This window comes from Archocentrus centrarchus, unplaced genomic scaffold (genome assembly GCF_007364275.1).
Source record: "Archocentrus centrarchus isolate MPI-CPG fArcCen1 unplaced genomic scaffold, fArcCen1 scaffold_27_ctg1, whole genome shotgun sequence".
Lineage (NCBI taxonomy): Eukaryota > Metazoa > Chordata > Actinopteri > Cichliformes > Cichlidae > Archocentrus > Archocentrus centrarchus.
Window position 1 is genome coordinate 1,273,216 of NW_022060257.1, and position 144,179 is coordinate 1,417,394.

At 41.2% G+C, this 144,179-nt stretch overlaps 2 protein-coding genes across 2 annotated transcripts; one reads left to right on the plus strand and one right to left on the minus strand.

The window, feature by feature from the left end:
• The first annotated feature begins 59,424 nt into the window (after positions 1 to 59,424).
• On the plus strand, positions 59,425 to 91,166 carry olfml2a (olfactomedin-like 2A). Its single transcript, XM_030723798.1, has 8 exons — positions 59,425 to 59,701; positions 69,442 to 69,705; positions 71,002 to 71,109; positions 71,252 to 71,428; positions 72,244 to 72,490; positions 83,473 to 83,760; positions 83,964 to 84,149; positions 88,450 to 91,166. Exons 1-8 carry the CDS (start codon positions 59,633 to 59,635, stop codon positions 89,052 to 89,054), a joined length of 1,944 nt encoding a protein of 647 aa, XP_030579658.1. The 5' UTR covers positions 59,425 to 59,632; the 3' UTR covers positions 89,055 to 91,166.
• Positions 91,167 to 127,796: 36,630 nt separating this feature from the next.
• LOC115776220 (uncharacterized) lies at positions 127,797 to 135,333 on the minus strand. The gene is made up of 2 exons (XM_030723830.1): positions 135,264 to 135,333; positions 127,797 to 129,705 (listed from the first exon to the last, which is right to left on the minus strand). The coding sequence occupies exon 2, from the start codon at positions 129,678 to 129,680 to the stop codon at positions 128,766 to 128,768; it is 915 nt and encodes a 304-aa protein (XP_030579690.1). The 5' UTR covers positions 129,681 to 129,705; positions 135,264 to 135,333; the 3' UTR covers positions 127,797 to 128,765.
• Between the last annotated feature and the right edge of the window lie 8,846 nt (positions 135,334 to 144,179).

Consider the following 144,179-nt stretch of genomic DNA (forward strand, 5'->3'; position numbering starts at 1 on the left):
ACACAGCAGCATTCTATGATATCACGTTAAACTGGAATGGCCTGCTTTAAAACACTGAATAGAGCAAACAGGGGAAACAGTGACAGGGACAGAGAGAAGTGCAGTCCACGAAATGCTCTAAAGACAGAATCTGATGCCAGAGTAACCAGGCTATTGATCATACCACCACAGAAGTGAGGTCTTCGTAAGGTCACAAGCGTTTCTTTGAACCTTTGATATCCCCACTGAGCCTCCCCATTACCGTGAATAAGCCCATTAATAGGATAATCCCTGCCCCTTTTTGACTGCAGCAGGCTCCTGCTAATACAGACATAAGAACTGACCAGTTTTCTCTCAAAAGTGAGCCAATCTTGATGAGTAAATAAATCATCAAATTTCACTTTTTGACTGGTAAAAACTTGGCAGCTTGACTAATAATTCAAATCAGAACATCTGGCGTTTTTTTTTTTTTAACCTATAATTGTATCATTATATCTAACCATTTAATTAATTTAGAAAACTTTAAAATAATTATTGCTAACTTTTTAGAGTGGGTGGTCCAAAATAACCATTTATATTCTTTGTCCATATCCCCGGTGCAATCCATAAGATTGTAACAGAATCAGGAGGTCTGCCACAGTTAAAAATCAATGCTAATAATTAAAGCCAAACCCTATGTAATATGAGCATACCATGGTGAAGAGTTTGTGTGGTTGAAGCACAAAAACACATGGTTAGGTTTAGGGAATGACTATGAGTGTAAAAAATGCCCAATCTAAACATCCACATTATCAAATCACAGTTCAATCCTCCAGTGGCCACTTCCACTGACCGGGTGTCGGTGCCAGTGTTCAAACCATTCAGCATTTTTCCACTGCAAACACACTCAATGCTCGGCCAAAAAACAGGTTCAACTCAAGCCCCACAAGCTAGCTGGTCTCGAACCAAGAATGCGTGAGGCAAGAGGCCGAAGGGCATGACTCTGCCATCTTGACAAAGTTTTCTACCGCTATTTCACAGTATGGTGTGTATTACATGAGAAAAGCAATGCAATTTTCACGGCCGTGATTTAGGTTGGGCCCTAAGGCTGAACTTGCTGCTTTGTATCAGTTCATATCACAGACAAAAGGACGCAAAGTGCGTACTTGTCGTCACGCACGTAATCGCTGTCTGTGTTTACCTTGTACTGAACATCGCGTTGAACCCGTTTTTTGGCCGAGCATCGAATACGTTTGCGGTGGAAAAACCGCTGAACAGTTCAAATACGGGCACCGGCACCCGGGAAGTGGAAAAAGGGACTCAAGGCACTTGCAAACAACAGCATTCATAGCTTTCCGAATGATCCACATTCAACTATAACAAGCTGCACACCATCAAAATGCTTTCAATTTAACTAGTAATAAAATACTTGCCACACCTTTAAGCATGTTAGATTCCCAGTGTTTCCGTTGTTCTACCTTTATTATTCACCTCAAAGGCTCCATTTTTCAGTTTCTGATGCCCTAAAAACATAGCTTTGGGTCCTTTTTGCTGGTACTGCATCACACCACAAAGAAAGACGTTTTAGTCAGTATTTCAGTGTTTTACAAGCAGACAGGGATAACCTGAGCAAGAGAAATAAATACGCTGTTATACAAAATATCTGAGAGTTACATCATCCTACACACAACTTTATTCATTCTTAACACTTTTCCTTTACAATTTCAGGCTTGTGGTCACAGTTACACATTGTCAACATCTAACTAAAGAGAAGGGAAGCACATGTGATGCTGCTTTTTTCTGAATTAGTGGGTTATCTCAAATGCAACATTTCAAACAAAGCTCAACAAACAACAAATTATCCAACACCCCAGATATATTATATGCACCATCCTTATCTACCAGTACCAACTCTATACAGTCCTGTAAAAAAAAAAAAAACTAGGTGCACCCTTATTGCTTCTCTAAGAATTAAGAGTGTCAGTAGTAGCCAGGTGCTGTTAGTCAAATCCACTTGATTAAATTATCAGCAGCAAGTGTGACCACATCTATAAAAGCCAATGTGTTTGTTGGCAGCACAGCTTAAGTTTGGAACATTGTATCTGAACAAAATAAAAAAATGTCTGCAAACCTCAATGAACTGAAGCAATGTTATAAAGTTGGCCAGAATTCCTCCACAGTGATGTGAGAAACTGATACAGAAAATAATTATGTCAAACTAGAAAAAAGCTTTTCCTAGCAAAAATGCAATGTGAATGCTGAAAGATGAAAAATTTGAACTGCAATGCCTAGAAATGCATAAAATAGCTGAAACTTAATTTGCTGAATCAAATTAAGCAGCTGAAAAGCAAAACGGCTCAAATTCTCAATTAAGTGCTTAAACTAAACTTAATTTGCTGAACAAGCTTAATTGCAGAAAAAAAAAATTACATTAGCACTAACCATATATGTTCTATAATGTAAGTGCCATTTAAAAACAAGCTGCTTCAAGCTGTGCCTTTCCCTTCATAAAGAGAGTGGCACACAGAAGAAAATCCTGCTGACCTACCCATAAACAACAGGTGCATTACGAATATGTGAGGGAAAAAAAATGAAAGTTCGCAAGTGATGCATGATCAAGCATGACAAAAAAAAAAAAAAAATAGAGAAAGAACAGCAGGAACACAGAGATGGAGTGCAAGCTCCAAGACATGAAAGCAATGCACAAAGAGACACAACACAAGCTTCAAGACTTGGAAGCAATACAAGAAGAGATGCAATAAAAGTTGAAGGACAAGAACAGAGAGCTGGAGGCCCAAAATAAACACTTTAGAGAAATTTCCAAACAGGACCAACCAGTTAAAGATCTGCAATACAAGGCTGACTTGAAGATCATAAAAGAAGGTTGGGGAATACTGCTTAGTAAAGCACAGCAGCAAATTACAAACTTGATGCTAGAGAGGAAACAGAACATCCCTAAACTCAGAGAAATGCACTACAGGCCCCAAAAAATGGAAGCAATGTACAAAAAGACACAATACAAACACCAACAGATGGAAGCAATAGCTGAAGAGCAATACAAGCTTGAAGAAAAGTGAAAAAATGAAAGTTTGCAAATACTGCTTCATCAAACACTGCAAAGAAATATAGAAATACTAAAAGAGCAACTGGTAAAAATGCAGAGAGATGCAACATATTCTCCAAGACTTTGAGAGGAGAAATACTGAATTGCAAGTATTTTATAAAAAAGTCAATAAAATCCATCCATCTTCTTCTGCGTATCCTGATCAGGGTCATTCAGCTGTCATAGGGCGAGAGGCAGGGTACACCCTGTACAGGTCGCCAGCCTGTTGCAGGGCCAACACAGAGAGACAGACAACCTTTCACACTCACATTCATACCTATGGGCAATTTAGAGTGGCCAATTAGAGTGACAGTTAGCCTAACCCCAGTAACTGCATGTCTTTGGACTGTGGGAGGAAACCCACACAGGGAGAACATGCAAACTCTACACAGCGAGAGGTCTGGCCCAAGGTAGAATCGACACCAGGCCTTCTAGATGTCATGTTCGCTGTGAGGCAGTAGTGCTAACCACCATGTCACTGTGCTGCCCAAGTCAATAACAAACACGTTAAAATGGAGGAAAAGAAGGAAGAATTGGAGAAAATATGCAATGAGATGCAGTGCAGGATCCAAGAAATGTTGGGGAAAAAATGCACAACTGCAAGGACTATGTAACAAAGTACAGAAGAGAAACAGTGAAATTCAGAAGGAGACACCACAACATGAGAAAACACACATGAAGACACGCAAATCAGGAGTTAAAAGACTTGCATGGCAAAGTACAACAAAGCAATAAAGACATGCATGAGGCAAAGAAAGTACAGGAAGGAATATAAAGAACTGAAAGAAAAGCATTCAGAAAAAAAAAAGTTAGAAAACCTTGAGAAAAGCTGCAAGACACTTGAAGAACAGAATGCAGAAATTATGTTTGAGATTTACAGGAACTCTGCCTGAAAAAGAAGTGAAAGCATGTCAGGTTTTTCTACAAAGATTCTGCTGCTTCTCCAGTTCAGCCTGGAGGAAAAATAGCCTGCACTTCCTGCACCTTTTTTCCATCTCCTTCATTTTCACCTCTCCCCTCTTCTCATTCCTTCACCTTTGAGAACACAAGCTAAGGAGATCAAAATAATAAATAAATCATATGAAACTCTAGTTTGTGGACGTCCCCTTGTTTCCCTTTGTTTACAGTGTCTGTGCAAAGCTAGGCTAACCGTTTACTTCACAGTTGTATACTTGTGGTTACTTCTGGGCCAGAAAGCCAATATACCAAAACATTAATTCTTTTCTTAGAGGGATTGGGTTAACTGATGATTCAAAATTGGCAGTAGGTGCAAATGTGATTCCAGTCTGGAGCAGCCAGGAATCAAACCACCAACCTTCCGAATAATAGATGACCTGCTCTACCTCCTGAGCCACAGCCATCACACGTAGCCCCTGCAAAGACCCAGCGCAGAAGACTAATTCTATCTAACTAAGCTAACATCTCTGAGTAGCACTGGTTGTATGCACAGAGTTCAGTTTGTACTTGTTTCTAATGTTTCGCTGTGTTCTGATGTTATACACCACATGCAAGGTCATGTTAATCTACTGCACTGAAGCTGTACCTGCATCCAGTGCTGAGCGGTCCAATTTATTCCTAATTTATTTTTGAGATAAATATTTTTATTAAGATTTTTCAATTTTTGAGATACATATTCTTGAGATGAGTTTATTGGGGGTTTAAGTTTATTGGATTTTTCTTTATGTAGATCCCGTTGATGTCTCATGATGTTCATGTGTCCTTAAAATTACACACATTTAGCACATAATGCTGCTCTCTTGTAAACAGTTTGTTGTTGAATACAATTTGTTTTAAATGTATAATTTGATGAGGTCTTATTATACAATAGTTATTCTTGCACCTTGAGTCTTGCATGTTACAAAAAGTAGGAAAAACTAAAACTAATACTAAAACCAATGAAAACTCAACTAAAACTAAGCAATAAACAAAAATAACTACTAAAAAGAGCAAAACCACTCTAAAAACCAATTAAAACCAACTGAATTAGAGAAAAAAGTTACAACAAAATAAAACTAAACTATAATGTAAAATCCAAAACTATTATAACCCTGGTGGAGGGTACTCCTGACACCCTCAGGCTCCTAGTTTAAATTCTGTAAATGGCACAGTTTTGAAAAGGTCATTTTCTTAAAGAGCACAACTATAACTAAAATTTGAAATATAAATTGCGGGAGTAAAAATGTAAAATAGCTCAAGTTCTTCAGTGGGTGTTGACGTAACCACTCTAAAGGCCCTCCATAGAAAACCACTGAAATTTCATAAGATTTCATCAAACAAACTTTCACTGTTTAAAAAACATAAAAGATATCAACAAACCGAGTAATACCTGACTAGTACAAGGTCTTGTGACGCGTTTAATTTTTCTATAGTTCACAGAATGCTGAACTAGTTAACTGTTAAAATAGGGTGAGTTTGAAAAGGATTTCAATCATTCTCCATTCATTTCAAAGGGCAAAAATAAAATTCAAGGTAAATATTTTTAAAAAGTATAAAGGTTATTCAAAAGAAAAGTAATAGCATAATTCTCCAGATAACGCTGAGCGTTTTGATATCAGAACGGTTTCTGTAGCATGATCCATGTGGAAGGAGTTAAAGTCCGAAAATCACGGAGAAGGATAACAATTAATGTAAATGCTGTTAAGCAGGGGTGTCAAACTCAATCATAGGATGGGCCAAAATTGAAGACAGTCTGAGTCGCGGGCCGAACAGGATTAAAAATAATAATTTTAATCAGTATTATGAATTTGAATGGCCAGAATACAGCAACTTAATACTCAACACATTAAATAAAATATAAAACTATATTTTTCTTCAAAAATCACATCAGGAAAAATTTGAATATTTCAAGCTGTCTTAGCTAATTATAGGCCAATCTCCAAACTTTTTTTTCTCTCAAAGATTCTTGAAAGAGTAGTTGTAAAACAGCTAACTGATCATCTGCAGAGGAACGGTTTACTTGAAGGGTTTCAGTCAGGTTTCAGAATTCATCACAGTACAGAAACAGCATTAGTGAAGGTTACAAATGTTCTTCTTAGAGCCTCTGACAGTGGACTCATCTCTGTTTTTATCCTGGTAGATCTCAGTGCAGCTTTCTATACTGTTGACCATAACATTTTATTACAGAGATTAGAGGATGCCACAGGCTTAAAAGGTACTGCACTGCAGTGGTTTGAATCATATTTATCTAAGACTCCAATTTGTTCATGTAAATGGAGAAACTTCTTCACACACTAAGGTTAATTATGGAGTTCCACAGGGTTCTGTGCTAGGACCAATATTTACACTATACATGCTTCCTTTGGGTAGTAATATTAGAAAGCATTGCATACATTTTCATTGTTATGCGAATGATACCCAGCTTTATCTATCCATTAAGCCAGATGACACACATCAATTAGTTAAACTGCAGGAATGTCTTAAAGATGTAAAAACCTGAATGACCTCTAATTTCCTGCTTCTAAATTCAGATAAAACAGAAGTTATTGTTGGCCCCACAAATCTTAGAAACAATATCTAACCAGATACTTACTCTGGATGGTATTACCTTGGCCTTCAGTATCACTGTGAGGAGTGATTTTTGACCATGATATGTCCTTCATTGTACATATTAAACAAATTATGTAGGACTGCTTTTTTGCATTTGCGCAATATTTCTAAAATTAGAAACACCCTGTCTCAGAGTGATGCTGAAAATCTAATTCATGCATTTATTACTTCTAGGCTGAACTATTGTAATTCATTATTTTCAGGCCGTCCTAAAGCCTTCAGCTCATCCAAAATGCTGCATCAAGAGTACTGACAGGGACTACAAATAGAGAGCATATTTTGCCTTTATTGGCTTCTCTTGATTGGCTCCCTGTTAAATCTAGAATTTAATTTAAAATCCTTCTTCTTACATAAAAGGCCTTGAATAATCAGGCCCCATCTTATCTTAAAGACCACTTACCTTTATGATAAAGGTTATAGTTAGGGTTGGATCAGGTGACCCTGAACCATCCTTTAGTTATGCTTAGGTTGCTGGGGGTTCCCATGATGCACTGAGTGATTCTTTTCATTAACCTCTTTTACTGTTTATACACCACTCTGCATTTAATCATTAGTTATTATTAATCTCTGTCTCTCATCCACAGCATGTCTTTTGTCCCGTCTCCCTCCCCTCACCCCCAACCGGTCGTGGCAGATGAATGCTCCTCCCTGAGCCTGGTTCTGCTGGAGGTTTCTTCCTGTTAAAAGGGAGTTTTTCCTTCCCACTGTCGCCAAGTGCTTACTCATAGGGGGTTGTTTTGAGTGTTGGGTTTTCTCTGTAATTATTGTAGGGTCTTTATCTTACAATATAAAGCGCTTTGAGGCAACTGATTTGGTGCTATATAATTAAAATGAAAATGAACTGAATTGAACTGAATGTGAACCTAACCCTATTCCTAACCCTAGCACTACATCTAAGCATTAACCTGATAGATGTTAAGAAGTTAAACTGCATTTCTTGCATGGGACACTGTCAATAGATTGCTTGAAAATATATTTTATATGCACTGAATCACTAATAATTTAGCCTATAGCCACTCAGGAAAACTTTTGGTTTCTGTTAGCTTTCTATCAGTCTATCTTGTAAGGCAAACAGAGAGACAGAGTTTACATTTCTGGGTCTGTGTGCAGCATGCAAGCAGTTTATGACTATCTTATTTGGTATATACCTGAACAATATAGTTGTGGGTTGTGTGACATCAGCGCACTGCTTAATCAATCACCCATCCTGACTAGAAGATGGATGAGAGGAAGTGCTGAACACAGATAGATCATTGTTTTCACTCCACAACAGCAGGACATAATGAATCCTGTGCTTGCCGAGAGGTCAGAGTAGAGAGGATTGCTTTACCCTGTGGGCACCACTCGATCTCCCACCCCACCTCCAGCAGAGACACCCATGCATAACAGTAAAGAGTTTCAGTTTGCCTTACACAGCCTTGAAGGAGCAGATGGGTTATAACAAGTGGAGAGGGAAGATGCTGTCACTGTTATATGACCACCTGGCTTTAGCTAGGCTGGTAAATGAAATAAAACTGTACATTTATTGGGTCAACAGCCTGTTGAATCTGAGAGTTGTGGTCCTACATTACAGCTTTACACGGTTATATCTAAGGGTTTGTATAAAACTGCTTTGAGAACTCAAATAGAACAGAAAAGTGCTATATAAGAACCAGTCCATTTACCATTTACTTACAGGCGTATAAGTACAAATGGCAAACACAACTTTGCAACATTAGGCCTGAATTTACTATGTAGAACTCATAATTGTCACAAACCTCACGTATATATTCTCTGACTACATAGACCTTCTTAATCAAGGGTTTCTCAAAGTAATAGAATCATAATAAATGGTAAACGGACTGATTATTAGATAGCGCTTTTCTACTCTGAGTACTCGAAATGTTTTATAAAACGTCTTCATTCACCCATCCATACAAGCACTTTTTTCTACACCTACATTCACACTCCTATAAATACATCGGAGAGCAACGTGTGGTTCAGTATCTTGTACAAGGATATTTTGAACATCCAACCTTCCAATTTACTAGATAACCTGAGTTACCTCCTGAGCTACAGCCACCCCTCATCTTATTACATACAACATAAATTATATATGATGAAGAAATGGCAAGTAGGGAAAGTGTGGTAGTCACATCAAGAGTAAGAGCAAGAAAAGTTTCTGACATATCACATGCCTGCTGGCTAAAAAGCTTAGGAGACAGAGGAGTGGTGGAGCACCATTTCACTGTGCAGCACTAATGAACAAGCAGAGTTTATATCACAGGGCCGCTGTGGAAGGTCAGCGGTTCCATCCACAGCTCCTCCAGACCAAGGTTCTTATTATTAACGAAAAAGGAACAAAATAATAATTTTCGTTAACTGAAATAAATAAAATCGATAATTAAAAGGGAAAAGATAACTACAAAACTAACTAAAACGAACTGAAATTACAGATGAAATGACCTCTGTTTTTGGTATTTTATTTAAAAGTCTTGTGGATTGGATCATTTTTTTTCCACTCTAGCAGTTTAAGCTGGGAGTGCCACAACTGTGTGCGTGCACCACGCTGGTCCGAAAAGTAATGGCACACGACCACAAGGTAATTAACACACATAATCCAGCTCACACAAGCACAAAGCAGACACAACGTCAGCCACTTGTGGAGATTGAGTACAGAAGCCACAAAGACCCAATGCTGAAGTCTAACTAGCCAGCAGCTAACCAAGCTAGCTCTCTGAGCAGCTCCGACCAGCTTCATGTGGTGAATAACATCAGGATGCAGCTGGATTTGAGCTTTGATTCCTTCAAAGAGTTTGTTTTTGTCAGACACTCACTGAGTTCTGATGTTATACATCAGATGTAGGTGTTAATCTACTGCACTGACACTGAAGTTGATTGTAGAGTTTATTGCTGAGTTTATTGGGTTTTGGAGTTTGTTTTTCTTTATGTTTCTCCCAGTTGATCTTCATGTCTTTTTTGTGTTTCTGTATCTTCTGCTCTTTTTATAATATACTGTAAATAGTCCGGCCTGTTAAGGTTCAACACACAGGCACATCATGTACATTGTATATAGTGTTATTATTAGTAGTATTAAGGTTAATGGTAAATGGACTAGTTCTTATATAGCGCTTTTCTACTCAGTATGAGCACTCAAAGCGCTTATACAACCTGTTTGCATTCACCCATGCACTCCCATTCATACAAGCACTTCCATTTTTACGAAGCTAAGTGCTTTTAATTAACTAACATTCACACGCATACATACTCCGACAGAACGGTCGGAGAGCAACTTGGGGTTAAGTATCTTGCCCAAGGATACATTGGCATGTAGCCTAGAGTAGCCAGGATTCGAACCGCTGACCTTCCGATCAGTAGGTGACCTGCTCTACCTACTGAGCTACAGCCATCTTGTTTGTTGATTTTATATATATATATATTCTTTTCTTAATAGTGTAAATTATTATATTTTTATTTATATTTATAATAACTGCAGCTGCTGTTACACCCAAATTTCCCCTCTGTGGGACAATAAAGGCTGTTTCTTCTTCTTCTTCTTCTTCTTCTTCTTCTTCTTCTTCTTCTTCTGTCCTTAATATTACACACACTTAGCACATAATGCTGCTGTCTTGTGAACAGTTGGTTGCTGAATACAATTTTTTAAACGGTATCTTTTGTCAAGTTTTTATTACAGAGTAGTCACTCTTGCATCTTGCATCTTGACAAAGTATGAAAAAAATTAAAACTAATACTAAAGCTAACGAAAACTAACCTACAACTAAGCATTAAACCAAAAATAAAAACTAATAAAAAAATGAGCAAAACCACTCTGAAAACTAACTAAAACTAACAGAATTAGAGGGGGGAAAAAAGGAAAAACAAACTAAAACTAAACTATAATGTAAAATCCAAAACTATTATAACCCTGCTCCAGACTGCATGTTGAAGTATCACCCAATGTATTCACTCGAGTATGAGTATGTACCTGAATGTCAGACAAAAACTTAGGTATAGAATAAAGCACTGTGTGAATGTTTGTGTGTGATTAGATGAATTGAGGCTTTCAGTAAAAAGCACTTTGAGTGCTCAATTAGAGTAGAAAAGTGCTATATAAATTCCAGTCCACGAAACATCAGCATCAGAAGCATATCTGACCTGTAGCCTGATGCTAAAATTCAAAATCTGAAGTCTGCAAAGCTATACCCACATAAGCCAGAGTGTTATAAAGAAAGGAAGATCAAATGGAACTATATGCTATGATCAGCAAACAGTGTGGAGGATGGGGGAGACACCTTATGCAAACATTAAGATAGATCCTAAAAAATTCCACATTACTCTTGGAATGGGACTAGGTAAAAAAGAAAAAGAAAAAAAGGAAAACAGGAAATAGGAAGCATAGTGATTGCAGGGTTTTTTTCAAAGTTTTGTTTCAAAGATGTACCTTATCCCACTGGTAAAACTCTTAATCAAACACGTTTTTTTTAAACCTTTATTTTACCAGGTAAAGATGTTTGAGAACTAGTTCTCATTTACAAACATGACGTTAATCAAATACATTCAAGAAATGATTAGTATCTGCCTTTCAGTCTAGTGGGACTCACAGCCCCTCAGCACTCTATTAGACTTGACAGACTGTGAAGGAACTCAAGGGCTGGCTTCACAGGCTGCTTGGCAGTTATCCCTTTGACCTCTACACATGACTCTTGACCTTGATGTGCAACACAGCACAGAGGAGCATCTACTCTGTCCTCCTGCTGCTTCTCCCTGACATTGTGCGCCAGCCTGTGATGCTGGTGTCCCAGTACCCCTCAACCTCACAGCTTCACAGCTTCACTTTACATGGCTGGATTGTCTGGAAACGATGGAGAGCACATTCTCTTCCATGTATGACCAAACAGTTTTGTGATGCCAGCAGCACTACAATATGACAAAACCGGAAAAGCTATATATAGGATACATTTCAAGTGTTCTGTTAAGTTTTAGATATTTTAGGGTTTTCCAGAAACTGACTTTCTGATGTGTAGAACAGATTATACTAGAACTGTATGTAAATAAAATGAGGTGAAACTAAAAAAACACTATAAGGGTGATATTATGTAAGGTCTTCAGTACTGATTTATTTAGATCTTTTTTAATACACAGAGCTGATGTATATCTGTAACCATTTACCTTATTGCCCTATTTTTCCCCATTAAATGTTTAACCTTCATATGAATTCAAAATAATGAGAAAAATGAGAAAACAAAAAAAGTCAGTATACTTTTTTCAACTGAAACACACTAGTGAAATAATCTTATTGAATAGTAATTTTCTTCTTTTCTTGTCTCCTGAAGTAAAAAAAACTGATGTAATCAAGACTATTGCTGAATCTTGTATCATAATATAGATAAATATAAACAAATGAACAGCAAATAAACTAGCAATGCTGAATGTTAGAAGACAAGCAATATTAATTCTTTACTCATCCCTTGATTCTGGTGAAATTAACAAATACATACACACACGCACACACAGACACTTCTGGAGCCAACTGCACAAGTCAGAATCAGATGCAGGATTTACCAAGGAGATGCCCCCACTGCTGTTCTGCATAGGCCTCAGTCAGATCTTAAATAAGACTTGTAACAGATACCGACAACAGAATGGAGCAACTGGCATACCGTTTGATGGATGACATCAAACGTATGCCAGAAGTGAACGAGACATCAGTTCACTGATCCACAAACAGTGATGGCATAATTACCTTGAAAAAGTAATCTGATTACTGATTACTCCTTTAAAAACTTAACTTAGTTACTTTACAGATTACTTAATTTTAGAAGTAACTAAGGCTACGTTCACACTGCAGCCTGAAGTGACCCAAATCCGATTTTTTCGCCCTCATGCAACCTGTATCCGATCTTTTCATGCCAGTCTGAACAACACAGATCGGATTTTTTCAAATGCGACCCAGGCCACTTGGATATGTGGTCCTAAATCCGATACGTATCCGATCTTTTCAAATGCAACCTGAGTGTGTACGGCCCGGTCGCATTCATCCGACCGGCACGTCATTGATACTCGACAAACGTCACTATTCTGCGTCCCGTTACACGGGAAGGAAAACATGTGTGACTTCCGCAAACATTGAGCGCGCTCGCTACATGTGACGTTATCGCGTCCTCTACTGCGCATGCAGGACACTTTCAAGTTCGTCTGTTGTTCACGCACAGATCACATCCAAGTCGCATATATTTGGAAATGTGAACGACCACGCAAAACAAATCAGATTTCACAAAAAATGAGAATTGGGTCACTTCAGGCTGCAGTGTAAACATAGCCTAAGATAGATTACAAGTTACTTTGTTACATTCGAAAGCTGCCCATGTTGTGCCAAAAAGTGATCATCTGCCATAAAGTGATTCCAATGTTTCTGTGTGCTTTTATGTGTAATGTCTTTGCTAAACAGATTGCAGTTAACGTGATTTATAAAGGGCTTATATAGAAAACAAAGAAATAACTTGTTTTTCAACAATCTTTAGGAATCTGTGTTATTGTACCTACATTATAAATACAGTGCTTTTTGACCACTCTTTATAGAACTGTGATGTTATATTTGTTGCAATTTCTGCAGCCTCCTTAGCCAGATTTCTTTTTTAAAAGACATTTTTAATATAAATGACAGTTTTTACCTTGATTAAAAATATGAATATATAAAAGTCACTTTGCCAAAAACTGATTGCAGTTTCAACCTTGTGATAGAAATGGTGTTTCTCACTCAAAGTGACTGAGAGATAATGTTTCACATATGTTTCACAGATTATAGGTCAACAAGTCATTTACAGCCGTTTAAATAAAAGCAATTATTTTTTGACAAATACCAAAAATTGCTTTTTGGCAGACAATCACTTTTTCGCACAACACTGGCTGAGAAAGCTGCAACCACCAAGTACCTGTAGAAAGTAAGGCAAGTCCCGAGGAGTCAGATAAATGGGAAGAACACAATGCAGACAATCAACACCTACGTCAGCGGGTCAGATGCCGTACTGGGAAAATAAGCTGACCAAAGCAGGAGACAGAAGCCAGTGACATCAAGACAAGAAAGCTCCATACCCAAAATCCAGCACCTTAAGACTGTACGCCAAGTGGAAGGAAGGAGGCCGAGGACTAATAAGTGTCAGAACCACTATCCAGAATGAAACAACAAAGATCGATGAGTACATCACAAAGAACATCACAACTGAGCCTGTGCTTAGTGAATACCTGAGGCAGCAGAAACCCGAGAAAGAAGAGGAGCAAGAACAGGAACCATCATAGAAGGATAGGCCCCTGCATGTCATGTACCATCTGCAGATATAAGTGGCTGATATAGAAAAATCCTACCAATTGCTGGAAAAACCTGGACTAAAAGCACAGAGGCACTAATCACGGCAGCACAGGAACAAGCACTAAGCACAAGATTGACAGAGGCTTGGGTCTACCGCACCAGGTAAGCCCCCAAATACAGGCTGTGCAGGGAAGACAATCCAATGGATAATAGCAGGGTGCAAGATGCGAGCAGGCGGAGCATACATGGAACACCATAACCAAGTGGCTGACAAAGCATACAGGAACATTTCTGCCGAGGATGACCTACCTGTAAATCCCAAGGTCAAAATGGGACACCCTTCCAAAGGAGGCTTAGAATAACCAAGCTAAGATCCTGTGGGACTTCCAGATACAAACAGACAAACTGGCGATGGCTAACCATAGAAGTGGGGGACAGGAAGAGGAAGAAGGCCATAGTGATAGATGTAACAATACAGAGTGATAACAACATCAGGAAGAAGAAACACAAGAAGCTTGAGAAATCCAAAGGGCTGAGAGAAAAGCTAGAGAAGATGTGGAACATGAAGGCAACAGCCGTCCCCAAGGTAATCGGAACACTCGGGGCACTGACCTCAAACTGGGAGAGTGGCACCAGCAGATTCCAGGAACAACATCTGAGATCTCTGTCCAGAAGAGAACAGTCCTAGGCTTGGCTGTCCGTGATAGTTTCTCTTCATGTTCCTCATCACCATCTGTCTTGAGCTCCCTGAGGCACTCTTGGAGCAGCTCATCTGAGGGGGCCATCTTCCTGATGTATTTGTCCTCGATTGTGGCTCTGAAACTCACCAATCCTCGCCTTCCTTCTTTCCATTGCTCACAGAGCTTCAGGGTGCTAGATGTCATGTGGAGACCTCCATGTATTGAGGACTTTTAATGTCTTGACATCAGTGGCATCCATCTCCTTCTGTGGCCAGCTTATTATACCAGCTGTGTATCTAATGACCAGTAAGGCATATGTCTTGATGATTCAGCTGGTTTCGCAGCACCTGTCTTATCTTCTACAGTTGATTGCCTGGTGCTGTGCCAGGCTGAAGTATTGTGACGCTGGGATGAGATGGTCCCTGTTGGCCTGTGGGATACCAAGTACTTGTAGCTGTCCAGTATTTTCTGCTATTCGGCTATTCTGTCTTCTGGCAACTCTACCCATTCAGTCTGTATCATATTCCCTCTCGTGTCCGAATGACATCCCATTGTCCTTGTTGTAGATCCTGATGAGATGGATCTGCGAGTTGATGCTTCACTCACTCGCAGCATACAGCTTGTCAGCCATGTACAGGAGGTAGCTGATGGCCACTCCACTCCTTTATCTTTATCTATTAATTCTTGGTGGTGAGCTGGCTTAGGAGATTGAGGCCCAGGGTTCTAACCAGCGGCTGATCACCCGGTGCAGCGCCATGCTGAGGTCGTCTTGCACTGGGCTAAGAATTTCACCGGTTTGCTATCGGAGCTTTTCGCTATCACTGCAATTAGCAAGCGGGTGTGCACCCCTCCCCCTTGCTGATTGTTTTCTCTCACTAGATCAGTGCACTATAGTATTATTTCACTGCAATTTGCAATCTACCACCAGGAACAGCCAGTTTTGTTCACAATATGCTCGTGTGATCCTGCAACAGTCTTGTTCATGCTTGATTGTGAACAAGACTGGTTACAGAAAGCAAAATGACGACCAGCGTGAAAACAAGGGGGAAGAAGTGCAAAAGGTGAGCACAAATAAAGAATATTTTATGGATGCCCCCACATCCACAAGGTCTCTGTTCAAGGGGCATTGTTCATGTCCATGTGTGGGGCATCATAAGCTTTCTTGTAGTCAATCCTGGCAACCCAGGCTGTCTAGACGTGATCAAGACAGCCAGCTGAAGTTTTAATTGAGCATTAGAATGGAGAAGAAAGGTATTTTAAGTGACTTTGAATGTGGCATGGATGTTGGTGCTAGATGGGCTGGTCCGAGTATTTCAGAAACTGCTAATCTACTCATATTTTCCCACAAACCATCTCTAGGGTTTACAGGTAATGATCTGAGAAAATATATTAGTGGGCAGCAGTTCTCTCCGTAAAAGGTCAGAGGAGAATGGCCAGACTGCTTCAAGCTGATACGAAGACAACAGTTGTGCAGAAGACAGTTGTTACAACCAAGATATGCAAAAGAGCATCTCTGAATGCACAACATTTCAAACCTTAAAGCAGATGGGCTACAGCAACAGAAGACCACGCCGGGTTCCACTCCTGTCAGCTAAGAACAGTAATTGAACAATAGAAGATTGGAAAATTCATCATCCCGTCATTCATCCCAACAGCAGTTAGACTGTATAACGCATCATAATGTCTTGAGTCACTTGGACACTTCTCTGCCATCACTTTATCCATACAGTCCAGATACATTTTATTTATTACACTCACCCATATAATGCATACCGTGTATGCTGTGTACCTTTCCGGCTACAAATGTATATAATGTTTTGATATCTGTATATAGTGTTTTGATGTGTGTGTATATGTGTGTATATGTACATGTGTGTATTGACATTGATATATATATTATGTATATAGTGCTTATGTATGTGTGTATAGTTTATTCTATTCTATTTTAGTTCATTTGTTTTTTACTCATCCTTTTCATTTTTCTCTATACTGAGCTGCTGTAATGCACAAATTTCCCAGTCGTGGGATCATTAAAGTTTTATCTTATCTTATCTTAAAAATGTTGCCTGGTCTGATGAGTTCAATTTCTGCTGCGACATTCCATTCCAGCAAGACAACACGCCATGTCACAAAGCCCAAATCATCTCAAACTGGTTTCTTGAACATGTCAATAAGTTCACTGCAGTCCGATACAGCACCTTTGAGATGTGGCAGAACAGGAAATTTGTACTGGGGATGTGTTGCTGACAAATCTGCAGCAAGTATATGCTATCATGCCAATATCGACCAAAAAAAAGAATGTTTCCAGCACCTTGTTGAATCTATGCTGCGAAGAATTAAGGCAGTTCTGAAGGCAAACCCAGTAGTAGCAGTACTGATGAATTGTTCAGTGAGGTTAACAGGTAGTAAGACCCAGTTAGGGTAGCCAATTAATTTCTATAGGGGCTTTGGGACCCTTGGCTAGGAAGACAGCATTAAAATGGAAAGAAGAACAAACTTGCACAAATAGGTTTTCTGATTTAGAGTAGCGTGGATCTTAACATTCATTTCAAAGTATGTTATTATTTTATGTTATTTTTATTGTCACTCAATTTATAATTTGGATCAACTGATTACCCACTTAAGACATTAAACAGTAGGGTGTCTTTTTCACAGAGCAGTCATCTGTGTGATGCTGCTGAACGTTGTGTTTATCTGTGGTAATCCCAACGGTAGTCGTGCTGAGGGTCAGGCCGTGGTCAGAGGGCGGAGAGGAGGGGGGAGTACCATCACCGCTGCTTGACACGCTCAAAGGAGCAACTTCCCTTTCATCATACCAGGGGTTAGAGTTTTACTGCCTCGTAGAGCCAGTGAGCCATCGTACTAAGCACGGTGCAAACTAAGCCCTGTAGCAGCCATCTGATAATAATCATCTCACAAAACAAAGCAGAAACAGGCAAAAACAGTTGAGTCTGCCTGTGAAGACACCAGTTTCAGTATGCACTACAAGGTTGCTCCAACTATATCACATATTTCCATTTCAGACTAAAAGTGAGGCTATTGTGTCTCGTTAGACTGGGTAAAAAAACAAAAAAAAAAACAATATAGCTCAAGTTAGTTGACTGTGGTGGTCATGTAATAAGTCAGTTAACAGACAGAAAATTTCACAGCTACTTTTAAAAGTAATTTTACTAATTGTTGTTTTTATGCACAAATGCTGGTTGTTTTATTTTGCTTCTCTCTGATCCAGTCAGATCTGGGCGGGTCCTAAAAATCTGTAACAAGCCTTTTTTCTTTTTCTTTTTTTTTTCTTTTCAAACAGTTTATCAGGTAATCTACTAAGGATTCTCCTCTGTTAATCAATGAGGAAAATAAGCACATATTCTCAACTGAAACAAGGCAAGCGCACACTGCTTCAACAGAGTCTGTCACAGCTCAAATCCTGAGCCATTTAAATCTGTAAGCTGCCATTTTAAGTTGTTATTTTCCCAAAGAAAACAGAACTGAAAAACAGTTTTCCACCATTGCTGCAACCCTCACCCTGATCTCCAACAAAACCAAAAGCTTTAAGCTTGCTCATGTAATCTATTGCCTTTGGTCATTTTGGGGGTACCAAAGCAGGTTGAACAAAAATATAAATGAGTTTAAAACAGGAATGAAAAAAGGTTAATGTTATAACTTAATACAGTTATACCTGTTCAGATGATATCCAATCTGCTTGTCCAATAAGAACAGATTACAGTGTGCTCAAGAAAGGTTTTACATGCCATACATGAATGACATTAATCGTGATTCATTGAGCTCTTGCTGGTGCAGTCGGTAACATGGGAAACGAACTCCTTGGTGTCTTTGTGTGAACGGCTTCTCCGGTGGAGGCCACAGAAAATTAATTTCAAAATCAATAGTTGTGATAATTAATGTTAAAATGATGCACATTCGCTCACATTTGGAAGTTTTAGCTGGGAAACTGATTGGCATTTTCAGCCTTTTCTTAGGTTGCCCAGAGGCAGTGGCGTTAAACATGAAACCTGGGACCAGAAACATCCTGCCAAAGGTTCCAATTTTTCCCCACTGCATATTTTTGTAAAATGTGAAAAAAGAAGGTAAAAATTAAAGTCATTAACCACTTCAGAGGTGAAAGAAAAAAAAAAAGAATAAGAAAGAAAAAAGTATTTATAGATTTAGAGAATCAAAAAGATGTAGCATATTACTGTTGTTTAGCTGCAAAAACTACATATCTGATGGTTTAGTAGCCTTTCCACAGTAATCTATAAATATGAGAGCAAACTGTGATATTTTTTGAAATTGAACTTGTTTTCTTAAGACATCTCTGGCTGTTCATTGTTTTCCTTGAAAGAAATGTGAAAAATAATTTACCAAGAATTAATAAACATTTTATGCACTTTCTGGGCTAATTGAATATATATGCTGCCTTAATGTTTCTTGATATTGTAATAAAGCAAAACATTAAGTTACTGAGTTTAGAATATTTGCATTTCTACACTGTATAATTTAGTCTTTTCAGAACCATGCAACTTGAAGCATCCACACAGGCAGCATTTACTCGACGTGTGTGTACTGAAGTAATGAGAAGAGCAACTGTTTAGCAGATTCCTGACGGTGTGCACAGAGGTCTGTGTGTCTTGTCTGTTGACTGTGAAATGATCACAGTGCCCTGTGATTGACTTCACCCGACTGTGCTTCCATAGCCAATCGCCTATAAGCAATACTCTCAGCATGGAGGGACTACATAACCTAGGCCTCAGTCACACAGGTCTAGAGACCGGCTGATGACCATGTGGTAACCACCAGTCACTAGGGAATAATGTAATATTTGCTGACTAGGTGTGAATGGTTGCTGGAGGTTGTTAGCAGTTGCAGTGAAATTGATTGCTAAAGCCCTAGTCACACAGGTCTAGAGACCAGTGAGTGATGCCTGGTAACCACCGCCCGCTAGGAAAAAAAAAAGAAGAATTAACTGGTTTGACTGGTTGGTGAGTGGTTGAAGGAGGAAGGCTAAGTGAAACTGGTCGCACTTAGGTATACCATGATGCACCGAATACACTTTGCAAATACTTTTGTTGTTGGCATAATGCCACGATTGCCTGTAATTTGATTTGAAGATGCCAACTGGTATACTTGCCTATTATTCACCAAGTGATAAAGAAACACAAACCGGAAACAGAGACAGTCTGCCTTCAAAGTAAAAGTTGCACCTTTTGAAATATATTGGTTTCAACATTAGGGTACAACTTTTACTTTGAAAAGGACCATTCTATGTTTTGCTTCTCTTTTCCAAGTTTAACTACTGCTCAGTGGTTAATAAGCGAGGGTTTGCAAAGAGGTTGGCGTCTTTCGTGCAAACTATGGGTGACTATGGCCCCGTTTACACAACAATGTTTCCAGTGGAAACGGTTTTGTTTTTCCATTGTCGTTTCCGAAAAGTGATGCGTTTACACGGAGACATTTCAGAAATAATCTCCACTTACACGGAAACACAAGATGCTTAAAATGCTGCCGTTTTTATTGCCAGGCCACAAGTCTGTGCTGTGGATATAGGAGCCGCAACCATAGTACGTGTGCGCGAGTGCCCCCATCCACCATAGTGCGCATGGGCGAGTGTCCCTGTTTCCAAAAAGCATCATTTTCGTCCGTTTACACAGAGATGGAGGCCGTAGCGTTTCAGAAATGCTCCTCTCTGGAGCCCGTTTCCAAAAAGTATTGTTTTCACTCCCATTTTTAATTTTTGAAATGGTGTCTTGTAAAAGGGGCATATGGCAATCTGCTAGCAAGTAAAAAACAAGGTTTTTGGTGCTGCACCCTCATTGTGACTAGTTTCATCCAGCAACCACTCACCAACCGGTTGGGGAATACACATCTTTCCCTAGCGACCGAATGTTTCCAGGGGGTCACCAACTGGTCTCTGATCATCTGTGACCACAGTGTTAGGCAATTCTTTGATTCAAATTGCCCAGTAAGTGACACCTAACTGTAGTGGGTGGCAACAGAAGACCCCATTTCTCCCCTTCTAAAATGGAAATATCGTAGCTCCTCAGCTGCTCTTTTATAACCCCGAGACAACTGCATCCTTCAGCGCTGCAGCTTTACAGGAAAGCCATTCCTACTCTGCATACCAAGTTCAGTGTTTTACAGCTGCCTGTAAACTCATCTTCCACCCAAATTCAAACTCAAATTGAAGGCGTTTATGGGCTCTGGCTGAAGCTTAGTGCTGAATATAACAGAAGCTTGGCAAAAGCACTGCCAACGGCCTCGGACCAATTCTAGTTACTGTAATACATTCCCCCTCAAAATATGGTTCACAGCAGCATGCAACGTCCTTCCTCATCATCCTCCCCCGCAGCTCATTAGCAGCTGTTAGACGCTCAGCCTGTGCCAGGATCAAGGCAGCAAACTCAGAGAGTGCAGGCCCAGCCCCACAGCTCATGGATCAAGTGGAGGTTGTAAATACTTTCCTGGGTTACGGTGAGGTCAGCGGAGAGCAGGGCCATTAATGCTTCAAGAGCAACATCCCACTAACCCTGGTTGCCGTTCCCATAGCACTCACCCGCCACCTCCCCCCACATGTCCATCACAGCAGACACACATCCACACATAACAAGAAAACAACAAGTAGAGCCTTGGGAGAAGATTCTGAGCTCAGTGTGAGTCCAAAAAAAAAAGCTGTGGAATTGTTTGTGAATTTCCCAGATTATCTGGCACCAAACCCTAAAATATTTCACTCATTATAGTGGAGCTTGAAAATATTTAGGAACACCAAACCAGAACATTTATCACCTTTCTGCCAGAAAGCTAATTTAATCCATTCTAGAAATGATTTTCCTTATTGATTCGCTGCTCTGAAATTATATTTTGCTCATTTAAATATACTTCCTCCTGGAATTTCCCCATTATTGATATTATTATCCCATCCCTTGCGTTGCATCACCAGTTGACTCAATACATATGCTGCCTGGAAACAGCAGCATGAAGAAAATCCAGCCTTTAGACCACTGGAACAGATGAGGACTCAACTTACACAGTCCAGGCCCATTGTATGCACCTTATTTTTACTACTTGTCTTTCAGCGTTTTCTCTCATCTTGTTAACATGAAAATCGGGGAGCTGATGCTTCCCCTATAAGGATAAAAAAAGGTCTCTAGGTGTTTTTGCACTAAACATTTTGCAGAAGATGTAATCAGATTCTATTCTACACATACTGTCTGAGTCAAACTAAGATTAGCTGCAACGACACGTGACATCTAAGTAGAGTGTTAACAAACCAATCAGGCCACAGTTCAGTCCAGATGTCCACTCAGTATGCGGGATAATCAGAAAAGAGCAAACAGATCCTGATGTTGTTACAAAAATCTTATCATTTTATCAAGTGAAATGTAGCAACAGTACAGGAAGCCCTGAAAATCTAGTACAGTCAATCACAGCAGCTCTAACTTTTCAGTTTACAGTAGCAAAGTGGAACTTTGGACACTACTGAGGGAGTTATCAGGTGGTGGCAGTATGCTGAAATGTATCACAGTGTTCCTAATATTTCATCCACTCCTTTGACAGTGTGGGGGAAAAACAGATTACACAGAATATGAAGTTGTTAAAATAATAAGCTTAATAACATCACTGTTAAGCCTAACTGTGTAAACAGAAGTGCTAAAACTAAACACAGTTCCTGTGTTTCTATCCTACCTTAGTTAGTGCTGTAAGTTAAATAACAATTTTTTTTTATTTTCACAAACATTGTTATGTTTTAATTATTAAAATATTTTCCCACTTCTTCTTTTAGTTTTGTTTTAGTTTCGGATAATAACCTTTAGTCCAAAAGACCATCAGCAACTGTCACTGAAACTTTCAAAAGAACTAATGTTGCTATAAAATTTGGTTAAAAGAAATTATGTTATGTTTAAAAAAAAAAAAAAAGACTAAAAACTCGCTGCTTCATACACAGATCTTCAAAATGTAACTGCTCATATATAAAACTATACAGAATCTCTGTGTGTATTTTAAAAAAAGTGTAATAGTACACTAGTACATTTTTGGGGGTGAAGCATGTTTTGATATGAATCCATCATTTGAAGAAACCTGGCTAATCAATACCACTGGCCCGTGTGACAGTAAATAAATCCAATCTACACCAGGGTCAGATTATAAAGCTTAAGTGTTTATTTTCCCCCACCTACAGAAATGTCTGTTTTTGCAGCACTGACACAACCTCATTCTGATAACACACCTTCATTTGTTAAAATTTAAAATGGTTAAATCATTGGTTATACGCAGACAGGAAAGCTGTCATTCTTACTTCTCTGAAGCCCTCTGCCTGAGATGCCTGTGCAGTTGGTGCATTATAATGTAAAGTCTCCATCAGCGAGTCCACGCAGTCACAAAAAACAGGCGGGCACACAGATGTCCACACAGACCCTCACACTCACCAAGACGCTCTGACCCAGTGGACTCACAGAAAGTATAATCAAGGTTTACGCTGCTGATGAATCTGACAGAAGATGTTTGCTTCAGTCTTCATCTGTTTCACGTTCATGTTTCATAAAATATAAAGAGAGCTGCGAGCCAGCATTCTTCAGTTTACAGTATCAGTTTAAAGGATCATTACAGCAGCTGGCAGTGTTTCATCACCCTAACCTGTAAATCTCTCTGCTCTTAGATGAAAATCTGAGAGCAGATTTTCATCCTCAAATAGATGATTCTGCTGGATTTGTATTTTTTGTTGTGTTACAGAGTGAATGTGTTTGGGCTTTGGACTGCTGCTCAGAAAAAACAAAAAGGCGTGCAAGTAAGCAGGTTATCTGTATTTATTTGCTATTTTAAGATGTATTAGATGAAATGATTAACAGATTGATTGAGAAAATATTCAAAAATAGTAATAAAATCATTTCCAATTATTAAAACTGTGCAAAAATGAATTTTTCTGTGGTGTTTTTTTTTGTTTGTTTGTTTGTTTGTTTTTTGAGAAGTCAAGAAACAATCATTAGTGGAAATAAAGGATTTTGAGGGCACTTCTGGTTAACAAAGCAGCCTGGATGAGTTATATAAGATATTTGTTCCTGCTACTTGAAACAAACTTGTTTGATGTGTGTGATAAAGAGTCAGATGCAGCTCTCGTCACTGCATCACTTTGCTGGTGTCAGCACAGACATTGTGGTAGTAGAGGAAGTGTGCTTTAGAAAAATAACAAAACTAAAAAACATGATGAAAGCACCCCCCCCACACACACACCCCCAAACACACACAGACACACACACAACCTCCCCCCACCCACCAGCAATAGCAGACACTCCTCCTCTACTGTACTCCTGGCTCATCATTCAAACATCGGGGGTGGGGAGGGTTGCATCCTGTCCCTGTCCCACCCACTGCCAGCCACCCCCTTCAACCAGCCCCAAGGGAGAAAGCCACACACACACACACACACACACACACACACACACACACACACACACACACACACACACCACCAGAGCACAGGCTGACAAAGCACTTTGCATCAACCAGCTCATGCCAGCCTACATAGCCCCCCAGCCCCCACCACTCCAAGACCCAAACATGGCTCCACAAATATACTTCACCCCCGCATCCAAGCTGTCTTCCCCCTTTCTTTTCTGTCCCTTCTCCTGTCAATGAGTGAGCAGTATGTGTGTGTGTGTGTGTGTGTGTGTGTGTGTGTGTGTGTGTGTGTGTGTGTGGGAAGGGGGGGTGGTATTTACAGTTGCATGTCACACAGAGAAGCAACAAATTCTCTGCAGTGAGAAGCTGGAAGCATTTGATTCTCAGTGGTTGTCAATTCGTGTTTGTTTTCTCCACATGGAAAAGAAATGCAAAAAGCAGAGTGAGATTAAAGTTTTCTTTCTATGATTTACTGACGGCATTTGCACGTTTCACAATTTCTCATACATCAAAATAGACGAAAGTAAACATGAAGTTTACAGGTAAACATTAAGTGGTCACTTTCAAGAGCAAATCTCAAACAAATTGGTATTTGGAACACTGCTATCGAGCCAGAATTTCATTTTGTTTTAAGTGTTTATGATTTTTCTTCCATTTATGTACGGTCTTTAGAAATTCCATTATAAGACTGGGTATTACTTAATTTAAACATGATGAATAAAATCAAATATATAGCCACAAATCACCATTTTTGATGTCATGTATTATAACAATGTGTAGATGTACAAAAAACAAACAAAAGAAACTTCATTTTGGTTATTCAAATTATCAACTTGCCTAAATTGATGATTTCAACATTAAATGTTCTATAAAATAGTATTTGAATTGTTTAAATGTTTTGTTTCAGATCTTTCTGTACTTATATTTTTGTGCTGCAAAGCTAAAATTGCCTAGTGGAGGTTGTTTGATCTATAGAACTGTCCATTTAACATGGTTGCAAAAACTATTGTTGTCATTATTGATTAATCTGTTGATTATTGCTGGATTCCTAAAATGACTTCAAGTAGCAGTCCCTACCACACAATATGTTTTAAAAATACTTTAAATAATTAATAGAAAATGGAATAAATAATTTTAGGCACACTGCCTACTCCGTAAAAGTATTTTCTGTATAAAATGAATCGACATCTAAAAACATTATGCATTAACTTTATTATTAAATTAAGAAATCTGAGGGAAATTTTAGGGAGACAAATCTATCTGGAGTGTTTCTCAAACTTCCTTATATCTTCATAATGAGACTTATTATGTGGATCAGAACACAAAGTCCACCCCAATCTCCCTGTAAGTCACGTAGAGTGTCCTCAGGGCTGACAGGGTTAAAGGAATTTTAATCTTGGAAATGTCAATAAATCTTCAGTCACCCGCATGGGGGCACGATATGGGACTGGCGCCTGGGACAGTCTGCTGCAACGCACCGTGGGCTTAGTTTGAGCCTGGAACCTGTCAGTATCAGAATATGAGGAACAAATAAGTATAAGGCAGCCTGAGTAAGGCGGGAAGGAGCGTTTCTAGCAGCATAGTCAGTGCCGTGGTAAACAAAATCAGTAGGGACTGCTCCAGAAAGGTCAGGAACGCATCCTGTGTTATCGCTTCTTCGCCTTTATATTTTTGCCATCCTGTGAAGTGCCGGATTTTGAGGACTTAAAGGACTTATGGCTTCAGGGCATTCTCCAAGTTCAAAAGTTCACCTTTTACGATCTTCCCGAGCCTGACTGACCACCTCCAAATAAAAACATTCCGACCTCTGTTCCCAGCAAGCCCAGCGCCAACTCTCTCTCACTCACACAAATCACTCACGTCCACCAAAAAAACAAACCAAATCCACGCTACAATGTTGTCCTTCGTTGAACTGCACGCTTCATAAACTAATTTCCAAATCGTTAAATCTAAACATTTCAGTAAATGCAAATATCACACCAGTTTCTCACTCCTCCTTTTTAAACTTATTTTCATCACTGCCAGTTTAGAAAGGCTGCGGTGCACGTGAAAGGCTCGTGCAGCAGCAGCAGCAGCGATGAGGCGCTGATCGCACAGCCACGCTCTCGTGTTTGGAGGTGAGGAGAGGTACCCCGCGCAGCAGCACTCTGACTACATGTGCTTGTGTGTGTACGTGAAGGAGGATGTTCCGGGTCGGGTTTGCCTACCGTTTATTGGCTTGGCGTCGCTTCTCTCCGGGTAGTCGAACCCATTCGCTCTTTTCTCTATCTCCATCCTCCTGCATGGACTGAACCCGAGTCAGCCCGAGTCGCTCCTTCCCGCCGTGGAGAAAGGAACCACGCAGGTGAGGATGAAGAAGTGAGATGACAGCACTGGCGGCAAGGTCTGAAGTGAAGCTGGCGCTGCTTTTGTCGCCGTGTTTAGCTCGACTGACTCAGTACTCGAACCGCAGTCCCATGCTTTTGAGCCTCCTGCTTCCAGTCAGCAAGGAATAGCTGGCTCCACACCCCCCACGGATGGGGCGTTCAAGGACCTTGAAGGGGGTGGAGGACAGCAGCTTCTTACATCAGATAGTGGTGATGGGATGCTTGAAGAAAGGCTAATGATTTAGCACTTGGTATCTCATTATAATTAAAAAAAAAATTGCATAAAATGGAAAAGTATTTTTTCATACATATGACATATTATGCTTTTCCTTATTGATTATAAATTGTTATTATAAGTAATGCCTGAGAGCCAAACATTGAGACTTCCCACTGATCTAAACGCCTGGTTTTAGGCAGTGCTTTTTTTCATTCTTGGCTCTGTATCATGTCAGTGATAACAGGTATCCCTAATATTGTCAGCCAGACAGCTCTGGCTGTAATCACAGAAGCCCCATCTACTTTAAGTATTTTATTTGTCAGAAGGAAATTTGCTTAAATGAAGGAGGAAGAGAACTAAACGGCTTGTTCAAGACAGAGGATGAACTGAGTGGCTGCACCAAGGCCCAGTATAGGATAAATAAGGATTATTTTGAACTGTGATCCATGCAAAGCTACTCTAGTAAAGTCCAAGAGTAAAAATATGGATCTGGAAATGAGCAGAATAGGTCCATTTTAATACCTCTAAGACAGTCGAGTATCTCAAAATTACGAGATTCTAAGTAATACCTACAAGACAATTCGTTTCTTACCTACCACCATATCCAAGTGTGTGTCTGATGCAAGGGGGAATTTCTGATGAAACCCCTATTTATGGCTTGTATCATTCTCAGGGAAAGCAAATGACTGAAGCATTGTGCCTAATAGAGACACGTTACTGGTTTGTCTATAGTTTGGCTTGACCCAAACTGCTAAACAACTTAAATGTTTATATATCTACTCCAAGTCCATCTGTCCAGTTGCTCAAGCACATCACTTTTCATGACTTACCTGCACTGACACATTATATGCTACTTCACCTTTTTTAAGCAGTTCTGTAAATGATTTGCATTTGGGGTCTTGAAAGCAAATTCAGTATTACAACAATATTTATTGGAAATAAAAAGAAAATTCAAACTGCAAAAACACTGTTCTGTTGGTTACCAGTTACACCAGTTAAGTGAAATGAAATGGCTGCTCAAGCTTGCCATCCCATTCCTCATATTTGTTGACATGAAGCCCAGTAAGCATGACTGAAGATGCCTCAGGAACAAATTAAATTAGAAAATGGATTTAAATGATTAAAATAAACGGAGTTTTTGTTTGACCTCTGAACGAATCGAGGTAAATTGTTCACAATGTGAGTGCATTGTTTACACATTGAGAACATTCACCTTGTTTTTAACAAAAGTTTTATTTTTGTCTAAATCATGTTTAGACAACATGTTTCGTTGAGTTTTTTGCCTTTTCTGAAAACCCTAAAAATATTACTTAAGCCATTATTTTACCAAGGTGACGAATTGTGTTCTCACACATCCCAAAGTAGAGTATTAGATTTATAAATATATTTATAATTAAATATATTTTAAAATTATCTGACAACAGTTAAATTATTTTACGGTCATTACTCTTCAGTGTTAAATTATGCCCATTGTTGCCGATTGGTTTCACTAATATTTTGAATTGTGGTTTTTCCGACATGACACGAAAGCAGCACAAACACACAACAGAGATTACGTAACAAGCGGGCCTTACTGCTCTGAGAGAATTGTGGGACATGGAGTCTCGTAACGTCGCTTTTCTGATATCTTGCAAAATTTACGGCCAGCGTTTAGCAATCCGAAGGCTAGCATGATCATGCTGATTACAGGTACCGGCCAGCTGCTGCTTTAGTAACCTTTGTAACATGTTCAGCTTTGCAGAGATTTTTGACGATGGGAAATTACGTGGTGTTTATAGTGCCCTCTGCTGCTCTCTGTAATGTCTGTTTATAAAAGCGTTTTGCTAGCTGAAAGGCTACAACCCCCATATTAAAAGGGGGATATTTCTCAGTTTGAATAATTAACATACATGGTTTTTTTTTATGTAACTAGACGACATTAATATTAGCCTATGTGTTTTTTGTTGACATCTTGTTAAAACTTGTCCCAATTGGTATGCTGTGATTATCTTCTCCCCTCAAAAATGATGTCAGATTACAAGACAAATTCACAACCAACCATTTAAACCCTATGTTTCTGTGAAAATAGTACAAAGACATTACCTATATCTTCAGTTTATGCTAGAAGTGTTTTTTTTTAAACTCTTGGAATAGGGCTGACAAAAGTCTGGGAAAGTTATGTAATGCCTGATGGAGCATTTTTCACATTTTTGGAAATGCAGATACACCAAAGTCCTTCTAGAAGGAATCCAGACATGCATTTCTGCTGTTCTTTAGAAGCATTATCCAAATTATCTTCAATTTATATGTCGCCAGGATATCAAAATTATATGTATAGGATCACCAGTCAAAACTGATTAAAAATAGCTTTAAAATTTTGTAGAATTTATCTGTTTGTTTTTCCTTCACTGGAAGTTATACTCCTGCTGCAATCTGCTGTTTGGGAATTCTCATGTAGATTTTAATTTAGAATTCTTCAAGTTCTCTCTTTAATGTCTCCAGGTTTACATCCATTATGAGTCAAGTCCCACTCAACTCACCTCAATTTCGAAACATAAACATGATGTCGAAGCACCGTTTGTAACAGCTCAAACATTTTTGGAGTCCATCCTAGTCCAAAAATGCAGCTTTAACCCTTTATAGGGAAAGCAACTATTTTTGGTAATTTCCAACTCTTTATGTATGACACCCATACTGTGCCTCACTGAGGTCGAGAAGTATGTGGTCTTGAGGAAATGGTTGAATAAATTTATAATGCATATGTTGTAATGTTCTGAAAAGTGATGTTGTAATGAATCTATTATAATATCCTAAAATATATGTTCCTTTCACCATATTTGTGTTTTTCTCGTTTTGAGGGTTTTTTTTAATTTATGCACTTCTTGGAATTTTTTTTCTTACCTGTTATTCGCAAGGAACCAAATATGATACCTTGATTGTCTATATGAAAAATCAGACATTTCGAAAAATATCACAAAATGCAATGATGTCTTATGTCTTCCAAGAACAATCTAAGGTTGAAATTTTGAATTTCAGTGTATTTCAGTGAGTGCCCTATAAAGGGTTAAGGAAATGTGACGTGAGCACTTGTTATTTCCAGTACACATACTGATGAGAGTGGATTTTATTGGAAAGTATTTAATTGTAAAAAACTGTTTTATTTAAAATCACTATAATTATGTTTGAATATTAGAAGACAGGGATAATTGATATGCAGTTAGTTCATTTTAACATGTTAAGGTTTTTTGGTTAAAAAAAAATTATGACAAATGTTTTATGTACACGTGTTACTAAAGGCAGTTGGTGCTTTAATTTAATTGATTCATTTGAGGAAGTTTAATATATATATATATATATATATATATATATATATATATATATATATATATATATATATATATATATATATATATATATATATATATATGTACTTTTTTTTTTTTTTAAAGCCTGTCATGTCTGGCAGATCTTGCAAGCGGAACAGTGATCTGAATGCAGTGTTGTGCCAAACATATTTGCTCTTTCAAGATGAGCTCTATAGGTTCTCTATAGGCTTCTCTTGTTAGTGTGTGACCCTTTATTTTATTTGAGTTATTTTTAACATACTGTGTTAAATTCTGTACCAGAGCTGACAGGCTTAGGGAAAAGAAAAGAGAAAAGAAAAAGGGACAGAGAAAGAGAGAAGAAAAAACAGGAGAATATAGAGAAAATAGAGAGAAAAAAAAACCAAGCAAGAAACCAAATAGTTTATCACTGGCTAAACATAAAAGGGCCCCCCCCACCGAAGAAGCCAACGCAGCCCCGTGCCACAACCCCCAGGGGAGCAGGTCAACACCCACGTCAGAACATCCAGCCCCACCCAGGAACCCCAAGGCACCCACACCCCAGGGGGGCAGAGGGGGAGGAGGCAACCAGCGAGGTGTGGTCGGGAGGCAAGGCGCAAGACCCAGACCCAGGTCCAGCCAAACACACACGCACCCCTGCATGCACACCCACATACACATTTATGCACAGATACACATATACGCACATACACACTCACCCACATGCATATATATGCATAGATACACACATACGCACGCATTCATTCAACTCAATATTGTTCAAAAAGGCTGACATCAGCCGATACCAATGTTCTGCATTATCCTTCTTTCACCATCTTTTTAAATAACATTTTCAAAATCCATCCATCCATCCATTCTCTTCCACTTATCCGGGGGCAGCAGCCTAAGCAGACAACCCCAGGCTTCCCTCTCCCCAGCCACCTCCTCCAGCTCATCCAGGGGGGACCCCAAGGCATTCTTAGGTCAGCCGAGAGATAAAATCTCTCTCCAGCGTGTCCTGGGTCTACCCCAGGGCCTCCTCCCAGTGGGACATGCCTGGAACACTTCACTCAAGAGGCACCCAGGAGACATCCTAGTCAGATGCCCGAGCCACCTCAACTGGCTCCTCTCAATGTGGAGGAAAAGCGGCTCTACTTGGAGCCCCTCCCGAATGGCCGCATTCCTCACCCTATCTCTAAGAGTGAGGCCAGCCACCCTTTGAAGGAAACTCATTTCTGACTCTTGTATTTGCAATCTTATTCTTTCTGTCACTATCCAAAGCTCGTGACCATAGGTGAGGGTAGGAACGTAGATCGACCAGTATATCGACAGCTTCGCTTTTACACTCAGCTCCCTCTTCACCACAACAGACCGGTGCAGCGTCCACATCACTGCAGACGCAGCCTCGATCTGTCTGTTGATCTCCTGTTCCTTTCTCTCGTCACTCGTGAACAAGACCCTGAGATACTTGAACTCCTCCACCTGGGGCAGGAACTTGTCCCTGAGCCGGAGAGGGCACGCCACCCTTTTCCGGCTGAGGACCATGGCCTCAGACTTAGAGGTGCTGATTCTCATGCCTGCCGCTTCACACTCGGCTGCGAACCGTTCCACTGTGAGCTGGAGACCACCACCTGATGAAGCCAACAGGACCGCATCATCCGCAAAGAGCAGAGATGAGATTCTGTGGCCACCAAGGAAGAAGCCTTCCGCCACTTGGCTACGCCTAGAAATTCTTTCCATAAAAATTATGAACAGAATCGGTGACAAAGGGCAGCCCTGGCAGAGTCCAACACCCACAGGAAAGGAGTCCTACTTATTGCCGGCTATATGGACCAAGCTCTCACTGCAGTTGTACAGGGACTGAATGGCTCGCAACAATGGACCAGACACCCCATACTCCCGCAGGACCTCCCACGGGATACGCCAAGAGACACGGTCAAATGCCTTCTCGAAGTCCACAAAGCACAAGTAGACTGGTTGAGCAAACTCCCGCGCACACTTGAATATTCTTGAGAGGATAAAGAGCTGGTTCAGCATTCCACGACCAGGACAAAAACAGCATTGTTCCTCTTGGATCTGAGGTTCAACTAACGGGCGGCCCCTCCTTTCCAGCACCCTGGCATTGACCTTACCGGGGAGGCTGGGGAGTGTGATCCCCCGAAAGATGGAGCACACCCTCCGGTCTCCCTTCTTAAAGATGGGGACCACCACCGCAGTCTGCCAATCCAGTGGCAGAGGTGTGTCAAACAAGACATCTCTACAACATCCAGAGCCTTCAAGAACTCAGGGCAAATCTCGTCCACCTCAGGGGCCCTGCCACCAAGGAGATGTTTAACCATCCCCTTGGATGGGGCTCTGTGGGGTATTGAGCAGTCCCGGAGCCCAGTGATGGGCGAGTCATCCCCCTCGTCCCCAGACTCTGCTTCCACCTCAGAAGGCATGCCTGTGGGATTCAGGAGGTCTTCGAAGTATTCCTTCCACCATCCAACTATAGCCTCAGCTGAAGTCAGCAGCACCCCACCCGCACTATAGACCATGTGAGTGGAGCACCGATTTCCTCTACTGAGTCACCTGAATGTTTGCCAGAATCACTTTGATGCCATCCCAAAGTCTATTAGCCTCACCAAACTCCTCCCACACCCAAGTTTTGGCTTCAGCCACTGCCTGAGCCGCATTCCGCTTGGCCTGGCAATACCTGTCAGCTGCCTCCGGAGTCCCACAGGCTTCATCAGCTTTATGGCTGCCTTCACCTCCGGTGACCACCACCTGGTTCAGGGGGGTTACCACCACAACAGGCACCAACCACCTTGCAGCCACAGTTCTGAGCAGCAGCCTCAAAAAAAGGAGTTGTGGAATATGGTTCATTCAGACTCAATATCCTCAGCCTTCCTCGAAATGCTGCCAAAGTTCTGCCGGAGGTGGAAGGTGAAGATCTCGCGGACTGGGGCTTCTGCCAGGAGTTCCCAGCACACCCTCACAACATGTTTAGGTGTGCCAGGTCTGTCCAGTATCTTCCTCCAACACCTGATCCAACTGACCACCAGCTCAGCTCCTCTTTTTACCCGAGTATCCAGAACATATGGCTGCAAATCTGGTGATACGATTACAAAATCGATCATCGCCCTGTGACCTAGGGTGTCCTGGTGCCATGTGCACTTATGGACATCCTTATGATCAAACATGGTGTTCATTATGGACAAATTGTGGTTCGCACAGAAGTACAATAACAAGACACCATTCGGGTTCAGAGCGGGTAGGCTGTTCCTCCCAATCACGCCCCTCCAGGTCTCATTGTCATTGCCCACATGAGCATTGAAGTCTCCCAGCAAGATGATGGAGTCACTGGATGGAGCACTCTCAAGCACCCCACCCAGCGACTCACACACTAGCTAGGGGCTCCTTCCCCACCAGGGAGGTGACATTCCATGTCCCTCTAGCCAGTCTCGATAGCTGGGGATCAGTCCTCCAAGGCCTCTGCCCTTGGCCACCACCTGACACACACTGCACCCAACCCCTACGACATCTCCTGTGGGTGGTGGCCTACAGGAGGGTGGGCCCATGTCATCTCTTAGGGCTGCATATTGTAACGTTGTAAACACACTTCCACAGTCGGCGATGTTCACAACAAAGGTCGTCTTTATTAGCAGAAACGGCTGCTGTAGGCCACAGCCACGCCAACCACAACTACAACAACGGAACAGCAACACACACACACAGGCAAGCTCTCGGTCTTTTCTCTCTCCATGCTGCCTTCACGAACCTCCCGAACAGTCCGAAATCCCACAACATCAACACGCTCTCTAACTAAGAGAATCGCTACATTGCCCCCCCTCACTAAATCCCTCGCCCCGAGGGATCCCGTACAAAGTCTCTGAGGTGACCTGGGGGTCTTCTCTGCCTCTGCAGCCCCCTTGTAGATGACACTTGGGGCTGTGTCTGCTGTCCTGCAGCACCCTGCTTTTGATCTGGGATGGGGTGCAAAAGTGGAGGAAGCTGTGGGGCAGTAGAAGGGGGCACAGTCAGTGAGTCTGGGGCTGTGGCTGTTTCATTTCTCAGGGGGGTCGACTGGACCGGGCGCACATCACCCTTATATGGAGCCAGCCTGTCTCTATGAAGGGCCACTCGTCTCCCCCTAGTCGGCAGCTGAACCCTGTACACCACTTCCCCCAGCTTCTCTACCACTACACAAGGCCCCACCCAGTGGCAGTCCAGCTTAGGGCACCGGCCTTTCTTCCTCCTCGGGCTGTACACCCACACAAGGTCACCGGCCCTGAAGTCTTTCCCTTTTACCCTCAAGTCATAATTCCTTTTCTGTCTCATTCCCGCTTTCTCCAGCTGATCACGGGCAAAAGCATGGGCCGACTCCAGCCGGTCCTGCAGTCTCCTGGCGTATTCCGGACCCGGTACGACTACCGGAGCGTCCGGAGGCCTCCCCAGTGCCATCTCCGCTGGCGTCCGTAGCTCTCGCCCCAGCATGAGCAGGGCAGGCGTACACAAGGTGGAATCCTGCACAGCGGACCTATACGCCAACAAAACAAGGGGGAGATGCATGTCCCAATCACGCTGGTGCTCTGCAGTGAGGATGGCCAGCTGTTTCGCCAGGGTCCTGTTGAAGCGCTCGACGAGCCCATCACTCTGCGGGTGTAACGGTGTCGTCCGGGTCTTTCGCATCCCTAAGCGCTCACACATGACAGAGAAAACAGCCGACTCAAAGTTCCTTCCCTGGTCACTGTGAATGGTTTCTGCCATCCCGAACCTGGCAAACATGCCCTCCACCAGCCTGTCGACCACCGTCTCCGCCTCCTGGTCGGGTATGGCATATGCCTCCGGCCATTTTGTGAAGTAGTCCATGGCAACTAAGACATAACGATTTCCTCTGTCTGTGCGTGGAAAAGGCCCCATCACGTCCACTGCTACTCTCTCCATCGGGGCTCCCACTGCTAACTGCTGTAGCTGGGCCCGGGACTGGTCTGAGGGACCCTTGTGCGCTGCACAGAGGTCACACCGGCGGCAAAAGTCCTCAACATCCCTCCTGAGCTGCCCCCAGTAGAAACTCTGCCGGAGGCGCCGAAGGGTTTTGGAAACTCCAAAATGCCCCACCCCGGCGGTTCCGTGGGAGGCCTTCAAAACTGCCTCCCTCAGGGCCCTGGGGACCACCACCTGCCACCTCTCCTCCCCCGTAGCTGGCTCCTTCCAGGCTCTCTGCAGCACTCCGTCCTTTACTCGGAGAGCTGAAAATTTCACAAACAGTCCTTTAGTTGCAGGTGAGTATCCAGCCACTCCGCTCCACTGCGGTCTTTGACCAGACTCCACCCATTGTAGCACTGGCCGGAGGTCAACATCCTGCTCCTGTTGCGCTCTCCACTCGAGCGGGTCAATCACCTGTGCCACTCTGCAGGCCAGCTCACCTCCGCTACACCCGGAATCATGCTCTCCCCCAGCCCGGAGCTCCTCCTCCCGGGCTTCCCGCTTTTCGCAGTACCGGCAACCAGCTGGAGCACAGGGGCGGCGGGACATGGCATCTGCGTTGGCGTGGTGAGCCCCCGCTCGGTACTTCACTTCGAAGACGTATGGCGCTAATTCCTCCAGCCAGCGTGCAATCTGCCCCTCTGGCTCCTTAAACGCCATTAGCCACTGCAAGGCTGAATGGTCTGACCGGACAGTGAAGGGCAGGCCACAAAGGTAGTACCTGAAGTGACTTATTGCCCGTACTATGGCCAGGAGCTCCCTTCGCGTCACACAGTAGCGTCGTTCAGCCTTATTAAAGGTTCTGCTGAAGTACGCCACCACTCTCTCCCCCGCTGGCCCCACCTGGCTCAACACTGCCCCCATTCCAACATCGCTGGCATCTGTGTCTAGAATAAACGGCAGACTGGGGTCCGGGGTGGCGAGGGTGGGAGATTCTGTTAGGGCGTTTTTCAGCTGCTCAAAAGCCTGTTCACATCCTGCTGACCAGTCAAAGTCACTATCCTTTTTCTGCAGGCGGAACAGGGGCGCAGCAATACAGGAGAACCCCCTTACAAACCGCCTGTAGTAGGACGCCAGACCAAGGAAGCTCTTTAAGTCCTTCAAGTTTGTGGGGGTTGGCCAGTCCTTCACCGCCTGCACTTTCTCCTCCAGCGTACTGATACCCTCACCCCCGATTTTGTGTCCCAGGAACTCCAGCTCTTTCCTCATAAAGCAGCACTTATCAGGGTGGAGTTTCAGGCCCGCTGCCGCTATCCGCTGTAGAATCTGCCGCAGGGATGCCAGAGCTGCCTCGAAGGAACTTCCGTGGACCAGGATGTCGTCCAAGTAGACCAAACATTCCTGTCGGGGAATATCGGCCAGCACCTTTTCCATCAACCTTTCAAACGTGGCCGGCGCATTGCATAGGCCGAAGCAGAGAACACGGAATTGCCACAGCCCCCTGCCTGTGCTGAAAGCAGTCTTTGGTCTGGCTGCGGGGCTGAGGGGCACTTGCCAATACCCGCTACGCAGGTCCAGCGAGGAGAACCAGGAAGAGCCGGAAACCAAATCCAGGCACTCATCGATGCGGGGCAGCGGGTATGAGTCTTTCTTAGTCACACTGTTCAACGGCCTAAAATCGACACAGAATCTCATTTTGGGGCTCTTCTTCTTTTTAACCATCACAACCCCCGAGGCCCAGGGGCTGTCGGAGGGTTCAATGACGCCAGCCCTGAGCATCTCCCTGATCGCACTATCAGCCGCAGCCTGATGCGCCAGGGGGAGGCGGCGAGGGCGTGACTTCACAGGCCGTGCATCTCCCGTGTCAATGTCGTGCTGCAGGAGGTGAGTTAAGCCTACCTCGTCTTCTGACAGAGCAAAAATGTCCTTGAACTCCAGCAGCACCTGCCACAGCTCCTCCCGCTGTGGATGATCTAAATCTTGGCAGCTACGTGTCCATATGTCCCTCACTACTGCCAGTCTATCCCCCTCCCCCATTACAGTGTGCTGGTCTGAGGCAGGAGAACCCACCACGGTGGCTAAATCAGGGTCAGGGGACAGGGGTGCAGGGGGGTAGATCGGGGGCGGAAGGTGTGCCTCATGGTGCACCCCCACTGCTCTCGACTTTGGCGGGTGTAGGTTCGGGGCCTGTGCGGGGCGCACCAGGTCAACCATGGGGCCCCCTGGAAAGGTCAGCGTGTTATTCCCCAGGTCTAAGACACTCTGTGAGGCCCGCAGAAAGTCCAGGCCTAATATGCAAACGTCCTGCACCGCTGCCACCCACACCTCCAAGTTCACTCCCAGGCCCCCCACCTGAATAGGGACCAGTCCTTTTCCCAACATCGGGGCTAACTCACCAGTCACTGTACGCAGTTTTACTGTAGTTGGTTCCAACTGGGTTCCTACCGGCACCACGTCAGGTCTCATCAAGGTCGCAGTGGAGCCAGTGTCGACCAGAGCTGTGCACGGAGCCCCTGCCAGGGTGATGGGGATGTGACAAAAATCCCCTGCACGCGTCCAGCCCACCACCCTCGCGGACTCTGTGCTGTCGTCTGCTTCTGGGGGGAGCTGAGCCCCGCACCCCCAGCTGTACCGTTGGGCTCTGTCCACCGGCGCCCCGGCGGATTGGGACACAGAAGAAGGGGCCTGCGCCGTCCCGCCTACGCAGGCCCTGAGGCGTTTCCCTGAACACCGGCACGGTCTGGGCATCGCACGCTGATGTGGCCCAGCTGTCCGCACGTCCAGCAAACAGGAGGGTCTCGGCGAGGACGAGCACCGCGGCGTGAAGATTGTAGAGACACGCCTCGAACCAGTTCGGTCAATTCGGCCGCCCAAGCTGGCACCCCCTGGCCCGGGGCCTCCGGCACCGCAGCCCTCACCACCGGGTCATACTCGCTATGGTCGCACCCCGCAGAAGCCACCACGGCCTCCCTCTCCAAGGCCATCTCCAGGGCCTCGTGCAGATTGCGGGGGTGGGAAAGTTGAGTCTGGATGCGCAGCTCACCAGGGATAATGGCGCGGATGAACTGGTCTCTGGCCAGCTCGTTCTGCACGTCGATGGGCATGTGGGCATATGCTTTCTTCGCTAGCATCTCAATGTCATTAGCCAAAGCGCGAAGCGGCTCACCCGGTTGTCTCCGTCTACTCGTCAGTTCGGACCGCAGGACAGCAGGCTGGCCACACTGCCCAAACCGCCGCTGCAGAGCACCAACCAGAGCCCTGTAGTCACCCCTCTCCGCTGGGCTAAGCAGCAGCAGGCATGCCAAAGCATCGTCAGTGAGGCACAAGGCTAGCTGGAGTGCTTTAGTGTCTGTGGACCAGGCCGCAGCATGCGCTAACAGTTCAAATTGAGCATGGAAGGCCTCCCAGTCAGCCTTACCGGAGTACTTGGGGGTTTTCACATTTGCCTGGCAGGGCCGGGCGCCACTATCGCCAAGCACGGGCCCCGCGCTGTTCGGGGCGGGCGTCTCCGCGCCCGCGTATATTCCTGCAGTCGATGGGCTAAAGCCAGCGGCGGCCGCCAGGCCTCTGGCAGTCCGCCTGAGGCGGGCCAAACGCTCTCCGGCACTGTCCGCTCCCTCAGGACCCAGCGTGCCCCCAAAGTCACTGTCCATAGCCTCTCTCTTGATCTTCGGGCGGGCCCCGGCCACATCTCGCTGCGCTGCCATAGTTAGCGCAGGCTGTCAACTGAGGTAGCCGAAGCAGGGCTAGCCGACGGTTAGCAGTTTGACTTCTGACACCAATGTAACGTTGTAAACACACTTCCACAGTCGGCGATGTTCACAACAAAGGTCGTCTTTATTAGCAGAAACGGCTGCTGTAGGCCACAGCCACGCCAACCACAACTACAACAACGGAACAGCAACACACACACACACAGGCAAACTCTCGGTCTTTTCTCTCTCCATGCTGCCTTCACGAACCTCCCGAACAGTCCGAAATCCCACAACATCAACACGCTCTCTAACTAAGAGAATCGCTACAATATATACAGTACTGTGCATAAAAACTAGGCCATTTTCTTTCCCGCCAATGAACCTGATTAGGTATTAATTGCTCCACGTGTTGGGTGGAGCTTAAGTACAGGGACACGGGGATGTTTCCTCTCCCACCAATGAACCCAATTAGGGATTAATTGCTCGACACTTTGGGTGGAGCCTTGCTAAAATAAATACAGAGACACGGGGACAATACAGCCTCACAGTACATCATGGCACGACTGAGCACGGCGCTTCAACACGAGATACACCGACTCAGCCTGTCCCAAAGGCACATTTCTCGTGAGACTGGGGCGTCACGTTGTGCAATCCAGGCTCTAATCAAGAAGCACCAGGAGACGGGCTCCGTGGAGGACCGTGACCGAACTGGGTGTCTAAATGCTTCCAACGACCAACACATCAAGCTAATGTCCCTCCAGGACAGAAAGCTAACCGGCAGTGCCATTGCAGGGATTCTGCACCAAACCCATGACCTGCAAGTACACCCGTCCACTGTGCGGAGGTCCCTGGCCAGAGGCAAGCTTCATGGGCGAGTGGCTGCCCGAAAGCCATTCCTCAGGCCCCTGAACAGGACCAAGAGGCGTCAGTTCGCAGAGAGGCACAGTAATTGGTGGTCAGAATAGTGACAACAGGTCCTGTGGACAGATGAGTCCAAATTTGAGATTTTTGGCACGTGGTGACAACAATTTGTGCGCAGGAGGGTCATCAAACGTTACTGTGACCAGTGCATGCACCTAACTGTTAAGCACGGGGGTGGCTCGATTCAGGTCTGGGGGTGCATCACCGCACATGGCCACGGGGACCTCGTGAGGATTGACGGGGTTTTGAATGCCGAGAAGTACCGACAGATCCTGATTCACCATGCAATCCCATCCGACAGGCGCCTTATCGGAGACACATTCATCCTACAGCAGGACGACGACCCAAAGCACACAGCAAACACGGTTCAGGAGAAAAGAAGAGGCTGGCATCCTGAAGCTGATGCCATGGCCTCCGCAGAGCCCAGACCTGAACATCATTGAATCGGTCTGGGACCACATCAAACACGAGACGGAGAAGAGGAGGCCAACATCGTGAGAGGCATTGTGGGCCACACTCCAAGATGCCTGGAAGACAATACCGAGTGACCTGATCACCAGACTCATGGAGGGGGTACAGAGATGGCTACGTGAAACCATGAAAGCAAATGGTGGTAACACCAAATATTGAATGCCATTTCTGTTTAAAAAAAAAAAATTGTGTTAATAAATGGTCAAAACGTCCATATTGTGTGTTAATTGTGGGTAGCACAGATTCATTTTATTATGGGGGTGGGGGGACTACAAAATCAGGCCCAGAAAGGATCACTTCAGCCTGGGTTTTATTTGACTGCCCCTGCCCCTTTTAAAAGACAAGGAAGGTATTATTAGTACCCCTTGGTACCCCTGATGTGGCGGTGGGAAAGATTCATCCGACAGACCGCGGCCGGAGACAGGGCCTCGGCCACCACACCGGTCCATGGCTGCCACCTCCATCCACACGCTGGGATGCCCGACCATCTTCCAGGGTCGCCTCAGCACTCCCTAGAGATGGGCGGACACCCACCGCGCCCTGTAAGGCAGCCTCCGGGACACACCCAAGCCCCACCCTGGGACCTTGACCTCCAGTAGGCCTTGGGAACCCACAATTGCTTAATTGTGGGTTCCTGTTTCGTACCCCTAGTTTCCCCGCTGCCTTTGTGCCCTTGGTATCCTGCTGAAGTTTCATACCCCTGGTATCCCAGGCTGCCTTCATGCCCCTGGTATTATCCCTGGCTGCCTTCGCGCCCCTGGTATACTAAACTGGCGTCGAATCCCTGGTATCCCAGGCTGCCTTCATGCCCCTGGTATTCTCCCAGGTTGCCTTCGTGCCCCTGGTATGTTAAGCTGCGTTTGTGCCCCTGGTACACACGATGGGACATACCACTGTGTAAGCCCCGTCTTTGTGTCCCTGATATCCCGGGCTGCCTTCATGCCCCTGGTATTCAGGGCTGCCTTCGTGCCCCTGGTATCCCAGGCTGCCATCATGCCCCTGGTATACTAAGCTGGCTTTGTGCCCCTGGTATTCCAGGCTTCCTTCGTGCACCTGGTATTCAAGGCTGCCTTTGTGCCCCTGGTATGCTAAGCTAGCCTTATGCCCCTGGTATTCTCCCAGGCTGCCTTCGTGCCCCTGGTATGCTAAACTGCATTTGTGCCCCTAGTACACTGGATGAGACATGCCACTGTTTAAACCCTGTCCTCGTGTCCCTGGTATCCCGGGCTGCCTTCGCGCCCCTGGTATTCAGGGCTGCCTTTGTGCCCATGGTATTCTCCCAGGCTGCCTTCATGCCCCTGGTATGCTAAGCTGTGTTTGTGCAGTCATAATCCCGCAGATGGTAGCTTCACACCACTGGCTCCTCAGCCAATCACATACACCAAATATCTGAACCTGCGGTTCCTCTCGTACTGAGCAGGATTACTATTCCAACAACACATCATCAGTAGGGTAAAACTAACCTGTCTCACGACAGTCTAAACCTTTGTGGGGAGCCGGGGATCAGCGCTCGTTTGCATGTATTAGCTCTAGAATTGCCACAGTTATCCAAGTAACGGATGAGCGATCAAAGGAACCATAACTGATTTAATAATACTTACACCTGCATGGCTTCTTAATCTTTTGAGACAAGCATATGATACTGGCAGGATCAACCAGGTAGCCACAGCCACGTCTCTGCTGCAGTGGTGGGGGGGATCCATTGTGGGACACCTGGGTTGGATGGTGCATCTCGGTCTCGCTGCCATAGGGGTCACTCCACCTAGTCCCATGTGGGGGCATAACACAGCGGCGGTAGTGCGGAGAGGGAAAGAGCACACGTGGAAAACGTAGCGTGTTATTCCCACCGGACGCAGGGGAAGAGGAGGTTTGGCTGGAGGTGAGCCCGCAGGCCAGAGGAGCCCACCGCCCGAGAGCAACTGGCACGAAAGCCAGGGCTCCGGTGGCTGCCCGCCAATGGCGGGCCACGTTTGCCGGTCAATCGTTGAGGCACGGCTGACGGGAGCACGCCTCGCAAAGTGAGGTGTGAAGCCGGGGCAATGTGTGTGTCTGTGTGAGGTGGAGGCTGGAAGTGGAGAGCCGGTGGTGAGCGGGGGAATGTCCACGACCTCCTCTCCCTGCCACATGTGCGCACTTAGTCGGACATTTGAGTCTGCCCAGTATAGAATTTAAGCTAGAAATCACCTCTGCTAATAAGGTCGGAGGTGGTGTTTTGACCTACCCTGCAAAAAACGAGCCCAAGGATGATGAGTGGGAAATGTGTGTGTTTAGGGACCTGCCCTGAAGATGGACTCATCTCATCTCCCCTTGCTTAAAAAATTTTAAAAAGTTTTTCAAGGGGGCATGAGTGATCATTCTTCAGGGAGGGTTCCTGAAGAACGGGCACTCATCTTGAGGGACTGGAATGACCACAGATTGTATATGAGGATGGTGAGCCGCAGCCAGCTATAATTTTCAGCATACTGCCCTGGAGCCCTGAGTTCCTCCAGAACCAGGATAAGGGCATTTTTACCAGGAAATGGGACCCAGGGAAGCACTTTGTGCACAACCTATAATTAAAAAACTCACCCTGAGTAACTGCTTTGAACTCCTGTTCAGCTTCACATGCAAACAGAAAGTTGCACTTTTGGCTGCAGCAGAAGTTTTTTTTTCTTCCCCAGACAGAGCTTTAGATTTCAAGGTGAATCAGTGAATGTGTCCCCACAATGACAGATGTGTTGGTATGCTGATCAAAATCACTGTTTCTTGTCACACACAGATACCACTGTAATGGTGTTTCAGCTAAAACCACCACACAGTGGATCCTGGAGATGATGGGAATGTTTGAGTGAAGATGAAGCTGAAATGATTTGAAGACTTGAAACCTGAACTAAATGGATTTAAAGTGGCTGAAATCAACATTTTGAAAGTTCTGTTGTCTGAAATTCAGTATGAATCTCCACACATTTTCCACTGAAAATCACCTAAATCTGTGATCACAGGCTCTATAACGAATTGGCAAACCGTGTCCGAGTCTACCTGCACAGCAGGAGGATCCAAACAGATCAGGATCAGGGATTCAGACCCGATAAGGTCCAGATCCAATTCAGGCTCCAGTCATTTCCCTGTTCATCCAGTCCAGATCCGTTCATAATGGATTCATTTTCCCGACAGCATCCGCATTCTTTAATTAAAATGTCTCATCCTCCCAAACTGCACTGAAATGTTTAAAACCTATAAAGCTGAGACATTTCTGAGAACATGAAACTGTGACTGACCTCTGACCTTTAACAGTGACTTAGTGAAACGTCTCTGCTGTGGCTGTCTGCTGAGAGCCGTCACCTATCGGTGAAGCTGATCTCAGATCAGATTAGAAACTTTAAATCAGATTTTCTCTAAATCTCATTTTTAACCACTAATGGCAGAAATAATGAAAAATTAATAAAGTGAGGCTGTTATTTCATCAATAGATTCTATTTTTAAACAAATAAATGGCTGATTACAGTGCCTCGTCATGCTCCACACTGACGCCTGTGAGCCTCCATCCATCGGATTAAAATGGAGGCTCCTCTCTTTATATACCCGTTGCCATGGTGAATCCTGGTGTCGCTGCTCCATTGATGATGGCTTTCTTTCCTTACTCACGCACACGCTAATTCAGGGTGAACACACTCAGAGTTGATTGAACCAACTCTGATCAGCTGTTCTGGATCGGGAAACTCGATCGAGTTTGTTTTTAAACTCAGTTTGTTGAACCTGCATCCTGGAATAGGCCCCTGATCTGAGTGTTTTCCATAACAGTGGCTTTGGTTTTGGACAGACTTTTTAAAGAAGCAGGAAAAAGAAGTAGTTTTCCCACTGGGAGTGTGAAGAAACACACACAGCAGCCACTTCACCAGGTAAAGTGTGTTAAAAAGCAGCCTTTTCAGTTGCTTGTTAACACAATTGTCCTCTGTGTTGGCTCGCTCTTTTCTCTCTGCCTCGTCTTGTTTCTCTCTCTCATAGTGTGTTGTTTGGATGCATCTCATTTTTGTTTACCTTTGTGCAGAGGTGGTCTCTCCTGGTTGCTCCGCCCATTTGTCAAGTACTCACCTGAAGCAGATTACTAATTTCTGATTACTCACCTGTTCCTCATGTATGCTGATCAAGATGGGCTATTTAAAGCTGAAGGAGCTTCTCAGTTGTCACTGGATTGTTGTGTCAGAGTAAGGTATGAACATTGGATCCAGTCACGGCTGTCTCTCTGCGCCAATCTGGCCTGTCTTGGACCATTTATAGCAGTTGGTGTCAGTTTGTGTGAGTCTACAAACACATCAGCAGCTCTCATCCCGCTAACAATTCCCATGCACTTCTTCACTGAACAAACCAAGGTCAGTTGTGACTAAAAGCTGGTTCTGTGTCTGATCCACTGTTCAACAGTCTTTGTTCTTGGAAAACTCCACCATGGGCATGTTGAGAAATAATCTCAAAAGGAATATAAGGTTACAGTTGGATGGTTATAGAAAGGTTAAAGACATGTATGTCTGTTCCTGGTTGCTTTTCCTTGCCTTTGGCAGAAACTAAAGCTCAGAACTCAAAGAAAGTGAACTTCAGAGCTGTCAATTTAATTCAGGTTTATTGATATAACCCCAAATCACAAGTCTGCTTTTCAAAGAATGTGACTAAACTCACTAGTGTGCTTAATTATATGATGGTGGATCTGCCAGATGTCCACACATTGAACTACAAATATGCATCTTTGCTATCTTTGACACTGGTATGTTCTCACTTTTCTGTGTTCTATGGTGCTGCGAAGGCCTGGACAACCCAATGAAAAATTAACACATTACTAAGAGAGCCTATGAACATGGTGAAATGAAATGGCTGAAATGCTCCTTATGATCCTGCATGTTTTCATGTCCTGCTGTGAAGGTGGTCCACAAATCTCACCGTCATTAAGACTTTCAACATCTCTGAAGTAAATTCTACAACAGGGATCCTCAAATCCAGGCCTCGAGGTCCGGTGTCCTGCAGGTTTTAGATGTGTCCCTGATCCAGCAGACCTCAAGGCTTGGATTTGAGGATCCCTGTTCTACAAGATGGCAGTGGCGTACTGCCCAAAACAAAGGTGCAACCTGTGTAAGTGAATTACACTGCACCCTTTACTTTATACTGATCATTTCAATAAAGCTAATCATCTTCACATGGAGAGCACTTTTCTAAGACAATGTTACAAAGTGCTTTACACAAATTACCTTCATAACAAGCAGCTTTTAAAATATCAGTGTAAAATTGAGGTCACCTGTGGGTTCAACATAAATGCTTAAGTTTTTTTTAAAATTACATTATGGCATATTTACCCATCACAGGACTGCATTATTTCCTTTCTTTTAATAAGGCTGCTCCAGCATACACTATGCAAAAGCAGGTAATAAAGGAAGCACTGGATCACCTTTCTCTATTATGACTGCCACACTTGCGATATGTTGACCGTCGGACCTTTAAATATGGAAAATTGTGCGGCGAAGGTGGACAGACCGCCAGCTGTGGTGACACAAACGAACAAACGGGTGGTCAAACTTTCTGCTAACGCAGTTGCTGATACAAGGTTTAATGCAAAGCGGGATGTTTTCAGCGGTACAAAAATCTCTTGATGGGTTCATTGATTTGTGTGATGAAATAAGGTGTGTGCATGATTTAATTTTATTACCACATGAGGAAAAAGAAAACTACAGAACCAGGTTTAAAGCAAAAATAATATTCAATGATGGATTTGTTGAAAATATGAAAGTGGGTCAAATCCAAACAAAAACATGTCTGAAAATGACGGTAATGGTAATTTGATATTGATCCTAATGATAGTGTTTCCAATGTGGGTAAATATTCCAACAAAAGTGTTACCAGTAATGGGTCAAGTACTGTTTCCTCTGCACAAATTAAAGCAGCAGCTGAAAGAGCTGCACTTGATGCTCCAATGGAAGCTTTAAAGGAACGCCATGCATTGGAGGAACAGGAACAACTGATAAAAATGGAAAAGGAACAGCTTGTGTTAGCAACTGAGCTAGCAGTGTCTACTGCTAAGTTGCCAGTTTTGGAGGCTTCAGATGGACAGTGTTTTTCTCTCTGGCACCTACAGATGGCATGAACTCTTAGTTTGAAAGGAAACTGGCATCAATCAATGCTCTTAATCCCATGGCATAAGAATACAAGCCAGTAGCATGTAAAGTAACACAGCAAAAGGACATGGCACTGCAAGACAAACCGCAGACGATGGGTGTGGACAGATGGATGTCGGGGTGCCTTCCAGGACATGGTTGCAGAGGGTGGAGGTTGGGATTACCCATTCCTACCGCTTCTCACTGATGGTTGCTGCCTCCCCTGGGATGCAGGTGCCTGTGGGTCCTGGGGTTTGTGGCCGGATGCCTTGGCGTGGCTGTCGGCTTGCTCACTTGGGGGTTCATTCCCGGGGGTGGTTCGGGCCTCTTCGGCATGTGGAGGGGGGGGGGTCCTGCTGGTTGTTGAGTAGTTCTTGGGTGCCTGGGGCCCTGGGGTCATGCTCAGGGGGCCAGCCAGTGGGGGCGGGCTGCTCATTGCCTCTGGCTCTTTGGAGCTGTGGGAGCTCTGTCTAGACTCTTTCCTCCTCTGGGGTGTGCATGCAGTTATCATTGGGATATGCGGCCACAGGTCTTCTGAGCTCCATGAGAGCTGTGGATGTCCCGGGTCCCCTGGGTCTTTCCCTGTTTGCCTCTGGATTCAGGGGGGGGTGTTGTTGTGGCTTCTCTCCCTCATTGAGTGCATCTCATGACAGAAATAACACATACATTGCAACATAACACGTCAAAATTGTGTGTGTGTGTGTGTGCATGGTTTGTTTGTTTTTTTTTTTTTTTTTTTTATCCCAATCCAATGCACTGTTTTCATTCACCTCTTTTTACTCTGTTTATACTTCACTCTGCATTGAATCATTAGTTGTTATTAATCTCTGGCTGTCTTCCACAGCATGTCTTTTGTCCTGTCTCTCTCCCCTCAGCCCAACCGGTCACGGCAGATGACTGCCCCTCCCTGAGCCGGGTTCTGCTGGAGGTTTCTTCCTGTTAAAAGGGAGTTTTTCCTTCCCACTGTTGCAAAGTGCTTGCTCATAGGGGGTCGTTTTGACAGTTGGCTTTTCTCCGTACTGTAGGGCCTTTACCTACAATACAAAGTTCCTTGAGAGACTTTTTTTTTTGTGATTTGGCAATATACAAATAAAATTGAATTAAATTTCTGTTTTCTCATTTTTTTTCTTCTCTCTCTAACTTTAACAAGAGTAGCCTACAGAGAACTTATAGAGGTCTTCTTGTAAATCAAATATGTTTGGTACAACAATTCATTTGGATCATGATTTCGTTTGTGGAAACTGCCAGACATGACAGGCTTAAAAAAAAAAGTTTTATTTAATGCTGTCAAAGAAAACATACAGAACAGGTTCTTTTCATGCAGCTCCAGTCAGTGATCTTAGATCAACCCTGCTGATCTAAGATCAATATGCTGTTCCCCTTTTAATCCCTTTTGACTTTTTTGTTTCTCATTAAAACAGCTGAAGGTTTCACTGTGCTCATTATATGGTAGTTTGGCCTTTATACAGACAGGTTCAGAATCATAAATAATAAATGAGACTGCCCTGCAATCTGGATATTTGAAATAGTTTAGAAGCTTTGTTATTTCTAAGTTGCTTGTAAACTACAGCAAAAAGAAGGAACTCTGTAAATCACTCATTTTGAATGGGAGACGTGCATCTGACTGACATACAGCATCCCATGGAGCTCCTCCACAGAAGGGGAGGCTCCACACACCCTGCCCGGGGAAGGGGCCCTCTACCCCGGCTAACATCTCCACAGCATCCTCCAGGGATTTGGGGGGTTCTCTCCAGTCAGTCCCGGGGGCGCCAAGCCCCACCTTGGAACCTTGACCTCCAGTAGGCCCTGAGAACCCACACTTAAGCCCCCCATCACTGATTTAGCAAATCCACAGCAACACAAGCTTCATGCCTCTGGTATCCCGGGCTTCCCCTGGTATCCTAATGAAGTCTCGTGCCCCTGGTATCCTGGCATTACAGAGAATTGCTATCAGGTGAATACTCTATTTCCTTTGGCTCTTTAACATTCATGCAACCAAGTGTTTCTAATTTAGTCTTCCTTCATTTAGAGGGGTGGTTCAGCTGTTCAGTGCTGTGAGGAAACCCCAGAAAACTATGGATGACAAGGTGAAGGAAGTCAGTGGCTCAGAGAGGAAGAAGGCCAAGATTTTCTGTTCCGTCTCCAAGAAAGATGTCATTGATGTGCTGAGGAAGGTGCCCGTGCAACTGGCGAGACTGAAAAGGATGCTGTGTATGCAGAGATGTTTTTGTTCTATTCTGTATTATATCTATATTATGATGATGATGATACTTTATTGATCCCACAATAGGGAAATTACAGTTAACAGAACTCCCATCCAAGAAGACAAACAGAACAAACATGGGGAGATAGGTGAACTGTGGCCATGCTGCCCCCCTTCTGGAGGCACTGCCATTAAAAAGACAAACAATAGTGAAAACATACAGGGATGAGTGAGGAAAAAAAAACCATCTCATACTTTGTATACATATGCACATACAAAGTATAAGGTTACAAAGACCTCTGCGACAGAGCAGAAACATATAGCATGGGAGCACTAGGGTGGGGAGGGATGGACAGGGGAGCCAGCGGTGGCGGGGGGGGTTGGGCTACTGTGGGGCTGACTCAAACTCCCTCCTCAGCTAACAGTTCTGATAAGATGTAGAGTTCATCAGCGACTAGGTCAGGGAGATCAGTCCAACACAGGTCAGAAGAAGACAGGACGGTGGGGGGCGTAGAGCATCTGTTTACAAACATCCCGGAGACAATTTTAATAAGCGGCAGTCCAAGGCCGCCAGGGAGCCAAATTCCTGATTCTACGACTTGTTTTGGTACAGACTATACTGATTAATTTGTTGACAGCCTTCAGTCTTACTGGCACCTCTCTGTGGCGAAAAAATCCAATTCATCTGAATCTTCTTGGTTCTTTCCTTCACCGTGCAGAAACAGATACAAAAATCTCCAAGATCTTACCCCTCCGAATCAGCTCCAGATATACAAAGTCTGAGTTTGAGTCTGTACCCTTCCCGCGTTCCTGTCATAAGCAGCCTTACCAAGGCCAGTCAGCTGCCTAGACTTCCTGAATTGCAACGAAAAGCCAGGTATCTCCAGGTCCAATTCGGAGAAACCAGTGTCAATAAGCCAAATGTGTGTGTATTCCATTGACAATACGGCCAGGCACGTCATCTTCCACATGGCACAGGAATCCATAACGTAACCAGCTGGAATGTCAATTGATAAAAGGGAATAGGGTTCTCCTTCCCCCAATCTCCTCATGGTGAAAATTTGATGAAAACAATGGCATTGAGAGACCAGCTGACCAGATCCATAATTATAAATTCCACTTCGGAAGTTGTGTGAAGAGAGGCTCTAAAGCAGCAAAGCAGGGGGAAAAGGAAGGGCTGGGGAGAGAAGAAAAGTGCGACCGTCTCCGCTGAGAGCTGAAGAGAAAAAAAAAAAAAAAGAAAAATTATCCCCCCATTAGTTTCCATGGCTTATACAAAGTTAGATTGTGTCATGACAGTGCCTCTGCCAGTGTCTTTGTTATGAGCCTGTGCTGCTGGTTGCAACTCTAAATGTGTGTGTGTGTGTGTGTGTGTGTGGGTTGCAGAAGAGAAGCCTGCGTGTCCTAAGCGATGACTTCATGATGGGAGCCACCATGAAAGATTGGGACAAAAACAGTGACCATGAGGAGCCACACAACGGGAACAGTGGAGGCAACTACTCAGATCCTACATCAGCCATGCACACTTAAAGGCCTGTGTACTGAAGGTTGGGATGTCGTCAGAGACTGTGTGGGAAACTGGGAAAATGGACAGGAACCCCTAACCTGGAGAGAGCAGCTTCAGCCTTAGCAAAGGCCTGTTTGGTCAAGTACTAAATCATTTTGTATAACACTGGGGAAATAGATAATTCATGTGTCACCTGAAGTGCTAAAAATTTTCATCTTCAACAGTAAATGTGCACATACTGGTACATACATGTTCACAGAGGCAACAGCATGGAGTAACAGTTATTTTAGTGCACAGATAGACCAATGGGGTCTCAGTTTTGGCGGCTCAGTAAAACCACTGCACCATTAAAAAATGTTACCCTCTGTTTTTCAGAGTTAAAATGGATCTATTGAACTATTTCCAAGCAGTTTTTCTTAGAGTAGCTTTGTATGATTGCAGTTAAAAATAATCCCTAATCAGACTGGATGCTGGTGTGGTACTCCAGTTTATCTGCTGTCTGAAACCACTGAGCTGTCTTTCTCCTCAGATTAAGCCAACTTTTTTAATTGTACCTCACAAATAGAAGGATGGGGCTTCTGTGCTCACTTTGTGCCACTCATCTCCACATCTCCCACAGCGGGGTTAGATGACTGGTAGTGAGTAGGTGAGCATGAAGACAGCCTGGGATACCAGGGGCACGAACGCAGCCTGGGATACCAGGGGCACGAACGCAGCCTGGGATACCAGGGGCACGAACGCAGCCTGGGATAGCAGGGGCACGAACGCAGCCTGGGATAGCAGGGGCACGAACGCAGCCTGGGATACCAGGGGCACGAACGCAGCCTGGGATACCAGGGGCACTTTGTGCACAACCTATAATTAAAAAACTCTCCCTGACTAACTGCTTTGAACTCCTGTTCAGCTTCACATGCAAACAGAAAGTTGCACTTTTTGCTGCAGCAGAAGTTTTTTTTTTTTTCTTTTCCCCAGACAGAGCTTTAGATTTCAAGGTCAATCAGTGAATGTGTCCTCACAATGACAGATGTGTTGGTATGCTGATCAAAATCACTGTTGTCACACAAAGAAACCACTGTAATGGTGTTTCAGCTGAAACCACCACACAGTGGATCCTGGAGATGATGGGAATGTTTGAGTGAAGATGAAGCTGAAATGATTTGAAGACTTGAAACCTGAACTAAATGGATTTAAAGTGGCTGAAATCAACATTTTGAAAGTTCTGTTGTCTGAAATTCAGAGTATGAATCTCCACACATTTTCCACTGAAAATCACCTAAATCTGTGATCACAGGCTCTATAACGAATTGGCAAACCGTGTCCGAGTCTACCTGCACAGCAGGAGGATCCAAACAGATCAGGATCAGGGATTCAGACCTGATAAGGTCCAGATCCAATTCAGGCTCCAGTCATTTCCCTGTTCATCCAGTCCAGATCCGTTCATATTAGATTCATTTTCCCGACAGCATCTGCATTCTTTAATTAAAATGTTTCATCCTTCCAAACTGCACTGAAATGTTTAAAACCTATAAAGCTGAGACATTTCTGAGAACATGAAACTGTGACTGACCTCTGACCTTTAACAGTGACTCAGTGAAACGTCTCTGCTGTGGCTGTCTGCTGAAAGCCGCCACCTATCAGTGAAGCTGATCTCAGATCAGATTAGAAACTTTAAATCAGATTTTCTCTAAATCTCATTTTTATCCACTAATGGCAGAAATAATGAAAAATGAATAAAGTGAGGCTGTTATTCCAACCCTTTGGCCTGTAGTTTACATGTTCTCTCTGTGTCAGTGTGGGTTTTCTCCAAGTACTCCGACTTCTTTCCACAGTCCAAAGACATGCAGTTAGTGGGGTTAGGTTAATTTGTGATTCTAAAAAAAAAAACTGTCATAGGTGTGAGTGTGAATGGTTGTCTGGCTCTCTGTGTTAGCCCTGCAACAAATTGTCAAGGGTCTCTCACCCTAAAGCAGCTGGGATAGGCTGTAGTCCCCCCACAACCCTCAATAGGATAAGTGAAAGAGGATGGATTGATGCATAATTTTCATTTAATATATATAGTTATTTAATATATGTTGTTTCTTAGAATATGTTATTAAATCCAAAGTAAATGTTATTTGTATAATTGTATCACCATTGTTGAGGGATTTTTAATCTGGGCTGAATACAACACGTCGTTTCAAACATGCACATGCCAATGTGTCTGCAGCTGGCACTAATTCATATGAATGGGTGAGTGTGTCCAAACCTTTGACTGGTACTGTATGTAGAACTGCTTTTTTGAATTTGTGCAATATTTCTAAAATTAGAAACATCTTTTCTCAGAGTGATGCTGAATAGCTAATTCATGCATTTATTGCTTCTAGGCTGGAGTATTGCAATTCATTATTAACAGGCTGTCCTAAAACCTCCCTGAAAAGACTTCATCTGATCCAAAATGCTGCATCTAGAGTACTGACAGGGACTAGAAAGAGTGATTGCTCATAGGGGGGGTTGTTTTGACTGATGGGTTTTCTCTGTAATTATTGTAGAGTCTCTACCTTACAATATAAAGCATCTTGAGGTGACTGCTTGTTGTGATTTGATGCTATATAAATAAAATTGAATTGAATTAAATTGAAAGAAAATAAACTTTTCGTGGTTCTGACTGACATTTAAGTGCAATGTGAAAGGAAGATTTTCAAGTGTACTCTCATGCATGAATGCAGAATGACAGAAACACTCATATAACCTTGTATTCTGTGTACAAATAAACTGTTAAGAGGTAGCATCGACCGAGGCTGACCCCCAAAACACACGCACTTATCCTACTATCTGGCAATGAGGGCAGATCGCTCCTGCACCAGCAGCAAATACTACAACTCCGAGATTGGCATTCCATTGGCCACTTTTGGATCTCGACATCTCCCAGTGGCCTGCTGGAGGTCATTTCGTAGCAGTTTTTTTTTTTTCCTGCTCTCGGTGGAGACGGATGCATTTTTCTCTTCTCCCCAACCTTCCCTATCTACCCCCGCTTTTGCTGCTTCGCTGCTTAGAGCATCCCTTTACACATTCCCGAACTAGAATTTAAATTATCGATCTGGTCAGCAGGTCTCTCAACACTATTGATGATCAAATTCTCATCACGAGGATATTGGGAGATGGGGAACCCTCTTTCCTCTGGCCCGGCTACATACCCGGCTGGTTATGTTATGGATTCCCATGGGGATGGAAGATAACGTTCCTGGCTGTACTGTGTGGATGTGGCATATATATTGATACCTGGATTTTTCCCAAATTGGACCTGGGGATATCTGGTTTCTGGGCAGCTGTTCGGGCCATAGTAAGGCTGCCTATGAGGGATGCAGAAACAGTACGAACTCAATCAGACTCAGTAGAGGTGAATCGAAATGGATTACATCTGGACGAGTGTTGGAGTCTCTGTTCTGCGTGGTGGAGTAGAACCAAATTCGGATGATTGGATTTCTGAGAGGTAACCAGAAAACTGTAAGGTCTGTCAGCAAATAGTTATGATGGCCTGAACCAAAACAATTGCAGTATTTGGAATTTGGCTCCCAGACGGCCTTGGATGGCTGTCTATCTAAATTATCTCCTGGAGATGTTTGTAAACAGATGCTCTCCACCCCCGCCAAATGTTGTGACCTGTATGAACTGGTATCCTGGCAACCAAGGCTGACTTTACCATCTTATCATGAACATTATCATGAACTGCTGGTCTGGAAGCTGTGTGGCCATCACAGTATCCTGCTCGTCTCCACAGGCAGCCCCTCCCCTCCCCACCCTAGTGCTCTCCAGGCTTTAAATGTGCTACTGCTTTGCTGAGGTGTTTTTTTGGAACCTCGTAAGGTGTTCATAATGAACACAGTACGGGATGATTTTTTTTAACCTACCTATCCCAGTGTATCTCTTTATGTGTTTCTTGCTAAAGGTAGTGCTGGTAAAACAGCTGCATGACCTCAGACACCTGTCTCCCCTGTTTGTGTTTGTCTCTGTGTTTGTATTTCTTGGATGGTGTTCTGTTAACTAATTTCCCCATTGTGGGACTAATAAAGGTATTCGTATTCGTGCTCACCCTGTTCCTTCTTGCACAAAGGCACACACAATGGTCCAGCTGTTGGGTTAAGGATGTTGTATGGCTCTGTCCAGCTCTCCTACATATCATCTGCATAACAATAAAAATGTATGCAGTGCTTTCTAATAATACTGCCTAACTGCTAAACATATAGTGTAAATAAAATTGGCCCTGGCACAGAACCCTGTGGACCTCCATAATTAACCTTGGTGTGTGAAGAAGACTCCCCATTTACATGAACAAATTGGAGTCTATTAGATAAATATGATTCAATATGATATGCAGTACCTTTAAAACCTACTGCATTCTCTAATCTCTAATAAAATGTGATGGGCAACAGTATTGAGAGCTGCACTGAGGTCTAACAGAACACGAACAGAGATGAGTCCATTGTCAGAGGGCATGAGAAGATCATTTGTAACCTTCACTAATGCTGTTTCTGTTCTGTGATGAATTCTGAAACCTGACTGAAATGCTTCAAATAAACTGTTCCTCTGCAGATGATCAGTAAGCTGTTTTACAACTACTCTTTAAAGAATTTTTGAGTGAAAAAGAAGGTTGGAGATTGACCTATAATTAGCTTCGACAGCTGGGTCAAGTGATGGCTTTGCAAGTAATGCTTTTATTACTGCCACCTAAAAAAAGGGAAGTAGTCAGAACTGATGGGAACATTGTAGACACTGAGGATAGTACCTTGAAATCCCACAGGCAAATGGGAACTATGAAGAGGTCACAAGGAAAGTTGCAACTGCCAAATGTCTGCGGAGAGTGAGGCAAGTCCTGAGGAGTCAGATTGAATGGGAAGAACAAGTTCCGGAAAGTGCAAGAAAGTACTTTACCATGCATAGAGGGTTTCACCCCAAATCCAGCACCCTAAGACTGTACACTAAGCTGAAGGAAAGAGATCAAGAACCACTATTCAGGATGAAACAACAAAGATCCATGAGTACATCAGAAAGATGGCCACAACTGATCATGTGCTTTATGAATACATCAGTCAGCAGAAACCGGAGAAAGAAGAAGAGCAAGAACAGGAACCATCATGGAAGGACAGGCCCCTGCATGGCATGTACCACTGACAGAATAAGTGACTGGAAGTCCCGAGGTCAAAATGGGATATGCCCCCAAGGGTGGTTGAGAATGACTGAACAAAGATCCTGTGGGACTTTGAGATACAGACACAATCAAACTGGTGATATTTAACCAACCTGACATAGTGATGGAGAAGCAGAGAGAAGAAGGCTGTAGTGATAGTGATACCAAGTGATAGCAAGATCAGGAAGTAGGAAGGAATAAGAGAAGCTTGAGAAATACCAAGGGCTGAGAGAAGAGTATAGGGCAGGGCTCTTCAACTACAGGTCTCGAGAGCCCCTGTCCTGCATGTTTTAGATGTGTCTCTGTTTCAACACACCGCTCAAGCTCCCCGTCCTCTGGTAGAGGACTCAAGCTTGCAATTTTGAAAGTGGTCTTGAGCAAGAGTCCTCCAGGTTCTCTGATTGCCTTTCAAAGTTCTTTTTTTGGACATTGGCTGATTTTGTACTCATTTTCACTATGGGGTATACTGTCTTTAAAACATTTGAGAAAACTGGACAAGCAGAGGAAAAAAGAAGTAGCATGCTTAAACACGTAATGCTGCTATTTTTTGAACAGTTGGTTGTTGAATGCAGTTTTATAAACGGTATCTTTTGTCGAGTTTTATATATATATATATATATGTGTGTATATATGTGTGTGTATATATATATATATATATGTGTGTGTGTGTGTATATGTATATATATATATAAAGCACTTTGGTCAACGTCGTTGTTTTAAATGTGCTTTATAAATAAACTTGACTTGACTTTATAAATAAACTTGACTATATATATATATATATATATATATATATATATATATATATATATATACACACACATATATATATATATACACACACACATATATATATATATATAAAATCACATTAAATAGTTGGACTTCCGGACCTTGGCCTCATGAAATTTTGTCTGACTGGACCTCTTTAAATTTTATTTGAATACCCCTGTTATAGAGCAACAAGCTGTTTTTCCAGTCTAAATGAGCATCTTCTAAATTAGTGAGACGCCGTTCCCTCTCCAGCTTACAGGTTTTCTGTTTTCAGCCACGCATTTGTGAGTTATACCACAGAGTCAGACACTTCTGATTTGAAGCTTTCCTTTTCAGAGGAGCCACAGTATCCAAAGTTGTACACAGTGAGGATGTAAAAATATTGATGAGATAATCTACCTCACTGGGAGCAGAGTTTAGGTAGCTACTCTGCGCTGTCTTGGCACATGGCCCTGAAGAGCATAATAATGAAGGAATTAGATCCTTAAACTTAGTTACAGCACTTTCAGAATGACTTCTACTGTAATCAAAACTAGATCTTAGAAAAAACTGAAACTGATTTCTTTGGTTTGTCAACACAAGCATGGGGAAGTGTTATTGGATAAGTGTATTGTACTGTAATCCTTATTTTAAATGTGTGGAAAATTCCCCATATTTTAAGAAAGAGTAAAAAAAAGATAAATAAAATAAAAGTATTTTTATACAATAAAAACTAAGACTAGTAACCAAATTTGAAAAAGGAAATGAAGCTTAAATAATTAAACAATAACAATTAAATGAAAAGTTTAACTAACAAAAATAGAAAACTAATAACTCTGGGGTGGAGGGAGATATCTGAGAACCTGGATCAAATCTGTCTTTTTGGGTGGACTGCCCGTTTAAAAAGTGCAGCCATGCTTGTATTTCACCGCATGGGAGCACTCATGTACTACTAGACACACTACCCCTCATTTATCATTGTGTGTGTGTGTGTGTGTGTGTGTGTGTGTGTGTGTGTGTGTGTGTGTGTGTGTGTGTGTGTGTGTGTGTGTGTGTGTGTGTGTGTGTGTGTGTGTGAGGAACAGAGAGAGAGAGGTTGGTTGGGGTTATTTCTCTATGATTAGCCTTATCTTCCCTTCCATGCACAATCACAATGTATACTCAGCCAGATGGCCAGAAAACACAGTACTGCTGATGGTGCCACTTGATCAGTGCTATATCTAGAGTGAGTGTGTAAAATGGTTACATAGTTGTTCCCCATTGCTGAGGCAGAGGAATTCACATGGTTGCTAGAGGCTCCTGTCAGGCCTCTCATATGTTCGTGTGGCCACATCTGTAAGCAGGGAAGACTTCCTCTCTCGGTTGGTTGGCAACGCTGAGCCCAACCAAGGTCCAGTTGTTGTTCTGGTCGCGTGCGAAATTAGACACAAAACAAAGATGTGTGCATAAGTAGTTAATTTTCCTTCCCCTCAAATAGCTGGCCCTCAAAGGGGGATGTTTCAGAATAAGATGTTTTCTAGGGAAACACAAGATAAGGATCCATAATAGCAGTCTGTAGTGCATATAAATGGATCTGTCTACAGCTATTATTGTGACTTTTGGAAAGAAGCATGCTTTTCTCTTCATGTCCTGCAGATGTCTCCACTAACTGCTCTTTGCCACTGCTCCTCCACACAGGTAGGTTAACTACCCCGGGCTCCAGGAGCCCCAGGCTGGATTTCATCTGAGAACAAACTTTGAATTTTGCTTCATGTTTTCATGGTTTGCATAGTTTTCTGTTAGTGTGTGTGTGTGTGTGTGTGTGTGTGTGTGTGTGTGTGTGTGTGTGTGTGTGTGTGTGTGTGTGTGTGTGTGTGTGTGTGTGTAGATACAGCACTAGTTCATCCCTTGAGCGAAATGTCATTTTCATGCTTGAATTATTCATAGGTCATTGTTAAATTGCTTCACAACTACAACTACAAAAAAAAAAAAAAACAAACAAAAAAAACTGTGCAACTGAGTGAAAGAAAGTCTGGCTCCTTGGAATCAAGATATAAACAAAAATCAAGATATAAACAAAACAAACCCGGCCCCGTTTTAACTTAACCGTTTCACAAACATGTCACTGTCCAAAGTGAATCACCGAGATAACACACGGGTCCTATTGTCCATGCCCACCTTTATTCAAGGTTTAAAAGGTTTAAACTAAAATAGCTTTCATTTTATGGCTATTTTCATTTTTCAAAGGCTTTATCTCTTATAATAAGAAAATATGTAATTATAGGGGAACTGAGTGGTCGGATTGATAGAGAGTCAAAAGTTGTGTCATATATTCGCATATCTGGATCATAATGCTACCCTATGTTAAACAGAGGGATTTTTTTTTAAATGTTCTGTTGGCTTTTTTGTTTGTTTGTTTGTTTGTTTGTTTTTGTTTTGTTTGTTTTTCACCTTGAACCAAATATGGCAAAAAAAAAAAAAAAAGAATCAGGTGATCTGGGGGTCACTGGTCATCTTTCGTGCAAAATTGGTATGACTCAGACTGGTGTTAACAAACAAACAGACAAACATGCAAAACACAATACCCCGTTCCCCCCCTCAAGTGGCAGCGTCTTGAGGGTTGGCTCAAGACTTTTGCACAACACTGTAGATTGTCGGGATCTGCCACCCTACCAGTCACAGAAATATTCAAAAATGTGCTGGATGAGAGATGCATCCTAATGATTTTCCAGCCGGTGGCGCCAAAGGCCGTTCAAGCTTGTGTTGCAATCGTCCTGTGTTACTTTGTTCACCTCCATTAAACTCACAAATAGCGGCACCGTTTAATGTTGAAGAATAGTTCTATGCACTGAATGAAAGTAAATAGATACAAAACTAAACATCGAAATAATATTCATTTATAACGTGGTTTTATTGACGTATTTTTTTTTTTTTACTAGCCATCAATAATAATCTTTGGGTTGTTTTATTTTTTGTCTTAAAAGTATTATTATTTTTAACCATCTACAACACATGATGCCCTAGGACAACAGAAAGCTTTTGAGCTCCATGCGCCGCACATGTGAACTTTAATGATGCTTGAGGGAGACTTACAGGGTTAGAGTACCTAGGTAAGGTAAGGTAACCTAATCCTAACCCTCCTAACCCAACAAAAGTGGTACCACCGCCTCGTCTTTCATGTGATGGTAGTGGTGACACGCTGGCTGCTCTACAGACGGGACTGCACTACTGAAGATATGATTACAAAAAACGACCACATGCGTTCGTATGATTCGGGCTTAACTGTGTAAATCCAAAAAGAAAAGCAAGAGGAGAGGGCGAACCAGTGGTGGTCTAAAAAGTATGAGGAGACGGGGATGTGCGGTGATATATCACACTGGCCATCAATATGTGACAACAAAGGAAGATGCAGAGTTCCTTCGTGCACAGAAACACCAAAGTGGTGTGTCTGAAGTGTAATGTGCACCTCTGCTTTACAGCACAGATGAAGTTCTTTGTTTTATAAATTGTTGACATTATTGGAAGCTGTTCTGGTGTTTTTTTCGCTCTCTAACAGTTGTCTTATGATCTACAAATCAATAATTTTCTCTGTTGTTTTGTACCGTTGTTGCACAACGTTGCCCTCAGCCCGGACTGGGGTGTCTGAAGTATAAAAAAGTTGTTTTCGCAATAAACCTGCTCAGAGTGAACCGATAAAGGATGTTGAATAATGTGTGGTAGAGGGTTAAGTCAAAGCAGGTCGTCCATACGCACGCGCACACACACACACACACACACACACACACACTGGTTATTTGCGTGTAAACCCCTCCCATCCGCGGAAGATAGCGGATAACGGATGATGCGCACTATGCGCCTGGCTGAACACGGAGCGCGCGCTGCACACAGGGCGCGCGGCACCGCACGGACACCAACATCCAGCCATCCATAACACGTACAGACTCACTCATACTGTAGGATTCTGTCCTATGCAAAGTGGACATGGAGTTCAAGTAGGTGCACCGCTCTGGAATGATCGCGGCAACTTTGGCTTTGGATTTCTGAATTTTATTCGCACAAACAGACGCAGGAGAGAAAATGTGGAGATACACGAACCTGCTGGCTTGTCTGCTGGTTTTGTGTAAGAACGCGTCCTCACAGAGCAAGGTAAGAAAAGACACAAAACGCGTTACTTTGTGGGATTTTTGTGCATTTTTAGTCCAATTACAACAAGACTCATTCAGTGTTCATGCTCACGTCTTACCATGTTCCGTTTCACGGAGCCTGTCCTTCAGACAAATGAGTGACTGTACCAATATTCTAACACCTCCCTCGAGCCGGAGCTTTAAATTTCCTGTCTAAGGCCGGCAGATGGTTCGGGTTCTGTGTCATTTTTTGTGATTCAAGGTAATCCTCCCAATGAGGGCTTTTGTGCGACAGGAGTAACTGTAGGTGCATGTAATGACACCTCCACTGTGCGCAGGCTTGTGGCAGCAAAGTGTGGGAGAGATGGCACTCAGTGGGGTAACGGTAATATCTGGCTGCCGTGTTTGTACAGCTGCTGGACTACAGTAAGCCCTCACTCTCCCTCAGCCTAATCCAGCTACACACACACACACACACACACACACACACACACACACACACACACACACACACACACACACACACACACACACACACACTGCCAGAAGATAAAACATATGTTCAGTATGGCTGTAGACCAGAGGCACAATTGTCTTTGTGTGTGTGTTAGAGAGAGACTGTCAATAATTGTCTGTTCCTGATTCTATCACGGTGGCCCCTTTAGCACCACTGTAGGTCAGTGAAGAGTAAAGCCCATTATTAGTACAAGTGGTACATGCATAGCAGTAGTTGAGGGGGTAACATCGGCAGTGGCCATGATGATAGGAGGTCCCTGAAGTTCCAGTGAAGATGAATGATAATGTGTCCCATCAGTGCTTTCAACTTTGTGTTATTTTGCAAAATTTCAACACCCAAAGCAAGCCACATAAAAATGTTTTTCCCAGTTGGGTGTGGAACATCTTGACTGGCCAGCACAGCTCCCTGTCCTAAAACCTGTCTAGCACTTTTAGCCTTAACCCTGATTCTGTTTACTGTTGATTTTCAAAAGCTGGAGAAATGCCTGGAACTAGATGAGTAACAAGTAACAGGATGAGTCCAGTAATAACACTTACAAACCTGGTCAAAACGGGATGATTTACCAATCAGTAACTGCTGGGGCTAAAAAAGACTGAGCCAATAGGGAAGAGAGCAAATCTGTAGTTGCTCTAATGGATTTGAGCTCCAAAAGCAAGTCAGTCCCAACAGACTCCCATGTAAAAATGCTGAACTTAGTACAGAACATCTAAAAGTCTGTGCTTCAGTTTTGGTGAATGAAATAATAGCATTTTGTCTCTCTCATCCAAACATCATAATTTCTGGCGCCGATAATCCAACATGGTGGCAGCCAAAATGGTAGTGCTGAGGCTTTAAAATGTCTTGTCCAGTTACGATTATCTGTTATTTAAGTAAAAGAATAAAGTAGCTAAATTATGTATATAATAAGTGAAATCATGATATAAATGTAAAAACTGAACACTGTGACTGTACTCTAGTGATTTACGGTTAACTAGTGTAACTAAACTCTGTAGACTGGATATTAAAGATGGATGTGGTCACTGTGATGTTGGGACATCACACTGGTTTGTGGACTACCTCCCCCACCTCCACCCAAATTCAAGTTTTTGCCATCTTGGCTCTTTGTAGCCAGAAATGTAAATGGTGTGCTAAGTTATGAGTTAATGCTAGAAAGCTTGATTAAAAAGGTGAATTCTCAGACTCTGAGTCCCTCAGACATACTCAGATACCAGTAACCACACAGCAAAGCCATATTATTTCCCAGATAATTGTGTTAAATGCTCCAAAAAGCACCAACAGCAGAAATAAAATTGAGAGGTCCAGTCAAGTGACTCAACTTAAGAAGGTGAGGCAGAGCACATAGCTAGCTGCTAAAGCCTAAAGGCTCCTGCTTATTATTTTTTTAGCTCTACATCAGTATCAAGTCATGTCACATTCATCATGCCGAATCAATGTCATGGCTCTAGTCCTGTGGCCACAGGACACTCCTAGTCCCTGTAGTCAGACTGGTGGCACTAGCTTAAATAAAATACAAAGCCTGCTCGAAGTAGGGCAGAGAGTGCACCAGAGGGTGGCGTGGGAACCAGCGCATGCACCTGCTTTTTATTTTGGTTGTAAACAAACCTGAGGACAATCAGGACAAGGTCAACTGGAGGGTAGGAAGAAGGAAAGAACAGACTGGGGTGCTGAGTAGCCTCAGGGAGACAGCCATGACAGACGGGGCCTGATAAAAATATTTACAGACTTAAAGGTGCTGCAAGATGCCTTAAAGCCGTCGAAGGTGCTTGAAATGTCATTTCTGACATGCTCTGTTATGCCAACAAGACTTCATTTAATTGGGGGTGTCACATGGAGCTTGATGAAGAGTCAACATTATCAGTCTGCACACAGTCAAGCCTCTGTTTGTAGTCAAAACAAAGCTGTAAGCTGTTGGAAATGAAGGACTCATATGTCTTTCACACTGAGGCTGAGCATGAGTGGGTCATCATTTGTCATGCACCAGAGTTCTGCATTATGAGGCTTTTATAAAGGTGTGATTTTGCCTGGCTGTGGTACAAAATGTACACACGATCCTCCTATTATTGTCTTTTTTCTCAATAATTAATTCATAAATTGCAACACAGCCCTGTTTTTAATCACATTTATCATTTTATTGTTATTTACAGTCTGCTTAATTTGTTCCTAGAATTGTCCATTTAAGCATATTTGTTTTCCAAGCTGTCCTTTCCTTACATGGCTTAGACCCTTAGCTCCCGGCATGCAGCTCCATTTGTAATCAAGAAGAATCACCAGAGAAATGTTTCAGATTTAATTCACTATCTGTAAATTCTCCTACTGTGTAAAATCTCTTGGCACCATGTTCCTGGACCTTGACTTTTTAGAGATTTGGGCCATGAACAAAAATAAAAGATGAACGTGGCCGCCATGACATCACCCAGTGAATAGTAAAGTCTTGTTTTTGAAGCCTCGAGCCAATCGTTTTCACTATCTTGGTGTTTTTAAACTGGGGATACCATGTGAGAGATGAATCTGACACTGTACATGCACAGGGCAACAACTTGTGACAGAAAGGTTGATGGCCAGTGAGCTGGTTTATACTCTGTTCTGACTCTGATACTGATCAAAATTCACAAAATAAATTTCATATTTTATTCGGCGGACTTGAAATTAGAGATTGAGCCCCTAAAGTCATCAGGAAAGTGTTCACTGAGGTCACAGAGCAAGTTAGCCGATGGTCATTTTCCCATAGACTTCTATAATACCAGGAATCTCTTTGAAACCAGGACAATCAAGTAATAAAGATGCGCATATTATTAATTTCCAACTATCCTGACAGCTGTCTAGTAAAACATTAAAATTATCACGTTATGAAGCTTGACATTAATCTCTGCCAAACTGATTTGTTCAGAAACAAATGGCCAAATATAAACCGTTAAAAATCATCTGAGTGAAGTATATCTGTGTTTAACTTCCACTCAGCGGCAAAAGCCAGCAGGGGTTTGAAAACAATGTGGGAGTCAGACTTTCTCTCTGGGTATGGTGAGCCTTGACTGCCGGGTCAGCTGACAGCTGGCGAGGCGAGCTGGCTGTTAGAGCGGTGGGAATGGACATCTCCGAAAACATCAGAGCACTTTTGCAATTAAGCGATACCTTGATAAATCGAGCAGATATTTGAGGTTTACACATCTACATTCTTGCCTGAAAACATCTTAAAAACATTCATATTTCAAACTTTTTGGCCGCTCTCCTCCACATTTGCCACATTTGAGTTTTACTGCACAATGAATCATAGGATATGGTGGGCCATGGAGGATACACCGGAACCATCCTTCAAATCTTTGAATTTGGACGGCCTTCATCGCCTCACTGTGACGTAATCGGCTTACAAATGTGGCCTTTGAAGGATGCAGCCCCTGAATTTGGACACAACCGGTGTTGCTCACTTCCAAGTCTTTGTGCTAAGCTACGCTAACTAGTAAATAATTGTAACTTTTTGTTTAATGCTAACCATATTTAATCGGAATGTTGTTCAAGAATTATGTGGAAATTTGGGCAATTTGTGCACTGTGAGGACACACTGCTGTGCACAGATTACAAAATAACATAGCCTCAGTTTATAGGGCAGAATCTGTGGGATTAGTGGCCATAAGGGATAGATATGTACACATGAAAATAGGCTTTACATTAATGTCATGACACAGTTTCCCAGCAGAACATTGCATAGCTTAACATATTTAATAGTTTAATCGGTTTGTTTAATAAATGGCTTTAGGATGGAGTAGAGTATCTGTGGCACTAAACAGTGATGGAATCTGCAGCTTTTAACAGTCCAATAAACATCTGGGGTGAGAGATCATCTGGGGAAAAGGCTTTGGCAACAGCAATCATTCCACTCATGGTTGAAGTTACCAAACACACACTAATAATTAGGGAAATGTGTCTTTGTACTTGTGGATGGATTATTATAGTGGGTGGATTTTATTATGGAGCCACAATGACAGATTGATTTGCATCTGTGTTATTTCAGCAGATTTTCGCCCTTAAAAATAATTTTGTGTAATACCAAAAAAATACTGTTTACTACTTTTCTGAGGTTCTTTAATATGACTGTGGCTAGAAAGTAACTCATAAAAGACTATGTGTCTGAAACTTTCTCTCATTTTTGTGCTACTTCTACAATGACTGACAGATTCAGATGGTATCTGGTCACATACACAGATCCAGCAGGAATGTAGATGTGTACCCCTAAAAGCTGCGAGTGCTTGATACACTTTGTGTTGAGCTAATTAACATCCCAATGCTAATGCTGGTAGTTTTGTCTGAGCCAGCGACTTCAAGGTTCATCTCCAGGCTGAAGGCTTAAATAAAAATTCTCCTTTGTACCAAGTTAATCTTTACAGTGGCACAGTAAGACTGTTTATCATAAGCACCACTAATTAGATTAAAAATCAGGTGCACTCTTTGGAGTGGAATGTGGACCCCACTTTCGGTCTTGAGTGCCCCTGAGAGGAGATGGTGTGGATTTTAAAGGGATAGTTCATGCTGTAAAGCTTGATGGACTGGTTATTCACAGTGCCCTTTCTGTGCATTTGTGGGAAAATTGTTCCAAACAAGCAGAAGGCTGCAGGTCATAACAGTGCCGATGTTTGGGTTTGAGGGAGGATGAAAGATGCAGCTGAACATACTGTACCTGCAATGCCTGCCTTCATCACTGTACAGTTGTCCCAGTGATTAGCAGCTGGCAGATCTCTAAAAGCAGAGGATATCCTTGTTTTTATGGGCACAGCTGCAGATACAACAGGCCAGCGCTACCGAAACTCTGACTTAAACTCTGTGGCTAATGAATGCAGGGGCCTTTTGTGTAGCACATTGTGTGTTTTAAACAATCCTGAGCACAATTGGGATTTTACTTCATCACTGTCAGAGCATGTTAGCTGTTAAAGGCTGCAGCAGTTGATCTAATAGAGCTCCTTGCAGTGTGCAGGCTCTTTTCCTCCCATTGTGCAGACATGAGTTCACATTTGAGCTGTGTTCTTTTTGACCTGAAACTTGACTGCACTTGATAGGTCAAAGCCAAAGACTCAAAGCTCAAAGCATGCGTTAAATGCGCTGTACTCTTAATTATTAGCACTGTTAATTGTGTTGGCTGTTCCCATGCTGATAGGTCAGCTTGGCATGGGATGCTGGATGGTCAGTTAGGCATACAGGCACATCTTATTTGACAGATGGAGGAAGCAGCTGCTCTGACTGGCAGAGGGATTGCCTGCAAAGTCTTTCTACTGCAGAAAAGCCCACAAGATAATGACTAAGTCCTTCTTGACTATATGTGAAGCACCGCAGTAAATCTAGCTGGAATTTCTCTTCACTTCCGTACCTTAAAGAACTCTAAGCTGATGTTGCTATGCAGCGGTTGGTGTTTGGCTGTGGCTGAACAATGCAGCTCAGCAGGGCCATAGGCAGAGCCCCTGCTAAAGAAATTTAATCTGCTAATCCATTCTATTTTCATGTAGCTGTATGATTTGTCAACCTGCTCCCTTTGCACTTGACATGGGTCAGGATTACCTGGGCTCTGCACACAGAAGCTGTGCCCCTCCCAGTATTTCTACTGTTGGGGAGGGACCCCCCCGACACACACACACACACACAAAAAGAAACACCCTCTACACCTTTCCCATCACTCTGCCTGCATTCCTTCACTAATGAGCCCCCACCACCACCACCACCTTTACCACTAACCCCCATTGCCATCAGTAAGCCTGCAGCTGCACAAGTGCAAAAACTGTTTAGATCATGACGTACAGACACATATTAAAGAATTTACTGTCAGCCATAATATGAACAATTAATTAGATTGTATTTAAATAGTACCAACCATTGACTCAAGGTGCTGTATGTTGAAATGTTAAAGACCAGGGCTGGGTCTAGCCTACTATGTCAGGGTGGGTGCAGAAATAATAGGTGGGCAACTTGGGTGGAGCAAAGACTGGAGGTTAGTAAGCTAGTAACCCAAAGGCTGCTGGTTTGAGTCTTTGTTAAAATGCTGGTGTCTTTGACACGGCAGTTTTTGGATCCATCCATATTATAAGCATAAAGAAATTTTATAAACTACTGTCGTTAGAATATTAATATCAATGGCTGCTGTGTTGTAATACTTCTTGCAAATACTGCTATAATCAGTACCCTTACAGTATGTACAGTAAGAGGCAAAAATAATCTGTGGATAAAGTTAATACTTACTGAAATAAACTATAAGTCTTCACTAAATAGCTCACCCTCTCATCTACTTGTAAAGATAAGCAAAGCATCTGTTCAGAGGAAAAATAAATGTGCTCTTTCAATAGGGTTATTTTTATATTGTTAGTCTCCTGAAAACATCTTAAAAGTTTTCAGCAGTCCTACCATAAATGTACATGAGAATATTATAGCTCAAAACCAGAATGCATATCTACCTGAAATGTTAATACATGCACAGAGTAGGAGTCTCACTCAGTGACCTGCAGACAGTCAGAAAAGATGCAAATAAGGGAAACACTGAAGAAATTTAATAAATCAACTGTTTTCTTCAGACTAAATCACATCAGTAATCTGTATTTACATTAAACATGTTGACTTAGTCAAAAGAAAAACAGAGAGAGAAAGAGAAATAATCAGTACACACCTAACCACCAGGTAACCAGCAGTTCTTGTTTCAGCAACACTGAAGTATTGTCAGTTGTTATAAATGTTAACCTGGCCAGCACACCTTAAAGTTAGCTGCGTAAATATTAGCGATTACCCGATAGCTACAGCCCCAGCCTCAGTGGGTCACAAGCTAGTGTACTCCTAATGCTGGTCCCAGGCCTGGATAATTGGGAGGGTTACATCAGGAAGTACATCTGACATAAAATCTTTGCCAAATCAAACATACAGATCCACTGGCTTTCGCAACCCCTGTGGTAATAAGGACGCAGCTGAATGTACCTTTATCCTTACTACCGTGTGCTGGTAGTAAGGCTATGGCTAATATTAAAAGGATAATATTAATGTGGCAACTAGGCAGCAAAAGCTATCATTCAGTTTGTAATGTAAATAGGAAATGGTGTTATTTTTTTTTAAATTTAATAGGATAACTTCATTATTTATGCCTAAAAAGTGTTTTGTTTCTCTCAGAGTGAAAAGTCTACCAGCAACTAGACAGAAATGGTGGGAGCCTATCCTACCATATCTTGGAACAATTCCCTGAAAATCAAGCTGCTATATCAGTTTACGAGGTGGCATGTAATAAGTCTGACAGAAAGACAGACGGTGCCTAACTAACCTTTGTAGTTATACTTGGGTAATGCAAAAACATACAAAATTTCTTATTAATAAGCCAGAGTGCTTATATTAAGACTGGGCTCAAAATAAATTCTAACTTTGCAGGCAGCTCTAACTGATCTTAAAACTTCCTTTTTTGGCTGCTCCTGTCATGGTCCTGGACCGTGTGCCCAGCGTTTTGTTAGTTCTGTTTTCACTGAATTTTGTTATGTCCTAGTTTGTTTTGGTTTTCATTATTCATCTTAGTCTCCTGCTTTGTTATTAGTTATGGTTTAAATTTTGATTTCTTAGTTCCCTTTGTTCCTGTCTCCCCTGCGTCTATGTTCTTGTGTGTGTTTTGTCCTTTTGTCATGTCTCTGGCCTCCTGTGTTTTTGTTTTGTTCCCAGTGTCGTAACTAGTCTGCGTCTCAGTCCCGTGTCTGTGTGTTTCCTGTTTTATTTTGACAGTCTCGTGTTCCCTGTACTTTGTGTTTAGTTTTGCTTCCCCTGTGTTATTAGTTTCATTTGTTTCACCTGTTGTTCCCTTCTGTTTCCACTTGCCCTGATTACCTAGTGTGTGTATTTAAGCCCTCAGTTGTTCTCTGTTCTTTGTTGTGTTGTTGTCTATGTTTCCCTGCTGTGTGTCTCCCTGCCACTTAGGTTTGTATTTAGCCCTGGCACCTGTCCAGCCCTGTTTATTTTGTATTTTATGTCTCCTGTCATTCCCCTAATAAACTAACCCTTCAAGATTAAGTCCGTCTGTGAGTCCTGCATTCTGGGGTCCAACTTCACCTAACACACAGCGCAGCCATGACAGCTCTTTTAAGGGTCGCCACAGCAGAACATCTGCCTCCATCTCACCTTGTCCCTAATATCCTCTTCTGTCACCCCAACCCACTGTATATTGTCCTTCACTGCATCCATGAACCTTCTCTGTGGGACCATTCCTAAAATTGTGTTCAGTCTGTACACCCCTTTGTTCACATCCCCTAACAACAAGGCAGCTATAAGGAACTGTTTGAAAAGATGTCAGTCTTTTGAACAAGCAGTCTCAAGACTGTGAAATAAGGCACAGTGGAACAGCACTGATAAATTTACGCTGAGTTGTCTAAGAACTCAGTGTGCATTTCTCAGTCTGCGTACTCAGACTGCCAAGTCACCGTCACCACCTGAACATTTGATCAAATATACAGTAAATCTGCAGCTGAATTCCAACTTGCACATCCTCACATTGAAAAAACTGTGGAATGTCTGCTCAGCCTGTCGTATGTTGCTTCTTGTTTTTTAAGTAAGCCATGGCCTGCCAGAGACCTTGGCATCATCCTTGGCAGCTACAGGCCAGCTGGTGATGCAGTTGAGTGATTTATGTTTCTCTCGGAAGGCTTCCTGTGAGTCACAACTGATAAAACTCCAAAGAAGGGAAGTGTGTTGTTATTTTTCAGGATCGTTTTCCTTCCCTTCCTTTTGTTTCCCTGTATTTAAAAAAACAAACATTTATGACTCATAAAAATCCAGGAGGGATTAAACTAATAGAACAGATGACTGGAAAAACTTTGGATTCCCTGGTAGAGGAAGGAACAACAAAGTATAACATATACCTTCAACAAAGCTGCATAAATCAACAGTACGATCCAGGTCAGTAATACAAAAGCCGCTGGTTAAAGATAAGACCATAATGAAGACACTTCCCATTTTGTGCATCTAAGAAAACATGTTACAACCCAACCAGTCGTGGCAGATGACTACTCCTCCTCCCTGAGCCCAGTTCTGCCGGAGGTTTCTTCCTGTTAAAAGGGAGGTTTTCCTTCCCACTCTTGCCAAGTGCTTGCTCATAGAGGGTTGTTTTGACCGTTGGGTTTTCTCTGTAATTATTTAGGGTCTTTAACTTACAATATAAAGTGCCTTGAGACAACTCTTCATTGTGATTTGGCGCTATGTAAAAACATTTTCTTTGGCTTTAAAAAGGGGATATATCACATTGTGTCTTTCAGATTTTTGGGGAGACAGAGCCTGTTCGGATGACGTCAGAAGGTTCAGATTGCCGCTGTAAGTGCATCATGCGCCCTCTAAGCAAGGATGCATGTCTGCGGTTGAAGAGCGGCAGTGTACGTGTGGAGGACTTCTATACGGTGGAGACAGTCAGCTCTGGATCTGACTGTAAGTGCTCATGCACAGCCCCACCATCTTCCCTCAACCCCTGTGAGAATGAGTGGAAGATGGAGAAGCTGAAGAAACAGGCCCCTGAGTTATTAAAGGTGAGATGAGGAGATGTAGCATAAAGTCAATATGATTATTGGAATCACAGCATGTATTTGTGGAAAAATGAGCAATTTCAGTGAATAAATATTTATTTAGGTTGTTCCCTAAATACATTTTTGCCACTGCCACTATATTGTTTTTTGGAGCCACAGGACTTAGAAGTGTGCCTGTGGCAGCACAAGACAAAACTTGAAGAACTGCCAGTTTTGGCACTACCCCATAGGCTTAGTTTTTAAACAGCTTTTTTTTTTTTTTTGCTTCTTATTTGCAACTTGTTTACACTAGCTCCAAATGCCCAAAAAAACTTAAAAACATTGCATGAAAACAAACTCCGCCATCATTGTTAATGTATTAAAGTTATTAATTTATTAAATTAGAAACGTGCTTCGTTGGATATCTTACAACAAAAAAATGCATTACTCAGAAGCTGACACTAAAATGTGCTTTTGTATAGTATATTAAAATAAAAATAATGATAAAAGTAAAAATATGACAAATATTTTGTTAAATAATCTGGCTGTATACAATAGACTAAAGAGGTGGATTTGGACAGATAGACATTATAAGCAATCTGGAAATGCCTTCTTGGGTTTTAGGAAAGTCTTTCACTATATGACATTTTACTAATAAAATCATCCATTTTACTCAGTAAGCAATTATGAAGAAAGACTTATAGTTTCTGCATAAGAATACTAACAATGGTGGCTGCTGTAAACACACTGACTATTGTGGGGAATCCAGTATCGTGGTGCTTGATCTGCATTACAGTTAGAGATACAGCACATATTCTAGAAGAAGAAGGTAACCATAAGCAATGAAATTTCATAATTAACAAAAGAACATTTGGTGTTGTATTAGTAAAATTAAACTAAAAGAAAAACAATAAAACAAAACTTTAGTTCAATTCATCATTTTAAACTTTATTTACAACATTTCATCTCTGCACAGACCTAAAACACATTCATTTTTCACAAACGGGTGAAGCACGCTATGTACCATATGAAACAAAGGCCACTCCAGATGTTGGTCTGGCTCCACTTTAAACTATGAATTAACCCAATAAATCTCACAATACAGTGATTGCACTGAAGAGGAGAGATCCAACATAAAGGTTTGAGATGGACCGAGAGCACTCAGGCAGAGTGTGGGTTTCAACAGTGGCAATTAAAGTAAATGTCTTTGGAGGGCACTTTAGCTATTACTGTGATTAAACAAAAGCACATAAAGCTGTCAGATTTGTCATTAGGAGATGGTGAATAATACTGGTTCATCTCCTTTTATGGTATGAGCAGCTTCAATCCATGGTGGACCTCCTCGAGGGAACCCTTTACAGCATGGATCTTTTGAAAGTCCATTCCTACATCAATAAAGTGGTGTCTCAGATGAACACCCTAGAAGAGGTAGGAAAAACCCACACGCACTTTTTATGTAGTTATAATCACATTCTTGATAGGATGCTAGGGATTGGGAAGAACATTATGCATTTATTTTTATTTGGACATGGACAATAATGAATGTGACACTCATGGTGGTATCTTGCAGACAATCAAGACAAATCTTACACGTGAGAATGAATTTGTCCGGGACAGCATGATGAGCCTCACCAACCAGTTTAAGAGATATGAGAACTACTCTAACATTATGATGAGCATCAAGAAGGAGATCTCCAGCCTCAGCCTGCAGCTGCTGCAGAAAGACTCAACTGAGAGCAAAGCACAGGTCAGGAACACAGTCAGAATTTAAGCTTTCAGTCACTAGCATCCTTGTGCTAATACCAGTAGGGCTATATGAAGCAGTATTGGCAGGGGTTTGGTTCTCACGGCCATTACACATGATCAGAGACTTGAAAGAACTTTTTAATAAGTAACTACATAATTGATTACTTAAATTGCAAAACAAACACATTATATAAACCCAACACGTGTCTATAGTTATGTCCGTGTCATCAAAGCCTTCTGAATTCTCTGGCATTACCAATGAGGATTAGCTAAATATTGGTCATAATCCAAAAACTACAAACAGTTTGGCGTCTATATTGCATTACATTGATGATCCTATTTCCATTATTGTAACATTTTTAGTGTTTCTGAGTAATCGTTCAACAAAACATTGCTGAGAAAACATTATGCATCATTCTTAAAGGAATTTACGAGTCTCTTAGGAAGATGTTTGCTGAAATAACACTTAAACTAGAAGCTGTAGGACATGGGTACACTGCGTCTAAGAAAGAAGCAGAATGTACCCATGTACTCCATGCCAGCATATTCAGACTTGTAGAACATATATATATATATATATATATATATATATATATATATAATATGAACACCTAAATGATTGAGCAGAAGAAAACTATGAAGAGGAAGAAACACGTGTAGCAGTAGTATAGGTAAAGATACTGTAACTCATCAATTATATTTTATTTGCTATCATCATTGTGCTCACACCTGAAGGTTACATCAGGTAATCACACAGATATAAAACACAAAGGCCACTCTTACTAATGTCCTGACATAACGTGAATGTCTTTACAGGCTTCAAATGTTGACAAAACTAAGGAGGCTGTAAAAATACCCAACAAAAAGAACCCTCCTGCCAAACCCCCTCCCAAACCTCCCAAAGAAAAGGTCGTCAAGCCCAAGAAAGAGGTCATTAAGCATGGGAAACTGCTTAAGCCTGACCCTACAGCCAAAGCCAAGGTGGTTGGCCACCAGCCCGGAGTGGTGAGGGGCATCACATACTACAAGGCTTCCAAAACCGACGAGGATGAGCACAGAGGAGGTGAGAGTTTTCAGTTTGGCTCACTGTATACTCTCAGCGCATAGTGGTGTGTTCATAGAAAGCCACCCTCCACAAGCTAAAACAAACAGTGTGTTCACACTTTAGCTGAGTTTGCACTCCCATGTGTGTGCGATCATCTGTGTGTGATCCACTGTGGGTGTTGAAAACGATCCAAATTAGTTTCTTCAGCAATCTAATCTGACCCTACATGATACTTTCCTGTATCAGGATCAGCCTGACCCTGAGTGTTTATTAGGTGGATTTAATTTCCAGTAGAGGACAGTAGAAAGTCTTCTTTAGATTGTTTAAATAAGTGGGAGATAAGGCTGTAATTGTGTTGCAAACTTTACACTTAAGGCAATAAAACAGGGAATCCATCGCTGTGTGGCACATAAGATCCCTATAATACAAGATTTATTCCGGTGTTGTTTTTAGCAAAGCTGGTCTAGTCAGTGTCCAGTTGGATTGCTGGTGCACATTCAGCGAGCAGGAAATCCAAATCTTTTATTGACAAAACACATGGAGCTCATGGAATGCTGTCTCAATGCAATGCTGCCATGTCCATGACATGCCACCGCTTCATTTCTCACAATAATGTGAGGGGACCCTCACCAATGCAGAGAAAACATTTCCTGACTCCTTCCAATCCTCTTTAAGTCTAGTTGAGTGAATAGGTATGCTGCGTTTGCATAGGGCACACGCACATAAGGCTGTCACAGCCTGTGTTCTGCCATGTATGTGAATCTGACAGCGCCCGGCCACTTTTGTCAAATCGCTGAAAGTGTTGGGCTGCATTTCCATAATCTGTAGCACAGAGCAGGACGTAGGAACCTTTATTCACCGAGGAAAGATTGATGCACCTTCATACTTTTGTGTCTCTCATCGCATTTAGCTACAGCGACACACATTTAAATCAGGTGCCTGTGTCAGCACACCTGTCAATCACAATATTCATGCCCCTAACTTTAAACCTCACTTGTACCCATGTGGATAAGTTCTAAAAATCACCCACTCTGCAGTTGCTATGGTGGAGGAAATTATCCATAAAGGGCAATACTGTTTTGTAAATGCGTTTATAATGTTGTTAAATTAGATATATTAACACGGGAGTCTATGAAGGTTGATTAAGTTTTGGAACCAGAAACTCAACCAGTGGCCATTAGGAGAACTGCAGATTTTGGCACGGAGGTTTCTGCTAACAGTTGAATTAGAGTTCGATAAAACCCTGCTCAACATATCACAATATATGACATATTAAAAAAGAAATATTATTATTTATGGAAAAATACACTATATAGACAAAAATACTGGGTCAACTAGATGTGGCACCTAATTTCGTGAGCTTTTAAGATGAGCCCGTTCTTTTAAAAATGCTTGTAAAGGCAGACTGAATGGCTCATCACAGTCATGAAAACATGATAGACACCTCATGATAGTGAGCAGAGGTGTGCTGTTTGTTGTGCTTGGCTTACAAACTTGCTCTGCGGTCAGTGTGTGCATTTGTGATCTCTCCATGGCCCTCAGAAGCAGCACCATGTCAAAATCTGTAAGCATTTCAACAAGCTTAGTATGACTCAACCTTCATGTTGAGTATCATTACTGATTAAAGCTGAGTCTTTGGCAACAAGGACCAAATAACAATTTTTACAGCAGAAGAACCTTTAGTCTCCACGACTGAATGAAGCACATCGGGTTAGTTGTGTGACCTTTGTTTTTCAAACACTGCATGCCAAAACTTGTGGCCAAAACTTGTATGCACAGAATGTTTTCATGCATACCAGTTTTGGCCACACCATCACATGCGTTATTCCCCACCAGTGACATGGATAAAAAGGTGCAACACCATCAGCCTGTGAAATATGACTGATCCCACCTCCTCCAAAAATAAATAAATAAATAAATAAGATAATTGGGGGTGGCTGTAGCTCAGTAGGTAGAGCAGGTCACCTACTGATCGGAAGGTCAGTGGTTCGATTCCTGGCTACTCCAGGCTACATGCCAATGTATCCTTGGGCAAGACACTTAACCCCAAGTTGCTCTCCGACCGTCCTGTCGGAGTGTGAATGTGTGTGAATGTTAGCTAATTAAAAGCACGTAGCTTAGTAAAACATGGAAGTGCTTGTATGAATGGGAGTGCATGGGTGAATGTAAACATGTTGTATAAGCGCTTTGAGTGCTCTGACTGAGTAGAAAAGTGCTATATAAGAACTAGTCCATTTACCAATTGCATTTTCAAATCAATACATTCATGGATGAAAACTACAGAAATAAAGAAACAGTGTTGTCCTCCCCATTGCACAATTGCACTTAAAACTCTATTTATTAAGGGGAAAAAAGCAAAACAGAAATAAAACTTTGTGCTGGATCATCACCATGTAAAAATATTTTACAGGGTCTTTTTATCTACATATATGGAACCAAAACTAGTGCAATGTGCATCCCATCTGCTTTACTAAACACAGATGAAGGCCCCATCATTGAATCCTTACCCACCGTTGTCTTTTTTGTCCACTCACCCAGAGGTACATATGTTGTAATGGATTCTGGTATTGTTCTCAGAATATTGGTTCCACTTGCACATATGTATGTATACCTGTTAGGAATATACTCTGTTTATGTAGCACTGGTCCTCACATCTGTCTGCCAGGATAAAACATCACCATATGAGAACCAGAAGGAGACAGATTGCACTTCACTAAAGCACCACAAATGACAATAGGAGTCTGAATTTATAGGAAAAGAATCCAAATTTCACCAGTGTTTTGAAGAAAAAAATCGAATAAACATTCAGCATATTCTATTCTAAACCTTTCAAATGGATAAAAGCAGTTGACTATATATATATATATATATATATATATATATATATATATATATATATATATATATATATATATATATATATATATATATATATATATATATATATATATATATATATGTGTGTGTGTGTGTATAATATACACTGTCCTAGCTTGAATCTTACGTCCTGCTACCTGCTACTATGTGCTGATCGGAGCTGACCTCAGGTCAGTTTGTTACTTAATAAAAACTGTTTTTACTGCAGTTTATAACAGTTCAGTTTTTGGCCATTTATTTGCTCAAATAATTATACAATAAAAATGGAATCTATTGATGGAATAGCAACCTCACTTTATTCGTTTTTGTTTTTTTGTTTTTTTTTTTTTAATGGAGAATTTCATTATTTCTGCCATTACTGGATAAAAATGAGAAATGTTTACAGAAAAACTGTTTTAATGTTTCCACTTTAACCATTTTTAATCTGATCTAAGATCAGCTTCAGATGGCGGTGCTCTGACAGCCACAGCACATACACACACGCACACACACACACACACATATATATATAAAAGTACACATCTATCCATCCATCGCTTCTTTGGTCGTCCTCGTGGACTTCCAAGCTTGATCCGCAGCTTGCAGACGTGCAACCATGATGGGAGGGTTGAATGTATAACAATGTTTTTGTTAAAATTGATATTCTAACATTAAACAATACGGGACAAAATTGATCTATGTAATATGGGACTAGGCAAAGCATTAAAGTTATTAAGTTATTTCATAAAGTTTATTTCTAGTCCTAAAAATATTTATGGTGTTTTTTTTCTACACTGTTTGTCTCTCCAAAGATGTTTTTCCTTTCTCCTACAGCCAATTGCAACAACATGCAAATGACCAATTATGCAAATTAGGCGATGACGCCATACAGCGACTTCTAGTTGTAGTGGCGGAAAATTTCCCATATTTTTAAATACAAAACTTGACAGGTATGACCTCCACCGTTAGCCAGGGTTTGAGACCACTGTTACCAGCCGGCACCGCGAGGAGGTGGTGGTAGGGTTTTGCACAGCCAAAATTTAGAGTGTCCAATTAAGCTAAATTACAATAAGATTGCCTTTATTATTATCTTAAAATTTAGAGTATCCAATTAAATTAAATTTCAAGAAAAAGGAGGGAGAGAGAAGAAAGAAAGAAAGGCACAGAGGAGAGGTCAAAGGGAAGGAGATGGATTCAAGGTGGTGGCAGATGAGGTGAGCTTTGTTTAAGGTGAAGAAGAGTTCCTCCGGAAAAACTTGAAGCGTTTTTTCTTTTTCAAGCAGCGCTCTTGCAGGTCTTTATGCTGCAGTATGATGTTATGGAGATCGCTGACACTTTCTGCATTCAGCTCTTCAAGTTTCTCACACCGTATTTTGAGTTCTTGAATTATTTCATGCTTTTCTTCATGGCTTTCTTTCAGCTCTTTAAATTTCTGTTCCACCAATTTCTGTGCTTCCTGCATCTCATTAAGCATCTTCTCCTGTTGTTTTGCTTTGTGCTGGGCATTCTTATGGAGCTCTTCCAGTTCTGCGTTTTTGCTCATCATAACTTCGATGCCCGCACACATTTTCTCAGCACAGATTTTCTCCATCTCTTGTTTGTATTGCTGCAGTTTTTTGATTTTCTCCCTGAGTTCTCCATTGCTCTTTTCAGAGTTTTGGAGAACATCTTGCAGCTGTCTCTGTGAGTTGGAGAGCTCTTGTTTCTCATTCAGCACTTTTGCATATTTCTCCTCACTTTCATGGAGCTTGCACAGGATGTTTGTGTGCTTTTGTTCCATCTTTTGGAGAATTGCTCTGTGCTTGGCTTCCATTTCTTTAATCACAGCCGCATTGCTTTGGTGGGCTTTATGAAGGAATCCATGTAAGCTTTTATTTTGCTTCATCATGTCTTCTAATTTGACCTGCACCACCCTGTGCCTCTTTTCAGTGTCTTCAAGTTTTGATTTGACTACTGTGTGCTTAATTTTCAGCTCTTTCTTCTCTTGCAGTATTGTTGCTTTCTTCCCCAAGGCAAGATCAAGCATTTGTTGCAGGCTTTCATTTTCTCCCTCCATCTCTTGGAGCTTGGATTCCAAGTTTGCAAATTTTACATCCTGTTGTTCCTGATCTATAAGCATGTGTGTATTTCTTGCCAGGACTTCATTAAACTTTTCTTCCAAGCCTTCATTTGTCTTCTCCACGTCTTGGAGCTTGCGTTCTAACTCTGCGCATTTCGCATCCTTCTCTTTGACCAAGTCTCTTGCTTCCTTCAACTTTGCTTCCAGGTCTTGAATTTTGGTCTCTGCGACTAGGAGTTGCTGCACATATCCCTGAATCTAGATTCGTCCACATGACGTTTGTCCTCTTGCATGCGCTCTTCAGATGCAATTCTGAGGGATTCAGGTGGACCATTACTGTCAAGGGGGTCGGCGTCTTGCCAAAAACCCCAGTAATGGGTGTCGATTTCAGGGTCAAGCGGGATTTCCGGCGCATCACCCCATTCACGGGGAATTTCTGACTGATCTCCCCAGTCAGAGAGGTCGGTGTTATCGCGCTCTCTTGACTCCTGAGACATGCTGTCGATGCTCTTGGTTGACTGCTGTGGATTCAAATCTTTCCAAAATCTTCCTTCGTCAGTGCTGAACTGGAGAATGCTGCTAACACGAGTGCTGCGAACAAACTGAATTCTATTGTTTCTTTTCCCTACTTAAAGGAAACACAAATGTGATGTCATAATATAATGTAACAGTTCCTGAGAAGGTCAACATTCCCTATTCAAATTAGGCTGTGACATGACTTTAAAGATGTCATGTGACATCTTTAAAGTCATGTGACTTGATGTTTGCGTAAGTGCATTTGTAGATAAAAAAAAAATGGCAATCATGTTTTGTTTCCTTCTAGTCAAATGAGAGCATTTGTTGCTTTTTCTTGTTTAATAAGTCACTGAAAATTTGGGGTTTCATGGTGTTTATTTTGAACTGGACTGTTGGCAAGGGCATAGGAATGAGTTTACTATTGGGGGGGACACATATCGGAAACCCGACAGATCCGTAAATACTCTGAGCAAAGCATAAAAAATGCTATATTGATCACGTGTCTATCACAATACATATTGCTATTGATTTATTGCCCAGCCCTAAGATGTACACATTACATCTCATATGCTGTCAACTCTGTTAACAGCATCACCTAACCCATAAACGTTTTCATTTATTTTAAAATCTGACCTTGAGCCCTGCACCACCCTCTCTTTTTCCTGTCTCCTTTGTGCTGCATTGCTGCTCCTAAACATACAAAATGGTTTCAGAGATGAGGTACAGCTCCTGAACCTAAAGGTGGCTCATTTTATACTAAACCAGAAAAAACTGGTCACTATGGAGAAGCATTTCACCAACTCTAGTGAGGTGTTGTACTGCACATGGCAACCTAAACATAACCTAACCCATACTCTTTCAAGTACTGTGGAAATAATGAAAATATTATTGAAAATTTATCTTGGAAAAAAAAACATCAACTTGACATCAGTCCTCACCTGTTCTTTCTGGATCTATCATAATTAATATGGTTTTTAAAGCTGACCTCACACCCTGAAGCTCCACCTGGCTCTCCTATCTCTTCCCTGAATCAGTTCTTCTCATGATCAGATTATTCAGTTTTATATTTAAAAGTAATAAGGGGCTAATACATATTTCACTAAACTAATTTAAGACCTCATCTGAGCTTCTTCAGCCTCTCCACCTTTCATTGTTTCAACTGAGTCATTATTCTATGTACTACCATTCTCCTGATAAGATATCATTACACATATCTAATATACTGTCCTACATGCAGTGATGTTAGTACCGCGTTACTCTAATCTGACTACTTTTTTTGGTAATGAGTAATCTAACGTGTTACTATTTGCAGTCCAGTAATCAGATTAAAGTCACTGTGCGTTACTATTTTTGTCATTTTCCTCCATACAAAGATATATTTTTGCTTTCTTCTTGCGTCTCGGGGAGGGACGTCTGGCAGATGCGACAGTTAAGTCCCGTTTTCAGCATGAGGACAGTAACAGCACAGGGACACAAATGTAAACAATGGAGGGAGGAGAGAGATGCGCGTTTTCTAGCTGAAATACAGGCACTGTTGTGAGTTTGTGTCAGCTAAAGATGACAAAATCAAGGTTAGTTGTGAACTCTGTGCTGGCGACAAAGTGCTATCTAGCTTCAAAACCACTACGTCAAATATGAGGAAACATCTGGAGTCATGGCGCAGTCAAACTTACAGAGCGAGTCGCAACAGGTGGAGCGAACCAGAGCTGCGGCTAATGCAGGAGTCCCCCAGCACCCAAACAAAAGCTGGACTTCAGTACAAACCAGTAAGTGGGGGAGAGGTGAAAAAGTTGAAAAGCCCTCTACTACAGTATGTAGTAGAGACTGGTATTGTGCCAAAAAGTGATGGTCTGCCAAACAGCAATTTTCGGTATTTGCCAAAAAAATCATTCCCTGTATTTAAACAGCTGTAAATGACTTGTTGACCTATAATCTGTGAAGCATATATCAAACATATCTCTCATGAATGATATCAGGTAATTTTGAGTGAGGAACAGCATTTCTATCACAAGGTAGAAGCTGCAATCAATTTTTGGCAAAGTGACTTTTATATATTCGGGGGGGTTTTTTCAAGGTAAAAACTGTCACTGACGTTAAAAATGTCTTTTTAAACAGATATCTGGCTCAAAAGGCTGCAGAAATCACAACAAATATAACATCACAGTTCTATGAAGATATTTGAAGTGGCCAAAAAGCACAGGATTGATTATAATGTAGGTAGAACAACAGAGACTCCTAAATAACCCATTGTTGAAAAACGGGTTATTTCTTCATTTTATATATCATTTATATAAATCATGCTGACTGCACTCTATTTACCAATATAAGCAAAGACATTACACATAAAAACACACAGAAAAATCTGAATCACTTTATGACAGATGGTCACTTTTTGGCACAAGACCAGCCACTGTTGAAAGTAAATAAAGTAACTTGTAATCTAACTTAGGTACTTGCAAAATTAAGTAATCAGTAAAGTAACTAAGTTACTTTTTAAAGGAGTAATCAGTAGTCGGATGACTTTTTCAAGGTAACTATACTATCACTGGTGCTGGATAGTCTCTAGGGCACCTTTGCATAGTCTGCAGCTTGGGTCCTGTTGCCTTTGGTAGACTCCTGTCTCTATGGATCTGGTGCTTAGAGCCAGTTCTTGTGCTGCCATGATCAGAGCCCCAGTTGTGTCCTTTAGGCTGGCCTTTTCTTATGTTTTGGTCTATCCAGTGCCATAAGTGGCCACAAAGAAACTATCTGTCATATCATTAGGAGCATGCCTCAACATTGTCAGGCATGCATACAAGCAACTTGGGGCCATACAAACTACTGAAAACCATTTTGAGTTGCTGTAATAAAATTTCCACAAAATGGACTAGCCTGCTCCATCATTTTTTCATGATTTTCACTGAGATCTGATGTGATTTCAAAGTGTTCCTTTAACATTTTTGAGTAATGTATATGGCCTCATTTTTTTTAATGATAGTGGTAGTGGGGACTGTAATCACATCTAGCTTGCATGCATTTTGACATACAAGCTTTTTGTCAGTGAGTTAAGAAACCATAACTTCATGGAAACAATAACTCTTTTGTAACAGCAGTAAACCCACATGATCCTTCCACTTGTGGCGTTCTGCCTTTGGTGAGAGTAGAGTATTCCACAGCTGGTGTTCTACTAATAAGAATCTTCAAAGTTGGTCAAGTTGTAGTCATCTTAAAGGGGTACCTTGGACTGTAGCAATACTGCAATACAAACTTTCCTTTTTGAACTGTGAGAAAATGGCATCCTTTTGGCCGCCCACAGAAATTATCAATTTTAAATGAAAGTTATAACTTAACCTACAAGCACAAACAAAGCATATATATATATATATATATATATGTAACAGAATTCCTTCCAATTACTTGTAGCAGTTTCATTTCATTTTACTTGATATATTCTTCTCTAGCTCTCCTTATAAATACCAAAATCTCCCTCCGTTTCCACTTCTCTTTTATGAATAGTTTTCTCATACTTGGCCATGAGAATGCAATTATATTGGAGATAATTTTATTAACTGATGTAAATGTAGATATTGAGAAGAATTTTTTCATGGTTCCTGCCTTTCCTGTTTTCTAAAGCTTCATTCAGGTTCTTCTGGTAAAAATAACTTGAAATAACTGAAGGTATCCGTATCCCTACAAATCACTTTGTTCCAAACCTTGTTTTTGTAAGGGTTCAAAGCTGCCCCCTTATGGACAAATGTATAATAATCAGTAAGGCATTTAATGATCCTTTTTCAAATATATATTGTGAAATCAATTTGAAACACATTGTCTACTGCAAGATTTTCCATAACATAACTCCAAAGTTATCTTTAATTACCATCTTACTTTGTAATTCAGTATCAGCTTTCATTGCTGCAATGTCTTCACACTGACTGCACTGTGCTAGTAAGAGACTAGCAAATGTCATTTAAGTACTGTCCCATGTCACCCATGGCACCACATTCTACATACAAGCAGTGTATGTAGAATGCTCAGTTACACAGGTACCCAATTTATTCCACATCCAATTTCAATTTAGCTTTTCTGATAAACATGTGGGTTAACTCATCAAAGGGTGATCATTTTCTTGACAAAATTAAGACACATTCTGAAAATCACATCATTCCATATATACAGAGATCTTGATACTGCTGAAAGTTTATTTGCACCTTTGATAACGTTCTAATAAGCATCTTGTGCCCAAGTTTGTTAAATGCAAAATGTTGCCTCAGTGCACCTCATTAATCTCTTAACCTGGTCACTGGGGTGATGTACAGTTAAGAGTAGGTTTTTGATAAGGTTAGCGTTCATCCAAATGGAAACATGTTTGCTAAAATGTATGGCTTAATTTGAACAGTAGCAGCTTTTATTTTCTGAAGATTTATCTATTTAGAATGTGGCTAAATTAGAGCTTAAATTAGAACCCTAACTATTGCTGGATCCACAGTAACCTGCATGTTAAGAGAGCAAGAAACAAGTTGTTGGAAAGCTGAAAGGCTGAGTTATGAAAGAAAAAGGAGAAAGAAATTGAGGAAGCGAGAGAAGGGGAATGCTGATATTCCATGTGTGCTTCATTACTGGTACCTTTGATGTAAACTTCTGGAACACAGCAGACTATAAAATGTGTCCCCGTGTCAATGATCTGCATCCACTATGTAGTGTGCCATGAACCAAGGGTTTAAAAACCCTTTGTAGAAGACGATATGCCTACTTGCTACTGCATCATTCCACCCAAAAGTAACCATCACTAACAAGAACAAGACGCTGCTTGTTTACAGCTATAAAAAGCTAACAGTATTACTTTCTCCTCTCACCAATTAGCCTTAGGACTGCGTTTCCTTGTTTTGCAGTCTCATTGGAATCTCTCTTTAGAGGTATAGATTTGAACTTGTTTTACAGTGTTAGAATGCAAAAGTCATAATTATTTACAAAAAGAGGCAATCAGAATTTGTTGCATTGTATTACTTTTTATATATAAAGTAGGTTCTTTTCTATGAGTGTGTTCAGCCAGATATTTTTATCCAGTAACATTTCACTGTTCAGCCACAAATTAATGTAATGGCAGATTCAGCTCTGACCAATTTGGACATGGGCACAGAATCTCTTGATTGTCCTGTGGTGTCTGGCACTGGGATGTTGGTAGCAAATTATTTTGGGTCTGCGGGTTGAAGGGTGGGTCCTCTGTAGATCAGGCTTGAACCAGAACAAGCCTGGAACAAGCCTTGTTCCGACTTAGATCACGGGAGTTTGTACAGATTTAGATCAGGGGAGTTTTGGAACCTGTTCACTGCCTCATAGTCATGTTCAGTCTTCCATAGGCAGCAGTTTTATGGGAATGCATTATTCACTCACAGTGTTACATGTAATGGTAATAAAATGAATTGAATGACTTGAATTACTTAAATGCTGAAATATACGAAATAAAAAATGACTAAATATGTTGAAAATTTGGTTTCTTCTAATGTAGTCTGTAATCTGTTAAAGTATTTTAAAACAATGCTTCCAGCACTACTGTTTAATCTCTTGTCACCACTTCTGTTCTCCTTTTCAGACCATTCTGCCAAAACATACACAGTTCATCACGTCACAGAAAACCAGTCTGAGGTTCTTGAAACTGTGGAGGCCACTGTGCCTGAACCCACTGATACCACAGCAACTCCAGCTACTACAACTTCAACTACAGCCTCCAGCACTACTGCTAGTGGCACAACTTCCACCACTTCTGTACCCACTACTGTCTCCACCCAAAGTGCACCAGCATCTGAGAGACCAGCTCCGACTATTGTGCTAATGCTTGACAACTCCAACAACAACAGCCGTCCCACTCTCCACAGAGCAGGTATGTCATGAATACCCTGCTGCCAGTAAGCTCAGTGGGTTTTTTAGGTTTTGACTGCAGTAACAGAGACCATATTAGCAGCAGAAAATTGTGAGGTTCTCTCTGCCAAGACACTTCTGTGTGTAAAATTGATTTAAGCCCATGTTAATGCAAGTCATTCTCTCCCAGGCATACATGGTGAATGTTCTGCTTGTTACTTTCAGGAAAGATCCTCAACTGTGAAGGGACTTTAGCATCAATTGAGCTGCCAGAGAAGCAGCACAGTTATGGGCGCAATGAGGGTGCCTGGATGAAGGATCCCCTGGCTAAGGATTCCAAGATCTATGTCACTAACTATTACTATGGCAACAACCTTGTGGAGTTTCGCAACCTGGACAACTTCAAACAAGGTCCCCATCAAATGACACTTTTCACAGTATTCTGAACAATATGTCATACACTTCAGTAATATTTACTATGCTCTATTCTTTAGGCAAGGGGTTAAACTCCTAACACCCAACAGGTAGCCAGTGATCTATTTAAGGTTAGGGTTTGGTTCACATCTCTTTATTTATCAGGCGAGCATCCTGAAACCACTCCGAAGGACTGCTATTGCTTGCACTACACTTCCCCCTCAAACCTTCCCCTTTTGGAGGTGCTCTGGCCGTGACCGTGTAAAAAATGGGCATAGCCAACATGATATCACCCACTGGTTTTGGACTCTGCATTCTGAGGTTTCCTTATTAGCATTTTGGCTGCCTCTATGTTGGTTTTTGAAGCCAGAAGTAAATTCATATGGTTGAAAGGGTGGAGTACCACTAATTCATCAGCTAACACTAGTTAACTTGGTTAGCAAGGTGAATCCTTAAACTGTATGGATGCAATTCACAGACACACATATCAGGTAATTAGTGCTAAGTAACAGACTAATGAAATACTCTAATTTCACTAACAAATGCTGAAGAACAAATTTCTTGGATGGTCTGTACCATATAGCAAGCCATAATACTAGTCAGATAATCCATTAAAAATGCACCAAAGGATGTCCAGTTTAATGACTCCAAGCAGTAAAGGAAGCCTAGCAGGTTACAGCTGTCTCTGTCTGGACAACTCTCAAACACTGCAGCTATGCCCCTTACTCAGGGAGGGAAACTATCCATAGAGGCCAAAAGCTACTCGGTGAACCAGGGTAAAGTTTTTTGGTTTTTTTAGGTAGTGGAAGTAACATTCCTATTTATCCATTGATTTATCTTACAAAGATAAATGAGAATTATCCAATTATATGCTAACTCTGCAGCTAGCATATAATTATCCAATTATATGCTAACCCTGCAGCTAGTTTCCCTAGCTAGCATTTCCTTGGTCAAATTGGTAGCTAAGACCAAACAGCCCTAGTGTTTACTTCATCATCTTCACCTGTAAATATCCACCACTTTGTGCAATTATTCCAGCAGGTCTGAATCTTTCAGAGACAGTCAACAAAACTGTGGAGATTAATTTGTCCTCAGAGTGCTGTACAAACACAGACACTCAAGAACATTAATACAACAAAGCAGCACACCATTTATCCACACTGAATCCACACAAAACAACATCCTCGGCCATGACTAAGCATTTGCTGTCCAGTCCTATACCTACCCAAAATTCAAAGCCCAGATAAACAAGTGGCAAATAATTATTTTAAGCCAGTTCTGGATTTTATGTATATCTCAATCGGTTCCAGAATTAAACTACTATTTCAAAATTTAAAGTTAGCAATTTCTTTATTCATATTAGAGTTTAGATTAGATTAGAAGTTTTTAAAGCAACTTACAGTCCCTAAAGCGTTCACAAAAGGGAACATATTTTTATTGCATCTTTTACATTATTTGACCTAAAATGCAATTGTCTTTCCAACCAAAGTTATAATAGTGTTGGATTTTACATTATAGTTTAGTTTTATTTTGTTGTAACTCTTTTTTTAAAAATCTAATTCAGTTAGTTTTAATTAGTTTTTAGAGTGGTTTTGCTCATTTTTATTTTTTATTTAATGCTTAGTTTTAGTTTGGTTTTCATTGGTTTTAGTATTGGTTTTAGTTTTTCATACTTTGTCAGGTGCATGATTCAAGGTGCAACAAATGTATCAGTACATCCTCCTGCTTGCCAGCAGTTATTTTTTCGGTGAAAACAGTCTATTATGGTCGTCACCTTTCTGCATGGCTGCGATAGTGGTTCTCTGTTGGAGGTGCTCTGAGATGCTAGCTTGGTCAGATACTGGGTACACAACCTATGAAAATGGCTGACGTCGTTACTGCATTTATAATTGTGTAGCTGCATTATATGTGTTAATTACCTTGTGGTCGTGTGCTGGTGTTTCTGCGGTGCTGGCTGACAGAAGCAAAAAATGCTGGGACCCTCCTTGGTCCTTGCTATTTGTGGTCAGTTTTGTTTTCATTTTTTTTGGCTGCAAACATATTTGTCCCTGTGTTTTGTTTTGGGTTTTTTTCACTTTGTTCATTCCCTTACTTCCATTCTGATAGTTTCAGCAGCCTCCAGAAATTTGTGAGTCATTATGTTGATTATTATTCCTGATTGTTATTCTCTCACTGATATTTTCAAAAACTGCGGTGAAAAGCAGACGGAAATACACGAGAGGACTCGACTTGCTGAACAGGCCAATCCCAATCATTGTGGGCTGCGTGGACACGTGTAGTTACATTTCTCCAGAGGCACAGGTTACCTCGTAGGTTACTTCACAGGTTCAGAGCGGTTTCCGTAGCCACCTTTTGTGCCGCTTTTCAGGTGGACTTTGAGGTTGGTGCTGTTTTTCTGCATCATCCACAACAGCACACTTGCTTTTATCTGTCTCACTATTGTACTTAAAGAAATCTCATATGAGACTCTGCCTCTTTCTCCCAACTTTTGCTGTTGCCATTATTTTTGCAGACTGGTGCGGTGAGCACACACACACACACACACACACACACACACACACACACACACACACACACACACACACACAGTGAGGGTTCCAGAGCAGAAAAAAAGATTTCATATCAATCCACAAGGCTTTTAACTGACAAACATGAAGGGCATTTTATCTATAATTTCAGTTTGTTTTAGTTTTGTAAACACACAATACAGTTTCAGTTAGTTGTTGTTTTTTCCTTTTAATGACGTTTTTATTTATTTCAGTTAACAAAAATTTTTTTTTTTTCAATTCCATTTTTTTTCGTTCATTTTTATTAATGGTAATAACCTTGTTCCCTACCGGCCCAACGGCTTTAACCTATAGCTGTGTTTTCTCTTCTAACATCTGTGACACTGATTCATGCTGATAATCCAATGAGCTCTGTAAGATTGATGAGATCTGTGGAATGTAGGTCCTGGTTGTTTCATGGCTCCAGTGGGTGGGAAAATCCACTCCTTTCACATCCAAATCAACTGAGGAATTGGATTACACTCTCTAAGAGAGTTAAGACGATCTCCCCTTTTAGGATTTGACTTGTTGATCTAGATGTGGTTGGACAATGGGCTTTCTAAACGCACTTACATGTGAGGCATCCTGCAGTGTGGTGAGCTCAGAGCTGTGTGCGGATGACTAAGTATCTTGGTGAGTGGCGGTGATCCCTGCTGTTCCCTGACATGTGCTCTGGCCTTTCCTTTGAACTGGGCACAGCAGAGGAGGATTAAGTGTATGGCCTTAGGGATGGGCCTGGTTTGTGTGCACATGTGTATAAAGGGGAATGGGGGGGGGGGGGGGGGGGGGGGGGTGTGTGCATTGTTTTTGTCCTTCATTGGCCCTCAACTGTCATCATTATCAAAATTAGACATGAGGTTGAAAGGTTAGTATAGCAGATAGGAAAATGATATCTACAGTAAAGGACTTACATTATAAGAACTGAAAGCTAATTAATAATTCCATTGCAATATAAGGATATATCAATGAGCTACATCTCCAGTATTTTGAACTAAAGTCTATTTTCTATACATTGTAACATATTTAATGCCTTTACCAAAATCATCTGTGCTGGACAATTAAAAATATATTTATGCATACTATTGCACCAGTTTACTCACTAATGTATTAGGTTTTATAACACAATCAAAGCTGAATTAGTAAAAAAAAAAAAATAAATCATTTGGAATTTATTTACCAAGCAATAAAAACTCTTGGATGTAGATTTAGACATTGTTGTTTCAAATATAGACATGACTTAACATAACAACACCTATGCTAATGCGGCCTATTTTTTTAGGCTATTTACTATGTCCTCTATTAAATACAGCCTCTTTACATCCAAAAGGTTACCACTGATGCGTCTACGATTAGGGTTGACTTTTGTTTTAGCCACAGGCTAAAAAAACACATTTTCAGAAACGTGTTACATTTCAAATACAGTCTTGTGTTTTCCTTTGTGCTTCGTAGTTTTTGTTGAATGGTTTTCCATTTGGATATTCTAAATTCACCAAAGTTCTATAAAAAGAGTTGGACCCTATGCCAAAGTGATCAGTTACTAGTGGATCTTAAGAGGTTGACTGAGCTTAAATATAATCTGTTCTTTATTTGAATCAAAATAGCAGTCACTGAGTTCTTGGACTTGATGCAGGCAGGTTTGAAACAGTGCCATTTTTCACAACACAATATGTTTATTGGCAAATGACACTTGAGTATTCTGTGGTTATTTAATAACTAAGCATAATCTCACATAATATTCTTGTTTACCCTAGGACGCTGGAGCAACCTTTTCAAACTGCCTTACAACTGGATAGGCACGGGTCATGTGGTTTACAATGGAGCTTTCTACTACAACAGGGCCTTCACCAAAAACATCATCAAATATGATCTGAGGATGCGCTACGTGGCTGCATGGACACTGCTGCATGATGTTGTTTATGAGGACACCACTCCCTGGAAGTGGAGGGGCCACTCTGACATTGACTTTGCAGTGGATGAAAGTGGATTGTGGGTGATCTATCCTTCTGTGGACTACGACTACAATGACCAAGAGTTGATTGTCATCAGTAAACTCGATCCAGGAGACCTGTCCTTGAAAAAGGAAACAACCTACACAACAGGCCTCAAGAGGAACTCTTACGGAAACTGTTTCATCATCTGTGGTGTTTTGTATGCTGTCAATGTGTACAACCAGAAAGAAGGTGAGGTGAGCTATGCTTACGACACCCATACCAACACCGAAGCCATCCCACGTCTGCCCTTTACCAACGAGTACTCCTTCACCACCCAGATTGACTACAACCCAAAGGAAAAACTTTTGTACGCCTGGGACAATGGCCATCAGGTCACATATCGGGTAAACTTTGTTGACGAGTGAGCATAATTAGTTTGTGCTGCAGATTTGCTAGCAGTAGACCTGCCTGTGTGATACCTAAATGGAAAGAAGGTTCTTACTATTTGACAGCCTAGAAGCAGCCATATTGGACTCAACAGGACAAAGGATGAACCTACACCAGCCTTCCAGTACAATACATGCCATTCAAACACCAGACCTCAAAGTGTATCAAGCACATTTGCCTCAAACATGTATTGGGATATGACTGTACGGTATGTTAATAGTATGGACAGGGAACAGTGGAAATAATCTCACTGGTTCAGTTAAAGTTGACAATTAGCACAGAGATTTCTTTATGTTCACTTATCAAATGTCAGCAGGCTGGCAGGCTTTACTACTAGAAGACAGATCGGTATGAAGGGTAAGTTGAAAATAGACATGGCTTTTGCTATGTCAAGTTTTTTCCATGTCTACATTGTTTGTGAAAAGCCACATTGAAGCTCACAATTTAAATTCATCACTGCATGTCATTTTAGCAGTTTCTAACATTGAGCAAGCATGTACCAAATAGAAGCTGTAATATCTCTTCAAAGCTTCAAATAAGCCTACACACACATGCATATATATTTTCCCCACTCCTCCAGCAGGTGATCCTTTTCTTCTTCTTCTTTTTTGTTTGTCCTTCAACCTCAGGTCCTCCTCTACAGAGAACTTGAAGCTTGAGAGGCCTGCGCTTTAGCTTAACTGTACATATATGTATATGAAGCAGTTGTGTGCTCATAAAAGCAGGCATAGCATTTGGCATTATAGAACAATGGTCAATTACATAAATACAGTGCTTCTCAAAAAAGTGAAAGTATTGGCCTGATAGCAATCAAGATTATTTTGACAACTGTATGCTTGTAACTGGCTTGTCATAGCATGTTGTAGAAGCAAAATAGAAACTTTTGGCAACACTTCACAGAGAAGAGGACAAAGTCTGAAGTGGAAAGCTCCAGCAACACTTGTAGTACAAAGAATAAAATTGTTTGGCCTTCATCAGGGCCAGTAGAAAAGTCCAAACTTATCAGTCAAGCAGTAAAGTTGCTTTGGAACTTTGCAATGACATATTCACTGCTACCTGCAATTTAGCTTTTAGTTTGCTGTCTACAGTGATTCACCAGTTAGACAAGCAGGTAATGACTATGTTACGAACCTTCTAGCACTATTCATTTTACACAGATATGTTAATGAACTTTGCTCGTTAGGGTTTTTTGAACGATCAGCCTCTGCTACTAACATATCACAGCTAGTTTTAGCTACTATCATCATCATCAAGATTCCCAGTCATAGGTACTGCCACTTTTATTTAAGGCTTATTAGGCTCCACACCTTTGGCATTTAACTCAGCCAATGAGATTATTTCTGCCTCTAGACTTCTGCTTCTGGGAAATATTTGCAAAACATAGTTATTTTTTTCACTTGCCCATCTTATCCATCCTGAGACCAAGCACTTTGATCGTGACTCTGCTTTGATTGTTAATCTGGCTTCATGGTGTTTCCTGTCTCTTTACCGTTAATGTTGTTTTGAGGGAGTGTGTCAAACTTAATATGAACTATAAAACAAATAATGTCCACCAAGTTTTTTGTATATATTTTCATGAATTTTTTTGATAATAGCATTCAACTTTTTTTTCCATGCAGCTGGTTACATTTCTGTGTAAAAAAAAAAAAAAAAAAAAAAAAGTATATGAAGCTTTACTCATTTTTAGTGATATTTTCATTTACTCACTGAAATTACTGAGTATTTTTCATCACAGTGGAAAGGAGCAAGTGTGATCAGTCATGCAGCTGCAAAAGGTGCACTGCACCATTAGCCGTGCCATCTTCATTAAAACCATGAATGTTTTTTTTTATTTGTTTTGACAACATATATTGAGGATTATAAGCTTTAAAACACATGAGGTAACTCTTTATAGAAGTTTATAGTGTTGTTTTGGTCTTGTACACCATTCATGTTTGCCTCATCTTGGAGGTCTTTAAGTTTATTCCTAACGGTAATATAATTTGCAGTAATTAGTTCAAATCTTTACACAGATATGTAATGCAACATAAGCATAGCACTTGCTGACTGAGTGTGTGTCTTTGCCATGAAATAAAGTTTCCATTATAACAGTTTGTTGTAAGTCTCATAAATCACTCCACTGTGACCCAGTACATGCCATGGCAGAGAAGGTCTCTCCCTGTCCACCTTCTGTTGATGGGGTAACAGCCAGTGACTCAGATCTTCTGCTTTCTGGGGAACAGAGCTCTCATGAGCTGTGCTTAATTCTGGGATAAGGTTCACCATGCTCCACTTGATCTAAGTCCTAAAATACACAAGGAGCAGACCCATGTCATGGTAATAAGGGCAGGGCTGCCTTCTTCTTGGCTGCAGATTTGAAAATTTCCAACTTAAGCTCCACGTCATGCAATTCTGAAGGGAGACACAAAAATAAACCAAGAGCTGAATGGTGGGTGTGGTAGTTTCATGCATGTGGTCCTCATTTGGCAAAATCAACTCCCCAATTCTGTTAAGAGAAGATGTTGTTGCACTGTGTTCATTTTGTCACCCATATAGTGAGGTTCATTAATGGGTGTAAGCCAAGACCGTAGCTTTGATGAGTGCAGCTCTAATGGTGTGTCTAATCATGAACTCTCGCGCAAATATTAACATGTTGTGATGAACACTGAGAATTTATGGCCTCATGGCCGACACAAAGGCTCTCCTGTGGATAAATCAGGTCTTGACTTGCCCCTATTCATGTCAGCAGGGCCTCCTGATTATCAGAATCATGCAGCATCATGACCTCACAGGACCCGGGGGGTGGAAAGCCTTTGTCCACCAAGATGCATGCTACTGTGGAGCCAGTACTGTACTGTTGAGCAATATAATTCATGTACAAGATGTAATTGTTTCACTATGAGGAACTTCCTCTGCGTGATTCAGGCACTTTTATAGATGCACACCCAACTCTGCAATAATTCATCAGGACCTCAATGTATTTTTCTGATTGTAAACATAAAGAAAGGCATACACATCAATCTATAACTCAGTGGAACACAGCTGAATAAAGTGTGTTATATGACTGGAGTAAAAAAACAAACAAAAAAACCCACTTGCCTACCAACTCTGACATTAACACAAGGGACTTTAATTTTTTTGATTTGGATAAACATCATATCCCAATCAAATGGTATGCAGCAAAACAACATGTGACGACAGATACTTTGAATCAGTCCAAAGACAACCAATTAAGCTTCACAAGCAGCAGGGGCATCAAATCTTGTTCACAGTGTAGTCCAATCCATTACGCAGACTAATCTTCACCTTGTGCATTTAATAAGGTTTTCAGAACCAAAATGGCACCCTATCAAGAGTTAATCTAGAGTTAAAGTTTTTGCTTCAGATAAGATCCATCTATTTTTATTCATTTATTTTATTGTTTTCATATTTTGGGAAACCCAAATGGAAATGTTTTTTTTTTTTTTTTTTTTTTTTTTACAAAAAGGCTGTGTGAAACTTCATTTCAAATCTATGTGGTTAAAACAAAACCCAACCCCTATCTCTAGATGGGTCACCAGGTGGATTTTAAGAGGTTAAAGGGGCTTTGTAACTTCCAGAGATCTTTTGTGAAGTGAACTGTCACTGGAATAAAAGCCCTAAAATACAGTACTATCTGAGGTATGATACCTCTGTATCTATCACAGATATGAACAATACCCCAATTGCGCATTCCTACTGCAGTTTGTAAGTTAAGACTGATAAGCTGCCTGATACCCACCACATTTGGTAGCTGCTAACTGTAGCATGCTACACAGCTCCAAGAAAATCGATTCCACATCATGCATGATAAAAAGTCACACGCCACATTTAACTGTCAATTTATTATTTATGAATATTTGCCAGTTTGCACGTGAAGACTTCAAAGTGGCATTACATTTTGGTAAAGGGTAGAAACAACATGGTGAGAACTGAAGTCTGGGACTTTTGGTCTTGAATTTGGGAATTCTTGATTTTGATTCTGGACTTCATTAAAAATAACTGGGATTTTTTTTAAAACACTGACTCTGACTTGCTTATGGTTGAAAGACAAGAGAAGAAATGGCATAGTGACTGGCTATGGATTTATGATTTGCACACAATACTACAACTCTCTCTTCTTCAAAAAAGAAATGTAAAGCCCTGCCATGTGACAAATCTTTCAAGTTAATCTTTAAGCTATTAGTAGGAAATAGAAAGTTTTCAGTATGTAACATATTGCACACACATTTGTGCTCAAAATAAAGTATGTGTAAACAGAAATGGGATTCATGATTGCTCAAGTGTAAAGAACTACAATGTGACTTTAATTAAGATCCTTTGGGTTATTTCCTGTAGCAGAAAAGAAAAGGTCAGCTGAACAGGATGTAAGAGCAGAGGAGAGACAGTCAACATGTGGCACCATCCTTTTTAGAGCTGCATTGAAGTGCATGAATGATCAGTCCTCTTTCAATCCCCTAAGCATCATGAAATCTTGTGTGTAAAATAGCCCAAGTGTTTAATACTCAATAGCAATCCAATTATAAAGTGCTACTCTCTGAGCTTGTCTAAGGGTGCTGGAACACACTCAATAATGTCCCATGTTGTTTGCAAAGGGGGGGGTTTCCTGAGGTTTCGGCTAGTGAGGAGCACACCAAAGAATGCCATTGTGTTAGATACAAAGGAGGCCTTTGGAAATTATGGAGGAGGAGAGGTTGTGTCAGGACCTCACATCAACATTTTGTAGGAGAACCCCAGACAAAGATGCTCTGAAACACCCACTGATTTTGGCATGTGATCGAGGCAAAACACTGCAGGGCATAAACAAATCTCACAGATTATTTATGATGGTGTAATATTCTAAGTCATCTGGAAAAAGTGTTGAAGTGTTGCCAGTGCTACATTTTGATGTCAATACAATAGAGGCTTTTAGATGACTAGATAACAGGTACTCTGGCAAATGCAACAAGTCAAAATAAAATACACAAATGGAATCTTAGATTCCTTTCCAAAATTAATAAAACATATCTTAATATGTGGCGAGGAAGGGAGCCCCATCTGTTCACTGTGTGAGGGGAATATGCATCTGTCAGCAATCAGGAACAATGGAGCTGTGCTGCATCCGGACTTTAACTAATAAATCACTGAAGTAATATTACATAAATAGGAAGATAAAGTGAACATTTAGCAGTACCTCGCCCACATTCATTATTGTGCATTCAAACATTCAGGCTGTAGCAATAAGCATATTGCCAGAACCTCTTGGAGATCAGGGCATGTCTTCCAGATTTTTTTCAGTCTTTTTGCTATATTGTTTTCCAGAAGTTGTTTTCTTTGTAGTTGCATATTGTAATTAGTATATATTCAGTTCAGCATGATCAAACTTGAGTTAACCTCTAAATATCCACATGGTCATTGTAATCCATCTAGATTTAGGGTTATTAGATAAGGTGCTTATTACTAAATATTTTCTGTTCTGATTCTTAGTTTGTCTCTTTATCTTCTCAGTCTTAAATTCTTAGTTGTATTTACTGTTATTAGCTCGCTTAGTTTTTCCCTCTATGCTTTCCTTTTGTGCACTTTCCTCATGTTAAATTTCCTTGTTTATTTATTGTTCCATGCTTCCTGTTTTACTCTGCTAGTCAGTTGTCTTCTCTGTCCTGTATTTAACTTTGCTTCCTCCACTGTGATTGTGTTGATGATGTGCACTTATGTCTCCTTTCCTCCCAGCTGTGCCAGCTTCTCCTAACTGCCCCTCATGCAGGTGTTTTTATACCTGACTACTGATTCTGATATGCGTTTTGGAGAAACCCCCATGCAAACAAGAACAACAAGCTTTGACAGCAATGTGCTTCAGTATGTCAAGCTGTTTCAGTTGCTTAGTAATTCAGTGCCAAACCAATTCATGAGATAAAAAAAAAATACACTATATTGCCAAAAGTATTTACTCATTACACATCCAGGTGTATAAAACCAAGCACCTAGGCATGCAGACTGTTTCTACAAACATTTGTGAAAGAATGGGTCGCTCTTAGAAGCTCAATGAATTCCAGTATGGTACTGTGATAGGATGCCACTCCCAGCTAAATATTCCACAATCAACTGTTAGTGGTATTACAAAGCGGAAGCAACTGGGAACGACAACAACTCAGCCATGAAGTGGTAGGCCACGTATAATGGCAGCAGGTGCTGAGGGGCATAGTGCGCATAAGTCACCAACTTTCTGCAGAGTCAGTTGCAGACCTCCAAACTTCATGTGATGTTCAGATTAGCTCAAGAACAGTGCGTAAAGAGTTTCATACAATGGGTTTCCATGGCCGAGACATGACGAATCACACTTCTCTATCTGGCAATCCAGTGGAGTCTGGGTTTGGCAGTTGCCAGGAGAACGGTACTTGTCTGACTGCATTGTGCCAAGTGTAAAGTTTGGTGGAGGGGGATTATGGTGTGGGGTTGTTTTTCAGGAGTTGGGCTCAGCCCCTTAGTTCCAATGAAAGCAATTCTTAATGCTTCAGTATACCAAGACACTGTGGACAATGTCATGCTCCCAACTTTGTGGGAATAGTTTGGGGATGGCCCCTTCCTGTTCCAGCAGGACTGTACACCAGCGCACAAAACAAAGACCATAAAGACATGGATGAGCCAGTTTGGTTTGGAAGAACTTGACTGGCCTGCACAGAGTCCTGACCTCAACCAGACAGAACACCTTTGGGATGAATTAGAGCAGAGATTTTGAGCCAGGTCTTCTCGTCCAACATCTTTGTCTGACGTTCTTCTCAGCTGTGTCAACTTCTCCTAACTGCCCTCACGTGCTTAAATAGTCCCGTCTCCCCTTTAGACTTTGTCTCAGCAACTGTTATCCTCCTCATTATCTTCCCTGTATACTCTCCACCAGTTTATACTTTGTGAATTTAGTTTGCTGCTTCCTTTCATGGACTTTCTATTTTTTTCTTTCTCATCAGCCTCAGGAAAGGTTAATTTTCTTTTGTTTATATTCATCTGGGTCCTAATTTGCAATTCATGACACTAACCCTAGATGGGTTGACAGTGACTTGGTGGATGATAAGACGGTAAGGTTCTTTTGTCAAAGTTTCCAAACAGTTTGTGTATTTAATCGTGTTAGTAAGATATAGTGTACATCAATTCATTCTCATTTCAAGGCATTGAGTGTTTTACCTATGGAAACCCTGGAGGAAAAGGGGATGTGTTTCTAGGTTGCTTATTTTTTTAGGAAGTATGCAAAAATAGTTAAGAATTATTACCAATCTAAACTAGTCACAATTACATAAGTAACGTTGTAGGCAGTGTATTATTTTAAGTATAGTTTATTTGTCATTACAGAGTGTAATGATAATATACCTTATTTGGCTGTCCATTTACTGGGTAAATATTTAGTTATTAGGATCTCTAACTTAAAGAAACACTGTATATATTTGCATGTTGTGAATGCAAACAGAAAAATAATAATAGGAGGGGCACCATGGTGGCCATGAGAGAAAAATACAGGGTTAAGGCACTTCTATATCCGTCTTTCATCTCCAGTCGATACAGTCATGGCCAAAGATTTTGGCAGTGGCACAAAATTTTGTTTTGAACACTTTGATGCATCAGTTTTTATTTAGATAAACTTAGCACAAAAAATTTAGGAAATTTGATTTTGGTTTCTTTGGTTTCTTTGTTGTAACAATGCTTCGTGGCAATTAGTCTTATACCATTGGGAAGCCTGTTTATTTCCCCTTAAATTGTGCCATGTTTGCAAGGAAAATGCATTTGTGGGTTGAGCAGCAGAGTTGAGTGTGTGGGTTGCGCCCATGACCTGTCATGGTCCTGGGCATTTTGTGTTTAGCTCTGTTTTCATGAATTTTGTTATTTCCTAGTTTGTTTTGTTTTCTAGTTTCCTTTGTCCCTGTCTCTCCTGCATCTGTGGTCTTGTGGCTGTTTTGTCCTTTTGTCTTGACCCTGACCTCCTGTGTTTTCATGTTGAGTTTTATTCCCAGTGTTGCTACTAGTCTGCATTTCTGTCACATGTCTGAGTCTCTTTGTCTGTTTCCCTGTGCTGTGGTCCCTGTTTAGTTTTCTGTATGCCAGTTCCCCGTGTCAAGTCTGCGTATACCTTGTTTAGTCACTTCCTGTATTATTTTGACAGTCCTGTGTTCCCTGTGCATTTGCTTCACCTGTTGTGCCCTGCTGTTTCCTCTTGCCCTAATCACCTGCTGTTTTTTTAAGCCCTCAGTTTTCTTCTGTTTGTTGTTGCGTCATCGTCGGTGTTTCCCCTTTCCTCCTGTGTGTTTCCCAGTTTAGTTTTTCCCTAGTTCTCCCAGGCTTGTTTTTGTGTGTTTCGGCCTTGGTTGAGATTTTGTTGTTTTGTTTATTTTCTCCTGTGAGCCTCAACAAATAAAGCTGTTAGAGTTTATTTCCAGTGTCACGCGTCCTGCATTTGGGTCCTACCCTTCCACCACACAGCCAAACCTTGACATGAACAGTTTCTGGTAGCCCATGTGCTGACTATCAGAGATCATCAAATTCATATTTTAGTTCATGCCCAGAAAACTGCCCATGATGTTAATCTGTTCAAGAATCTAGGTTCAGTCAGTATAAAATTTTGCCACTTAAACTTTTAGCCATGAATGTTGTAGTTACCCATGGAGGGTCCCAGGAACTATTTAGTCTGACAGTAAGTGATCAAGTTGGTAAAAATGTGTAGATATTTTTTATCAGAATGACAGCTGACTCTAGAGGTTTATTCTTCACCTTCTAGTCATCTGGATTCAGCAAGGTTTCAGGTTTCATCATAGATACAGTGCCTTGCAAAAGTATTCACTAAAGACTAAAGCTTAACTCACTTTGGTACTTACTGTACTTCATGCCAGCCATGGGCATAAAGGATGGACTTAGTAGCCATTTAGATTGCAATAAATTCAGTCAGTAGATGTGCAAAGCTGGTGGAGACATACCCTAAAAGACTTGCAGCTGTAACTGCAGCAAAAGGTGGTTCCACAAAGTATTGACTCAGGGGGGCTGAATACTTTTGCACACCACACTTTTCAGTTTTTTATTTGTAAAAAATGTTTTGAATCGTGTATAATTTTCTTTCCACTTCACAATTGTATACCACTTTGTGTTGGTCTTTCACATTAAATTCCAGTGAAATATATTTATGTTTGTGGTTGTAATGTGACAAAATATGGAAAAATTCATACTTTTGCAAGCCACTGTGTTCCAGTTTCTTTGCAAGTCTAAACATTGTCTTTACAAGCATCATAGTTACCAACCTTAAACACACCCACTAACATTGTGCTTTCAGTGAATAAATTGATATACATTAGTTGAAAACTCGCCATGTAACTCTTCCAAGATTCTCTGTCCATAAGAAGTGGAGCTGGAGTGATGAGTCTTTTACAAGTCAGGCCCTGAAAGGGAGAAATTCCCTTGGAAAAGGGCTGTCAAATTACTTCCAGACCACAGTTATACTGGCAACACCTTCTATTCTTATTTCACAAGAACAAATATACAGGAAGGTATCTGTCTATATATGTTCATTGTTTTGTTTTGGAGGGTTGGTCAGATCCGCATGAGAGGGAAAAGAGAAGTGGAATGCGTAACGATGGGAAACCTGGATGTGCTGAAGAAACAGCGGTGACCTGGATTTGGTGTTAGGCTAACAACAGTACATGCATGGTTCAGTCAACAGCAATTTATTGCAATCTAAATGGCTACTAAGTCCAACCTTTATGCCCATGGCTGGCATGAAGTACAGTAAGTACCAAAGTGAGTTAAGCTTTAGTCTTCAGTCAGCCCCTCTATCTGTCACACTGCCACACCCAACACCAGATGCCAGGTCTAAGGAGGCCAAATGTCAACATCACTCTGCAGCTGAAGGAGTAATAAATTGTTGCCTCATTGCAAACAAGATGAGGCAACAATTTATTACTGTATTCTGTTCACAGAAAACAAAATACAGTTAATACAAGCCTGGTGTACAACCCCATTTCCTAAAGACACTGGGGTACTATGGAAACAGCCAGTAAAAACAGAATGTCGTGATTTTGAGATCATTTAAATCCTATGTTTAACTGAAACCACTATAAAGTCAGTTTATCAAATACTGACGCTGAAAACATTTGTTTTGTTTTGTGTTTTGAGATTTCATCTTCATCAGCGGTACTTCACCTGAAATTTGAGCCAGTTTGAAAGAGAAGTTGATTTTGCAATTTTAACAGAGACCTTCAACTTGTGCAGAACAGTGCAAGTGGTCAGAATGGGACTTCCATAGAGAAATACGAAAAAAGCTTCTGTGCTTGAAGCTGTTTGGACTTACTTGAAAAAAATGACCTTGAAAGGGAGGTGGGACAAATTTAAATCAGGTAAGGTTTTTGTCTGTTTGTGAATTCTGTAATGACACCTTGTACAAGCAACATCCGGAAATTCTGTAAAACAAGTTAACTAGTTTACAAAGTGTTATGAACAGCATATCTACATCTAACAAGACAGACGAGAGGCTGTAACCCTAACCCTATATTGTGGAGAAAGGCTAAATGCACTTTTCTGAAGAAAACGTAAATAGCTTTTGAAGCGTACTAGTTAAAATGTGGATTTTCTTTGTGTCCTGATTGCCAGGACTTGGAGGAACAATTAAAAAACAAAAAACAATACAAAAAGCAAAAAACAAAACAAAACAAAAAAACCCCACAAACCTAAACTATATATTCTGATTGGATAAGATGAGAATTAGAATTGGGGCTGTCCTGGATGATGATTTTGACCCCAGAGAGTTAAGCATGTAGCTGAAACAAAACCCATTCCTTACTTTAACCCTACATGGTGCTGCCACTGCTTGATCATGGAGAAACAAACCTGGTCATACAGATGCAAAAACCTAGTATCATAATAAAGCTAATGCTACGTACTGTAGCAACAGTAATGTTGTAATAAAGGTTACAGGAGGAGTATTTTAGCTTATGACTGAATCAGAGCAGTGCTGACATTTATTACATCTTCACTCCCTCGAGATTGATGTTGCTTACATTTGGCATTTCAATTCTGCCTAATGTTCTGGTAATGGTTTTAATGCATCCCAGTGCTTCAGTTTCCTCTCAAGTGTTTGCTTATCTTGGCTTTTTGTTTATTCTCTAGTTGTATGATTTTAGGGTGTCTCCAAAAATTTCTTCTGAAATTCAAATGAAGCCTGAGTATTCCTCATCACTTAAGTGTAACTAAATGTCATTTGCAAATAGTCATTATGGGTGGGCTTTGATCAAAGTGTATTTTGATGGTTCCATGCAATCCCAGACATACTTGATATTCAGCACAGAGCAGTCCTCCCCCTTATCCCCCATCAGTGTTGCTGAATGCTGGCTGAGTTTCAGAAGCTGGAATTTAGGCTAATAAAGAATGTGACCATTGTAGTGATGGTCAGATCCCCCTGTTTCTGTCCAGCACCACCACTCCTTCTACCACAGACAGCTGTTGTCTAGAGGCTAATGGCTATGACACATATTTCTCCTGCGTGCACACAACCACACAGGCCTTATTCATTGGACAATAACACAGGGGACTTCTGGAAAGGGATTTGGGCCATTTTAGAATTATTAATAGACATAATGAGAAATCTTGGAAGGTACCAACATCTTGCCTGAAAGCATTTGTAGGGTGAGAAAATGGAAACCATTGTCATGTCTGCCATCATGATGGGAGTATGTCTCCTGAGTCAAACAGAAGAAACAAAGATACTATAATTGAACTGTAGAATTATTGTGCAGTGTATTATATTAGAACCCTCATCAGTTTCCTTCCTCTCGTCGTTAAGAAGTTCCCGTCTTTTTGTTCTGTCCTTTTAAAAGAAGCCTTCAGGATTAACTGATAAGCGTTTTCACTGCTGTTGTGTTGAAGATTTTGTGTAAACATTTGGGACTTTTTCTACCCAAGTACAGATGAATATATTTTCATTATAATGTCTCAAACAGCTACATTTTCACTGATCCAATTCAGGGCTACAAAGGAGTTTGTAGCCAGTCTCAACTGTAATAACACTCTGGTCAGTGTGTCAGTCTATCACAGATCTAGCAAATCATTAACACTTTATTGGGCACTTATTGAAATACAATGAAATTCAAAATTTCAACCTTATAGTGTTATTGAAGGACATAACAAGACTTAATTACTTTTGTGACATTTTCATTTAAAAAATCAAGGTCAAGTGAAGTTATCATATTTGGTTCCTTGTACATAAGTGGTAAAAAAAAAAAATCCAAGAAGTGTGTATATTAAAAAAAATACAAGAAAACATACATGGTGAAAGGGACATTTATTTTAGATCATTACAACAGATCACTTTTTTGAACATTACGACATGCACATTATAATTTTTACAACATTAGGCCATTTCTTCATGACCACATTCTTCAAGACCACATGTGTCTTATACACACATACATATAATATAACACATTAAAAATATTAATGAAAAAATGAAGGTGGTGTATTAGCAAAACAGCTGAATAAACTTTGTACATTTGGTTCATCAAGTGATTCCTCACAGATGCCAGTCTGAAAGTGCTGGTGGAGCCTGACATGGTCCTGGACCGTTGGCCCAGTGTTTTGAGTTATTGTTTTGCAGTTTTATATTTTCCCATTGTGTTTTTGGACTTTTGAGTTTTGGTGGTTAAGAATTCATTATGATTTTCTATGCTTTGGAGTTTTGTTTTCCCCTTGAGTATTATTTGTCTCTGTATACCATTCGGATGTCTTGTCTGGCTCTCTGTGTGTTTGTATCTTTCTTCTTTCCTGTCTCCCCCTGTCTTGTGTCAAGTTCACGTGACTTAGTCTTGGTCTCTGTGGTTGCCACTTCCTGTTTTATTTTGATAGCGTCTTTGGTTCTTGTGTTTTGGGTTTAGTTTTGCATCCTGTGTCCTTCCCAGCTGTTTCCCATTATTTCATTGGTGTATATATACTATCTGTGTTTTCATCAGTTCTTTGTCGTGTCATTGTCATTTTCTCCCTTCTCTATGGTGTGCATTTCTGTTCCATGTTTCCCTGAAGAGTGTGTGTTTTGTTAAGGTCAAGTCTTCCTGTTCTGCTCCCTGGAGTTCTGTATTTTTGGAAAATACTTCATTAAAACTACTCAAATTATTGTTTGTCTACGGAGCCCTGCATTTGGGTCCAAATTCTTCCAGCCACACCGCCAGCCGTGACAGAGCCGGCACCTGTTCATCTTGCATAGTTTAGCAAACTGAACAGAAGATGATGTCTGCTCTCCATATTCAAGGCTTTTGTTGCTAAATGCTAAAGGAATACCAAAAACCACTTCATGCTGCACTCTAACTCCCCTCCATTACATGTTAGCTAAAGTGATCAGTAAGAGCAAACTACTGTATCTGTTGATGATAAATCAGAGGTCTTGTGTGATTGCTAACACTAGCTCTTTTTCCATGTGTACCAAAATTTGAAACCATATTTCTCACCTTGGTGTATTTATTAAACCTGCATAGGTTTAATATGTTGTTGCTGGGTTTCTCTCTAATCATTGTATGGTCTTTACCTTACAATATAAAGCACCTTGAGGCGACTGTTTGTTGTGATTTGATGCTACATAAATAAATTCAATTTTTTTTTATTTTAATTTGACAGGCTGCTAGCCTATCAGCTTGCCCAGCTCAAGCCTTTGTTAAGGGGTCAGAGAGATAACGATGAAATCGACAAATGCTACAGATGCATGTGGCTCATAGTCAATCAGATTTAAGCTTGCTTCCATGGTGGGATGCCGTGGTGGGGGGTGTCATGGCAGCTGTGTGTGGGGGCTCTATTTTTGCATCTGTTGGCTGGGCAGGGTGGGGGTGGTGTGGATGTTGGGGTCGGTGTGGCTGGTGGATGGGTGAGGGCGGATGGGTCTTGCTGGCTGGACTTTGTGGGTCTCCCTTTCCCCTTCCCTTTTCTTCCCCTTTATCTGCTCTCACCCCTGGACTGTGTTGGCCCATGTGGTGCGGGCCCATGGTCCTCCATGCGGGCCTGGTGCTCTGGCCCTGCGCCTGGGTTTCTGGGACAGGGTGGGCGCCTTTTTTTTTTTTTTATTTTTGGCCACAGCGGCTTTTTGTGACAGTGGAGAGAGACGGGAAATGGGGGAAAGATACAGGGGAAGACACGCAGGCAAATCGGCGCCGGGCCGCGAACCCGCGCCGCCCACACCGCAACGCGGCATGTGTATGTGGTCGCCGGCTTCACCACTAAGCCACCCAGGCGCCCGGGTGGGCGCCTTTTGCTCTGTCAGTGAGTGGTGGGAGCAGTGGGTGTGGGGGGCTCAGATGGGCATCCAGTGGGTCTGGTCGTCCAGCATGACTGGGGCTTTGCCTGGGCACCCTGGTTGTAAATGGACTCGTTTTTATATAGTGCTTTTCTACTCTACTTGAGCACTCAAAGCACTTTATACAGCTGTGCTGGATGGTGTCCTTCCTGGGTTTGGGTCTGTTCTCTGTCCCTCTGCTCGTGTGGTACTGTGGGGTCCTCTTTTTGGGTGCCTATGCTGCCTGGGTGTGACCGGGTTGTGCTCTCTGGCCTCTATTGGATCTTGGTGAGGGCCCCAGGCACTGGCGGAGACCTTCCTGCATGTTTCTGCCTCGGCACACAGGTGTCCAGTGCTTCTTGGCCTTTGATGTAGGTTGCAGCCACTTGGGGTCTCTGGGCTCTCATTGGTTCTTATCACTGCTCTGTGTTATGATGTTTGGACTCTGGTGATTCTGGTGAGTTTGATGATAAATCACCACACTGCCTGCTTTTGTTTCTGCTAGTCTCTTTATCCTTGTTTACGTAGATGTCTGGTTGCTGGGTTTCCCTGAGGTGACTTTTCCTAAAATTTATCTAGTGCAGATCACATCTTATTACACCCGACCTGATGTGTTTAACTCCACCTTGTCAGTCTGGTGATCCACCACTGCACCTGACTCAAACAAACTCTGTTCCACACAGTCCTCATTTATAAAGTGCTCTACAAACCCAAATATTAGACAGGCAGATTTTCCTTTTTCAGTGCAGCTAGCCATGAAGAACAACTTACTGCTTAAGAGGCAGAGAGTGAACGTGGACAGTATGTCCTTGGGTTTTTAACATAAAACTCATTACTGCAGCCAGGGGCAGTATAAAAGTGACCTCCTTAGGCTTCTTTTTAGTTTTGGTTTGCTTGTTTTCAACTGAGTTATCAGTTCTGTCACAAGTTAACTATCATATATTTTTTTAAACTTTATTGAACCAGAATATACAAAGCAAACAGGTTTTGCATTAAAGAGAAGCACATCAAAAACAAGAATAATATGTAATTTCTATTGAGTCCATTATGAGAACGGCAAAATAAGTTGAAGCAAGAAAACATACCTATTTAAGGAGAGGCAATACAATAATACAAATCTTTTCTCAGTCAGAGGAATCAGGGAAATATTCCTGTAATTAGAAAGAAATTTATTGCTCTTTTTATTATTAATCAATTTGAGGGATTCAATCATCTACTTAAGTTCTGCAAGAAAATGAGTGATGTTGGGTATCAAGTTTGCAAACTTTTGCTTGTGAATAAAATAAATTGCATATATAATAATGAAATTAAGCATATATTCAAAAATACAATTTTCCGAGTTAGTGTAATAGCAGATAATATCCTTGAGTCTGAGTGTACACAGAACTTTGGTCAAACAGAAAAGATAAGATTCAAGGTCACTCCAAAATTTCTTGGATATGTCACAGCTAAAAATAAATGTGATGTTATTTCTGATTGTTTTTTTTACAAAAAGTACAGGAGTCATTAACATCAGTAAATTTAGCAATAACACAGTTCACAGGATATATGTTGTGTAATATTTTAAAGTGTACTTCTTTGGCTTTGTTGGGAATACAGTATTTATGAGGTCAGAGCCAGGCCTTTCTCCAGTTTATGTCCTCAATTTGAGCTGTCCAATAGAACTTACCCCTGGGTACGACACTGTTCTTTCTATGAAAGCACTGGCATATATGTTTGTTGTTGCACTTTCTATCTGCTAGTTTAATTCCTCCCAGTGTAAGTGTAGGTAGTGCTTCTGTAAATTCATTGTAACTCAAGTGATTTTTTACAAGTTGAATTAACTCTTTGGAAATAGCATTGGTTATCTTATTAAATTCACTGTAAGGAACAGGAAAACTGTGGACAGACATAAAGTGCTCATAGGTTAACATATTGCCAGAACAATCAAAAAGATAAAAGATGTGTTTAATGTCTCTTTCAAACCAATTAGGGAAGAATATGGACTTATTTCTAATCAAAATATTGCAGTTATTCCAGAGGAGAGTCTTGTGAGGTGAAAAATTGTGTGCTTGCTGATGAAGTTTGGATAGTTTAATGGGTAATTTATTAGGTAAGAAAATTACACTTTAAGAGGAAAGACAGGCCTCCTACTTTATTAAAGATGTGATTTGGGATGAGAAACCAGATTGAGTTGTGGTTTAGGAGACAATTTTTTAACCAGTTAACCTTAAAGGTGTTGATGGTGTCGAAATAATCTAGGATTTCAAGACCCCCTTCTGCTTTACAGTTTGAAAGTACACCTTTCTTAAGTTGGTGTGATTTATTTTTCCAAATGAAGTTTAGGAAAATTTTGTTAACTTCTGAATATGTTAAATCATTAACAAAAAGAGATAAGGATGGATACACAAAGTGAGATAGGCCTTCTGCTTTAGAAAGAAGAACTCTGCCAAGAACAGAAAAGTCCCTTTGAAGCCAGGAGTTGAAAAAGGATTTGGTTTTAGATATTCTGTTCGAGAAATTTAAATGTTTCCTGGCAATAAGATTTTTAGTTATGCTTATACCCAGATACTTAACTGTCCCCTTAACAGGATTATTACAAATCATATCATCATTACAGTTATGAGGCAGTATTTCACATTTAGATCAGTTTAGTTTTAAACCTGAAGCATTTGAAAATTGATTAACCAGGGCAATGGAGTTAGGCAGCTGATGTTTATCTTTTAAGAAAAAAGCTGTGTCATCGGCAAGTTGGGAAATTTTTAATTCTCTACCATAAATTGAGATGCCTTCAAATTTTTTTATCATGAACAATATGAATTGACAGTAATTCAGTGACTAAGATAAATAAAAAGGGTGAAATAGGGCAGCCTTGACAAACACCTCTATAACCTTGGAATCTTTTAGATGTATTCATATTGATTATCACAGAGGTATTTATATCTCTATAAAACATATTGACAATATCAACAAATTTTTGACCAAAACCAAATGCTTTAAGGGAATGTAAAAGAAATTTATGCTCAATTGTGTCAAAGGCTTTATAAAAGTTTAGAAATAAGATAAGTGCATCGGAGTTTATCTCGCTAGCATAATCAGTTAAATCTAGAACTAATCTAATGTTAATGCTAATATGACGATTTTTCATAAAGCCTGTCTGGGTTTCAGCAATTATGGTATCTAGGCCTGTCTTTAGTCTGTTAGCGTATGTTAAAGCTAGAATCTTATAATCAATTGTTAAAAGAGTTATAGGGCGCCAATTCTCAATTATTAATGGTTCCTTATCAGGTTTGGGGTTAAGAGAGATGATACCCTGCTTCATTGTAGAAGACATCTCACCATTATTAATGCATTCTTTATACATACAGAATAATGGGTTTTGGATAAATTCCCAAAAATGAAGGTAGAACTCTACTGATAAGCCGTCAATAGCTGGTGATTTTCCTTTCTTCATTGAAAACAAAGCTTTTTGAATTTCAATAATTGAGAGGTCAGAATCATGATGAGATTTAAAGTTATTGTCAATTGAGGGTACATTAGGACAAATATTTTGTAAAAAATCAATGCAATGTTTTGCATTGAAGTTGAATTGATAGAGTTTTTCATAAAATTCAGAAATGGATTTATTGATCAAGACTGGATCTTTTGACAGGGTTCCATGAATGTTAAGGGCTTTTAAGGATTTTCTTTTAGCATTTCTTTTTTCAAGAGCAAAAAAGTAACTCGTGTTTCTTTCTCCTTCCTATAACCATTCGGCTCTTGATCTAAAAAATGAACCTTTAGCCATATCTAAATAAAACTGATCCAATTTCAACTGAACATCTTTCATTTCAAGCTCTTCCTCTGAGGTAAGTTGTTTTTTTGTTATTAAGCAGTTAAGTTTATGCATTAAGTCATTTTCTAGTCTGTACTTTTCTTTCTTTAATTCTTTACTTCTTTTAATAGCAGCAAACCTGACTTTATAATAAATAGTTCCCATTTGTTCCTGTATTGTTCAAGTCTGCCATCATTGAGAGTTTCGTTAACAAGGACTTTAACTGTGTTGTTGAAAGATGGGTCTTTTTAAAGAGAATTGTTAAATTTCCAGTAACCTCTTAAACCAGAGTTTTTTTGGATCGCAGCTGATGAAGAAAATGAAGATGATGAATTATGTAGCTGTGCAGTACTGATGGTGATGAAGGTGGTGCAGTATCTTCGCCCTCGGCCGTAACTTCTATTTCCACTATTGGCGTAGGCGTAACTGATCTCTTCGTCCGAGTGATGGACATAGTTATGTGTTACAGAAATACCTATATACTGCAAAATCCTGCAATATAGTGAAAACTCCACAGAACCGAATTAGTAATATTTTTTTTTAAATCCGCGATACAGTGAAGCTGCAATAAGTGAATATGTATATATATATATATAAACTTTAAAACTTTACAACAACAAAAGTGCATACAGTATCTCTCCTCTTCCTACTCCTCTGATTGTTTCTGTCCATAGTGAAACCTCAGCAACCAGGGCTCCTGTCTTATATTGGTTTCTTCACATCATTAGCCACATGTGTGATCAATTTTGAGTTGTTGTGTTTAAGTTGAGACACCTGTGCCACAACTGTGCTTTCACTTTTGCTACTGTGCTTACCATTATGCAACCCAAGTGCATCACACTGCAAAATCCGTTTTAGCGAGTAAAAATATGTTTGGAAGTTGTGCCTAACAAGGTGAAAAGTGCTTAAGGTTCTGCCAAAACTGTGACCATTTCAACAAATGGGTTCAGGGCACTGAGCATTTGGTTCAGACAACAGGGTTTAGTGTTATGGCAATTGAGAAAACCTGTAAACAGCAACTCAAAATTCATCACACATGTGGCTAATGATGTGAAGAAGCCAATATAAACCAGTATATATATATATATATATATATATATATATATATATATATATATATATATATATATATATATGCTAATGATAATATATCCTCGTGTGTATATATATGTGTGTGTGTGTGTGTGTGTGTGTGTGTGTGTATACTACAATTGCTAAACAGGAGTTTTGTTTTGAAAAACCATTTTTGTGAACAGTAAAGATTATCTCTAAAGACTTTATGATCTGATTGTTTTCCTTTTTCCCATGTTGTGCGTAATGACTGTTCAGTAGTGTTTTTCATTTTGATTGACTCGGGGTCTGATCTGACAACACTGTTTGCTTTTGAGCCCTGTTTGAACTGTTTTGAGGCAATAGTTTGGTTTTGCAGGAAGAGTCAGAGGTTTTGTGAAAGTAGTTTGAAAACTGAGTTTTGTGCTTACAGTTTAGAGACATGGAGGGATGGTTTCAACAAATGTGTCTTGGCAATTGAGGAAAAACTGTAGCTGGCTTATATCTTTAACATACTGTAGTGAAGAGGAGGAGATAAGAAATAAGTAAATTCTGGATTAAGTGTTTGACTATTATTACACCATGTAAATCCCTTATTGGAGAATTAAAAAAGCACCAGGCATCAGTCAAGAAAAGGTTAGAACATAGTAATGAGATAAGGTTATTTTGTACATTAAGGTTTTGTTTGGGAGGGTATCTATCAATTGTTTCATCCGGACAAACATTAAAGTCTCCACCTAAGATTATATTAGAGCCCTGGTATTTCTCTTGTAAATCTTGCAGTTTTAATGTTATTTTATTAATATCTTGTTGGAAGCGTGTGAGTTAAAGCCATATAAATTGCAAACAATAAAGGTGGCATTGTCCTGTTTAACTGTTAATGCAATCCATCTACCATCATCTGAAGTGACTGTTTCCAGAACATCTCCTTTAAATTTGTGCAATAGAATTAATACTCCTGCAGAATGATTAGATCCATGGCTAAAATAAGCTGTATTTCCCCACTGTGATTTCTAAAATGTAGTGTCTGATTCACAAGAATGAGTTAGTTATCATATGTCTATTAGCGGCAACCAACGTAGTGACGTCACGTGACAGGGTCGGTCTGACAGAGAACTGTGGCACCACCTGTCCATGATATACCCACTGGTTGATGAGTCAACAACTCCACCTGAGAAATCATTAATAGGGAATGGTAGAAAAAAAAAAAAGGAGAAAGGGAAAAAAACAAATCCAAACCTTACCGAATCTTACTGAAACCATAACAACTTCTCAAATCTGCATCAGTGCAGACATGAGGCTTGGCAAGATGGATCCTCTTGTGACTGTGATCTTGCACATCTCGTGAGAAACCATAATGATAGAAAACAGAAAAAGACTAGAAGGGCATTTAGCAGAGTGCATACCTCTCCCACTCCAAATTTTCTGTGCTGATACTACACTGCAATAGATACCACCCAATAATGTCATACTCATAAATAAATAATAAAATATTAGATTATAAAGACTAGAAATGTATTTTATTTGCTTATAAAAACTGTAAAATATGATTTTATATTTTTATTCAAAAATGAGATCCACATGAACAGATAATGGCATGTATAGTCTGTATATATTTCATTCAGTATATGTACCCTAAAAAAGAAGAAAAAGAAACATTTGTCAAGCTCTGAATTGTATTTGTGTATATGATTTCTGTGTAGGGTTTGTAGTTTGCTTTGTATTATTGTGAGTATTTTAATTTAAAAAGATAATGAATTATCAGCAGTAATTGTTTATGCCTAAATACCAGATTTTGTTGCACTGAAATATGAATTTTTAAAATTTCACCAATGATGAAAGAGATTTTTTTTTTTTTTTTTTAAGAACTTTCATTACCCTGACCTTTGACATTTAACCTTTAAAATGAAATAATATGTTCTTGGGGCCATATTTCCACAAAGTTTCATCAATTTTGGTTTAAAACCTTTTGAGTTATATTATTAACAGACAGGCAAACAAACAAACAGGGGTGAAAACATACCCTCCCTCCAAGGTAACAAAGCTTTTTATCTAACATTCGCACACAGTCACACTCCGATGAACACATCGGGAGCAACTCAGGATTCAATATCTTGCCCAAGGATATTTGGCATGCAGACTGGAGCAGCCAGGACTCAAACCACCAACCTTCTGATTAGTAGATGACCTGAGCCACAGCCATCCCAAAGAAGATGACATATCAGGTGAAGCAGAGGCGTTTCAGTGCAGAAATAAATACAGGAGTGCTTGCTCTTTAGTGTGCCTTCTGCACACAAAGTTTGAAAACCACCGATCAAGTCACTTGGTCATCCTTGAAGTGGTGAACAGAAACTACATTTGAAGAGTGGCACTACTTTGTAAAAGCATAACACACTTTTGACAGCAAAGATGATACATTGAGGCCAACTGCTGCTTAAATCAGTTTCACCCTCAGGTCAAATGGGAGGAGATCCTGTGTAATCCCTTCTTTCTGGTTGGTTCACACAGACACTAGGCCAGGGGTCCAGATCAGTTTCACCACTGGATTGCACTGAGGTCTGGCATTTTTAAAATCTTCAGTGTCTCCAGACCCACTGGGAGGTGTCAAATAATCAGCACCTAATGCTGCCTCTCACATATTTCAAATTACCATCTGGAGCTGACAAAAGACAGCTCAGGCAACTAACCATGTTGTGAAACATAAGGTGGGATAGGTTATATGTTCAATGACTCATGCTTTCTTTGGAACATGGTGGCTGATGTATCTCACATCAACTCTTGAATCATGAATCAAATGACGTACTGTTTTCATTTATTATCATCTGTGCTCAAGATGTGCCTAATCCCATTAGTGGGGAATGTATGTGACACCCTGCAAACATAGATGGAGTTATGAAAAACAAAAACAAGTCATCTCTGCCATTTTACATGTGGCCTTGTGCACTGACCTAAGAGAAAAAGCATTCACAGCAAAAGAACGCAGCCTGTGGACATCTTCATGTGAAAGCCTCACAGCCTCACAGGCTTACTCACCTCAGCTCACATGCAAAGCTCCAGCTCTATGGATAAAATCGAGCTGTAATTCTTTCTCTGGAGACAGGGGGACAGGAACAGACATGGCCAGAATTCCAGCGTAGCTGTGATTTCACCCGCTAAGGTGGCTGTGCCAAGCATATCAGTGAGAGGATCCAGTTTCTGCATCCTGCCGTTCTCAGAGACAGGAATCATGTGGTGGATCACAGCACGCTGAATGATAAACAGTCAAATATGAAAGTAGATTTACTGCCAGATGTTGGCAGAGCATACTTCATTTCACTTGTAAAACAGTGAGGAAAGCAGGGTGAGCACAGAAGCTTGAATAATTCCAGGACATTCTTTCTGAGGAATTGTCTGAGTTGTCTCCTAAGGAAATTGCAAAGACTGAGTTTCTGAAAACTTAAAAATACTGTTTGTGAAGGTCAGATATCAAAATGAACAAACAATCAGTAACTATATATATATATATATATATATATATATATATATATATATATATATATATATATATAAACGATATAGGACATAGAAAACGTACAGCTCTTCAGCCTGTAGTCAGCTTACTGTGTCTGGTCTTTCTTTCACAGGAAGGAAGGTTAACAGGAAGTGATGTGTTTTTGTTGCCTGTGTGTGAGCCAGGTTTCTTTCTCCCAAAAGTATGTTGGAAGTAACTAAAATGCAGTGGTGCAATTCTGAGGCAGTTGTAGACAATTTAGATACTTAATCTCACATCAGAATGTTTAATACCACTCACATAATTTAACCCGAAACCAAAATCTTTGTAACCAAGTAGTTCTTAGTGCCTGAACATCAGCGAAACCAAATGTAAAAAAGTGAAAACAAGGAAAAGAAAAAAAAAAAAAAAAAATCAAAGGAAACCAGTAAATGGACTGACTCTTATATAGCGCTTTTCTACTTCGAGCTCTCAAAGCACTTTATACAACATGCCTCATTCACACACATTCATATAAGCACTTCTTTCTACAGCTAAGTGCTTTCTATCTAACACATTCATACTCCGGTGGTATTTTACAGTGTTTTTCAGAAGCTGGCTATTCAAGAGCTGACAAGTAGCTAGTGAAAACAGGTTTAAGCTGAGACTTGTGGAAAGTTAGTTAAATCTTGAGACTGGCAACTTGAGTTTAACATCATGAGCTATTGATTTTTTTTTTTTTTCAAAAACAACCAAGAGGATAGTTTCTTTGAATCAGTCTTCAAAGGAATGTGACTTAAAGAAAACCAGACTTCCTAATCTGGTGAGCACAGTGTGGCTGGGTTCCTCCATCTGATTCATCAGATGCCTGTTAGGTTACAGAACCTGTCTTAGTGCACCTCTCCAAATTTTTCTGCAGTGGTGTAGGTGATGCTGAATTGAGGGGACCACAAACTCCTCTTTTTAAAAAGAAGTGGTTGATATTCAGTGTGAGGATTCAAAAGGGCTAAATCCAGTGACCACATAATTTTACAGTCTTTTTTTTTTTGAAGAAAGGGAGGTTGCAATTCCAAGTGGCACTGTAGGATTGGAGGGAGGGACACAGTGGTCTTGATTAAACCACTCAGTATAGCTGTTGCTTTTTGAAAGAAAGACTGAAGATAAAACTGTTTCCCTAAAGCTTTACAGAAGACTTTGAGACCTGAGATGTGAAATGTGGAACTCAACTGCAACTATATTTTAATATATACAGTGAAGGCTGAAATCATGCATAACTAGGAGGGTAGCAGTTGCTAGTGCATATGGTAACTTGAAAAAAGGAAATTAAACAAGATACTTTAAAAACCTGTTGGAAACTGTTAGGATAACTGTGTTTCGATCAGAAACTGGCCAGTAATAAAAGGTGTACCGTATTTTCCGGAGTATAAGTCGCACTTTTTTTCATAGTTTGGCTGGGGGTGCGACCTATACTCCGGAGCGACGTATATGTGACATTTATAACACATGAACCAAAATACTCCAGCCACTTGACATCTCCGTGAACCGGAGCTTTAAGGCAGTCTGGCGTAACCTGTGGGCACAGTGGATGATGGATGGAGAGCACAGCTTAACGGCAACTGGGAGAATGCGCCACCCAACTTTCCTGGAAGTCATTGGATGGATCAAGAAAACATGGGCTTCAGTGACAAACCATCCTGTTGGGATTCAGAAAGGCTGGAATAATTGGAACTGCAGCTGACGACGAGTCTGACTAACGCGACACAGAAGAGGAAGCGGCGCTTCGTCTACGGAGTGTACGGAATTGTTTAGAAGTGACACCGAGGATGAAGAATTCAATGGATTGATGGTTTGGTTAACTTGTTAGCATGTTCTTTATGCTATGGTTATCTGAATAACTTAATGTTACGTTAACATACCGAACACGTGTTCGTTGTGCGTCATGTAGCTGAATGTGTTACGTTAGCATAACGTAGGCGTAACTGTGTTCGTCCTGTTCTTTAATCCATTATTATTTTAAATTGTCTTTCAAGATGGAATTTCTGCTCTGGGTCTCGGATTCTATCAACACCCCCCCCCCAAAAAAAAGTGCGACTTATAGTCCAGTGCGACCTATATATGTTTTTTTCTTCTTTATTATGCATTTTTTGGCTGGTGCGACCTATACTCCGGAGCGACGTATAGTCCGAAAAATACGGTACTTACACTGCCCTCAATAATCCGAGCCTGAGTACACATCAGTTTGTCTCAGCATCTCAACTTCTATTTCATACTGTCTCTCTTTTACACACACCCACACTGCTGAAAACAGCTCTAGCAGATCACAGCAAGGTTCATGATTTATTTTAGGCATTATGTTGTTTAATTGGGGACATTTTTAGAAGACACAATGTCCTCTAACTTTCTAGAGTTGTTAATAGCTTGACAAAGCAGTAGCTGCTATTACAAAAGCACTGGAATTCTGCGCTTGGGCATGGATAGTGACACAGTGTACTGTACTCCAGTCCTCTTCAAGAGGGCCAGGGCACATGGCACAATGGTTACATTAGCTCACCAGGGCACCGTTCATTTAAATATGCCTACGCATGGCACACTCCTCAATCAAACAAGGGTTTGGGAGTCAAACGTGCTCTCCCAATATATGGCTCTAGTTTTAGTACACACTAAAATGTTTTTATATGTTGGCAAAGACTGGATGACAACTGTTGGGGGTTGGTGAGTTGTCTTAGTAAACCATGACCAAACAAGCCAACATATAGGCTTTGACATCCTTCTTCACACAAGGCAACCAAAAGAAACTTTTCAGAAAAGAAAGTTCCCTACTCATCCTTGGATGGCAATAATTTAGGGATGTGAGCCTAACTGAACCTGGGAGCAAACTGAGGAGGGAACACAAGAAGGTGAACACTAGCTTAAGAGAAGAAGACATAGGAATGCAGCTTCCTGTTCTTGTTCCCAAGCACTGCAAAAGGATGGCCCCAAGCCCAGGATCAGCCTTCACAATACACTGGAGAGATGAGTCAGACTGGACCACATTTCCACTGACAAGGTGCCGGTGCTGGTGTTCGTGCCAGTGCTGGTGCTGCTTAGGAACAAGCCTGCATTTCCAATACTTTGCGAACTGATCCTTTATGTATGAGTGTGGGTGCTTCCTCATCTGGAAACACAAGCCGAAGGGCACAAACATGGCACAGACTTTATTTCTTGTGATGCAAACATATTTTACAGTCCAAACATAACTGTTGCAACATCTGTGTGCAGCACAAAGTATACACAGATAGCAATTACGAGCAAGACGACAAGTACACATTTTGCATCCTTTTATCTGTTATGAACTGATACAAAGCAGCAAGTTCAGCCTTAGATCCCAACCTAATTCACAGACGTGAAAATCGCATCGCTTTTCTCGTGTAATACACACCTTGCAGTGAAATGGAGTGAAAAAAAAACTTTACGTTGAGATGGCAGAGTCACGCCCTTTCTCATGTAAACGGGGCCTGAATTGGCTGTGTGGATGTGAGCTTCAATGTCAGTCTCTCTGTCTTGGCAATAAAAAAGGAGTGGCAACCTACCCAGTGCGTATCCTGTCTCTCGCCCTATGACACCTAGCTTGGATAAGTGGAAGAAAATGGATACATAGACCGATGTATGCATTTGACCCTTAAAAATTTATGCAGGGGGGGTAAGACTCTTATCCTTGTTTTCCACAACAAAAGAAAAAAAACAACCTAGGAGCAAGATTAGAAAAGACTGGGATTAGCTGCAGCCAGAGACCCTTTGATCTATTTTTCCACTGCTTCAGTTTCAAGGCATGATGTATTTTAGAGCTGGCTCCATGTAGGAGGTTAACAGGGCCATCACATGGGCAGTGAGGTGGTAAATAGGGATTTTGGCTTTACTGAAAACATCTCCCAAATCACAGTACTCCTATGGCACAAGTCTGGAGGGTGCATGCCCAATAGACTGAAAACCTCTTTTGCAGATGGGAGAGCTGACATTAGGTAAACAGGCAAAAGTTAATCCAGCCAACTCTGCCAGCTGACCAATCAGAGTTGTGGGGTTTTAGCCAAGAATGGCCCAAAATAATTGGAATTTGAAACAAAGAAAAGGCAAAAGAACTTCAGGTAATCATTATGGTTCCGACAGAGGGCTAGCTTAATTGCCCCTGACTGGTAAGCGATGCTAGTAAGGAAAGTACTAGGGGCACATCTACTGTGGTGGCATGGAGTGACATTTGCCACCCTAAAACAATTTGCATAGTTGAGAGGTAATCTATTGAGAGGTATGAAGAGAAAGGGGTGGCATCGCTGGTTTCTTCCACCCAAAGAGGAGGGATCAGGGAGACAGAGTCAGTGTAGTTACAGATAGCATAATAGAAGATGTCAGTGCAAAGCAAGATCAAGTGGAACAAGTTGAACCAAGGCAAGAAGCTGAACCATGGCAAGCAGCAGAGGAAGAAGACATAGGCATATAGTCCAGAGCCAAAGAGTCAGACAGCAGAGGGGTGGGGAGATGGGCTGAGTTCCCTAAGATGTCTGAATTTGAATAAATGTTAGAAAAGAAAATGCTGTGTAACTAACATAATAATGAATTACACATAAATAATGTGTAATGAGTATTGGGATTGTGTTGCATTAGAAATGTAATGAACGAACTTGAGCTTGTCAGATTTATTTAACAAATAGATTTTTCAAGACACTGTTCAAGCTCATGCGATATTTTTATTTTTTATTTTTGTAGGTGCATTTAGATATATCTAAATTTAGAAATGATGGCCCCAAACAATCACATGATGTGAAATTTCCCAAGACATATCAAGGATGTGCCAGGAAGAGCTACCGCCCAAAATGCTACAAAACACACCTTTGGCTGAAATATTCCCAGGGTGAAGATTCTTGTTACTATTTTGCTTGCTGGCATTTCTCCATTCTTGATGTCACCAAAAGTGTACTTTCAGCTGTGGATATCATAATTTGAAGAAAGCCATATTTACCACAGTGAATTTTGTTCTCATGCCAAATCTCAGAATAATAAAACAGCAATAATTACATGGACAGAGAATGAGTGAAAAAGATGAAACTCTGATGACCGTAACAGATGTCCATCACCAGCAGCAGGTGCATGAAAATCAGACATACATTAAATTCTAATCCTGACTGCTACAGAAAATGTAGCTCAGCATAGTCACAGGGAGCCTGCTGACTTAAATAAAAGGGTATTTTATTAGAAATGCTAAAGATGGTAGGCAACCATGACTCTGGTAAAAGATAAGATAAGATAAGATAAGATAGTGTTTATTTGTCACATGCACAGTTATACACAGTACAATGCACAGTGAAATGTATTTTGCACCTGCAACCTTATATACACACACATATAAATAAGAAGAATAAAAAAAAATAAAAAAAGTAATTCACACTATACACTATACTCTATATACTATACACTAGTGTTGTAGTCAAGACCACCTAACCCGAGACCGAGACAAGACCAAGACCAGAGGGTATCGAGACCGAGACAAGACCAAGACTTTTAGGGTCCGAGACCAGTCGAGACCAAGACCGAGGGGGGGCGAGACCGAGACAAGACCAAGACCAGTGCCTGACACTACATGACACAATAAAATGTGAAAAATGATCAAAATCACTTCTCAAATTCATCTGAAAGATCCGCATTCCCATAACATTACCCTGATATTAAAAACTCACAGCTCAAATAAATATAACCATCTTTATTTAATACTCCTGGGTATTAAATAAAGATCATTTATCACAGAATGTAAAACAATTATTCATAGTTCATCACAATAGTCTTAACTATTCTCTGCCTTTCATAAACTATGCATAAAGTTGTGTTGTTTTTAAACCAACAACCTTTGTAAAAATGGGTGCTTTTTCAAAACCACATAGCTAAATGTGTAAAACTGAAAAAATGGCAAACACTCATCGACAGTAAGAACTAAAGCCTTTAATCTTATACAGATTAAAGCTGCAGGATGTAACTTTTATAAAAAATCTGGTTTTTACATATTTGTTAAAACTGTCACCATGTCAGACAGTATGAGACCGATAATCTGCGAAAAAAATGGAGCTCCTCCACCTCCTCCCTGAACCGCTCCCAGTCAAAAACAACCAGTCAGAGCCAGGAGGAGGGTCTTAGCACTGTCAATCACTCCTGGTGTATGCTGCTCAATGTAGTTGTGTGCAACACTTCATAATTTGGTATCGATCCTATGCCACAGGGCCATTATCACCGATACTGATACCAATACTTTTTAATAATTATGAAGAATTTCCATGAAGTTTAACTGGTTTGAGATTTTTTTTCCTTTGGATCATTAATTAGTTAAAACCCAGGATAGAATTGGGCAAAGTTTATATGTAAGTAGAAAATACTTTATCAAAATAAAAGTTATTGTTCTGAAACAATAGAATAAAACAATTTTCCCCATACATTGATGTCTGGAATTTTTTTTCATAAATTAAGTGTACAAAATCATCACTCAAGAACAAATGCAAACTTTTTTCCAGGTAGATTTTTCAGAAAGTATAATAAAAAAATTTTATAAAAAATGTTCCTTCATTCACTAATTTTCTACAAATTTACATTTAAATTTGATTTAAATGTTTCATAGCAAAATCCTTTTTTTTCCCAAATAAAATATGTTATGCATCACATGACAGTATAACAAAACACTGTGGGGAGGGGAGGAGCAAAGTGCTCTGTGCTGTGACAGGAGCGACACTTAGACAGTCAGCTCGCATCTTTGATGAAACTGCAGCACTGCATACAGGAGAGAAACTGAAGCCAAAGTATCGATCTCATCACACTGATATTGATCAATACCAATACCAACGTTGGCATCCATATTATCGATATCAGGATCAATCTGCCCACCACTAGCTCAATGTACTAATGGCGGAGAAACAACTTACTTACTTCTCTGCTGTTACCATTGGTGGTGGCCATGGTAACTTCCGGGTTCTAGCAAGAAATATTTCTCACCACAGCACTAATGCTAATGCTAATGCTATTTAGTAAGCTAATACTAACCACTAAATGCCGCTCCCACTTGTTAATTGAGTGATGGGGCCTAAGACATAACCAGAAAGCAGTAATCAGTTTTTTTGGACGTGTAGTTACATTTCTCGAGGTGCATGTCAGGTTTGCTTCAGAGAGGATTTTCAGTTATACACAAAGGATCAATGCAGAACTCTAAATCAGGCCTTATTAGATTGATAGAATGATCATTTTTACATATAATCCAGAAAAGTTACATTTATACATCACGCATTTAATGTGTCCCAGAGTGCCGTTTCCTTCCACTGTGTTTGCAGAAATCACATAAAAAAATACACAACAAAAACATAATCCAGATTCCTCGGCTGCTATAGCATTTCCTACATTTGAATATCAGCCACCATATTGTGAGCATAAACTATCACGTTTTTAATGCAACAATAGGAAGTGACATCATCTTGCTGGGAACTGTAGTATTTTATTCTTGAAGGCCTCTCATAGCTCTACTGGTGCTGAAAATTAATGTTTGACTATGGCTTTCTGAATACAAGTAGGGCTGCAACTATCAATTATTTTAGTAATCAAGTATTTAATTGATTACTCCGTCAATTAATCAAGTAATTGGATAAGAAATAATTTTTCATTTTAACAACTCATCAGCATATTTTAACTTCCGTACTGCAGATGTTTCTCTGTGTGAAACAAACAGGGTGGATGGAGCAGCTACAAAGTTCTCTGTTCTTCATGTTGCTGATCAGGTGGTTGATAAAAACATTTTGACGGATCCCCTCTGTACTGATGGTGGTGGAGGGGGCACCGAACGATTGCTAGTGCTAATGGCAGCCCCCCTTTCCCCAGTACACTGTGGTTATAGATCTGTTCTGGTGGCTACAGCTGACGTAAAGAAAAAAATAACAGCTGACATCCTCTGCACAACACGTGCGCACATTCAAACATGCGCACTCACAGCACAGAGAAGTAGGGGCGTGAAAAAACATCTCAGCGATCCACTCGTGTTAAAGGGTCGTTTTTGGTTTTTTTGGAAATGCTCCGCTTACACGGAGACACCTGAGCTGCAGAGCTGAAACCAAACATCAAAGCAACAAATTTGTGTCGAGTATTTTTAATAATCGAATTGCGTTATTCCAAGAATCGTTGCAGCCCTAAAACTTGCATTAAATTTTTAGTTTGTGTATCAAAATACATGAAGGTTGGTATTTACCTTTCATGCTGGGATTTTTTTGTTGAATCGGAAGCCTGAAATTTTCCTTTGATCTTCATTTTCCCTCTTACTTCTCTTGTGTTCATGTGGTTATTTCGATTTATGCAGCACACGCGTGACCATAGTGAGATCAAACGTACACACTGTGAATGAAACTGTCCGTGCTCTGTGGTAGATTGCAAACTGCGGTGAAATGATACAGGCGTAAGCAGCGATAATAGCAGCGACCTAGCCGGGGCGGAGTCTGTGAGGTGCGCTCCTTTGAGAGGCAGAGGAGCGCAATATTTGTGAGATTTGAATCAGTACATTTTGCATCCAATAAAAGCAAAGATGTTAACAAATAAATTGGACAGTATTCTGGCAATTTAGTGATATTTCCACAGCTGTGGTCTTGACTGGTCTTGAAATAAAATCCCGAGTCCGCAAGGTCCGAGTCCGTGACAAGACCGAGACCAAATGCGGTCGAGTCCATGACAAGACCGAGACCATCAAAAAGCGGTCTCGAGACCGGTCTCGAGACCAAGACCGATCTCGAGTACTACAACACTACTATACACCATACACACTTTTTAAATTATAATATTTACACTGTGCAATAATGGTCCAGTTAGGGCTCAGAGTTGAGCAGACGGATGGCTTGTGGGTAAAAACTCTTCTTCAACCTTTCAGTCTTAGCCCTCAGGCAGCGGTAACGCCGGCCTGATGGGAGCAGGGAGAAGAGAGAGTGTCCGGGGTGGCTGGGCTGTTTTAGGATCTTCATGGCCCTCAGCCTGCACTGCTTGGTGTAAATGTCCTGCAGGTTGGGGAGGGTGGTTCTGATGGTCCGTTCAGCTGAACGAACAACCCTTTTTAGGGCCATGAAGTCCTGCTTGGTGCAGTTTCCCATCCAGGTGGTGATGCTCCCACGCATGATGCTCTCGATGGTGCAGGTGTAAAAGTTCCTGAGCACCTTGAGTGGGAGCTTGAAGTCTCTCAGCCGCCTGAGGAGGTAGAGACGCTGTCTGGCCTTCTTCACAGTGATGTTTATGTGATGAGTCCAGGACAGGTCCTGTGAGATGGTCACTCCCAGGTATTTGAAGGTGTCCACTCTTTCCACCTCAGCACCACTTATGACAAGTGGATGGTAGTCCCTCTGCTGCTTCCTGCTGAAGTCCACGATCAGTTCCTTTGTTTTGCTGACGTTGAGCAGGAGGTGGTTCTCCTGGCACCAGTTCTCCAGGCGGGAGACCTCTCTCCTGTAGGCTGTCTCCTCATTGTGAGAGATTAGTCCCACAACAGCAGTGTCGTCAGCAAACTTGATGATGACGTTGGACTCTGACGTGGCCTCGCAGTCATGGGTGTACAGTGAGTACAGCAGAGGGCTGAGCACACAGCCTTGGGGGGATCCAGTGTTGAGGGTGAGGGAGGATGAGGTGAGGTGACCCACTCGTACCACCTGTGGTCTGCTGGTCAGGAAGCTGTGAACCCACCTGCACAGGGATGGGCCCAGGCCCAGGTCCAGCAGCTTAGAGACCAGCCTGGAGGGAACTATGGTGTTGAATGCTGAGCTGTAATCTACAAACAGCACTCTCACATAGTTCCCTCCCATAGACATATAGACCGGAACAACCAATCAAAAATGCTCTGTACACCTGCAAAACAATCCAGAATGAAATCCTATCATGTTTGGCTGAAATGGTTGATGAGATCATGCAAGGGGTTAAAGAGAGTGCACAATTTTCAGTCATTGTAGATGAGACTAAAGATGACAGTAAGTACTATAATGGTGCCATAATGAGAGTTTCATGGGGTTTCAAGAAGCAGACAGACTGGATGCTGCTAGCGTGATTATTGGTTGTTTAGAGAAATATGGACTGTATTACAGAGCCTTGTTGGCCAAAGTTATGAGGGAGCATCTGTGATGAGTGGGTCACATTCTCATGTACAAGCAAGGATAAACGAGGTGTCCAAGAATGCTTTCTAGGTTCACTGTAGTGTCCATTGCCTAAACCTGGGTCATGTGTCCATCAGAAATGGCTGGCAGTGCAGTCTTCTAGACATATAGCATGTTACAATATCGTGGATAGGTTGGCTGTTATTTTACATGTGCTGGAAGCTATCTCATCAGACAATAATGCACAGAGAGCTGTAGAATCAAGAGGGATTTTGATTCAAATGGACCAATTTTATTGGATGCTTTGCATTCATATTATGAAAGTTGGTTAGGAATTAAATCCATCTGGTGCTACATTTTGAGAGGGGAAGATGTGCTACTTCTTGCCCATGTTTATGATTCACTGAATCTGAAATACCTCAGATTAGGCGAGTCTTAGAAAGACTTGCAAGAGTGATGAACAAGTTCCTACCACCCTCCTAAATTTGTGAGTTTCTTAGGCCATATAATGATGTGTTTGTTGTTTTGTTTTTTAACTATTCCAGTTGTGTGAAATAGCATGGTAAGATGATGCCACCAGTGCAACAAGTCTAGCTGTGAAATTTCCTCCCTACTAAATATTCCACAGGCAACAGTTAGTAGTATTATAACAAAGTGGAAGCAATTGGGAATGACAGCAACTAGGACACAAAGTAGTCAGAGGATGCTGAGACAAATAGTGTGCAGAGGTCAAACAAACCTCCAAACTTCATGTGACCTTCAGATTAGCTCAAGAACAGCGCGTAAGGAGCTTTATGGAACGGTTTCCATGGCCAAGCAGCTGCATGCAAGCCTTACATCACCAAATGCAATGCAAAGCATTCAGTGCAGTGGTATAAAGCACGTCGCCACTCGACTCTAAAGCAGTGGATGTGTTCTGTAGAGTGATGAATCAAGCTTCTCTGTCTGGCAATCCGATGGATGAGTCTCGGTTTGGCAGTTGCCAGGAGAATGTGTGACTGCAATATGTAAAGTTTGGTGGAGGGAGGATTATGGTGTGGGGTTGTTTTTCAGTGATTGGGCTCCCATTAGTGGAACCCCTCTTCTATGGAACCAGCTCCCAGTTTGGATTTGGGAGAGATACACCCTCTCTCTTTTTAAGATTAGGTTTAAAACTTTCCTTTTAGGGTCAGGTGACCCTGAACCATCCCTTAGTTATGCTCCAATAGGCTTAGGCTGCTGGGGGCTTCCTATGATGCACTGAGTGCTTCTTTTCATTCACCTCTTTTTACTCTGGTTATACATCACTCTCTATATCATTAGTTATTATTAATCTCTGTCTCTCTTCCACAGCGTGTCTTTTGTCCTGTCTCTCTCCTCAGGCCTAACTGGTCGCAGCAGATGGCTGCCCCTCCCTGAGCCTGGTTCTGCTGGAGGTTTCTTCCTGTTAAAAGGGAGTTTTTCCTTTCCTTTCCTTCCTTCCCTTTTGATTTTTTTGATACCACCACTGTAGATGTTACATGCACTTATTCACAAAGCCAGTGGAGTTTGCTTAACTTTAAATATAGGACATGCTTTATAGTTAGCAGTTTGCACAAAAAGCCCCCCAAAAGCCCAAAACCCCTTAAAAAAAAAAAGATTGTGGCATTTTCTGGGAAGACAGTCTGTTATAGACATTTGGAAGGCGTTAAGATGTTTTTGAGTGGGGTGTTACTTTAGAGTTTCCTGTCTCCTCTGCTGTGGATACTGGTAAACACCAAGTCATAATTAAGACTGGGAATTTGTTTCTAAAATCTCTAAACGGTATGCTTTTCTACTGGGTGTCTGAATTTTTCCTCTCTGTAGAAACAATACTAGACAGTAAAGGGAAATTAAGAGATTTAAGCCAGTATTTGTTTGTAATGTTCTGTGGGATCTGTTCTTCCTGTGGTATTAAAATCCACGTTTGATTACTTTACTACGCTTTCTCCAGAAAACATTAGACTGGTTTATATTGGTAAGCACATGTTAAGATTGTTTGTGTTGTATTTTAGATAAGGAATTGTGAAACACATGAATGCTGTGTTAATCTCCCAGAACACAAGATGGGAACAGACCAGATGATTTCCAGTGAAACAGTCAAGCCTGTTTCACTGGAAATCTCAGAGCTGATCAAAGTCATTTGATCTGTTGCCATCCACATTTTAACATTGTGTTAAATGTATCAGAAGGTCAACAACTTGGAAACTTCTCATTAACACACTAAAATGTCTTTCAGGCATTTAACCAAGCCATCCATGTTTAGTTGGTTTTAGTTGTACAGCTATGTCAGGTGGCTGTGAATACCACTTGTGACACCTCATGCAAATATTTTCAGTAGCTACTTTAAAGGTGTTCACCACTTTCTGGGTGGGCTATTCCAAAATAAGTGTTGGAACCAGCAGCTTGTAAAAAAACATACAGACCATCTAAAACCTATAGGTGCCATCATGTCCTATTGTGTAACCTATGTATTCCTGTCTTAGGTTTGAGTCCATTTGGGCACCTTTACTGCATAGCTTTTCCAGTCTTTTGTATCATTTTCTGTCAGCCCCACACTGCTATAGACAGAAATGTCAAGCCACCTTTTAAATAAACAAATTGCCAGCAGATATGGAATATTTGAATATTTACAATTCCATGACACCTGGCCAACATGTATGGAGGAAGCTAAGAAGGTGGTACATGGAAATAAATTAGGCAGCATTTTAAAGCAAATAATTAGTAACTGATTACTAAAGTACAAATATTAATTGTTATAATTTCATGGTGCGATAATTGTGAAACACTCTTATATATTTAAAGAGCTGCAAAACTGTTCATATTTATGTTTAAAAAAAACTACTAAATTATTAAATATTACAACTGAAACCTGCCAGTGACTGCTACACTTAGCTATTTATTCTCCATCATTCTTTGAAGGTTTCTTAAGTTAAATGTTTTAAATGTTTACAGTGGATGCCTCTAGATTTCTATACAGCGTCACTTTTCATGCCCGTCTCCCATGGAGCCTACAGTCTAATAATTGAATGCTCTGCCAAGTTAACTGCAGTTTTCCCCCAGAGTTCAGCCATGTCCCTGTTTGGCCCAAAGGGCTTCACTAGATAAAATAACTTTCTTTTGGCTAATGTTAGCAGCCTTGTCTCTAACCATAAGATGCTGAATTATGTAAATAAATAAATTAAAAGAATTCAGTATTCTGTGGTTTGTACCACAGCCAACAACCAGTTGCACAATTTTATAGAAGCAATACATTTTGTAAGTGAACTATGTGAACTGTTTGATTAAATATTTGAAAACCATGTATCATTTTTGTTCCACTTCATAAAGATGCTACTTTGTGTTGGTCTGTCACTGAAAATCTCAATGAAATACATTTAAGTTTGTGGTTATAAGGTGACAAAATGTGAAAAAATTCAAGTGATATAAATATTTTTGCAAGCCACTGTAAGCATTTAGGCTTCAGTCAGTTCCTTTTCAGATGGACACACACTCATAATTATAAACATGTCTAAAATAAACACAACCTCTTTAAAGTTAAATAATATACTGGTGATAAATATCAATGAGACCTTTTACAACAATGTGAAACGCATTTATAAAAAAGACTCAATAAGCTAAAAAGATTTGCAGAATTTTTCTGTTGTCTCAATATTTAAATGAATTATATGTAAAAGTCAGTATGTCTTGATTTATTTGGATTTCACTTGTCAAAATCCTGATGTTATTTGTTACAAAATATTTTATTAACAAATATAATGAGGATACAGATCTATGTGCCCAGTACATGGTGAGTTCACATTTCTGTTTAACTTTCTGGCAGAAGTGATAAATGTCAACTACAATTCTTAGTTTAAAAGCTCAAAAAAACATTTAAGCTCCATGATTAGAATGATTTATGATTGTCAAAGTAATCATCACAGGGTGTCCTTTGGTGCCAGAGCCTTGCCACAAGATTGCAACAATATTGCAACCAGTCTCACTCCTAACTTGTCATAGATGGATGCTTTGTCAGAGCCCCTTAGCATCAGACTTAAATGCACTGGATACCTTAAAGAGTCATTTGCAGGGTGCATCATTAGCCTTTTTGGCGTTTTTTTGACTGTGCAATAAATAAAGGGAATCCCATGAGCTACTTCAGGCAGGCAATTTGAACTTCACTGCATCATACACATTTTCAAGTTACAAACAAACAAACAAGTACCAACCCACCCCCACCCCCCACTTTAGTGGTCAGCTGCAGAATTACTCTAACATGTCAGTGCTGTGCCGCCCTGCATCCCTGCCTGCTGTTTCAACTCCTCCACCATCCGAACATCCATTTGTAGGTTCCAGGAGAATATTTTACTAATCACCTTCTAGTTTATATGTGCATTATATTAGGTACTGGCAGCCAAATTTTCTAAATCATTTTAAAGTCATTTTGCTTCATTTTGTTGTCAAAAAGAAGTATGCAAAATTTCAGGTCAATAGCTCTAGCAGTTTTTGAGATTTTGCCCTATGCTGGTACTGATTTTGAAATCCATCCATCCATTCATTCATTCGCTTCCACTCATCCTGTTTAGGGTCGCCGGGGGGGCTGGAGCCTATCCCAGCTGTCATAGGACGAGAGGCAGGGTACACCCTGAACAGGTTGCCAGTCTGTCGCAGGGCCAACACAGAGAGACAAACAACCTTTCACACCTATGGTCAATTTAGTGTAGCCAATTAACCTAACCCCAGTAAGTGCATGTCTTTGGAATGTGGGAGGAAACCCAGACGGGTACTCTGTGGAGAGAGATACTCTGTGGGCCAAGGTGGACTCGAACCCAGACCTTGCAGATGTTATTTTAACTGTGAGGCAGCAGTGCTAACCACTGCGCCACCGTGCTGCCTGAAGTCATAGAAAATTAAGATTTATTGCCATTTACTCATAATTTCTACCCAATCGATCACATATTTACAAGCTCCAGTTCATGGCAATTCAAAATTCTAATTTACAGAAATTTTAAAAGAAAGAAAAGAAAAGCATGTTGCTAATCTAATATGTAGTCTTAGCTCGCCTAGAGCCACAGGAAGTTCAAAATTTAACATATGAAAGTCCAAAACTGCTTCCAAGCCACTTTCTGACCACAGAAAAAACATGGCAGAAAACATTTGAGTTACCTAAAGAAAACACTGAATGCACCATATGGCTTTGTTTACACCAGTAAACAATCAGAAGGCTGCATCACGGTCATGTGACAGACTGCAAATTGTACATGCAACAAAACAAAGTTACCAGGGCTGAACAAAGTTACCAGGATGGATCCTAGCTGGGGTGAGTTTCAGTGGTCTGACGCAGTGTAAAGAGAACCAGTGGGGTTTTGGGACCTGTTTGATTTTAAAGAAAACTTCAAAAATTTTATTTTATTAAAGAGATATTGAAAAAATTCCAATGGAAATTTCATTTGAAGGGGATTTTGGGTAGAAAAAAATCTATTAATTCCTGATTTTGACATTGATGGAAAGCTTGTAGAATGATTGGGAATAATGTAAAAAGTGTTTTGTTTTGTTTTTTAGCTCCAATTGCAACTCCACGTGAGGAATCTGCTGAAATGTAGCAGAGCAGGACACTTGAGGTAAACAGTCAGCTGAACACATACTCATCAAATCTAGCAGTTTTCTAAGTGGATTTATGAATATTAAGATTTTGGAATTGGTATGTATGGGCTGAGAATTTCAAAAACTTTTATTTGGTGTAAGAATGTTTAAAATCCCACCAAGCAGACCTGACCACTTTACCAACTCTATAGTTATTATCAAAGTGCTGCAGGTACCTAATTATATGTGTGAGGAGAGATTACCTTGGACTCTATTGTACTGTCTTAATGAATCTCTATTTTTCTCTTCTCTTTCCACTCACACACCAACCAGTTGAGGCACATGCCTTTGTTACACCCTGAGAAGGGGAAAGGAAATCAATAAATACACTCGAACGCGATGCTTCTCCTTCAGCAGCTTCATTGAGAAAATAATTATTTTGAAGTATACACATAGATACAAAACATTAATATGAAACACTATAACAAAAGTACACATCAGTCAGTTCTAGGACAATATCACAAAATGATCTTCCTTCATCTGTCTTCACAGGTAAATAATGATTTCAACCAAGGTACAGTATAATTTCCCCGTCCTCCCTTGCAGGTGAACCCAAATATGACATAAATGCCCAAGCAAATTATTAAACACAAATTTAAATCATCAAACTCCAAAGTATTGAAAATAACACTTATATACACACATCAACAGACATTTTTCCTTATTCCTATTCTCTCTACAATAGTTGTTCAGTACAAACAGAACTAACACGCACATGCATCGCCATCACCGTATGCACACATTCTGGCGGCGCAGTGCACTATGCTAGCGGCAGCGTAGAGCACTTAGCTCAGCTAGCTAGCCAACAGTATGCTACAAGAAATGCAAAAGAAATAACACTTCAAAACGTCTTGAACAGGTAGTGAGTCAGTCTACAGAGAGTCAAACAAAACTCGGCACATATCTCCACAGCTTAGGAGCACAACACTCATCACATACCTGAGAAGGGGAAAGGAAATCAATAAATACACTCGAACGCGATGCTTCTCCTTCAGCAGCTTCATTGAGAATGAAGCACCGCGGCCGGAGTGCCCCCCTCCTGCAGTGCAAGGTATGACTAAATGATCACATATCCCACACATTAACAAAAAGGCTCAACAAGTAGATCACCGATGGAAGAATGATAGGTTATATTCTTAACAATTCCCATGGAGATATTTACCTCAATTATGAACTTTGATTAATAATCAATAGAATAATAAAATCAACCTATCACACTCTCCCCTACAAAGTTAGATGTCGTCCCGACATCACAGCACTCATAAACCAAGGGTTCTTAAGTCATTATATCCTAGTTGGCTCAACCACGTGATCGGTGGGAGGGTACCGCCAATTAATCACCCAAATTTAGTGATCTGTTCTCTTCATTCATCATTTTCGGCACTGAATCTGTGTCTAGTATCCTTGCATAATTATAGGTTGGTAGGTCTGGAATGGATTGGTCCACAGTGTCACTGGTCGAATGTGTTGATATTGTATGGGCTGATGTTGGTAGAGCCTTTCATTTCCATATGCTGTACTATAGCATGTTGGAGTCCCAAGTTGATCATAGGTGAAGACTTTAGGGGCTCGTCTTTCCCTCCTTGGTGCACCATCTGTCTGTTCTTTTTCTCCTCCAGGTGGCTCTAGATGTTGGAATGCTGGAATTTCATCCACTGCTTTTTCAACTAAGCTCTCATCCCTGTCCTGATAGTTCTCTTCCTGTGGCACATTTTCCTGTTGTGTTTCAGGCTCATCTGTGTTTGCTATGAGCCTTCCTTCAATCAATTCATCATCACTCAAATTTTGTTTCTCCTGACCACTGTCCTGTTGTGTGTCTGCACGCTCAATCACTCCGTCTGCATGGGGCATTTGAGAGTGTATTACTGGTTTGTAACAGTACACCCATTCCTCTTCTTCATCTTCCTCTTTCTGATCTGCATTTTCTGTCTCTGTCTCCTTCACCCTTCTTTTCTCTTGCTTTGGTGGTGCTTTTGGCTCAGTTTCCAGAGGTAAGTAATCACACGGCAGCAACAAGTTGCGATGCATGGTTCTTGACCTTCCTCTTCCTTGCTCAGGCTTGACTTCATACACCGGGAGGCCTTCTGCAACCTGACGGATCACAACATGAATATCCTGTTCCCAGTGATTACGAAGCTTTCCAGTTCCTCCCCTAGGTGTCAGGTTTCGAACAAGGACTCGATCGCCAGGACATAGCACAGAGCTTCTTACTTTCCCATCATAATGTTTTTTACTTCTCTCTGCTGCCTTCTTTGCGTTCTCTCGTACTATTTCATGTGCCTCCTGCATTTCTTGTTTCCATTTCTCCATGTATGCTCGGTGGTCTGTTTTCCCTGTCCCAGTGGTGAGACCGAACAGGAGATCAATAGGTAACCTTGGGGACCTTCCGAACAGAAGGTAGAAAGGGGAAAAACCAGTTACCTCACATCGCGTGCAGTTATATGCATAGATCAACTTGTTCAGGGATTCTTTCCAGCTTGTTTTCTGCTGATCAGTAAGTGTCTTTAACATTTGTAATAGTGTTCGGTTGAAGCGTTCAACCTGCCCATTTCCTTGTGGGTGATAAGGTGTCGTTCGGGATCCTACTATGCCACAGTTCTTTTTCAACTGGGAAAAGAGTTGGTTCTCAAATTCGCCACCCTGATCATGGTGTATCCGTGCTGGCAGTCCAAACTTCAAGGCATAATCGTTAAATATACGATCAGCCACTGTTTTGGCAGACTTAGAGGTGGTGGCATAAGCCTGTGCAAAACGAGTAAAGTGATCAACGATTACCAAGATATACTCGTATCCACCTTTACATTTGTCCAAGTGAAGAAAATCTATTGACACCAGTTCAAATGGCTGTGTGGTAACAATACTTGTGAGAGGGGCCCTCATTTCTCTACATGGTGGTTTTTGTTTCAGGCAAGTACAGGTCTTTGTCACATAATGTTCAATGTCTTTTTGCATGTAAGGCCAAAAGAATCTATCCCTGACCAACGATGTTGTTCGATCAGTGCCTTGATGACCCATTTCATCATGCAATTCTCTCAGTACAGTGGTTTTATACTTCTCAGGTAGTACAAGCTGTGTCTTGTTTGTTGTCTTCCTACAAAGAATGCCATTGTTATCAATATGAAGTTTTTCCCATTCACGCAGTAGGCACTTACTGTGGGTGCTTAATGCATTGAATTGTTGTCTTGATGGCCTTTCATTCCTTATTTTGCACTGCATTATTGGGCTAATGTTTTCATCATCCTGCTGTGCTTGCCTAATCTCTGCCACTGGGAATGGTTTGTGTGTCTCTTCACTGACTGCTGTACACTGGAGAGGGGAAAGCATTGCACAGACATTTGCTAAGGTAGATTCTTGTGTCTCAACAGCTTGGGTTATTGTTGCCACACAATCTGATCCCACTTCCTCTGTGCAGTGTGTGATCATTTCCTCTATTTTAACATTTATTCTTGACAGGCTATCAGCATCCACATTCTCTCTCCCTGGACGATATCGGATGGTGAAATGGAAGTCTGCGAGCTCTGCCACCCATCTACATCCTGTTGCATTGAGCTTGGCACTTGACAGAATGTAGGTGAGAGGATTGTTGTCAGTGAACACTGTGAACGTAGGCGCATAATAGAGATAGTCTCTGAATTTCTCTGTGACTGCCCACTTTAGTGCAAGGAATTCCAATTTTCCTGAATGTAGGTGATAATTCCGTTCAGCTGCAGTCAATGTTCGGGAACCATAAGCTATTACACGGAGCTTATCATCCTGTTGCTGATAAAGAACTGCCCCGAGGCCCTGGTTTGAGGCATCGGTGTGGAGGATGAATGGTTTAGAGAAGTCTGGGAACCCGAGGATTGGTGGTTCAACCAAACAATCTATTAGACGTTCCAATATGCACTGGTGTTTTTCAGTCCACACAATTGGCTTATGGGATGGCACAGCTTTGCTCCTTCTTGTAGACTGTCTTGTGTTTGTCCTGTTTTGCGGCACATTATTGTCTTCTGCTGTGCCTTTCAGTAAGTCATAAAGGGGCCCTGCGATACGGGAGAAGTCCTGTATATACTGTCTATAGTAGCTTAACAAACCCATGACAGTCCGCAGCTCTCCCACATTGCTTGGCGCCTTATCTTTCAAAGCTCTTACTACTATGGTGTCACTTGGGTCGATTTTGCTACCTTCTGCTGAAACAATCCTTCCCAGGTAGCGAACCTCAGGTTTAAATAATTCGCACTTACTGGGTTTTAGCTTGACTCCATAATTCCTCAGCAGTTGGAGCACTTTCCTAACATGACTGACATGATCCTCAAATGAGTGACTGTACACTAGAGTGTCATCCAGGTATGGTACACAGATGTTGTCTCGCACCTCTTCCAGACACTCTTCCATGCAGCGTTGGAAAGCTGCAGGTGCATTCATTAGTCCGAATGGGATTCTTATCCATTCGTACAGGCCCCATGGTGTCACAAATGCAGTCAAAGGCCTGCTCTCTTCATCCATAAAGCCCTGATGGTAGGCCTTTCCCTGGTCTAACAAGGAGAACCACGAGTTGCCACCAAGACTGTCGAGGATGTCCTGCACTCGAGGAATTGGCTGTCTGTCAGGGTGAGTCTTTTTGTTGAGTTCTCGGTAGTCTATACAAAGACGTAAGCTACCATCTTTTTTTCTCACACAGACAACTGGTGAGGCATAAGATGAGTTGGACTTCTCTACCCATCCTTGTGCAATAAGGTTGTGCAGGTATTCTTTCATCTCCTTATACAGTGGCTTCGGTACTGACAGGTAAGTGCGTGCCACAGGATCCAAATCCTTGAGTGATATTTTCAGTTTCAGCTTTTCGATACGCCCAATGTCATCATCTGATTTAGAAAAGGAAGCGCATTCATCACGGAGCATCCCTTGTACCACCACTCTTTCAGGTTCACTCAGATGGCTCAGATCAATTGGTGGATCCCATGGAGTGTCAGGAACCCGCCCACTCTCTGCAGCCACGTGATTGACTAACACTGGGGGACACTGATTTGGTTTCTCTAAAATTGTAGCTGGATACACAGCTTGGACTTGCTGTAAGGTGCCCACAACAGTTTTTCCTGATAACTCAATGTCATGATCAGTGGGATTTTGCACATCGAGAGCAATGTAAGGAGGAACACCCTTTCTGAGTGTTATCAAAGTCTCACAAAACTCAAGCCCTTCAGCCCACTGAGGATTTATGTCAGGCTCAAAGAGAAGGGTAGTGTCTTTATTCGGTGGCTTGGTCTGCACCCTACAGTCAATCTGCACAGAGGTGTGTTTGGGTACAAGGATTTTCTCTTTTGACGTTCTCACCACATAGTCATGTGATCGGTCAGCAGTCACCAGATCAACGAAGGTAGTGACATTTTTCTCTCCAAGGCATGGGAAAGCCACTCTCAATGACTCATGCAGCTGCTCTGTTCTTGCGGTATCCATTTGCTCTACAGTACTGGTCTTCACTATTTGTTCAATGACATTAAAGCCTATAATGGGCTGTGGAAGGTTTCCACCTTTCATCACTAACATGGGAACAACAAGTTCTTTAGAGTTGGCTCCCTCAGCAGCCAAACTAAAATTGACTTCAATGAAACCCTTATAAGGCATGTTCTGTCCATTGGCAGCTGTGATTTTCAAGTCATCAGGTGCATCAAGTAACTCAGAGATGTCTTTTAATTTTTCATGTGGTAAATGTCTCTGTTTCCACTTTTCATCAACAATACACACTTGGGAGCCTGTATCCCATAACGCTTGAGTTCTGCAGTTTTGTATATAACATTCAACCATACACTGCTTCCCTACAAGAGCAACAAGACGGGATTGGCTATCCACCTTTATGGGGCGTACAGAACTTGTTTTTGGGTGAATGTGCTGGTTTAACTGAGGTTTTGGTTGTTTATTACAGTTTTTTCTGTGTTTTGGCCAATGTTCAGCTTGACAGATCTTAGAACAATAAATGCTTTTTTTACAGGCTGCACACCTTCTGAGTCTTTTGAGTTTCCCATGAACACCACAGTGGGAGCAAAGCTGTTGGGACATTACACTATTACTAGTTACTCCCTGTCCCGCGGGGGTAACCCTCTTCCGTTTAAAGGACCATCCCTGTCTTGTCTAGGGATTCTCACCCTGCAACCTGCGAGGAAGTGCTCGCTACTACCACATCTATAGCAGTGGGTGCAATATTCAGTTCCACTTTGCTGGCAGCCAACACACTTTCTGAGGCGTGCACGATTTAGAGTGGGATACTGGCGTTGTGGTGCAACTCTCGGCTGATTCTGAGCTGTATCACCTCTTTGTCCCGACCCTGCAGGAGACCAGTTTTGTGGCCAGTGCTGGAGCGGAGGAGGAGGAGGAGCACATTCTGGCACCATGGGTAAGGCAAAGTACTGTGTTTGTGCTGAATTGGGCTGTTGGATTGCCTCTCTGATTTGTGCAACTTCAGCGCCCAAGTTTTTCAACAATGCCATATCAGAACGTATTTCTTTGAGTTCATTCAGCAGGTCGGACTGGGGTTTGATGTTGGTTTCAGGATTTTGGGTTTTTCCTTTTTTATCTGCAGGAGTGTCAGACTGGAGTGAGTGCACAGTGGTTGGCCGCCCCTGGGAAAGTGTTTTCTTTTTCTTTTGTCTCTCTGCTTCATTTGCACAGGCAACATTGAGTTTCTCAAGAAGCAGCTCATCACCAGTTGTTGCTTGTTGGAGGTATGGCTGCAGGTCACTTCTGATGTTGTCATTCTGCAAGCCTGTCAGAATTGTGTGGAGAAACATGCTTTGCACAAGGAGAGGATCATATCTTAAACCAGATTCCTCTTCCTGTGAAGCAAATAGGATTTTTTGTCTCAAATCCAGAGCTCGAATTAAAAAGGTTTGTGGGGTTTCCTTACTACTCTGGACCTCTGATGTGAGCTGTTTGTACAGTTCTGTTGCACCTTTTTCTTGATAGTGGGACCTCAGAATCCTCCTCAAGGTAGGCAAGTTAAGGTTGGTTCTGCCCTCCAGATAACTGCGTAATTGTAAGCCTGGTGCTATTGACCTGATTACTGCATCAACTATTTCTATTTCAGGAACTCCTTTGCTGATGGCTTGTTCAATTTGGTGTGCTAGACTGGAGAAGGTAAGTTTGTCCTTTTGGCCTGGCTCACCAATCTGGCCAGCTATTCTGAATTCTCGGCCCCATGGTAATGATAGGCAGGGCTGGGGGACCTGTTTGGCATGGTTATCCTTCCCACTCACAGACTGTTTGGCTCCACTAATTGGATTTGTTTTTTCCAGTCGTGATAATGCTAAAGCCAACTGGAGTGTCTCTATCTCTCTTTTCAGTCGCTCTTCTTCTGAAGGCTGGGTGACCTGCTTTTGTGTCTCATTTGTCAGGTTAGCATCTGAGGTTATGTGTTCTAGTGCACTATTCTGAGTAGCCTGTTGCAACTCAGCGATTTTATCTTTCAAAACCAGGAACTCAGCCATACCTTGATCCTCAAGCTCGCCCAGCTCCTCTCTTTCTAAGTGGCCTATGACATATGAAATTAGGGAGGAGCGGCTTCTACCTGATACATTTTCAAGTTTTGAACCACCAATACACAGAAAATCACAAACTTCAATCAAAGTGTCCTTGTTCAATGTGTACAAAGCACCAAAAACTTCTAATTTCAAGTCCTCCAACTCTGAAGAATCCATTTCAGTCTCTAGTTTTTACAATGTATTAGTGTGATGCAGGACCTTCTCTTTGCAGAATAGACAGTGTAGCTCTCCTGGTACCAGTAGATGACCTCAGATTGCATGCGGATCCCTCTGCTCGGTCGCGGAACCACCACACCGTATCTCTCAGCCCGTTTGTAGATGGAAGGGGTTGAATGATGACCAGGGCATCTATCTGGGACAGCGGACCCTCATCACATTCATCCCAGCGGTGCCTCCAAAATGTTACACCCTGAGAAGGGGAAAGGAAATCAATAAATACACTCGAACGCGATGCTTCTCCTTCAGCAGCTTCATTGAGAAAATAATTATTTTGAAGTATACACATAGATACAAAACATTAATATGAAACACTATAACAAAAGTACACATCAGTCAGTTCTAGGACAATATCACAAAATGATCTTCCTTCATCTGTCTTCACAGGTAAATAATGATTTCAACCAAGGTACAGTATAATTTCCCCGTCCTCCCTTGCAGGTGAACCCAAATATGACATAAATGCCCAAGCAAATTATTAAACACAAATTTAAATCATCAAACTCCAAAGTATTGAAAATAACACTTATATACACACATCAACAGACATTTTTCCTTATTCCTATTCTCTCTACAATAGTTGTTCAGTACAAACAGAACTAACACGCACATGCATCGCCATCACCGTATGCACACATTCTGGCGGCGCAGTGCACTATGCTAGCGGCAGCGTAGAGCACTTAGCTCAGCTAGCTAGCCAACAGTATGCTACAAGAAATGCAAAAGAAATAACACTTCAAAACGTCTTGAACAGGTAGTGAGTCAGTCTACAGAGAGTCAAACAAAACTCGGCACATATCTCCACAGCTTAGGAGCACAACACTCATCACATACCTGAGAAGGGGAAAGGAAATCAATAAATACACTCGAACGCGATGCTTCTCCTTCAGCAGCTTCATTGAGAATGAAGCACCGCGGCCGGAGTGCCCCCCTCCTGCAGTGCAAGGTATGACTAAACGATCACATATCCCACACATTAACAAAAAGGCTCAACAAGTAGATCACCGATGGAAGAATGATAGGTTATATTCTTAACAATTCCCATGGAGATATTTACCTCAATTATGAACTTTGATTAATAATCAATAGAATAATAAAATCAACCTATCACACCTTCTCCTTCCTGAGCCTGGTTCTGCTGAAGGTCTCTTCCTGTTAATAGGGCATCTTCCTTCCTACCAACATCAAATGCTTACTCATAGGGGATCATCTAATTGTGAGGGTTCTGAACTGAAGTTTCTTCACCAGTCTGCAGGATTATCATTGTGCATTTATCCATCATTGAACACGTTGGACTTCAGTTACACAATCAGGGCAACATTGTAACTTTTATACAGAAAATGTTGTTCTTTGGGTCATTTCATTGATAGCTCAGGCTTGTTGTCCTGTTCCTTTAGCGGGTTCTGGCTAATTATGGCAGAGTGACAGTTTCTGGGGGAGTCTGTTGTTTCCAGGGTGTCTTGTTGCCATGGAGGATGTGCTAGGTCTGTAAAAATGCTTAGGGGGCTGGTATGTGTGAAATTAAAATCCATAAAAAATACCAGGACCGAGGGTTTCCCAGCAGAACACTGTACTGTAACAAGATGAATAATGTTAATACTTTAGTCAGTTTTAAAGTTCTGTCTGATTGTATTGCATTGTTTATTTAACATATGCCCTCCTATTAAATACTGCCTTTTTTTAAATAGACATCGTTAACAATAAAGTTTGTTCACTTCAGAACTTGTCCTTCACATACATCTTGGTTTACAGAGAGCACTGGACAACAAAGGACCAAAAGGACTTTGCTACTGATATTAAATTGACTAGAACTTATTGACTTTATTCTATGTCTTAAGCACTTTTTGAATATTGTGCACATGCTCACTTGATTTGATCCACTTGATCAATTTGAGGTTCAGTGACTTGTGTAAGGACACTGGCATGTGGACTGAAGGAGCCAGAGATCAAACTTCTGATTTCTACTACCTCCTGAGACACAACTGCCCCTGTGCTGACTTTCAGGACCCAATTCAACCCAGTGGATGGCTGAAGTGTGATAATTGCTTACTACACAGAAGTGAAAATGTATGGAAAGTATTTTTGGATCTTTGGAAATGAAAATGTAAAAACTGCTATATAGTTCTTAAATGGTCTCTTATGACAGCGTTTTGTGACTGCTGTCTGTGAAAAGCATTTAATAAATAAACTTTACTTACTTACTCTCTTTTTATTGTGTATTTATTGAGTTTTGGTTCATGTTTTGATTTTGTTGATGTTCTTTCTTGTGCTTAGGTGGGTGGTACATGTGAAATTAAAATCCATAAAAATACCAGGACCCAGGGTTTCCCAGCAGAACAGTGTACTGTAACAAGTAAGAATAATCTTACTCCTTTAGTCAATTTTAAAGTTCTGTTTGATTGTATTTTATTTTTTATTTAATGAGCAAATGCCTTCATATCAAATACTGCCTACTTTTTTTCTTGTGCTTCTAATATTCTTATGTATCTACAGTTTGTTAGTTTAGTGTTATTCTCTATGTCCTGTTCTTAGTTATTTGTCTTGTGGTTAGGTCCTGTTATTTTGTTAGTTGGCTTAATCCTGTGTCTTGTTTTTATTTTATTTATTTATTTATTTAGGGGGTGGCTGTGGCTCAGGAGGTAAATCAAGTCATCTACTAATTGGAAGGTTGGTAGTTTGATCCCTAGCTGCACCAGTCTGCATGCCAAAGTATCCTTGATCAAGATACAGAACCCCAAATTGCTCCCAGTGTGTTCATTAGTGTGAATGCGTGTGTGAATGTTAGATAGAATGCACTTAGATGTAGAAAGTGCTTGTATGATCGGGTGAATAAGACACACTGTGTAAAGTGCTTTGAGTGCTCATGTAGAGTAGAAAAGTGTTATATAAGAACCAGTCCATTTACCTGTGTCGGATAACTTTCACCTGTGCCTTGTTTCCCATGTTTTCAATCTTCTGTTAGTCTCTTGTGTATATATAGTTTTCCCCTTGTCTTTGTTGGATCATCTGTTGTACTGTCCTTTGTCACCTATGCTCCTTGTCTAGATGTTACTCATGTTAGAACTGATGTTACTATAATCTTTACCTAGAAATTTGAGATTCCCCAATTTCTCAGTATCTAGCCACTGCCAGCTGTTCAGCGACCTAGGTCAGGTGCTAGATATGGGGAATCCCCACTTTTCTCAATAATGGTCAAGTCAGTAAAACCAATCACACAGCACAATATGATCACATGATTAGGCTAAGCCAAGCAGGCATGAGAAAGAGTCTACATGTCTTCAGTATTTATTATCATAGCATTAGCAGCTGCACAGAACTACAGCTGTAAGGTGGTTGGTGCCTGCTGTGGCAGTAATCCCTGAACCAGATGGTGGACACCAGAGGTTAAGGGAAGCCATTGAGCTGAAGAAGGAGTCCTATCGGGCTTGGTTAGCCTGTGGGACTCCCGAGGCAGCTGATGGGTAGTGGTAGGCCTAGCGGAATCTCGGGTGGTGGCTGAAGCACAATCTTGGGTGTGGGAGGAGCTCGGTGAGGCCACGGAGAAAGACTTTCAGGCCTCATTGAAGCAATTCTGGCAAACCATCAGATGACTTAAGAGGGGAAAGCGGTGCTCTAGCCACAGCAGTGTATAGCACAGGTGGGGGACAGCTGACTTCAAATGAGGCCATAGTTGAGCAGTGGGAGAAACACTTTGAGAGAAATCAGAGTCTGGGAATGAGGAGGACAACTCGGCCACCACTGGATTCAGCTGGGATTCAGGAGACAGACATCCTTTAAAATTAGGCTTAAAACTTTCCTTTTTGATAAAACTTATAGTTAGGGCTGGATCAGGTGACCCTGAACCCTGCCTTATTTATGCAGCAATAGGCCTAGGCTATGGGGGCTTCCCACCTCTTTTCACTGTCTGTGTGTTTATACACCACTCTGCATTTAATCATTAGTTATTATTAATTTCTGGCCCTCTTACACAGTGTGTCTTTCATATAGTCTCACTCAGGGAGAGGCAGATGACTGCCCCTCCCTGAGCCTGGTTCTGCTGGAGGTTTCTTCCTGTTAAAAGGGAGTTTTTCCTTCCCACTGTTTTTTCTGTATTATTGTAGGGTCTTTACCTTACAATGTAAAGCACCTTGAGGCAACTGTTGTTGTGATTTGGTGCCATATGAATAAAACTGAATTGAATTGAACTGAATTGTAAGGTCCAGATATTGCCTCATGCTCCCACTAGTAACACTGAGTGCAGCCAAATAAAAAAACTAGTTAAATTTTTTTTTTTTTTTAAAAGGCAGAATAGAAATATGTCAGTGGGCTCCACCTGTAAAACCATTCCTGTTTTGGCAGTTGTCCCATTGTTGCCCCTCTAGTGCACCTGTTGTTAATTTCAGTAACACCACAACATCTGAAACTGATTAACAACCCCCTCAGCTACATAACTGATGAGACTGATGTCCTAGAAGTTTGACTTGAAGCTATACTCTGATTAAAATGTCTTCCTTTAATTTGTTGAGAAGTGGATAAAAGGCAGCTTGGAAAAATAACCCATTAAGAAGTTAAAAAACAATAATAAAGAATCACATAAATGTTATGATTTCATACTGTTTTATCTGTTCTGTTGTTATCCATTCACTTGAGTGCAGTAACTGAAGTAGGCATCATGGTTGTATATGAATGAAGGCAACTGAGATTTGGTATTTCCTCTTTGGGGAAAATCCTCTTTTCTCCTGGTGCAAACCCTGAAGTGCTTTGTAAAAATATGACAGAAAAAAAAAACAGGACTAAACCAGTGCTATCCCCTTACTCTTCAAAACCCAAAAGCCTTCATCTAGGAAGGGGAGAAACAGCGGGCTAACCTCCCACCCTCAGACTCAGGCCCATTAGATGCAGCCAGGGATTGGGAAATGCAAGCCAACATAGGTCAGAGACTTGCTTTCCCACTAGAGACTGCTGTGACTAACCTGCCCAGACCTGGCTCTGTAGTCCAACCAAGATGTCACATAGGAGAAAACATCACGAAGTGGTCACTAACAAATCAAGCCAACAGAGATGATGCCTCAAATTCATCATTGGCCACTTCCGGGTCCAAACAGTCCTTTGGTTCCCAAAATCAAACACTGAGGCACCACTGAGAGTTAAAAACAGTCCAGATTCTTTAAGCTCCAATAAAATCATCAGTATGGCTGTTCTCCCAGGTGTTACAATAAATTTTAATATCCAATATCCATGAAAAAGAGGATTTATGAGGTTTAGCAGAGTTAGAAGTTAGCATACAGCTCTATACTTTGGATGCAAACACAAACAGAAAACTAAGTAGCAGCAATGTTTTGAGGATTAGCAAAGTTGGGTTAGTTTGCATATCGTCACCCTCCTAAAATAATAGCCTAAATTGTTTTTTTGTTTTTTTTTTAATGAAAAGTTATTTTTGACTAAATCATCCTATTTTCAGCATTTTGTTCAGTTTTTTTTGTATTTTCTGACAAACCTGAAAAAAATATGTTTTAGGCCATTATTTTAGGAAGGTGATGATGTAATGATGTGCTACCTGGTGGGTTGTCACACAGCTGTAGTTAGAGTAATATAAACACATTAGCACAGGGAAGATGGTGGACGAGGATGAAATTGTTCTCAAGAAAAGTCCATTTTGAGGGTCACCAACAGACTGACATATACCATGATATGGCACAAATAAAATGCCAAAAATTAACCAAACTTTAGCCAAAAGATAGTCAGTAATATGCTGCTGTGTGGTTTGGACTGTTTGTTAGGAAAAGTCCTAATTCTACCAAAAATCTTACTCACATGCTTTTTTTCTGAAACATTAAAATATTCAGTGATTGTTTTTATTAAATAAAACAATACATAAGGTGACACTCGTGCAAAAAACAGCCATGTAACAGATCCATGCTTACATGTCACACATTAATATCAAATACAGTATTTTAATACGTTTCGGACCATTAAAAACCCCACTGCCCAATGCTCATCATGAACTGCTTTGCTTTTGAAACATATTTTCTAGTGTGCCAAAATGAAAAGGCCTCTATGCCTACAGCAGATCATGTGTCTTTCATCTGCCTTTTACCCCTTTCAGTTTGTACCATGTTTTAACACTCTTTCATCACAAACATGACTTCAGGCTAACAGCAGATTTCACAGTGCTGTGATCCCCGCTGCTTCATTACCCAAACCTGCTGTAGCAGCTGTGAGGGTGTAACAATGTAACGCTTCTCCCAGAGTGTCTCCGGTTTCTCCCAGTTGAAGACACAAGCTCACAAGAGATGTAATGAAACACCTCATCAGTGTTGAGGGGATCCAAGATGGGTGGGAGTTTTGACCCAGTGAAGCTTCGTTGACCCCCACCCATGAAGAACAATGCGGTCAACATGCTGAGTCTGAGAAATTACACAATTACATCATGTTTCACGAGAGCCCCCCCAATCTCACACACACACACACACACACACCAAATTATGTTAAGAAGGACATGGCATAATGATTCTTTAGACAAGGGCAGCAGTGTTATGAAATATTTTCACATTTTCACTCATCAGTTCCCACTGGAATCCTTTTACAGGGGGATTCCTCAGGCAGAGGGAGAGAAAATGGTCAAAGGGCCATTTCAGAAAGATTTGTCCAATATACTGTAAGTATTTGAAACAGCTGGGGGAAAAAATAGTTTCTGGAAATTTCTACCACATTACAGCTGCATAGGCCCAGGGTGCTGAGGTATTGCATCACAGACCTGTTTTGGAGACAATTTTGATGCCAAAAATGTTTGTGTCAGTGGGAGTTTGGTGACATTTCCAAAGTCTAGACAAACCCCAAGGGGGTTTGACTGTCCAGCACAGTCAGTATTTGTTAAGTGCCAAAAACTATAGTTCCTGGAGTGGCTAACTCCAAAACTGAGTAAAACCAAGTGAAAATGCCTAACTTTAGAACATTACAAAGCATATTTACAACCTGGTTAAAAAAATGTTGTAGTCTACATGGATATTTCCCTTTTCATAACAATTTTATGGTAAGTAGATTTTTTTTTTTCCTTCTTGTGATTATGAGTCACTGAACCAAACCTCACACGTGTGTGTTTCTGGTGCCTTTTGGAGGATTTGACTGATGTCTGAGACAGCAGGGCGAGATCCATGAATATCTATTCATACTTATTCATAAAAATAACAGCAGTTGTTTATTTTTCATGTAAACAGTTCCCATGAAATCCTCTAAGTTGTTTATATTTCTTGTTGCTTGAATATGCTGAATATGTTTTGATGATGCATAATAAGAACTACACCAACCAAAGTGTTAGCAGAGTGTCTGTACTTTAATAACAGTAAAATCAGCTTCATATGAGCCAATTACCAACCAGCTCTCTGGCAGACTGACAATGGGTGGATGTACAGCATATTTTCCAGCAACATGCACGTACTGCCAGCTTTTACTCCCTAATACAACTGGAAGTATAAATGCCTCATTTCACACTGGTCACAGTGGAAAGACATGCTTGTTTCCCCTCACTTAGTATTCTTCCATATTAACAGCCAGGGTGTAAACATACATTGTTTTGGACATCAGAGTGTGTTGCCAGGGTTAACATGAGGAATAAATCTTCATAGCATTGCTATCATTTTGTCATAATTTTTTTTAACACAAATCTACAGGAGAGCTAACCAAGAGACACAGGGGGAGTTAAGGTGACCAGATTGATCTCTGACTTATTTTATTTAACATTTAAGCATCACGTGTCTCTGAGTTTACTGCCACATGCTGAAATCTACAGTGTTGACATGTTTAAAGTAGGCCTACAGTATTAGACCTTTTTGAAGATAACAAATGCAAGTACTAACCAAGCAATTTGGTCAAGGAAAAAGAACAAATAGCCATGCCTAAATTAATTAATTCATCAATCCATCCTCTTAAAGGCACAGTGAAGAATATATACACAGTCAGTAAACAAATTCAAATCTACAACCTTCTAGCTATGAAGAAACTGCACAACCCTGCAACCACAAACACACTGCTGAGAAAAATTAAAGGAACACTTGTTAATCAGAGGATAGCATCAAGTCAGTTAAACGTCTGGGATATTGATCTGGTCAGTTAATTAGCAGAGGGGGTTCTTAATCAATTTCAGCACCTTTGGTGTTAGTCAAATTAACAACAGGTGCATTAGAGGGGCAACAATGAGACAACCCCCACCAAACAGGAATGGCATGCATACAAGCATATGGGGGACATAGAAACTGTTGAGTACCATTTTAAATTGCTGCAATAAAATTTTGGCAAGATGTGCTTAGCCTGCCACATAATGGTTTAACTTTGATTATCAGGGTGTCTTTGAATTCAGCCTCTGTATGCTGATAATTTTCATTTCCATTACACGATGTGGGATCCTTTCATTCCTAAAACATTACCCAGTCCATATCAGATATCCAGCATGATTTTTTTTTTAACCATTGAGCTCCAGTGTTTATATTTTAGCCCCTCTGTGGGATTGCTCTGCTTTAGCAGTTCTAAATTTGTGGTAGATGTTGATGTGCGTGTGAATGGATGTGTGTTTCTATCTGTTACCCCAAGTGAACAAAAGAGCACATAAAAGGGAAATCACAGTTATGAATATAATGCACTGCGGTTATAGTAATGACATTTGAGTAAGGTGATAGCCTGTGGAGAGAGGATTTCCACAGAATTGGCAAATGTTATTTTTTTTAAATGGGGAAATTGATTAAGTGGATAAAGATGTGAGGCGTTGAAAATGAGTAGAGGAGGCTGGAGGGGTGAGCTGGAAAGAGAGAGAGAGAAAAGCAGGAAAACTATTTGATATTGTTTATTATTGCAGCAACCCAGTTTCCCCACAGGGATAATTTGTTTCCTCTTGCAGCAATAGATTAAACTGCAGTCCCAGAAAGAAGCGGATGATTGATGTGATTTCATTGCTCAGTAAGTGCTATTGAGCGGCCTTTCCCGCAGACCCATAGAGCTGCTCAACATCCCAACTGTCTTAACTAGCTAATAGCAGGTGAAAAATACTCCAGAGCTTTCTTCTAGTGGCAGCAGTGGCAAAAGGTCATGTGAAGCAATGTCCCTAAAG

Excerpts from the sequence above, each read along its gene's own strand:
- olfml2a (XM_030723798.1), top strand. The coding sequence starts at position 59,633 with ATGTGGAGATACACGAACCTGCTGGCTTGTCTGCTGGTTTTGTGTAAG. Across the intron at positions 71,429-72,243 it reads CAACTGAGAGCAAAGCACAG|GCTTCAAATGTTGACAAAAC; the intron begins GTCAGGAACACA and ends ATGTCTTTACAG. Across the intron at positions 72,491-83,472 it reads CGAGGATGAGCACAGAGGAG|ACCATTCTGCCAAAACATAC; the intron begins GTGAGAGTTTTC and ends TCTCCTTTTCAG.
- LOC115776220 (XM_030723830.1), bottom strand. The coding sequence starts at position 129,680 with ATGGAGAAATGGAAACAAGAAATGCAGGAGGCACATGAAATAGTACGA.